Source organism: Sinohyriopsis cumingii, chromosome 16, assembly GCF_028554795.1.
Source record: "Sinohyriopsis cumingii isolate HCF-2022 chromosome 16, ASM2855479v2, whole genome shotgun sequence".
Classification (NCBI taxonomy): domain Eukaryota; kingdom Metazoa; phylum Mollusca; class Bivalvia; order Unionida; family Unionidae; genus Sinohyriopsis; species Sinohyriopsis cumingii.
The window spans coordinates 6,260,538-6,404,716 of NC_142976.1; the positions used below are offsets into that span (position 1 = coordinate 6,260,538).

General features: G+C 34.8%; 3 protein-coding genes across 4 annotated transcripts; 2 read left to right on the forward strand and 1 right to left on the reverse strand.

The window, feature by feature from the left end:
- Positions 1-13,907: 13,907 nt before the first annotated feature.
- Positions 13,908-42,847, forward strand: LOC149779873 (isocitrate dehydrogenase [NAD] subunit beta, mitochondrial-like). Its single transcript, XM_089936556.1, has 10 exons — positions 13,908-14,017; positions 17,490-17,549; positions 18,575-18,723; positions 22,702-22,839; positions 25,027-25,159; positions 28,647-28,780; positions 31,490-31,592; positions 33,901-34,047; positions 35,727-35,882; positions 41,706-42,847. The coding sequence occupies exons 1-10, from the start codon at positions 13,934-13,936 to the stop codon at positions 41,781-41,783; spliced, it is 1,182 nt and encodes a 393-aa protein (XP_089792682.1). The 5' UTR covers positions 13,908-13,933; the 3' UTR covers positions 41,784-42,847.
- A 398-nt stretch (positions 42,848-43,245) lies between these two features.
- Positions 43,246-87,246, reverse strand: LOC149779874 (uncharacterized). Of its 2 annotated transcripts, XM_089936553.1 has the most exons (7): positions 87,123-87,246; positions 77,416-77,913; positions 65,828-66,151; positions 64,484-64,611; positions 59,190-59,424; positions 54,265-54,297; positions 43,246-50,214 (listed from the first exon to the last, which is right to left on the reverse strand). In XM_089936553.1, the coding sequence occupies exons 2-7, from the start codon at positions 77,794-77,796 to the stop codon at positions 48,880-48,882; spliced, it is 2,436 nt and encodes an 811-aa protein (XP_089792679.1). In that variant the 5' UTR covers positions 77,797-77,913; positions 87,123-87,246; the 3' UTR covers positions 43,246-48,879. The 2 variants fall into 2 exon arrangements, with proteins under 2 accessions (XP_089792679.1, XP_089792680.1); XM_089936554.1 differs by lacking the exon at positions 54,265-54,297.
- A 102-nt stretch (positions 87,247-87,348) lies between these two features.
- Positions 87,349-118,418, forward strand: LOC149779875 (N-glycosylase/DNA lyase-like). Its single transcript, XM_089936557.1, has 7 exons — positions 87,349-87,437; positions 100,300-100,445; positions 103,139-103,770; positions 105,570-105,714; positions 110,379-110,428; positions 114,972-115,019; positions 116,736-118,418. The coding sequence occupies exons 1-7, from the start codon at positions 87,355-87,357 to the stop codon at positions 116,820-116,822; spliced, it is 1,191 nt and encodes a 396-aa protein (XP_089792683.1). The 5' UTR covers positions 87,349-87,354; the 3' UTR covers positions 116,823-118,418.
- Positions 118,419-144,179: the final 25,761 nt, after the last annotated feature.

The window sequence follows — 144,179 nt, forward strand, 5'->3', positions numbered from 1 at the left end:
ATAATTTTGATTGGGGCTCCCTTTGATTTATACTTTGATTCGTATAATACTTCACCGGTTATCGTTGTAACGGTTATTGGAAATCTCAGCGACGTTTCTAATTTCGCTATGTCGCTGATGGTTGCTCCTCGCTCACGCACTGTCTCCTCCCATTGGTTTATTTTACTACGTCGTAAATCAGTCAATTTGTTTCCTCGACACGCATTTGTAAAATGCTCTATTACTCGTTCTGCTACACAATTTATCCCCGTTGACTGTTTCATCGGCGCTAGTTTTCCGATATCAGGTTTCTTATTTAACGGGTATATTCCATAGACAACTGCTGTTTCAGGATACGCTCGTTCATAGTATGGTCTGTCAATTCCGGTTAACAGCCCTGGCTTGGAGTCGCGGCTAACAATGACTGATTTCTTGTCGCTGAGAACCGGTTCAAATTTATCACGTATGATCCAATTACCTGATTCCACCCGGACAATGAATTTTACTCTGAAGAAATACTTGCTGGAGCCAAGTTGTGATATTATCGTTGCTGCGCGGTTGTCGTTCATGGTAGCATCAACAACACCATCAATTCGAAATGTTGACCAACTATGAGATGCACCATCGCGCTTGAATTCATTGATACAGTCGCGTATTTTATTCAACAGGGTTCTATCGTTTATTAACGCTTTTGGTGCGTCCTTGAGGACTCTATCGAGATTGAACTTAATATTTTTCCAGGGCTTAATTGCTGCTAATCTCTCAAACTCTTCCATATAATTAAAACAAGTATTTAAATGAAAGAATATAGTATAATGAATCACTGCAAATGGTTGATGATTGGGTCGACAACCCCGTGCAATAAATCATGTAGAGGTGAATTCTGCGGGTATCATTTACAAAGCGTTCGTAATGGTTCTCTTGGCCCCCTCCCGTGCTTGGTTTGCCACGTTGGTGTAAGAGGAAAATCGCATTTGTGTATCAATTGTGGCGGAAAGCGATACAGAGAGTTAAAACGCTATTACGACAAGCGAATTAAAAACGCCGTCATTGACCCCACCGCAGACTTCGTCATCAAAACTCCTCAGGACTACATTGCAAGGTTTATAATTAAACCAAATAATGAATTAGACAAGTAGTATTATTATACAAATGAACCAAGAATTTCAGCCGCATCCTGTGCTCGTTAATTACGAGGCATCTCGCGACGGCGTTGTTAGAAATTGTAGACTGAAGAAGCCGATTGGTACCGTAAATAATCAGGGATACTTGCAATTTACTGCAGGAGGAAAAAGCTATTATGTTCACAGGATTGTATTTGAAGCATTCAACGGATTAATCGAAAATGGGCTTGTGATTGATCATATTAATAATAATAAGACTGATAATTCTCTTATAAACTTGCAAGCTATCTCGCAAAGTCAGAATACCAAAAAAGGCCAAACTGGTAAGTTTTCAAAGAAAGCAAAACCCGTAAAGTCATTTGATACAACAACTCACGAGGAAAAAATATTTCAGTCGATGAATGAGGCAGGAAAATATTTTGACATTTATATCGCCTCAATACGATTTGTTGTAGAAGGAATACAGAATTCAGCGATCTCAAAAAAGACGGGTCACAGAATTCGATTTTCATATATAACAGAAATCAGCGAGTGACAAGGTCACCGTGACGAAGTCACCGGCGCCTATGGCGCTGACGAAGTCGCCATGACAGTGCGAACGCTACAATAAATTGTCTCTTCCGGAAGAAATACCGGAAGAAAACGAATTATCCTACGGTTTCATCGAATGTTAACACACCTCGGGATTGATACGCAGGGTTCATTTTGTAAAATAATTTTTTTTTTATTTAGAAATAAGATGTTTATAAGAATATGAATATCGAAGACATCAATAATATATTAACCGAGATTTTAAAATTAAAAAATCAAGGAATTGAATTATCTGATAAGCTTGATAACCAAAAAATATTGTCCGATTATGAAATTATTAACGAGCAATCAAAGAAAGGTCGATATACCCTGCCACGCGAGTATTCTTTTATAAAGCGATTACAATATACGATCAATGAAAACTTGTATGGCAATGACGTAAATGCATTTATTGGACTATTTACTGCCGTTGAGACAGTACGAAAAAAACTCGGACAGGCTTTTGAACGACGTCGAGAAATCTCTAATAAAATTAAAAACATTAGAAGGATTATAGACGAAAACTCCCTGGAGCCCCTGGGACATATCCCCCCCCCCCGCCACACTCGGCGGGAAATTAGAAATTACGGAGCAATTGCAATAATGGTAGGCGAATCACTTACTACTCGGCTAGCCAGAGAGCGGCTAGTAGCGCTTAAAAAGTTCATACCGTTAGAGACAGGGTCCGAAAACAACTTCAAACGCGGCAACAACTACAAACTGATTTTGCTGTTGGAAGCGAACAGCTCTTTGCTCCGGTAACTAAAGCGACCAAAGATGTTACGGCGGCAACTGTGCCCGTCCTCGGTGCGCTTGAAAAGATAGCGGCTCAGACCGAGCAAACAAAAAAGTCTCTGGAAACACTCCCTGCGAAAATAGCGGTTGCTACAACACGGAGGCCGCCACCACTCGCTATAACGGACCCACAAGAACCATATGTTACAATGGCCGACGAGGAAGAACTAGGCGCCACCGCAAGAGAACCAGAAGAAGAAATACCGGAGGAAATACCGGAAGAAATACGGAAAGAGGGGAATATACCCCGTAATGTTCTTAAAAAGAGCACAATAGATCAAATTAGAAATCTCGGCTACGAAGAATTAGTTAATTTTACTGTTACAAATTTTGATAAGGACACACGAGATGAGCATATCAATAGCGGCTACGAGAAAAATATAAGGTCGTTAAAGGATTGGACAAGAATAGTGTATTTGGCAAATAAACATAAAAATGAATTACCACCGCGTGATAATAATTATATAATATTCCACAATAAAGTAAAAAGTGAAAGACCAAAACACGGAAAAGGATACTCTGTTGGTAAAGACGTTACTTGTCCTGGTAGTGTTCTCAGTGATATATCACGGCTAGAAATACTAATCGGAGGAAAACGAGCCGGAAATAACTCTCCGGAAATAATCAATGAGGCCGCTGATATTTGCAGGCGGTTATTTGCCGGTGGTATCATGGACATTAATGCATATCGAACGCTCATTGACGAGTTAGTGGATGATTAAAAAAATTATAAAATTGTCGTTTTTTGTCGGTTTTTGGTCGTTTTTTGTCAGTTTTTGGTCGTTTTTTGTCAGTTTTTGGTCGTTTTTTGTCAGTTTTTGGTCGTTTTTTTGTCGTTTTTGGTCGGTTTTTACGGGTGAAAACCCCAGGAAATCATTTAGAGAAAATCGATGTTTTTGACAAAATTTATGATTCGGTGGTGGGAAGGGGGGTGATCAATCACTAATTGGAAAACACTGGTGTTTTTTATAATAAAGATGATTATACACTACAACCATGATAAACCAGTCAGCGTCTACGTGGTAAACTCACGATTGCCCGTATACCGCGCGTGGTACGGAGACGGTCTCGGTAGCACCATTGCGGGGTTATTTACAAGAATGGCTCCAAAAGTGGCGCCGTTAGCAAAACAATTAGGAATGAAGGCTATTGATGTTATTCGTGATAAGGGAATCAGCGCTATTGGAGATGTCGCCGGAAGGGCGTTTTCTGCAGCAAAGGACAAACTAATGTCGTTGGTGAGAAGAAAAAAACAGAAACCACCGGTGATGCCATCAACGACAGTGATGCCTGCAAATGTCAGTAAAGTAATAAATAACGCCGTGGAAGAAAAACTAGCGTCGTTGGTAAACAATAATCAAGATGACATCGCAAACATAATAGCGGGAAGTGGTTTAAAACGACGACGATGATTTAGATGCATCAGCGTATTATTAAATAAAATGTTTAAACGAACAGCTGACCCGGCGTTTGATATGGACGCACCAGTGCACAAGGATGATTCTGTCCGTAATTATCAATTTTATTCCTATCATGCAGTACAACCCAACATACGATCGCGAATTGAACTTCAAGTCCATGATACCAGTAAATATTTTTTACCGTGTGAAGCGTTTATTGAAATCGAAGGAGAACTTGTAACAGAGGCCGATACTCCTGCTGTACCAGCACCGTATCCAGATGGTACCAAAGTTGGCTTAGTCAATAACGGCGTAATGGCGCTATTTGAGAGCGCAAAATATCTCATTGACGGGCGAGAAATTGAATCAATAGAACGTGATGTTGATGTTGCTACAACAATAATCGGGCTAGCAAGATATTCCGACGATTATACAAGATCAGCGGGTCCATCTATGATGTTTGCAAAGGATACTAGAAACACTGCTGGAAACTCGCAATTTGTGGTAAGACGACCAAGAAATAATGCTAATAACGCTGATGCTGATGTTGAGAATATGATTATAAACAGCGATCCTAATTTTAACATCGGAGCTGCAACACGCATATCAATGTTAACAGGGCCGCGTAGATCTTTCTCATGCGCGATTCCACTGCATCATATATTTGGATTTTGTAGGAACGTGCGAAAAGTTATCTACGGAGCAAAGCATACCGTGGTGCTTGTGCGAAAAGGTGATGATAGAAATGCAATTTGGAGAATTCCAGCGGATCTTACGAATCCAAATAATGACTCTGGTAAAGTCGTTTTAACTAAAATATTATTGTGGATGCCAGTAATGACTCCATCCATTACCACAGAGGCACGATTGCTATCCTTTATGGAGCAGGGAGGAAAATCATTACTAAGTTGGCTAACAACAACAACAGATACTAAGCAATCAGATATCAATGGTATATTCACATGGAACCTGGCATCACAACAAGGCATTTCGGCTCCGCGTCATATATTTGTTGCGTTGCAGGATATGACGAGAGTTGATAATCAACTATCCAGCCATATGATATTTGATCGATTAGGCGTTACTGACGTCTCGCTGAGAATAAACGGCCAGCGGAACCATCTGAGGATATACAACTTAATTACGGTCAAAACCATATTGCACGCGTGTACCATCGGTTGCTGTCGTATATGAGTCGTGATCAAAACGTCGACACTGGTTTGCAAATATCACAACATGATTTCAAAGAACTATATCCGATCTATTACTTTTCGCTGGAACATCATGATTTAACAAGACAATCCGTCGTTGATATACACTTCCGAGCTAATGTAACTCGCGGCGTTATTGCCGATTATAGAGCGGTTGCTGTCATTCTCAGCGATAAATCAATGCTGTTGGAAGGCGTTGGTGGACGAATGAGAATCGTTGATGCACCAGTGGAAAACATGTAATTGAAAACATAAACGCGTTTACAATAAAAATGTCGTATAATGTTGTCGGCGTAGAGTTGACCGATGGTCAAGTCAAGAAATTACGATCAAAGTCGGCTAAACAATGTGGAACCACAATAACGTTAAAGCCGTCACAGATGGCAGGTGGTAATCATAAGATATCGTTGACGGCGCGTCAAATAAAACATTTCAATGATGCGATGAAGAATAAAAAGGGTGTTCAAATAGATTTTTCGGCCGCAGCGATTAAAAACATGGAAAAGACCGGTGGGATATTTCCGCTGTTAGCTGCGATTCCAGCGTTGATTGCCGCGGAGGCCCCAGCAGTGGCGAAGGCGGCGGCGTTAGGAGCCGTTGCTACCGCGGCGGGAATGGCATTGAAGAAGGCAACCGGGAAAGGCTATAAAAAAAACGACCCGTAGCCGGAAAGGGTCTAAGACTACCGGGAACCCCGTATTCATGGTACTCGGGGAAGGGTCTAAGACTACCGGGAACCGTTTATTAACTCCTATGTCTAATTTTGATTTAATAGATGCCGCAAACGCGTTAGCGATAAAAAACTTCAGAGGTGTTTTTATGAGGGATCAATTACCAACAAAACCAAGGAATATTGAAACCGGTATAATTAACCTCGATAAATCCTCCGGAGCGGGGACTCATTGGGTTGCATACGCGATTGATCCGCGTGCGATCGTCTATTTTGATTCATACGGGTTAGCCCCGCCGAACGAGTTCATGCGGTATATCCGGGCGTGTTCAGCCCCGGTTTTTTATTCCACGCTGCCAACACAACAATTAAGTGACCCACCGATATGCGGCCGTGAGGTATTGAACGTACTCGCGGCGATTTCATCATCGCGGAAACCACCTCATGTGGTTGTAAACGAATACACTAGTGGGGTCGTAGAGGCCCGGCGGGTTAATTAAAAACACTGGTTTTTTTTACAATAATAATGATTGATATCTGGGGACGACCGGTTTCGGCGCTGAAAAAAACCCACGGAAACGCTCGCCACCGATGACATAAAAAAACTAATCGAGGATGAAATCGCTGATACGTTAAATTTAACCAGTGTTGACCCGGGCGAAATAGTTGTATTTCAAGATCGTCAGGGTAAACTGAAATCCAGTAATGTGTCGCTGAATGACGTTTTAATACGACAGCGTGATGCCGCCGAGAACACCATCGCGTTGTATACCGATGACGGACGACTTAAATCAGGTGAATCCATCTTGACGATAAATGGAAAAATAAGTACACTTGGCAACAATTATATATCCGTGTCGGATTCGTTAAAAAATTTGTATGATAAATTTAACGCGCAAGCAAATCAGTTCGAGGGGATACAAAAGTCTGTCACCGATATACAACTCACTACTGCTAGTTTTTTTGGAACCCCGACGGTAACCGAACCGAATCTTGTGGGGATAAAAAATACTATTTCGGAGTTTACAACGCTGTCGGGCCAATTTTACACGTTACGAAAAAATTTTAACAGGGCTGATAACACCATTGATAAATTCTTTGGTAAAAAAAATACCAGACCGGATGAAATTACAATAACTATAAATGATATCACTGTGTATGGACAGGAAATAGGAACAATCAAAACTGATGTTGCAACGAACAAAGCGGGGTTATACGTTCATATACAGGAAATAGGAACAGTCAAAACTAATGTTGCAGCGAACAAAAATAATATAAACGCGCATACACAGGAAATAGAAACAATCAAAACTGATGTTGAAACGATCAAAAAGAGTGTAAACGCGCATGATGTGCTCATAAAAGCATTCAGCGTTAATGTTGCAGCGAACAAAAGGAGTGTAGACGCGCATACACAGGAAATAGAAACAATCAAAACTGATGTTACAGCGATTAAAGACAGACTACCGGAGGTGACAAAAATAAAAATCCCTCATGAAAACACCATCAACACAGTATACACGATTCATCATGGATCATTCGCTTGGACTCCTACACAGAATACAGTAAAAATCACCGCAACTGTTAAGGGTATTTATCGATTGACACTGGTTTCAATGATGCAGTTTAATATATTATCGTCGAGTTCATCCGGGTTTAACAATACAATATCAACAATTATAGACAAGGACGCAGCTGAACTGTTTACAATTTATGCCGTCGATAGACATTTAATCGAGGCAAACATTACATGGTATGCGGAATTTGTAATGGATCTAAGTAATTAAAAACACTAGCTCTTTTAAAATAAAAATGACCACCAAGGTAATTGAATCAGAGGTATCACCGACGTCACATCAATATCGATTCAATACCGTAAAAGAATTCTCCGCGAATTTGAAAACGCTTTCCGAACAATACCGTGTAAAAATAAAAAAATACCGTCGAAAAATAACCACCATCGACGCGGTCGTGTACTCGGTGTCGGGTATAGTAGCCGGTACCGGTGTTATTTTATCCACGGTAACCATGATAGCCCCGATCGCTGTTCCAATCGCTATCTCCGCGGCGACAACAATTGCTGGAGTCGCCAACGCAATCACTAGAAAGATATCATCGTGTTCTCAGAAAAAACTCAACGAGTATACAGTAAAACATCAAATAGTATCCGACGCGTACTCGAAATTATCCGGGTTGATCTCGTTGGCGATAGATAATTCGTTTATATCCGATGCTGAATTCTCCACGATGGTCCAGTTGTATGACTCCGCGATGTCAAAAATCGAGGATTTTCAACTGGAAGCTGGAAACCACGTCGCTGAAACAACTTCAATGGGCTTAAAACATTCTCCTGAAACAACTTCAATGGGCTTAAAACATTCTCCTGAAACAACTTCAATGGACTTAAAACATTCTCCTGAAAACAAGCAGGTTGTTAATATTCGGTGTTGAAATTAAACACTAGAAACAGCGAATAATAATAATGTCGCTGAACCCCGAATGGTTGCAATTATTTCAACGGATCGCGGAGAACACCACTCCGGTACAAACAAATATGATATCGATAACATCAACGAAGCCCGAATTCAGTGTAAACTTCCCTTCTCCGATTCCAGTGAAGGAAATAGCGCTGGCAAAATTGCGAGTATATCACAGTTGGCCTAATATCCGAGCGGAAGCATTTAACGGACAACAACCTAATAACTCGCTGGTTTTTGCATGGACAAATAAACCCGATGGGACCCCAGACTGGAATGAGATTACAATACCAACTGGGTCATACCAAGTAGAACAAATCAATAAAGAATTTCAACGCAGGATAAAATCGATCACAGGAAAAGAATCAAAAATCGATATTACGGTTCATGAACCGACGTTATCGTCGACGATTGAAATAAGCACACCGGGGTATATGGTTGATATTTATAACAGTTCAATAAGAACCATACTAGGTTGGCCCGAGAATCCACCTAATGAAATCCCCGCGTATTTGCACACAAATGTGCAATCGTATCATGAGATTAATCCCAGTTATCAAGATGAATTGTCTATTATAAGAAACACGTTATTACCCAGCGGGTTTATATTTCAAGACAGGAATACCATGCAATGGTATTTTCCGTATAAGCAAACTCCTGAATCGTCCGCCACGGTCACAGTTGGTTTAAATGATATCACTGGTGCGTTTGCCGAGATTAATCGTAATTACCAATTACAACTAGAACAGCTACGGAAAACAAAAGCACGAAAACACGTTGAGGTGTTAAATCAACTTATATCAGACATGGAATATATCAATGAACGAATCGTTAAGACAACATCTGCTAACAACGATGATAATAAACAAAAATTCCTAACCGAGTATAATATCACAGAAGCCGATTTACCCGATTTCAAGTTTCCAGGATACAACGCGCCAGAACTAAGAAAGTCTCTTAATGATTTTCTCGGTCCATCAATTATCCTCAGACACGATAACGGAGATGGTGGTAGGCATATTGCTCCATACAACGTAAATATCGCATCGGTGATAGCAATCAATCTAGTGTGTGATGTTATCGAAGGGAGTTACCAGGTAGATACCAAGCAATCAAATCAAGCTCAACAGGGGTATATCCTTTATTCATTTTCGCCAACAGCCCCGCCAGGATTCTTAATCGTTGAGAGCCCAATTACTCCGGTCTATATGCGATGCCATAATCGGTTTTTAACGAGAATTAATTTTAGACTTACCGATCAGTCAAATAACCTAACTGATCTACAAGAGGAGGAGTTAGTGATCACTCTGTTTGTTAGATCATTGTAAATAACTTCTTAGCAGCAGGGGGGGAAATGACATCGACGCGGTCGTCGCTGTGTTTACTGGACGCTGACGACGCTGGGATCGGCTCGCAGAAAATGTATTAAACCAAATGACGTCACCGTCGTGTAGGATGGACCGTCGTCGTTTTATTTTTACCAGGCGCTGACTACACCGGATCCGCTGAGTGCAGAAAGTAATAATTAAGCAAAATAACGATTGGACAAAATGTCCGATTCGCCCCCCCCTGCTGCTCAACATATTGGTCCATCCAACCGAGTTTGCATCAATATAGTTGAACAAAACAGCGGTCAACGGCAGGTGCTTGCGCCCCTGGTTTAATAACTAATCAACAAGTTCAAGTCCATACAATTGAAAATACTAGATGATTGTGGGTCGCCACGTATGCGACCCAGTGTGTTTTAGGTACAAGTTAATAATGCAGGTTTCCTTGTACATGGAATCATCGTCTAAGAAGCGACACTTCCACGAGAGCTATGGCTCCGAATTAATCCTGTGCAAAGACACAGCGGACAAATTTGATTGACTTTGTCATTGCTAATAAATACAAATTGGTCAATGTACTTGCCAAGGCCAAAACGGAAGATTCTGTAGCCATAAATAATGAAATAAAGATTCTGAACTAATCATATCACTCAGCAACAATAAATCCATCAAAGTTCTTTCGCTTTATCCATCAAGCAGATGCATTTACTTATAATCAATAAAAGCATCAACAGGGATACCTGGGTTAAGTGTTCAGGTTTTTCAGAGCGACCTTAGTAACATCCACAGGAAATTCAGTATCACCAAAATTACGTTCGTCCTGGTGCTGCCGGTATTTTTGCAATACGACAACGATTTTGTTCATCCTCACGATGACGGTTTTCTTCTTTCTCAAACACTAATAATGCAAGCATGTCAGCTTTTCTTGCATCTCTTGGTATTCGTGTATGCTCACGTGCAAATTGTTTCAGTCTTTGTACCATTGATGTTGCATTCGCATCCGGTGGTGAGTTACCTGGAATAACAATTTCATCCGGTGTAATCATGGATCCAATAATTCAAATATGTCCTTAATTCACATAGGATTTATTATTCGTATTCCACGCTGTTGTGCGACCTATTTTAACTGATGGATAGTGTGTATGCTTATATAAACGAAAGGCTTTATTTAATTCAAAAGTTCGTCAATAACTTGCTTTAATTTTTGTACTTTAACAAGACCAGAAACTGCCATCGGTTTAAACCTAGGTATTATTTGATTCTTTTATGTGTATGTTTCGGGTGTTTGTGCACATATATATTTATGTGCAATCACAAGTGTTCGTGTTTGTGCAATCACAGGTGTTCGTATTTATTCAATAGTAGGTTGAGCGTATCTTGGCAGTCGCATGCGATAATATTCACGAACAGATTCCCATGACAGGCATAGTTGATTACGTGATTTGACTCCGATACCACACTTAAAACATGGTCGAGTACTTGCACCAACACGATATGATGTGATTTATAGTATTCATAATGGTATCTTCTGCTGGATAGTTCATATTTTCAAATGCATACACTTGAACAGTTATTGTGTCCCTGTGCAATTGAACTTTATATATGTATAAATTTATCTAATTATGCGCATACACAGTAGATTTCTTTATATCCAATAGCGGTTTAAATAAAAATCAAGAGAGATCAACAGGAGTAATGCAAAAATGTGAACCTGCCATTTTCAAAGAATTAACTGTATCTTATGCAAGCTCCTCATATTAAAATTCCATTGCGGCATTAGATAAAGTTTGTTTCAAGAAGAAGTCGGACCAAATAAGCGCAAATGACACATCACTGAATATTGCACAAACGCGTTTGTGATATCCAGACGCTGTACGCGCGTATCCAATAACGTGAAACATATTGCAAATTTTATCTATACTTTTTGCTTTCTGAAAAGAGCTGTTGCGAATTTATTTAAGTACTCAAGCTGTTCTACTTTGCATCGTCGTATTTCATTTTATCATTTTATACTGCTGGTAAATGAATGTAGATATTATTATTATAGTAGATATTATTATTATATAAATACACCAAAAGATCCATCTAATTCAGGAGTTTTCTGTCCGTCCCTCAGGGAAAATTAAAAGAACACAGAAATCTGGCCCGTGAACAGTAATTATATTAAAGAAATTAGTGTTTGCGGTCCTAGAGGGGTCATTCAAATGCAATCTGGTCCTTGGCCGAAAAAGGCTGTGCACTCCTGATTTAATTGATTTGCTCTTTGAGAACTTCATTACTGTTAGAATATTCGCCCATATCATCAGATAATTCACTCACTTCAGGTGTACGAGGTGATTTAGTCAGTTGCTTCATTTTTCTTATTGCACAATATCTAATAAAATTTTAGTCTTTCTCTGCTTATAATCTTGACCTAGACTGCGTCGTCCCTGTTCTACGATCATTCCTAAATAATTAATTTATCACCATGTTCAGGATATGTGTCCGAAAACGTAATTAACATCCCTTGAGCCTCTTTTAAAAATAGGTATGATGCATTCAAACTAAACAGTGATTTATGCTGTTCTGTCATGTTCTTTTTTATGCCAGACCTCAGTTAGATTAATGCTGTTATTTGAGATCGCTAAAAGTTTTTTTTTAAAACTTTATTATATATATGATTGATATCGACCTTTACATCATCAAATTAACTTTCATTTTCACAAGTTACCAACAGGGACATCGAGATCTCATTTATTAAAGAAACGTTTTCCTCCGTTAGTTTGACTCGAACCGGCAATGTTTGATTTGACCTCGTGACACTGTCACCGATAGAGCTGTTGCCTGTGTGAGGGAAGTAAATAAGAACCTCGTATTTAAAGTGAAGAGACTTAATGAAAGGCCTGCGAGTGCAACGTTCCATTAAAAAGTTATTATAGAAAAAAAAATACGCCTTCTTAAATTACTGTTTTATAATCTCATTAAGCCTATCCACACATAATGCCGTGTAACGCTAAGCATACATAGCAATGAAATTGTAATTTAAGGTATACCTAACATTTTATTGCGTGATCGCCAGCAAAATAATTCAGGTATTTTTAGATATCAGTATAAGCAAAGTCAGTTGATTCCGATACGGATACAAGCTTGTATTAGTTTCCCTTTGAGGTTTCAAGCACGCCGAATATTAAGAACGTGCTTGATTAAATCAAAATAACTTATTTCTCTTTAAGTTTACGTGCGCAGAATAAACTGTACTGATTCACATTATCCGTACAAAAAAATTGGCTAATTTAATCACTGCATGAACACATACCACTAAATATAGATCGGGTGTTGTGTATAATCATATCGTTTCATACCGTATACAAACTCAAAGACGTATCTACATGATGAAAGACGTGTCTAAGGTAGTGTCACAGGCGGTTTTGCCGGTTACTGATCCAGGACACTGCGTTTATTTTGCTAAATGAACGAAAGTCTGGGGCGATAGAGGCTGTGACCTATTCCAGGAACAAAACTACAAAACGCTTATTAATCTACTCCTTTAAGATTTAAAATGAATCTCCAACATAAGCATTTACTAGATAAATCTGAAACGGTAAAATAATTTAATAATTTTCTGGTAGTGCTGTGTGCCAGTCCCGGAGGTATGGATGTATTTATGAGGAAAAAATTGAATAAATATTTCCCGAAATCTTCGTTTAACCTTATAATACATTTTTTTTAGTTTAAACATATGTTATTGTCACAATTTGATACAATGAGATTTGTCAAAAAATTTAATAACTTAAATTACCCATCTCCGTAGAGAATACAAGTATTACAACATATTCAGAATGACAACAATGACCAATAATGAAAAATGATTGGGGAGAGAGAGAGAGAGAGAGGGGGGGGGGGCACAATGACAGTAGATACAATTTGATCAAAACGTCCGTTATCGATTATATCCATGTTTTAGAATTCTATATTTTTCATTTGTATCGCCCTTTCCCCATAACAGTAAATCTAAACTCACAGTTCCATCATAGTTTTTACCCATGCAACATAAAACCTATTATCAGCAGTTTAAATGCGTCACACTCACACACCACAATGATAAGTCGTTATTGATGCTACGTTTGCAATCGATACATTACATCTCTATTTGTTTGTATTCAAAAGTAAATATTATTTTATAAATATTTTACACACTTTTCAGCTGTCATCCATGTAGGTCATATAACAAGGAAGAAAAGCTTAGTCGTCATTTTATTTCTTTATTAATTTACTTTTGTTTGACACTTTTGTCCCCTAAACCTTTCACTGGTTCTTTGTCTTTTATGTTATCCGTTTCTGAGAATTAAATCTTGATACTGAGGGTATAGTTATACTAGCCTTAATTTATTTGTGACGTCATGGCGAACATGGCGACCTCCATGATCACGAAGTGTCTTCGCCCTGGAACGAAATCGTTCCGAGAATTTTGTGCCTTTGTGCAAGTATGGATATTTTCTAATTCCCAATTTTATGACATGCAATAGATCTCTAACAAAGGAAAAACGATCAATTTAATCACAAATCTACAGTCCAGAAGCAGAAGACCACAGTGTCCCCCCCCCCAGGTTCTACATGTAAAACCTTGACGCTGATATTTGTTTTGGGCGTCAGGGTCTTACTGCCTAACTAACATTGTTGTGTAGTGTGTTTTGATGTCGACTAACATCGTAGTGAAAGTCAAATTCTCAGGAATATCTCACACAACTGGCAACTAAAATAACGGCGCTTTTCTGCAAAGTAAGGTCATAATGTTTTTGTCAGACTTTACTTACTATGATGTCTTTTCTCTAATAATTTCAAATTTTCACAAAAGAAATGGACCTGTTTTCAAGTTTAATTGGCCAGCATTTCAGTTGACTGGAAAGCGATGAAAGCTGGGAATGCCGAAATTGGGTTAAGTTGAAATATTATTCTTCAACAAAACGAATAAAAATATATTATGCCAATTGGAACTGTAAAGCAACATTTCATTTCGTTCAAGAAACATATCCATCACATGAACCTACTTAAACATACTTCGGCATTACCTCGACTACCGTCGCATTACACCAAATTCAGATGTATATCAACAAAACGCGAACATGTTCCATTAGCTAGTGTCATATTTTCATTCCATCAGGATAAAGACAACACGGTAAGTATATTAATTACACATAAATTAGTGGAAGAGTGTCAAAGTATGCTGCCAAATGTGTGAGAGAGTCCTGAAACTTTGACATCGGAACACACTATACAAGGCCATTATTTGGATAGTATGTGATGTGATTTGGATTTTTAACTTAGCTTTAACAATTTTTCAGTCTCATCGCTATGATGACTGCAGTGTGGCAGTTTATAGTGATGTCTAGCACTGGGGCATCATGCCGCAGACATGTAGCATGATGTCCCACCCAGTCACATTATCCTGACACCAGGCCGACCAGTCCTAACACTAACCTCTTAATGATGAGCGCCAAGCGAGGAAGCTGTTAGTACCGTTTTTGTAAATCTTTGGTATGACTCGGCCGGATATTAAACTCATGACATTTGGATAGTAAGACAGTACTAAAACAAAACCAACATGTGCTGTGTTTTTACACGACAGTAATACCTCGAACATTCGCGAGGTTAGGTTCCAGAACCAGTCGCGGATCAGGAGGAATCGCGAATGTTTGCTACGAGTCACTAAAAATGCTAATAAATGCTTATTTCTAGGGTTTAAACCCTAAATATGACCCAAATCATACTCCCAAAACACTTTAATTTCATTTAAAAGTTAGCTTAATACATTACCCTTAAAAAGAGAAATAAATGGTTGACGTAAAAATAGAGTACAGTATCGCCTAATGGGTATTTGCCACACTAGCGCATTTACAGTATGGTACATGTATACTAATATTACCCCTATACTAATTCATTGGCTGCTGTTTTCTTTTGCACTCACAGTAAGGTAAAACCAAGTAACAAATGGGACTGTAAACTTAATGACTGACGTTTTCTTTGTCATTGTCAGGAAGGTAAACTAGGTAAACTTCATATGTAACAGAAGTCATATAACGAAGGTATAATTCAATAAAATAAAGAAAACATGTGCGTAGAGGGTACCGATGAAAATTTCGCGAATCCAGAAACACGAATGTATGAGGTATTACTGTATAGGACTACCCCCCACAGTCCTACAATGTAAGACATAGCACATGTTGTTTTCATGTTCTGTTGACGCACATTTGAATTTCTTGCAATGTGATGTTCGTCGAGGTGTGCCGATATACAAGTAGGTTCATGTTGGGGATATATTTCTTGAATGAAACGAACCATTGCTTACAGTTCCAATAGGCATAATATATTTTTTATTCATTTCATTAAAGAATAATATTCCAACTTAACCCGATTTCGGCATTCCCGGCTTTCATCACTTTCCAGCCAAGAAAAATATAGGCCAACAAAACTTGAAAACATTTCCATTTCTTTTGTGAGAATTTGAATTTATTAGAGAAAAGACACCAGAGTAAGTAACGTTTGATTAAAAATTATGACTTTACTTTGTAGAAAAGCACTATTATTTTAGTTGTCAGTTGTCTGAAATATTCATGAAAATTTGACTTTCATTACGATGTTAGTCGACATTAAAACACAATATTGTTGTTACAGGTTTGACCCCCCCCATCCCTTGATTCACTGACGGATACTCCTAATTTTCTTTGTAACAAACCCCTGTGATTAAGGCGTGGAACATGTTCATGTCAACTCGCATACAGTTTGCAGCCAGTATCAAGATAATAGTTTTAAATTTTATGAATAACTTAAAAATGACAACAGAAATAACCTTTGAGAACTATCACCAAAAATTATGATATATCCATGTAACCATTAATGTTTACAAGTGCAACCCTTAAAATAGCATTTACTTTACCATAAAGTTGATGGATTAAACAGTTGCTCATACTCACCAAAATCAAAAGACAGTTGGCTTTCATGGGAGAACTTTGATTAATAGTGTATAGACTGTGAGACATTTCGCAAGTGAGGTGTATCTCTTCTCATATATTACTTTTTCATCAGAGATAGCTTTAATTTGGAATCTTAAAATGACAATTTACAGATTCATCCTATTAATATTGAAAAATAAAGAAAATCAATTTACAGTAATTTTACATAAAATGGAGCATGATACATAAAAAGCTAAAGATTATATAATCTACATGTCATTTTGGCACAAAAGACAATGGTCATTCTGTCTTTTGATCTTTTTCTTCGAGAGCAGTCTTCACCCATGACACTGTATGTGGACTTAGTTGTGTCATGGAAGAAAGCATTGATTCACATGATATGCCTTTATCAAAACAATGCCTTGCCCATCAAAGCAAAGAAGTGTTAAATTTGCGTACCTAGAGCTGCTGATATGCTCCAATGGCCACATAAGGCAGTGTGAAACTCAGTTTCATTAGGAAACACCTGGCCATTGAATGCTAAAGGCAGGTGACTTAAATACAGCTCATTTATATAGGAAATTTGCAGAATGGAAATGAGAATGTCCATTGTGATCAGGTGATCGGTGAAAACAGATAACTGTTAGGAATGGTTTGACTGTATATAGAGGTGTACAGCAAGTGCTTGTTCTCTACTTTAAAAGTTATATATGTTTTTTTGTTTTAGTGAAGTATGGAAGAGGTTCATATCTGTAAAGTAAAAGAAAACAAAAATTAGGCTAGTATTTGGAAATCTAAAAACTGCACAGATTAGTAGCAGTTTGTATTGCCAATGCAGTTTTTCACTACATCAATAGACTTTAATTTTAGAGGCTAGTATTATCTCAATTACAGCCTTATCATCAGAAAACATTTTATAAATTTATAAATTTACTTATGTTACATAAATGTTTTATTGTGAAAATGATGGTTTGTATGCTGAACTTGAATCTTATTTATTTTGCAGGTAAAAAAAAGTCCTGTCAATGGACGACAGTTTCATAATACTGGTGCAGGGCCTGTTAATGTGAGTATTGGCCAGGAATTGGCAGACATTTTGGGATAAGGGGTGAAAATGAATCAAAGAATTTATCTATTTTTTTTTCTAACCTTTTGAATGATACATAACATTGTTCACATAAAAATAAATGAAAATTGAAATATCTCTGTCTTATAGTAAGGAGCATCTTAAAAACTTTACCTAGCACCACATTTTCAGGCTGTAAAAAGACATATTTTAGCATACTGTTATATCAGTAAATTAAAGGAATTGTTTTCAAGATTTTTGCAATGAAGTCACTTCTAAAAATTCTTTGAAGTTATGAAACTGGCCCATGAAAACAGCTGCTATTGACCCCCCACAACATATTTTTTGAACTGGTGTGTTTTTTCTTCATAAATGTCTACACTTGATTTTTATAATATACATACCCATAAAATAATCTCTTAGTTGGAGGAAATAGTAAAACAAATATTTGCAGGGTTGGCTTTATAGTGGTACCAAATTATAAGGTCATTCATTATGTGTCAATAAGTTGTCCTTATAAGAGGAGTGGTCATTCTAGATAGAGATCACATAGATGTAAGTAATAATTGAAGATAAAGCACAGAATTAACTAACTTTTAAATATCTAAAATCTAAAAATCATGTGCATATTTAAGAATCAGTTGAATGAAACATATTACCCAGTAATTTTCTTAAAAATATGAATAAACACCAGTCAATGCAGAACAATTGGAAATCTTTTCAGTAAAATGAAGGTAGAGATATCTGGCTGTAACTCTCAGTTTCCATCCATTCCCTTTTTCACCACTGCAGAATGTGTGACTGACAGTGTTTCTTTGAATCTTTTTTACATTAAATTTCTCAGCAATGAAATCATGCTGTCCCTCTTTTTGTTTAGTCGATTTGTTTCACTTTTCCTTCTAAACCAAGAATATTCTTGATAACATCTTGCACTTTTAGTAACAACTTATTCCATCATTGGTAGTGGTAATTTATAGTAATTTTTTCCCTGTCTCAAATTCTAAAATTAAAACATTCAATTTCAGGCAGTAACAGACCCAGTTGCAAAGCCAGTGGGCAAGCAGGTGGTTACACTCATTCCAGGAGATGGAGTTGGACCAGAACTGATGGCAAGTGTACAGGAGGTGTACAAGGCAGCAATGGTCCCCATAGAATTTGAGGAAATATTTGTCAGGTAAGTGGATAATACAGTATCTTTTTTGTTAAGACTAGGGGTAGAGATCTTAATAAATAGGTGAAAAGTGGGAGGATATGTGGTAAGTTTTTTCTTCGGGTAAATACTGCTTTAGTTTAATTTTGCTAATTGTGTGATGAACTGATAATTGAAAAATGGTTTCTCAAAGGTAGTTGAAAACAGAATTAGATCAGGCCGTAAGTCATAAAAATGTTTAAATGTAAAAAGTGAACTCAAGAATTTACCTGCAAAAATAATTCTTTGTGGCATTTTGACACGGCAGTAATTCATAAAACCTTGATCTAACAGTTACTCAAAACAGTGATAATCTGGCAGTTACTCATGAAAATCATCATCCAGCAGTGATTCATGATAGTGTTTCCCTTTGCGCACATTTGTGCGTCAGGGATGCACGCTGGAGAAAATTGACGCACACATTTTGTTACCATGCATTTTTTTTGACGCAAAGGATTTTCATAATATGATCACGATTTATTTAATACCTAATGCATTGGACGATGGATGTCATTGTATATACTTCGCGTATAGGCATTGACTGGTTCCCCGCTTTGTTTGCTCCCTGCCTTGCGCTTCTCTATTCGTATAGCAAAGTGCAACGCAGGGAACATATAAAAGAATGAACCAGACTAGCATAGGCAATGTTATGACAGAGTAGCTTCCCCATATCTCGCGAGCTTCTCGCGATTTCCATCGAGCTCAGCAAGCTGTTCTAGATATTTAACATCAAGGCTCGTTACACTAGAAAGTGATCTCCAGATTAAAACGTCATGCACTAAAAAGCATTAGCAAAGAAATTGAAAGAAGCAGAACACAAAAGAGTAACTGTGGATCTAACTTTAATGAAAAATGGAGAAAATTATTCCCTTGACTGGAATATTCATTATGATTACCGGTGTGACTTCTGATCGCATGATTGCAAAGACTGCAAAAGTGAAAAATCCTTTCGTGACAGGATTTAAAAATTTTTAGAAATAGGCCCTCGTTCGCCATAAGATATCTGGAGAACACTTTATAACCTATCACATTATTTCACAACAAAGAAATCAGTAAACTTGCAGAGACGAATGTGTTATTTGGATTACAAAGTCAGCAGGTCATTGCAGATTTTGTTGGTTTTTAACTTTTACTGCAATAAAAGAAAGATCTTAAAGTTCAAGTGTAACTTATTAGAAAGAAGATGAATCAGTATCCTCCTTGATATTTGGATAAATGTGTTCTAGGATGAAGTACAATGAAACCTATGATAGTACACATTTGATGAAAGGCAGTAAATTAACTCCCATTTGGTTAAAAAGATTTATTTGGCTTTTTGTATTGGCTTATATGTAATGTGTTGGGCTATAATATTGTTGAGGAGACTGTTAAAAGTACGACTTTAAAAGAAAAATGAACTAATAAAATTATTCTTTGAGTGGACAATGCATTTGTTTGTTAACTGTGCATGTTGGCGTATTTGTATGTTTAGAGAGAGAGAGAGTATGTTGTACAAGTTGCAATATCCTATTTCAGGCTGAAAAAGTACCAGTCGTATGAAAATTAGTCAGTACATTTTTGACCCCCACATTTTTTATTTGACCCCCAGTTTTAACACCTATGTTTTTTTTTTTTTTACTCTCAATTTTACACCCCTGGGGGATACACTGCATGATAGCTGTGATCTAGCAGTTACTCATGACAGCCATGATCTAGCAGTTACTTATGGTAGCCATGATCTTGCAGTTACTTATGGTAACCATGATCTAGCAGTTACTTATTACAAGATAAGATAAGAATTCTTTAGTTCACACTACATAGTCCATACATCCAAATTAAAATATAGATATAAATTAAAAACACTGTAAACATAAAAGAACATATATCTCTTGCGTACAAGTATACAGATACATCTGCACAATTAACTGTGCCCTGCATCGTTAAGAATGAAATTAAATGCCACATTTAAATAGTAATTTATTCCATCTGCTAATAATATGAGATTTTAAATGATTGTCATAGTTCCAAAGAGATTCCAAAATACAGTTCTTACTTCTAGATACTCTTGTCATCAATGAGAATACATTCTTTCTCATAACTTCATCAAAACTGAATACATTATAATTTACAAACATGTTGGAGGCACTGTTCCATCTAGGAAGACCAAATAGAAAATGAAGACTATTATTTTAACCAATAACTAGTTTTCTTTTCATACATTCATTAAATTTTGTCTACAGATTAACACAATACATAGTGCAACAATAAGATCTGAATAATCTAATTTTGATATTCAGTGAACAGTTCTTACATTTACGTAGAAGCATGTTTGTTCGAGTACACAAAAATTGGTAATGTCTCATCATATCTTCATTATCTGACCTTCATTACAGCCAGGATCTAGTAGTTACTCATGATAACTATGAGCTAGCCATGATTCAGCAGTTACTTATTACAGCCATGATCTAGGAGTTACTCATGGTAGCCATGATTCAGCAGTTACTCATGGTAGCCATTATTCAGCAGTTACTCATGATAGCCATGATCTAGCAGTTACTCATGGTAACCATGATCCAGCAGTTACTCATGGTAGCCATGATCTAGCAATTGCTCATGGTTGCCATTATCTAGCAGTTACTCATGATCTAGCAGTTACTCATGGTAGCCATGATTCAGCAGTTACTTATTACATCCAGGATCTAGCAGTTACTCATGGTAGCCATGATCCAGTAGTTACTCATAACAGTGATGATCTGACAGTAATTCATGAAAGCCATCATCCAATCATCCAACAGTTGCTCATGATAGCCATGATCCAGCAGTTACTCATGGTAACCATGATCCAGCAGTTACTCTTGATAGCCATGATCTAGCAGTTACTCATGGTAGCCATGATCTAGCAGATACTCATGGTAGCCATGATTCAGCAGTTACTTATTACATCCAGGATCTAGCAGTTACTCATGGTAACCATGATCCAACATGTTACTCATAACAACCATGATCAAGCAGTTACTCATGGTAGCCATGATTTAGCAGTTACTCTTGATAGCCATGACCTAGCAGTTACTCATGGTAGCCATGATCTAGCAGTTACTCATGGTAGCCATGATTCAGCAGTTACTTATTACATCCAGGATCTAGCAGTTACTCATGGTAACCATGATCCAACATGTTACTCATAACAGCCATGATCCAACAGTTACTCATGGTAGCCATGATTTAGCAGTTACTCTTGATAGCCATGATCTAGCAGTTTCTCATTATAGCCATGATCCAGCAGTTACTCATAACAGTGATGATCTGGCAATAATTCATGAAAGCCGTCATCCAACAGTTGCTCATGATAGCCATGATCCAACAGTTACTCATGGTAGCCATGATTTAGCAGTTACTCTTGATAGCCATGATCTAGCAGTTTCTCATTATAGCCGTGATCCAGCAGTTACTCATAACAGTGATGATCTGGCAATAATTCATGAAAGCCGTCATCCAACAGTTGCTCATTATAGCCATGATCCAGCAGCTACTCATAACAGTGATGATCTGGCAGTAATTCATGAAAGTCATCATCCAGCAGTTGCTCATGATAGCCATGATCTAGCAGTTACTCATGACAGCATCTATTCATAACAGCCAGTGATATTTGGAATTCTAGGTTTACTTGTTGTAAACCTAGTTACATGTTTTCAGAGATTCATATGTAAAGATCAAGACCAGATTGTGTGCATAGACAGTATATAGCAGAACATTATTATTTAATGAGATATTGTTCTAGAAAAATACTAACAGTGTTGCATTTAAAAGTTTCTCATGTGTTGCTGGTGGAAAATTTATTTTTTATTACATCTTTAAATAATTTAATTTTATTTTTCTATTCTTTCCTCTATCCTTTCTTTCATTTATTCATATCTGTATATCTGGTTTTGTCTGTCCATTTGTCATTCCATTCATTTATTCAAGTGATTGATTGTTATTTTATAGTGAGGTTCATTCTGCCCAAAGTGCTAGTCTTCAGACGTTGGTTGAGTCATTCAAGAGGAATGGCGTGGGCATAAAGGGGATCATCAGCACTCCACATCACCTGAAGGGAGAACTGCAGACATATAATATGCAGATGAGGTAGACAAATTAGCCAAGCAGCAGAAGAGAACATTTGCTTAACATGAATTTTCAGACACATCTAATGGAAATAACATAGTCTGTATGAATTAATATTTAGTATTAAATTCATAAACAGGTTAAATAAAGTTGTCCAGTGGTACTGGTTACTTACCACAATAGTGAGGATTTTACAACTTTGATAAATATTAAGTTTAAAGAAACGGAGGTTGACAGTGAGCAACTAGAGGTTCTTACATTAGTGATAATTTCAGAATAAATTTTAGAAAAAATTTAGTTATCTCTTTGAGCTTTAGTGAGCAGAATAATGAAAATTATTCAATGACTTGTTATAAATTTAATTTCAAATGAGCACTCTTACAAAATTCTTTTAATCCCATGACTTTTGGTAGCTCTACAGGTCACAGGCCAGGACTGGCATTGGCTTTGAAAAGTTATTGCCAGAAAAATCCCCAACCTCAGTATTTTGTTGCCAATTTTTTTTAAAATGTTGCCATTTTCATAATACAGTACTTGCCATTTATCTTGACATCCTCAGGACCAATGTAATATTGTTGACACAAGTGGATGTGGAGACAAATGTTTGGGGTGGGGGATGGTGGCAGAACAAAATAAAATTTTTACACACAAGTGAAATTTTTTAAGGGTGACCTGTCATTAGTGTATAGGATTTACACTGGGAGAAAATAAACAGTGGATATTTTGATTAAATGACAGAACTAGTCTGAAATACACTTGTATATTGTCAGCTTACATGCGTGCAGTACAGTCCATAATGCATTAAGTACTGTACATGTAAGTGACAAATCCATGAATTCAAGTACAGATCACATGTAAGGAAATTCATGTAACAGTCACATCCTGTTAGAAAACACAAATAACACATATATATAAAAAATGGTAGCCATCGTTTGATCTATATCCATTGTCAACAGACACATGTCACTAAACAATTCATTACGATATTCATTGTCACCAGTAGCAGTACATAGTTGCTGTTTACATGCTACATGTACTTAAATTGGCCTATATTTTGGTTTTCTTGAGACAACTATCATCTTGCAGAGACCACTAAGAGGATGAGGCTGTTCATAGGGTAATGAAAACATGAACAAATAAAAAAGTTTAACAGACGTCTTTGTGAGATGCCTCATCTTCAGTTAACTTGAAGGTCAGATGTCTATAGTTTTGAAAGATTGGAAATTTAATTTTTGCATTTTACACCAGTTTGTGGCAATCATAATCATAAGGTTTTTTTTGTGCAAAAAGGAAACTTTAATGGCAAAACAAACGTGTTCCAATCTCTTTGGAAAATGCAACAATCAATCAGATTCCATTATCTTTATTTAAATTTGGTGCTGACTTCCTTTGATGTAGGGTGCTTTGATTTTATTGAAGATTGTAGTTGGCTTACTTTGATGAAGGGTGCCTGTGTTTTTGAAGTTGCTGCTAAAGGCTAACTTTGGAGGACCAGACAAATGCCTGTTATTGTGGCATTTAAAAAATTTTTGCTTGTATTAATACAGAATGATAGGTGCTTCAGATGTAATCAGTTTTCTTTCACAAACCCCTATGGAGCCTCTCACTCATGTTGCTTTAAGACTAAGCACCATACTTATATTTCGACTCTCGATACCAAAATGTTCAAGTCATAAATACTCGCCAATCTTTTTATTTTGTTTGTTTTCATATCTTATTAATACCAAAATAAAGCTAGTGTGCATTTGTAAAGTACCATAGATTTTAATGATCACTAATTAGCCAAAGGTTAAACACTTGATTGAGAGATACTAATGTGGCGGTTCGTTTGGAAAATACAATAATGACTCTAAAACATGTATGGCTGCATTTGCTGGTGGATGGGCATGTATCAGATAGAAGTCAAGTACAGTATTGCTTAATATATATATATTATTTAATGGCAGCACATATCATATGAGCTATGTGGCATCATTAGGCATGTGATCTTGTCTTTGGTGATCTTCAGTAACAATATATACCAGTAGTGGACAAAAAACTTAAACTTTTCGTCAACTTTATATGTTAGCCTGCTTGCCCCCCCCCCCCCCCATTCGCCCAGGCTTTTGATTTACCTAAATTATTCGGCTTATACAAAAGTACATACATTATATAGACAGTGCAGATAATTATGAAGAAGAATTTCATTATAATGTTTTCATCTTCCAGGAGAGAATTAGATCTGTTTGCTAATATGGTACACATCAAGAGTTTGCCTGGTTTTAAAACACGCCATGACAACCTTGACTTTGTCATCATACGAGAGCAGATAGAGGGAGAGTACAGTGCACTCGAGCATGAGGTATAGTTGCTTTGTTAATGTTTTGACTCAAATACATGAGCCAGTTTTCAGAGATTCAGAAAGAACGAATCATGTCCGGTGTTGGACATAGGATTCTAAGGGCAGGGCAAACTGTATCACCTACTGTCCATATTTGGTGGGTACACAACATTTTAGGTGGACAAATGAAAATAATAGTACATAATGCACTAGTAGTGTTGTTTAAATAAGATAATCTTAATTACTTTGATAATCTTAATTGCTTTGATAATCTTAACTGCTTTGATGGTTTTGATGTCTTAACTTTGTCATCTGCTCTGTAGTGTCATATTTTCGTTGGACATTGACATTATTGCAATAATATTTTCTGCACATTAGGGTTCAGTTTAACCATAGAAATAGATTACATGAATGGCTGTCAAATATTTTAGAATGGGGCTCAGTCAACTACCACAAAACTTTAAAGTTTTAATTTCCAAATACATTGGTCTAAAATAGATGTTCATGACCATATTGCAGTTTTTATTACATTTCATGACTTTGGCCATTGCTAGAGCCAACAAAGACATGGATGGAGATCCATTAATGAAACGTTTTAGGTGTATTTTCTATTATTTTTCAATGACAAAGCATCCCCAGGTAAAGATTTAGGGACATTGGACAGCAAATTTTGTGAGCCTGTGCCCAATGGGCAACACTGCTGTTAGATGTTTTTAATGTTGCACTAGTTGCAGTGATGAATATACTGATGAAATGGAATAATTTTCATAGGGGCTGCTAATTTAAAATCAGATTAGCAGTGAACCCACTATGCAGGAAAGTAAACACCGAAATTTATTTTTATAAGTTTCACAAAACAACAAAAAAATTGCTATCAATGAATTAAATGAATTTACAGTAAGTTCATGTATTCTGCAGAGGATGGACCCCTCTGTCATAAAACTTTGCTCATAATGTTCCGACCAATCAAAAGACAGTATTTGGACATTTGAAGTAACATTTCTAAATCTGAAATTAAATTTATTACCTATAACTTTATGTTGAAATTTATATATGTTGGAAGTGGCCTGATTAGTTTCCCAAGATAGTATTAACAAAACCCTCTCTTAAATGTGTCTGAATTCAGTTTTGCCACTATTCCTTTGATTAAAATTGTTTAAATGAGAAATATACCTATCATAGGTTTTTATAGACCTTAGATGTCATCCAGACAAAGAAAGGACACAGCTTGAAATGAAGTCGGGTACTAAATTTTGATAGTTCTTTTAGCATACAGTGGTCCCCTTCTTATACGGCCGCCCCTTCTGCACCAAGAAAGTGGCCTTATAAGACAGGTGGCCTTTCCAGATTGGGACTAAATTTTGTGTGAGAAGTATATTAATGTATGTAGTAAAAAAAACTATTTACTTCAAAACACATAATATCTTCATGTAATATCCTCGTTTAAAAGTATCATTAATTATTAAAAGGTTTTTCTTGTTATAATAATAGACTTATTTCAAGTGAATATGCATTAATAGTTTTTATTCTTGACGTAAGCGTGATATGTGAGTGGGTATTGTTGTCATGCACATTGCAAAACCATTCAAAAAAATGTCATTTAAATCTTGGTACATTACATAATTCACTTTCCATTTGTTCCATTTTCCCACTGCTGCTGAATAACCTCTTTATTGGTTACGACATTGTTTAATCGAGTCTTTTCAACATAAAATTGTTTTAATCGAGTCTTTTCTACATAACATTGTGCGGCAAGTCCCCCCTCCCAACCTCACCTGATGTCGAGTAGAATAACTGACTTTCATCTAAAATAGTATGTTTCCGTTTACATGATGACATGTTAATGTTTGGTTATGATTTATTCAGATGTTGCTAACTGTAAGTGATTTAATTATGCCGAGTGGATGAAAAGCCTTCTTCATAAAGGAAGCGAAAAATGTGTTGTCATGTGATTTTTCGGTCTTTGTCTGTAACCCTGTTGTTCAAGGTCACGGTTAATTTCTGTGTGTGTGTGTTAATGCACAAAATCTATTTTTAGCTTTTTAGCTTATGCTGACTCTGTTATAATCTTGACAACTATGTCCAGTTGTAATCATTGAAGAGAAGAACGCGACAAATGTGTGAAGCCCAAACCTCTCATAACATTGTTGAGTCCATTTCCTGTAAATATTGGCTTTTATAGACAATGATACAATATTAATATTACTGTTACATGTACTTTAGTCAACACTTCTTTCAGTTGCGGAAACCTGACATTGGGAGACATGTATTGACGATAGAGATAATCTGATTACTTACCTTATGTCACAATATGAATTAATTATAGGTTCTGGATACATTTTACAAAAGTGGCTGCTGGTGAGGGGAATATTTTACATTTTTGTACTAACATGCTGGCTGCTGGTCAGGTTAGAGGGGTAGCCATTTTTAAAGGGTACTTTTGAATACAAACTCATCATTGCCAAGGGATTCTGGCTTTGAGAAGCAGGTGGCCACTGGTAGTGGGGGGGGGGCATTCAAGAGGGAGGCTACTGTACACTCTTAAAGCCTTCTATATCTGTCTTCCTCTGTGTGTGAGTGTGTGTACTTGTATTTTTCAGTTTTAGACAAATCTTGCTATAATGGTCTGTTTCCCCTAAATTTTACTGAAATTGATTGAACATGCTTTGTACAGTCAGTAGGATTTCTTATGTCTGCAACCCATGCCCAAAATGAAGGAAATGCTAAAGAAAATATTAATTCTTTGCTTGACTTGTCCACAATTATCAGTTAGCAACATTTGAAGGATTTTCAATGGTTTTGTAAAAGAATAACTTGCACAGAGTTTTCGCCATGCTAAATCCTGTGAAAATTTTGTTTATAAATCTTGCATTGATTAGTAAATGGTGGCCTACAGTAAAATGGTGGCCTACATGCTTTGGAAATTGTTCTAAAATGTACTTATTCCTACTTTTGATTTCCTTTAGAAATTAAATAATTTTATTTGCTCATAAACTTTGAATGTTTTTCAGAACATCGTATTTCGGTCTCTTTTTCCTTGTATTTTTTAGATGTTTTTTATTTTCTATAAATTATTGTTAATTCACTATTTTTCATGGCATACCAGTTTTGGTTACTATCAATGTTGCTACAGCGTTTAAAAGAACAATCGTCCACCTGTGCAAATGCTAGGACTTCATCCCTTAATTCTGAGTTAAAGTACCATTTGTTTTGCATATCCATGAAAATTAATACCCACTAAATGAATCTACAGTATAATTTGTTATTAAACTTTGTGCAGTCTTCATAAATGTGGCATATCCATCACATTAAATAGTGATGTCTTGATTCTTTTTGCATTATACTGTTATTAGTGACCAAAATTTGTGCAAAATGGTCTCATTAAATTTGCAAAAGTTTAAGCTTATGAATAAGATTTAAGATATTTGTAATTTCTTATATTTTATAGTGTCCAAGGCGTAATTGCTTACATTTATAGTGTTGAACAAGTAATTGCTTTTATTTATAGAGTGTCAAAGGAGTGATTGAATCTTTGAAAATCATCACCCGAGAGAGGTCAGAGAAGATAGCCAAGTTTGCTTTTGATTATGCGCTGAGAAATAAGAGGAAGAAAGTGACAGCTGTGCATAAAGCAAACATTATGTAAGTCACAATACATTACAAATTAATCCATACTGTATTTAACCCATGATTAGATGAGGAGACATCTTAATTAATTTGGCAAAAAGTAGGTATGATCTTATAACCAGGCAAAGATGTCCACGGTAAATATTTGCCAAAACTTTGTAAAGTAGTGGTGCACTTATCAAGTATGGACTTATCATCAGAAAAATATATTTTGATTTTCATTTTTCATTTGATTTATGTATGTGTGGATCGGTCAAAGATGCTTCCACTGCCTAAAATAACCAATGACTGATGGAACGGACATGTACTTGTGGAGCAACAGAACAAAATTTGAACTAATTGAAGATGGCAAACATTTTTGATAAAGTAAAATTGGTTGTTTTAAATGGATTAGTCATTGAATATAGTAGTCCTTCATAATAAAATCCTTCATTATACTGATGCCATTATTATATAAATATGATCTTGGATTCCATTAAATTGGTCAAAGTTTATATAATTTATAATTAATTGATTTTATTTCTTGACTCATTAGAAACAATTATGATGTGATTTCACAATGTTGAAGTTTTTTGTTTTATTTGACTTCCAAGACATCCTTGTTGTAATACCCTTCATCATGAGGTACTTCACTTATAACATGATTAATTTTTATGGCATTATAAAGAGAGAACACAAAGTTACTTTTTAGTATGAACTCCTCCTCTTTGTTGTTACCTTTGGTCTCATGGCTGAGACTGCAACATTTACAAGGTTTGTAAATGTAAACATGGCACATGCTGTCCATCAAAACGTACCGGGGTCCCAGGGAAGGCACTTTTAAAGTGAAGTACCCACCCATAGATGCAATTTAGAAATTTCTTATCATTTTAATATGAACTCTGTAAAATTAAGGTACCCTGGCATATATTTTGTTAAAAACTGCCTTCCCTGAGTACCTTGTATGCTTAAATATAACAGCCCTAATCAAAACTATGCCATTGAAGCAATAAAGTAAGAAACTCCATCTTTCGTCTGATCTGCAGAGGAGGCTTAAAGTTGATGGTTATTTGTCTATTAACCATTGACAGTGTGCATTCTCAATCTTGCTCAACTTGCAGATGTTTAATGTTTGTCTTTTACATCTTATTGTGACATGATTTGGTTTTTAAGAAATGTCTTTGTTGAATATATCTGACAGTTTAGGTAAAACATTATTAGAATTGACACGAGAATCTTTCATACATCTCCATATCTTTACCTGATTAAATTTTTTTTGTAATGTAACCAGACATGTTGCTCTGGATATAATTATGTGTGTTGTTTTCATTGGATCTAGAAAGACTACAAAAAACTGAAGTACTTTACAAAGTGGAAATTTTGTTGTTTTTTTAAAAATGGCAATCATTGATGTGTTTTTTTAAAAAAGGTAAATAGATTCCAAAATTTTTTATGAACAGGATTGGTAATAAACTTGGTGTGTAATGTTGTATCAGTAAAATTCATTTCTGGTGATACCCAGTTTGACATGAAAATCATTGATACTTTAGGAACAGAAATGGCAGAAAAATCTTGCAATGTCAATATACATCAGTTATTGGAATGGATTAGTTCTTGTGTCACTTACTTTGATGGGCATGTTTGCATACATGCTAACCATTACTTTTTTTGCATAATCATTATGCTTTTTTCACAGAATTATGTTTTTTTCTTGCCTGTGTATGGATTATGCTTTTTTCAGGTAAAAATATTCTAAAACAGAAGACTGCTATGTAAGAATAGAGTAGGAGTTTATTTTTCCATGATAGAGCTACGTGTACATTCCTAATTTTCTATTTATAGCAATTGTATGTGACCTGTTTCCAAGAAAACAGATGGGTTTCATCAGTTGAAACTTTGCCTCGCAGATTTGTTATATTGATAATAAGTTAGTTAGCATACCAGTCTATACTTTTAAAGAAAATGGTGCCAGATATTAAGGGTTTTTATGGGTTGACTTTTGGATAAAAGTTCTTAGAGCAGATGGGTCTTTTTAAAATTCAGAACATGTGTGATAAGGACAAATCAGCTGTGTTTTCCAAATTTGTAAAGAAGAATATGGGAGTGATTCAATACAGCAATTGGATTCAGGGCAGAATCTGTGGATCATTCTGCAAAAGTTAGACATGTATGATATAGACTTGTTAAAGTGACTGTTGAATATAAATAATTTGTTAGTATGTTTTGTGTTCTCATCTTGAATTTGCATGGGAAAGAAAACATTTGTTTTGTTTCTAACCCAAATGCTCATTTTTCCCAGGCATTTTGACGCACAGATCCAGGTCGGTAGAAAATATAAATGTACAATTTTTTCTATAGTGTACTGTAATTATGTTGTGTAATGTCATAGCGTCAGCAAAGCAGGTCTACTAATATTGGTACTAGTATTATATAGATTACTCTTTCTATGCTCAGATTACGCATTTTTTTCGCTTATTTTAGCCAAATTAAACTTGCACATCTTGCGAGGTTGGCTTATATGTGTTTGTTTACATTGTTACCAACTTTGTAAACATTTACAGGCAGTAAACTAAACTAACCCATTACATGTGTACACACTGGAGTGTTGTTCATGACCACTGTGTGTGCGATGCAGCTTAAAGTAATATCCTCACAGCTGTAGGATTAATGAGTTAATAGACACCTTTACAGTTCTTGTTACATACATTATTAGAATTATAATAATAACTTTTTGGTGTATTCTAGGAAGCTTGGAGACGGTTTATTTCTAAAGTGTTGCGAAGAAGTGGCACAGCTGTACCCAAAGATAAAATACGAGACTATGATCATTGACAACTGCTGTATGCAGGTAAATGGTTCAGTGCACAGGACATGGATGCAATACATAAAACATGGATGCAGTACATAATATCAGGATGCAATACATAAAATATGCCTGATAAGAAAGTTGTACACAAAATATGCCTGATGTAATCCATAAATCTACCACAAATAGCATGCAAGAAAGCATTGCTGAAAAATATAATAATAAAAAATTGCTCTGAAGTATGAAAAAAATATAGGGTCAGTGATATCCACTTTGATAATTTTGATGGAATAATTTTTATTTTTAATGTTAAATTATGCCACTATGGTCACTTATATCAAATTCTGATTTTCTGATCAGGTAAAGTTTTATATAGGCAAACTTTATTTAGGTGAATTTAGATCATTGCAACCATTATAGTGTCTGATCAAAGTTATTTCGTTAAAATCTACCTAAGTGCTTGTGTTCCAAAAACAATTGAATCAGAGCAGTACACACATTTTCTGTTGATGATGGTACAATTGAAAAGCAATGGACTATTGTCCAGTCATAAATCGTATCACATGAGAAAGTTGAAGAATGATATAAAAACAAATGACTTATGGGGATTACACCTCTGCAGAAAGTCATGTATTATGAAAATGTGCAAGACATCAGTATTGGATGAATACCATGTCTTTCCGTTTTCCTAGATGGAAGCATATCACATGGCAGGAAAGTTACAGGAAGCATGTTTGAAGCAAAGAGTACTTTAGATCAGTGAGTTTTTGTGCTGAAAATAAATGATTGCATAAAATTTAGAGTATTTCTGTTTTCATTAATATTCTGATTTTATAATGCTGACAATCTTATTTTTCATGGGGATGTATTGGCATCTCTGCTTTGTTGGAATGCATGCTTTAATTAAATGTTAAAAGACTGCAGTATACAAAACTTTGCTGTAATTAAATGATGAAAGACTGCAATACACAAAGCATTGCTGTAAGTAAATGATAAAAGACTAAAGTACACAGGGGCCCTGAGTGGTCTAAAGCGCTTTATGTTACGGATCACTGACATCTCACCTCTGTCTGCGTGGGTTCGAGTCTAGGATTCGGCCAATATGGGTATGTGAGAAAGCTTGTCAGTAGCTTCTCGTGGGTCAGTGGTTCTTTCCTGGATTTTCCCGGGTTCTTCCTCCACCATTAATACTGGCCGCCATGCATAGCCTATTGTGTACTGAAAAATGACATTAAACCCCACAACAACAGCAGCAACAACTAAGGTACACAAAGCATTGCTGTAATAAAATGATGAAAGAATGCAATACACAAAGCATTGCTGTAATTAAATGATGAAAGACTGCAATAAACAAAGCATTGCTAGAATTAGATGATGTAAGACTACAGTATGCAAAGCATGCCATAATGTTGAAAGACTGCAATATGCAAATCATGCTAGAATTAAATGATGACATACTGCAGTACACAAAGCACAGCTGCAAAGGATGTTTGTTATACACAAACATGACTAAAAGCGTGCAAAAACCCCAGAATTAAAGTAAATTTCTAAAGCATTGTGAACAAACAAAAATGTTAACACCACACATTGTACAAAAAATAACTTAAAAGCATCATGACTTGTTTTATGTTGTTACAGTATGTTTATTTGGATGTTGTTTAAATATTTTTGTTTGGATGTTGTTTCAATATGATTGTTTGGATGTTATTTCAGTATGTTTGTTGGATGTTGTTTCAGTATGATTGTTTGGATGTTGTTTCAGTATGTTTAGATGTTTTTAAGAAAAGGCTACCAATGGACAAAAGCAAATTTCTTGATAATCCTAGTTATATACTTAAATTAATTAGTAAATATCAATTTTGTAATTAGGACTGTTCCAGTAAAACATACTTGGGATTCAGGGAAGGCACTTTCATTGTGGAGTGGTCACCAATAGCTACAATTTAATTTTAAGATGAACTCTTTGAGTAATTAAGATACCTGGGCATCTCTTTTTTTATAATAAAAAAATGCCTTCCCTGTGTACTATGTATGTTAAACTGGAACATCCTTTAGTTTTAAAAAAGTGACTGTAAATGGAAACTGCCCACATGCCTTGAAATTGAATTTTGCTATTGCATAGTCATTAATATTGCAAACTGATTCAGAGTAATTGGTGCATAATGGTGAAAACCAATACAGAGTAAATCGTGCATAATGTTGAAAACTGATCCCCCAATGTTGAGAAATGTCTGATACTCTTTGTACGTAGGGAAATATACTGAAAACCTGGCCTTGTGAAGGTTGGCCTGGTTAATGTTCATTTTGTGCTCACAGTAAATGATTCTTTTCAAAATATGTTCCATTTTAGCTGGTATCCAAGCCACATCAGTTTGATGTCATGGTGATGCCAAATCTTTATGGAAACATCGTGGACAACTTGGCAGCAGGATTGGTTGGAGGTGCTGGTGTTGTTCCAGGGGAGAGTTGCAGTCGTGATGTAGCTGTGTTTGAACAGGTATTTAAATACATTAAATAATTTGACTTTTCATTATTTTCTGACCTTTAAAGCATAGAGTAGATATTGGTAACAAATAGCTGATTGTGGTGCTGTTATTGATGCAGTGTTTGAGGGAATCTTCATCAATCGTTTGTAAGCTCACCTTAATTTTAATACAGCAGCTGTGAGTAGAACCAAAACATGTCCCAACTATTAGCTTGACTTCTCAAAAACTACAGAGTAGAATTTGACCAACAACATAACAGTTTAGAATACTAGAACCTTCTGCTTTATCAGCAAAACGTTAATAAATGAATTAGAATTAATGCTGCAGTATTCAGATCAATATTGTATGCATATTTGGTTCATCTTGACCTGTCGATTTGGAAAAGTAAGAAATTGTAACAGGAACAATATTAATTGTAAGATAGATACAAAAGCTAAAAACTATGGGCATATCAATTGCAAAATTGTTGTTTTATATTTTATTTCAATTTTATGTTACTTTTGATTTTTCGTTCATTTCACAGTGTTTTAATTTACTGCTGCTGTCATTAAGTGATTATTTGCTGTGTTTAAATTTATTATAGTTACCATTCTGTGAAATTTTCGGTAATGTTTTATTTGTTTTGGAAAAATGACTTAGAAATATGAAAAAAGAGACATCTTCCTGCATGACAGTATTTGAATTTCCTTCAAAGCTATTGATTCCTATTCCTCAGTTCTCTGCATTTTTGTTGTTGTTCTGTCTACTTAAAAAGAAATTATGTACCTGAAAAAGGCACACAAAAATTCAGAGAGTTTAAATAGGTTAATGAAATTGTAAATTTGAGAATATGATGTCAAAATGAAAGGAGTAATATTCCTATTTTATATTTGAAATTATGCGTCAGTTACCTGTCAAAGCTTTTTTAAAAATGCAAAAATATCAAATTTGTTGAAATTACTGTGTCTCGTTTTAAATGAGTATTCTTGCCCAGTTATCATTGTAAAATGTGCAGTTTACTTTTCATTGCTAAAAAAAAGAAGACCATGAGTTTAAAGAGCAGAATAGTTCCTTAAAGACTATGGTTCACACGGTTTTTGTATAATACAAGTCATACAAGGCGTGTAGGCATTCAGTACCAACCATTTCAGTAATGGGTGTAATTTTTTAGAATTTGATTACTCATACCTTTAAATAGCAATTATTCACTTTATTTGGATCCTCATACATCCCTATTCCTTCGGATGGTTGTTATTTACATGCCTTGTTAAAGTGTGAACATTTGTTGACAAGATCAAACTGAATGTGTGAGCTAGTACACACTGGATAGAAAATGTTAATGTAATGGGGTAATGTATTTGACATAGAAAGGAAATTTTTATAGTTAATTATGTTTCTTAAAAAATACTTACCCAGTCACATTACTATAAATCCCTCCGTCCCTCCCTTGCAATACGAGCATCCAGCCTTAGACAGTGCTTAAGTAGGTAACATTATACATAACTGGATAAGGGGATGTAATCTGTAAGAGTTACTTCCCTTTATATATGCGAAGCATCAATAGAGACACTTTCCAAGTCTATGGGAGAGCTAGATTCTGGAAGTAGCAGAAGTAATTCCTAATATTAATGTGATTGGGTAGATATTTTCAGAGAAACATAATTTCCTATAGAATTTCCTAATTTTGCTTTATACTTGTTTCTATTTTTAGGGAGCCCGTCATGCTTTTGCAGAGGCTGTAGGCAAGAACATTGCCAATCCCACAGGAGTGCTTCTGAGTAGCTGTAACCTACTTAGACACATTCACCTTGACTACCATTGCAAGCTGATAGAGGATGCTTTATTTAAAGTTATAAAGGATGGAAAGGTAAGATGTTTGCATTTAAGCAAGGTGAACGCTTTTGCAGTGTCAGCTTTGGAAAGTTCACATTAATTCAGTAATCAAGCAATAAATGTATTGTTTTTAATCAAAGTTAACATTTGTGTTTTTTAAAATTTTCCATTAGGTTAAGACAGTGGAAAATACTGACTTTACATACAAAAATTCTTTTATAATTATTGAAATGATATAATGCGACTGCGAGCATTGTGTGTTATCACTTGCAATTTTTCATGTGCAGCCATAAGTTAGTCCACTCCTGAATAGAGAATATTCTTTGGTATGACTCTGTTTGTTTTAGTTAACCAGGTAACAAGGCCAAATGCTCTTTTGTCTGACATCTGACTTGTATTGTCCATTGCCACTGATGTTTCATTCGTCAACTTTTAGTTTTAACTTGTCAATCACTGCCCAATGAAATTTCAGGAAAATTTGACAGAATGCAAACTGGCATGAGAGCCCCTTAATTTTTTGTTTTGTTTTGAAATACCAATTTAGACAGAAATGAAGAATAAATACCAACCTATTGATGCATATTTTCTTTCATTGCTACAGTATTTTTGAATTTCCTATATAGTAATTTTTCTGAATTTCATTTATGGTACACACTAGAAATTATTGATAAACACGATGGTGTTGCTATTCAGTTATAGAATTAGACCTCAGATGACTAAGTGATCTAAGCTTCTTGTCTTCACAGTTAACCCATGTCTCACCTTCGTCCGCACGAGTTCCTGTTTTGGCTTGACCAGAATAATAGATAATAAAAACCTTTCAACCTTGGTGCTACTTTTGCCAAGAATGGAAAGTTGTTGTAGGGTTTAATGCTATTTTTCAACACAAGATAGGTTATGCACAGACCTGCCAACTCTTACGATTTTGCCGTAAGCCTTACAAAAATTACCCTTCAAATGATCATTGCCAAAAAATCCAGATAATTGGTTCATCCGTGTTTTATTTGGATCGGGTTTGGTCTTAGAATTAATGAAATTAGTCAGGGAACCAGACTAACTTTACAGCAGCACCATATGTGCTTTAAACTGCACCTATTTGTTCATGTGAAGTGTGTGCATGATCAAACTCATGGTTATATAATTTTTACAAATGGCATCCAGGAAGCAATGCATGTTTAGGACAAAAGGGAAAATAAGCTTCTAGAAAAAGTGTAATAATCAACACAGTGGAATAAAAAGGAGTATTCAGATTCTTATGAATAAACACTGGAAAGGACACAATTATGTTCATTGAACATCATGTGCCAATTTGATTATGTCTCATGGCGGTAGGTATGATTGCCGTTGTCATGTGAAATGGCAAAGAATTTCCAAGAATTACGTCAAGTTGAGAGATAACAACAAACGACTGAGCTGAGTAGGGTTTGGAATTAGAGTTTGTGCAGCTATGCTAGTAGTAAATAAAGTCTACGTGTACTTTGCAAACTTTTTCAGTTGAACATAATGTTTATCATCGATGCATTGACCTTTTCATTATGTTTTACAGCTTTACAATAGCAGTTATTGATATTTTGCAACACCTTAATGAAAACTGGTCAATCTTATGGAAAATAATCAACTGCCTTGCTAAGACCGATTTGTCAGGGTAGGCATGTCTGCTATACATGGTGGCCAGTATAAATGGTGGAGGAAGAACCTGGGAAAATCCCGGAAAGAAAAACCCACCCACGAGAAGCTACTGGCAGGTTTTCTCACATGCCCACATTGGCCAAATCTGAGACTTGAATCCATGCAGAAAGAATGGAAAGAAATTCTGGTTTATTGATTTGATAGCATTACCTCAAAGTAGGATCAGAAAAATTGGAAAAAGTTTAAAGGAGAAATGAGGGAGAAAAGAATTCCCTATACAGTTTTGTTTTAAAAATGAATATTTATTGTTTAAAGATATCCTTAGATGTAGTATTTATGGCAGCTATAAAAAAATATATTGCACAATTTACAACAGATTTCTCTAGCAAGTGTTTATAAATTAAAGTTTACAGTGCTGTAGATTTATTTTATTAGGACTTAAGAGAATGATTGGTCATTTAATAATATCAATTCCTGATAATGGTTTAATACTGAAATAACTAAAGCAATGCCAAATTATATTTTGTGAAGAATTGTTACAAATAAATATTTGTAGAAGATGGATGCCAACAATATATTAAAATTTATTTGTTTGTTTATTTGTTTGCCAGTAAGCTTGTCACTCTGTAATTTTTTATGTGATCAATTCCAGATCCATTTACACTGTTGATTTTAAGCAAGAAGTATAGTTGCTATCTTTGGAATGCCTTTCATTTTACTTTGTAGACATATTTGTACGTCTGCTTTTTCCTGTGGTTATTTTAGTACCTTTTGTTTTGGAATAAAACAATTAAAGTCATTAGTAAGCTAATTGAATTAATTCTCTTCCATCCAGTTGGTTTGCCTCATAAGATAACAGATGCAAAGCATTTGTAAAGCAGTTGATTGCATTTGTCAGCACAGCATCAAATGAGATCAGTTATAGATACTGAAAGAAGGGTTTTTCTGTAACCTTTAGATCTACCATGAATAATTCTCAAGGCCAGGGGTGGACAAAATACAGCCCGTGGGCTGGCTCTGGCTTGTGACTTGGTTTTATCCACTGTTTACACAGTAAAGTGTGGCGTATCATCTCCAAATCAGTGAATGGTGTAGAAATCACTTAGATCATTACCAAATTTACTTCTCAGCCCCAAAAGTTATTACAGTTGATTTTTAGCTGGCTATAGTTTGAACCGTGGATTGATGAATGATGTCTGTTTGCCCATATGGTGACTCAGGTTAGGGTATGCATTTATGTAACTTCCTCAGACATTATTGCTTGTAGAGTCACATAACTTGGTATTTTGATATCTGGAGGGTGGAGTACTTGACCTTTCAGTGAAAATTAGGCCATTGTGACTTGTATTTCACAGTCCATCAAGTTTGGTTAACATTTGCATCACATTCGTTATCTCATGCTCTGTTGTCTGGATTTATATTATTTGGTGTGTAATTGCTTCGTAGTGAGTAATACATCTATATGTGAAAATTTGGTCAGTGTGATATACATTTCACACTCCAATGATTTTGGTTAACCTTTGCCATTAGCTCAGTTTCTCAACCCAAACTTTTCTCAGACACTGTTGCTTGTGAAGTAACAGGTTAAAGTTTATCATGCATCACGTAGATTAAGTATCATACCCTTTATTGCAAATTAGGTTACTGTGACCTATGTTTTATTGTCTAGCCTTTGTGTTTCATTTGTTTGGTCAGGTACTATTGATTAGAGAGTTACATAACTTGTTGTGAAATTATGTCAGGAGTACTATTCATCACTGTAGTTCATCAGTGAAAATTAGGTTGCTGTGAACTACATTTCATGGTCCAATGATTTTAGTCAACGTTTGTGTTTATTTAAGTTTCTCAGGTAGTGTTTCCTACAGCACCAGGTAACTTAGCACGAAATTGCATTGTGTGGTGTACCACAGTCATCATGATTCTGGATAAATCTTTACATTTAGCTCAGTTTCTCTAGGTTAGGGTTTGTGTTAGGTCATGTTTTCAAAGAAATTAAATTGAAAAGTCACATAGGTTGGCATTAATTAGATCTGTTAGTATGGTTCAGAGGAACAAAAGAAAAATAAATCTACAAACTAAAGATAGATACCCCATGAATTAAAAAAAGTGTTCACATTATTCATTGTTTGCAATTTGGCTATATCACTATTGCAGCATCAACAATACAGCTTGAAGAAAGAAGTTTATAGTTGGAATAGTTCAGTCATATTTGTCTGTTTTGTCATTATAATCTATGAAACTGCTTGTATTCTGAATAACAAAATTGGTGTTCTTGCATTCACCACTCCATTGACCTAGTAGTTAGAGCATCTGCCCCTGATGGGGAAGTCACGGGTTTAAACCCCAGCTGAGTCATAGCAGAGACTTATAAAAATGGTTCTAGCAGCTGCCTTGCTAGACACTCAGCATTAAGATGTTAGTGTTAGGACTGGTCTTCCTGGTGTTAGGATAATGTGACTGGGTGGGACATGATGCTCCAGTGCTAGAATTCACCATAAACTGTCACACTGCAGACATTGCAACGACTGAAGAACTGTTAAAGTTGTTGTACAAATCTTAATCACACACATCTTCACCTTCTTGCATTCATTATTTGTTATCATAATTAGAACATAGCAAACTCTCTGGATGACAAGCCCATGCTTTTATTTTTGAAGTTAATAAAAGTTTTGTGAGCTTGTTATGTTCCCACTGCCTGCTGCAGGGTCATCTCAAGTTGATCCTCTTTGTCTGCCTGTATACCCTTTTGTCCATAGCTCATTATCATCATTAACTTACTGCAGTGCCTTCTCAAGTTGTTCCTCTTTGTCTGCCTTTATACCCTTCTGTCCTTAGCTCATTATCATCATTTCCTTACTGCAGGGCCATCTTGAGTTGTTCTTTTTTGTCTGCCTGTATACCCTTTTGTCTTTAGCGCATTATCATCATTTCCTTACTGCAGGGCCATCTCAAGTTGATCCTCTTTGTCTGCCTGTATACCCTTTTGTCCTTAGCTCATTATCATCATTTCCTTACTGCAGGGCCATCTCAAGTTGTTCCTCTTTGTCTGCCTGTATACCCTTTTGTTCATAGCTCATTATCATCATTTCCTTACTGAAGGGCCATCTCGAGTTGTTCCTCTTTGTCTGCTTGTACACCCTTCTGTCCTTAGCTCATTATCATCATTTCCTTACTGCAGTGCCTTCTCAAGTTGTTCCTCTTTGTCTGCCTGTATACCCTTCTGTCCTTAGTTTATTAGCATCATTTGTTTCCAAAATTAATTTTGGCAAGCCTATTTGTCTGTTTATGTAGATGTTCTAATTATCTCTTCCAGCCATTACATGAATTTTTCAATATTTTATATATTTTGAACATTTTTGTATTGATGAAATCTTGTTAGCGTGATCAAACAAAAACCAGTTAAGGCAGATAAATGAAATAGAGTAGGCATGCTTGTTTTTATATGTAAATGACCTTATTTGGATATGTCATGCCACTAGGACAATTTTTCATATTGTTAAAATGTTTTTCGTCTGCATTGGTGACATAAAAAAGGAAAGTTTTGATATGTGCTGATTTACATTTATTTGCATCACGATACAACTCTTTTCCAGTTTTGGTATTCACTGATTTACAGTTAGTTGCATCATGATACAGTTCTTTTCAGGTTTTGGTATGCACTGATTTAAAGTTATTTGCATCACGATACAACTCTTTTCCAGTTTTGATATGCACATATTTACAGTTATTTTCGACATGTTTATTTGTCCAGTTTTGATATTAATGCTCGTTGGGCAAATTTAACAACATATTACATACAGATGGTTAATTAAAAAAATGATGGTTAGAAGGTAAAGATTGAATCAGTCTATGGATCTTAGAAAAACAATCCTGCTAAATCAATTTAAAAGAGAGTAATTGTCAGATAAACAAATTGTTTGTTTAAAACTTGTTTTAGCATATAATATGCCGTTTTTATTTACATCTGTGACACTTATATGGGTAGACATACATTCTTTCATCACATCTTAGTTAGGTTTTGTGTTTATGTCGCTTTTCATGCCTTCTGATTGGATATTAATGTTCATTAACACATTTAAAGTTTTTCACAGAGGTATTGTAAGGTCCATGTATCCTTATTTTCTCATATATCAATTTTTAATAGCATATGCAGTTACTATCCTGATTTTACAGTAAGTGAAGCTAAAATATGAAACCTTAGCTGAAACATTTCCTTTTTGCATTTCAGGTACGAACAAAGGATATGGGAGGCTATGCCACAACTATGGAGTTTACAAGTGCAGTAATTGAGAATCTGAACACATAAATCTTCATGTTCTGTGTTATCACTGATTTTTATTCACAAAAGTTGATACTAAAAAATACTTGTCTTTGCAAATGAAACTGCGACTGTTTTGAGAGATTCTTCTGTATGAGTCTGTTGTTACAACAAATTATGATTGCATCACTAGTTTCTTTGTTGAAAATTTGTCATTTGCACATTGTATCAAAATCTTTAATTTCCTTTTTTGCAGAATAAATATAGATTGCAAACGTTGATGTGTAATTGATAATTTTAAACTTTAAAGCACTTGTAGTTAAAAGTGTTTCTTTTTAAAAGGAATTAATTTTATGTGAAACATTATCATAAATGGAAACTTGAGAACATTGACTCAAAGAAAAATAAGTGTATGCAAGTAATTTATAAGTGTAAAGGTCAGAAAGTTTACATAATTTTATCACTTTTGTGTTCCTTTTGTGTAGCAGCGTAGTATTGTCCAATTCATTTCACCTTATGTCCAACTCACAAACCTTGTATTCAGATTATTTCATCTTTCCCAGCAATGTATCATATTTTGTATTATTTTTACTTGGTCGTGTTACAGTAGATGGAATGTAAATTTAGTGTAAACTTTGCTTTTCCTATTAGCTTTCTAAATCTTTGCTTACTTGGTCAGTAAATTAGGCCAGTGGAAAAATTTAGAAACTAAGCATCTATATTCAGATGCTTTTACTTGTGTTTTTAATGGGACTTTATAAATTGCATAGATTTGTATGAATAGTCATTTTATGGGAAAGTTGTAATTGGGAATATTTCAGATTTTTTATGGTTCAGTTAATGGAATATATTATGTATTTTAATGGATATGAAATAGTGTCTAATGTGTGTTTGAATTTATAATGCTACAGACCTCGAGTCAGGAAGCTTAAAATCCTGTAATCATAACTAGATGCCATATTTTGTGGATTTGTTTTTTACACGTTCTACCAAATATGGTACAATAAAACTGCAGTATTCAATAAAAGATCTGTTTTTGGTTCATACATATTGTTCATTGAAAGACTATTATATAACTGTTATTTATTGAATAAATTTGAAAACCAGAACCTAAGGTATTGTCATTTTGCTTTCTCTACAAAGTATGTCCTTCCTTCAGGTAATTAAGCCCTTCTTTCACAAATAATAATACATGAAAGATTAAATTCTGATTTGGATTTGAAGAAAAAATCATTTCATTATACTATTCCATTGTGAAGCCCATAAATTCAAGCATATCTCATCACGTTATGTTGTATTATCCACATTAAACACACACATATAGGTAGGTAGGTAGATAAACTGACACAAATTATATAGGTAGAAAGAGGATTTTTGCAAAGAATCATTGTGTGCACGTTCACCAATTTTAAGAATTTCCCCTCTATAATCTGATAGTGTATTTGAATTTAGGTGAAGACAGTATGTATGAATGTATGTATATGTCAGAACAGTTGACAAAACACAACATTTTTCAGGTATTTATATTTATTTTGTCTATTACAATTATCACAGTTTGTATAAATAATAATGAATATATACCATATCAATTAACAGTGTTCTACAAAGCCAGCAATTTGTACAGCAATCAATTTTCTTTCTTTTATCCCAAACTTTCCCATCCGATTTCTAATCTTTTCATGCCCCTAAACCAGGAACAGTTATTTTTAATTATTTTTTAAAAATAATTGTGTTGTTTTGTAAAGGATGTTAAACTGTAAAATGTTTTATTTCTTATTTTATACCATGAATTTATGTTTTCCTTGGTATTAATTTTTTTCTTTTGCAATTTGTTTGTACCCAAGTTCACAGATTTAGGAAGGAGTTTTACTGTTTCCACATAAAAAGGGGTCAAGGGAAGAGTTTTATTGTTTTCACAAAAAAGGGTCAAGGGAAGGGATTTTGTTGTTGTTTTGACATAAAAAATGATCATGGGAAGGGGTTTTATTGTTTCCATATAAAAGGATCATGGAGGGGTTTTAATGTTTCCACACAAAGATCATAGGAAGGGGTTTTGATGTTTCCACATAATGATTCTTGTTCACTGGGTCTTTAAATTATGGTATGTTCACCGAAATCTATGAAAATCAATACTGCGTCAATAAAGAGGAAAATCACTGCAATTGGAATAACACGAACTCTAATTATTGTACGAGTACTTTTTATCTACTACCTTGAATTTATTTACTGTGCATGATTATGTTAGTACATATGATATACTGGTAGATCCAAGACAACTAAGTCATGAGATTAACAACATCTTCCAGATTTCCCGTAATTTTATTTTCTTCTTTCTTTTCTCCACTTCACAGTCCAGTCAAATGAAAAACTTTGATATATTTAATTTCAAGGTTTAAATCTTGTAATACAGAGATTCCAGTTTTTAGAGGTGCTTTTCAAGAGAGGTTACCCCATAATTAAAGGCAGCCAAACCTGACAACAAAGTCATGTATTTAGTACCATTTTGTCACCTTCCTGGGAGGTCACCCATTTATGAAGACTACTTTTCATTACAGACAAGTTGGCTTCAAAAGAAGCAGACCATAGTAGTCGTTTCTAAGGCATATGATATTGATTCCAGAGGTCCTATGAAATAATGAAAATCACTGTAACATGTTGGGATATACTGAACATTAAATGTCAACCCCTTAATACTGAAGCATGTGTATCAAACATTTATAATTAATGCTTTAACATGCCTGTATTTATTCCTGTACTAAACATTTATAAAGAATGCTTTTACATGCCTGTATTAATTTATGTACTAAACATTTATAATTAATGCTTTTACATGCCTGTATTTATTCATGTACTAAACATTTATAATGAATGTTTTTACATGGCTGTATTTATTCCTGTACTAAACATTTATAATGAATGTTTTTACATGGCTGTATTTATTCCTGTACTAAACATTTATAATGAATGTTTTTACATGGCTGTATTTATTCCTGTATGTCACACATACAATTAGGAGTAGCATAGATCCAGATTATGTTGCTGCATAATGTATAGTAACAGTTAATTTAGGGGGAGAGGGAATAATTTGCATAATGTAAAGTAATAGTTTCATGGGGGTGGCAGAGATGGAGTAATATGCATAATGTATAGTAACCATTTCATTGGTGGGGAGAGGGAGTAATTTGCATAATGTAAAGTAATAATTTCATTGGTGGGAGAAGAGGAAGTAATTTGCATAATGAATAGTAATAGTTTCTTGAGGGGGGAGGGAGGGAGTAATTTGCCTAATTTAAAGCAACAGTTTTATTTGGTAGAGGTGGGGGAGCAATTTACAGAGCTAGAGATTATTAAATATTTGGTTTATTATGGAATGATACAAAGACAGACAAAACTTACTTGGCAAGGTGCTTGCCATTCCATACCAGGACAATAATGAACCATGCAATGAATTGACCACACTGATCATCTTGGCATTGCTAAGCACATTATTTTGAATTTTTATGTGGAAACAATGCAAAAAAAATGTTAACAATTTCATTACAAAATGATGTCATTTGTGATGTTGTGTCACACAGACCTGGCATTTTTCCAACAGGTCAGGTATGGGCTCCTATTATGCTTTCACATGATTCACTTTCACCTAAAAGAAAATGCAAGAAATCTGTCTGAAGTGGTGGAATAATAGTGTATTTTCACACCTAAAATGCACTTTATTTTAGATTTTTAAGAAATTATTTGGGAATTAGTGGTTTTTCCAAGCTAAGCAATTAAAAAAGTTTACACCATACCAATTCAAGTATACACAAGCTGAAAAAAGTAACTAATATATGACATGTGAAACATTCAAACAGGTTAAAGTTATATTAAGATGACTAATTTAGTCTGGTCATGCAGAAACTACCATCTAGTCATGTGATCAATGTGACAACCAGTTTTTGACCTGCCATCAGTTTATAAAGCACGTCTCTGCATGATTATTCACAAATAATGTGTATAGTGCAGTTAGTGTTATAAACTACATCTCTTGGAAACTAAATTACAAACTACAGTAATCATTATGAGCACATATAAACATCTATATATAATACTAGTCTGATGGAGGCAATATTCTTGGACTCTGATAAGAAATAAAGGGATGATACAGAATGACAGGTGCTCTACAAGACTTGATCTTTTGGAATATAGTGGATCTTACATCTGGGTTCATTTCAAATTAGTGTGAAGTAGTTTATAGCTACTGCAAGCAGAAGGAACCAAAATATTAACAGAATTTTTGGCTTGACTGGAGAGTAAGCTAAAATATGGCATGTCGGATCTAGTGCTGTTCTAATTAACTGATTTGAAATGACCAATAAATACATTACGGTTTCTGTGATGACTGGTCAGACTCTAGTTCTGCACCATTTCCACTGTTTTGGGCCAGATTTTTTCAACAAATACCTGTGTTCCGACAAGATATATCAAAAAATGAATCCTGAATTTATTAACAGAAGGTGATGATTTATAAAGTTTTTATTCCCAACAGTCTCCAGATCCAAGAAAAATGACTTGAAGGCATAGAATTTAAAGGCTGGCATGATATTTGGGATCCATAACCCGTGGGGTTTGATTAAGCAGTGCACCCACTGTATAATGTAAACATCAGACATGGTTAATTCATTCTCCTATTATATAATATATGTATATATAAAACTCTGTAAAATTCTACCAATAATCAAAATAATTTAGCTGCAAACATTTTGCAGTAGGTACTTGACTTCTATGTGAACAAACTGAACACAAAGCTATTATTCATTAAACATACAGCCATTACAAGCACAAACATTTATGCAACAAAAGTATAAAACGTAAAATCAGTGAGCAAAATTTATACAGTAGCCACACCGCGGTATCTGTAATCAATAATGGTTGCCATCCCTAAAAAAAAGAAGAATTTATTAATGTTTTTATAAAAATACTTTTGAAGGTCCAAAATATGAGGTTAATATTCTGTAAAATATGGAAAATTAATGAAATGGACGCTTACCTGCACTTCTTCAGGGGGAAAGACAATTTTTTCAAACTTATTAAGGCAAGTTTCTGTTATAATTACAAAATAAACTAATACTTTAGCAAATTATCACATCTGTGTACAATTTTGATAAATAGGTTAAAATTTGATTCCTATCATAAATAATGTTGCCAGATTGGCACTATTTTTTAAGTTGCTAAGTGAATTATTTTTTATTATTTCCATGTCATGAACAACACCTTATAAAATCAGTACTCTGAAGTGAATATTTCTCAAAGTTTACTTCATTGCATCAGTGTGTTTGAAATCTGTCTGAGACCTTTCCAACAGGTTGGATATGGACAAACTAAACAAGAATACAAAATATAACCATGTGTTAATCCACTAATCTGCAAAGTTGTCTTTACTGATGCATGTACTAAATTCAAAATTTATTCCTTGCTTGAAACATATATATTTCAAGAAAGATTTTCCTTTAATTTCAAATCTTGTCACTTAAACAGAAACAGATGCTGCTGTTGTTGTTCTTGTAGGGTTTAACGCCATTTTTCAGCACACGATAGGCTATACATGGCGGCCAGTATTAATGGTGGAGGAAGAACCCAGGAAATTCCCGGAAAGAACCACCGACCCTCAAGAAGCTACTGGAAGCTTTCTCACATACCCACACTGGCTGAATCCAAGACTCGAACCCACACAGACAGAGGTGAGATGGTAGTGATCCATAATGGAGAGCGCTTTAGACCACTCGGCCACTCAGGGCCCCAGCAACAGATGCAACATATCAGTTGACATAAAAGAATTTTTATAGAAGTTACTTTTCATTTATCTGAAAAATGCAGTGAACTCAATTAGGTGTGATTCTTGTCACATCGGTATTAACTGGGTTCTGACCACACCCTACAAAATTTGCCGAAACCGTTAGATGGCAGTCAATAGATAATGACAGAAACCCAAATGTTTATATCAAAATCAATGCAGCTGACACACATGTACAATGTAAAATTTGATTTAAGTTAGATAGGAAAATTGACATACTACTAAAGAATATTTCATTAACTTTTTGAGAAAATTCAAAATGGCAGTTATAAATTGTACAAGCATTTAAAAAACAAACAAGGTCTAAAATTGTAATTTCATGAGCGGCATTTCTTCAGTCACATTCTGTGACATGGCAGCATGTAAATACCATATAAACCTGTTTATAAGTCGGATCAACTACAAACTGTAAATCCAGATCTGTTATCACAATGTGCAGCCAATTTGGGTCTCTGCAGTTTGTAAGCAGCAATCATTAGAACCAACAGCATAAAGCCCAATCTGCTGGTGCATTATGGGATGCAGTTGAATCCGACTTGTTAACAGGTATATATATTAGTTTTAACAGAGTTTGATGACACAAGTAATCAATTTACTTATATGGATTCAGCATCTCTGTTTTACGAAACTAACTTAAGGAAGGTGATATCAAACTTCAGTTTGTTTTTATTCGATTGTTTTGTCATCTACTTGCATGAAACTTCATAAGAAAACAAAAATTTCAACATGGTGGAATTTCATGAATTTTTAAAATCATTCATGGTGTAATAGACCTATTTTAACTTAATGCTAGGTTGATCTTTAAAATAATTTCTTACCCTCATTCCCACATTTATTTCTGGAATGGCCCTAATGTATGGAGGGAAGTTCTGGGACTCAGGCACTGGTCTTATGATTTCATCATGAGATGATACCCCCACCCCACCCAAAAAACATACCTATTATCTGCAATAAAAAACCCACACAATCTACATTTTCTTATGCCCAAAAATGTAAATCTGAAATTGATATAATACTGGCAACTTACAGTTAAATAAAACATAGCTATGTATTTGCACTCTAAAATATTTTAAAACAATACTGAAGACTTGTTAGTTAATTAAAGCACAAAACTGAAATAAATTTTAATTTTTGTAATAAATAATGTCTTTCAAGGGTCACAAAAAGTAATCTTGTTTATCATAAAAAGTTCTGAGAGATATGTGTTTTTGTATGAAATTCTATTTCACATCATTCAAAAATGACAGCTTTGTATAACATCTTAATATCATGAATGATTAAACATGACTAGGCCAGATTTTGAGTCTTTATAATTTAGGTCACAACTGTCTGGTGTTTTCCAATTCGTCCATGATATGTTAATGCATTGGCCTCCCAGCGTGTTATGCCATGAGCTATGATAGGGGGTGCTGAGCTTCCTAAGGGAACCGGAGTCATCTGTGGAATGGGATAGAAAGCCTGGACAGTTTCTTGTCGTGCTCGTTGCTGTGCTACTCTAGATTTAGCTTCTATGACCCGCTCATTTGCTTCCTGCAGCATGCGTGTATCTAAAGCTGCTCGTGCCATGGCGGATTCTGTTTGTCGCATCAATATTCTGTGTTCCATGTATTTTTTGACAACCTCTTGTTGTTCACCTTCTGTGACTTTCATTGATTTAACTAAATCTGTTTTCAGTTGGACAGTATCATCATATTTTGCTTGACGATCATGTCGCATCAGAGCGTTAGATACAGAAGTGTGCTGGGTACTGAATTCTGTGATGAAAGTAAAGTCTTCTTTATAGGATTTAGTCAAATCATGAGATTTGCTTCTAAATTCTTGTTTACGATCAAAGTAGTTTAATCTCTGCATTTCTCGCTTTTCAAGGGCATCCAGCATATTTGCTCTTGAAATATCTCGTTGTTTCAGAGTGTGGTTGCGCCTTTCTTCATTAAATAACTTAATTCTCTCTTTGGCTCGATCCCTTTCCTCTCGCAAGTTCATGATATATTCCATCTTAGCTGCGGTCCTTTCAGCTTTCTCTCGATCTTTATAGGCTTGGTGCACAGCATACAGACAGGAGAGTCCCATAGTGCCATGCATACGATTAAACATTCTTTGATCAGAAGACATAAATTTTCTTGGTGGAAGTTTTGGGCGTTGAACATCCTGCAAGCGACGATGATGATCATTTTCAGCATCACGGATAAGCCGTCCTGCTTCTTGTTTGGTCAGGATCATTTCAGCCACTGGGTCTATGTAGGAAATAGTGGGTTTGAAGCCCTTCAGTCTGTACTGAGTAATCGGTGCTTCCTCTTCCTCACTCAGTTTTTCATCTGGTTCGGGAGTTGGAGTTGAGTCCACAACGGGACCAAAGAATTGGCTCACGCTCTTGACCTTCCTCACAGGTTTCTCCTTTTTTTTCTTCCTCCTTTTCTTGAGACTGATAGCACTCTCAGTGTTTTCTTTGGACAATGAAGGATAAAATGTTTCTGTGGCTATTTGTTCATGGAGCAGACTGGAAAATGGCCCTGTCTCTAGTTTTGCCAAATTGATCAAAAGGTTTTTCTTCTTTTTTGGGATGCCATCAGCTGTAAGTTCCATTGGAGAAATGGTTTCATGTTCATCAAACAGTCCTTCCAGTGGCGTTGGTAAAGGACCCAAATAAGCCTGCAAGAAAGTAAGCAAATCTGTCATCAATTGTTGAGGATATTGTGAAACTAAATTGTCAGCCAAGGTTTATATATCTTATTCGAACAAAAGGTGTATATATAAAAGATACATACATAATTGACCTCTTTTGAAAAAAAATTAAGAAAGAGATACAAGTGGTCAAAGTACATATGATACTGCTTACCTCAGTTATTGTATGGACACATGACCAGAAGGTTGTAGGTTCAATTCAGATCCTGATGATACATGCTTACATACCTAATCTGATTTTAAAAACTCTGGTAAGAAATAATAGTGTTTAGAAGTTCACCTTATCAGAATAAAATGACCTCTTTAAAATTTATTGATTTCACTCATAATCCAACCAATCAGAAACTTTTATGATAAAAGCTTTCATATTATAGAGTTTACACACTCAGCCAATCAGATACAATACCGCCTCATTACTATGCATAGATATTGTTAAGACTGGAGCTCATCCTAGGTCTTGAAGATATAGCATACATATCAAATCAGATCAAAATCTGATCAGAAATATGTTCTTAAGAGTGTTAGCAAGCTGAGCCAATCAGATGCAAGATATAGCATACATATCAAATCAGATCAAAATCTGATCAGAAATATGTCCTTGAGAGTGTTAGCAAGCTGAGCCAATCAGAGGCAAGAAACAGCATACATATCAAATCGGATCAAAATCTGATCAGAAATATGTCCTTGAGAGTGTTAGCAAGCTGAGCCAATCAGATGCAAGATCATCTTGTTAATATGCATGTATCTCATCAAACTTGTAGAAGATCTTGACAATACAAGTGTATGAGATCTTGACAGCAGAAATATCTATTCCAAATCTGATCAAAACTAGATCACAGCATACAGATTCCAGAGTGTTCACAAGCTCAGTCAATTAAATCCAAGATTACCTCAACTATATGCATGGCTCTTTATCAAACTTGTAAGAGATTTTGATAATATATATTCCACATTGGATAAAGTCACATCAGAAATATGGACTCGAGAGTGTGCACAAGTTCTGTCAATCAGATAATATAACCTCACCAGTGTGAATCACTCATTAGGTGAACTCTTGGTATAAACACCTATTTCAAGTTTATTTATAATCAGGTAAGAAATATGTCCTTCACAATTGATTACAATCTCATCAATATGATGCATGGGATCTTTCTTTTATTTGCATTTTACCTAAATAGTAATGATACAAACCCAAATTCCAGGTTTGATTGAAACTGGATGTAAAGCATAGGTTTCAAAATGATTACAAGAAAATATTGACAAACAGATGGGTGGGCAATGGACAACAGTCATCTAGCCATACCATAAGCTCACTAGGTTGTAAGGCCAGGCAAGCAAAAATGGCCAGGTAAGCAAAAATTGGGTCCAAAAGAGTATTTATTGTATTGGCTTAGATCATGAATTAGGGAAATTAAGAATAGCTTAGCCAAAAGTGTAATAAGTGAAAGTCAAACATTTAATTTCATGTTATAGCAACATATAAAAACTCAGCAATTATAGATATGCACACTCATGAGTCCACTTGCTTCTAATGAAAAAACACACATTTGGTAAGAATCATAGAAGAACTGATGGAAATATTATGGCTATACTACTGTAATATTTTCAGTATTTTTTTCTTTTTATTTAGGTAAATTACTGACAGTAAAACTTCCCTAAATTTGATTCTTTTGTAATTAGGGTGCCTCTGTCGACAGGCCACATTTCAGTCCCAAATGGGCCCCTATGTAACTTGGACTCTTATGCAGACTGGCTATATTTCAGTCTCAAATAGGCCCTTATTTAATCTGGGCATCTCTGTGCACAGGCCACAGTTCAGTCCCAATAAGGTCCCTGTTTAACCTGGGCTTCCTGCAGAAGGGCCAAATTACAGGCCTCCTAAGTCCTTCACTGTAACCGGGGCTGGCTTCATTGTAAGCAGGCAACATTTCAGTTGCCACAGGGCCCTTCTGTAATCTGGGCTTCCATGCAGACAGGCAACATTTCAGTTGTAATAGGGCTCTTCTGTAATCTGGGCTCCCAGAAAGGCAACATTTTAGTCAGAATAGTGTAGGTCAAGCACTAATATAAAGTCTTGAAATATTGGCAGTTTCTATAATTTAGAGAAAATGTGTGGCCCCAAATGTGTCATAACAATGTGGTAAATATCCTCTCTTTTTTTTTTTACAAAGAGGGATCTTTTCTTTTTGGTGTATATATTCCAGAAAATTACTTGTTTTTTTTTTTTTTTTTAAATTGTTCCCGTAATAGGCTGACCATTGGGTCAGGGAACCATCATAGGGTCACCTTACAACTAATAAATCATAGGAACAGTAAATATAGTGTAGGAAAAGAAAAAAAAAGTAAATATACAGTCACACACATGCAAGCTGACATGTACACATTTGTGTATTACACAATATCTTATTTGATAATTATGAATATACAGCATCTAGATGACACTATAACGTGACACTATTAAACACGTATTTTACTTTAACATATCACTGTAGTTACTGTGGAATAATTGTTCCAGATTCCTTGTTATCAATTTACCTATACATTCTCTTTCTCTAAACAGTTTATATACCTGCAAGACAGTCCAAAATGTAAAATGTTCAGTAACATTTTTATAAGGAATTTATCCATTTGTTTAAATACCCACTGGTCCAAATATCTAACAGGTTTTATATAAAACACTAAGTAAAGAAGACTACAGGTTGTACTTAAGTGTACACATTCACTATATTTAAATACTTCTAATATATGAAACAGTAAGTCGATTTGTATTAATCAACTTTGAAATCATGATCATCCTTGTTCTTATTGTTGCTGACATCATCATCATCATCCTAGTTGTTGTTATTATCATCATCATCCTCATCATCATCCAAGTTGCTGACATCTTCATCATCATCACAATGTAAAATTTAACAATATCTTTGCAGGAAAGCTGCATTTTAGGCATTTCTAAAACTTGTTTAATTACACCAACACTAAAAAGTTAATAATCCATCAATATTTTTTTTTTTTAACTACATCATTGTAGCATATTGACATTCTGAGCATTAAGAATTTCTAAAGTTTTGATACAAAATTAAATTAAAAAAACCTCTCAAATATATAAAAAGAAACCATTTTTCTCTCTCTCTCTCTCTCTAGGTCCAAAAATAATACCACCACCAGAACCACCACCTTTCATTAGATTCACACTTGATCTGGATATACTGAACCACCACCTTGTGTTAGATTAACTCTCTGATGAAAATATTTCGATTAAATGAAAAAACAGAATCCATTATGAAGAAAGGCAATTAAAAACTCATGCCATTATAATGACCAGAATTTGAACAAAGCACCTATGGGATCAGTCCATATCTAGTTTGTGACTAAAGACCTAAGTTAATACTCTCATTACAGTTGGAAGTTCTATGATAATAGCAAATGGAAAAGATTAGTAAAGGTTTGTTAATCTTAATCTTTAACTTTAGCAAAAGCATGGATTTAACTGTAATCACCTCACAATATTAAAGAAAAACATCTTATGTAAAAATAAGGATTGACATCGACATACCAAACATTTGAAAGTTTCTTCCTCCACTTTTTGTTCGATTTTGTCGATATATAATTTATTGCTATATAATATTATGTTTTTAAATGGACATAAATATTTTTAACTTTTTCTTCTTCTAATAATCAAGAAATCCTCTCCAAGTTTTACTGATCAAGTCATTTAAGAGATAGGCATATCTGTGACATTGACCTTGGAGGCAATCAATTTAAATTTTCACATAACACAATAATATTTATCATAAATTCTTCCCATTTTATATCTTTATAACAAAACTGATTACAATTACTGACTTAGTGAATCTGCAATTTACAAACTGAAATGAGAAATTTTCATAAAGAATTAAAAAGCTGCCTCCTTGATGCTGATAATAAAACCAATAAAAACAGCCAACAATAAAGCACAATTAAGCTTTGCAAGTAAACTGAAGCAATACACAACTGGTATTTACATGTATTCAAACTCACCTCATCTTGATTTTTTATACTTTCATTAAGTGGCTACAAAATTGCATGAAATTAAAAATTAAATAATAGACCTGAATCTTTGCTTCATACTGAATGAAAAAAGCCCAAAAGAATTTATTTTGAAATTCTGATGAGTCATAATTTTTTAATTAAATCTCTCCTGTTCCCAATAGCCTAAAAAATGTGTAAACATAAAATCTGAACTTATGAACAAATACAAACATTTTATATTTCTGTAACTTTGTTCTCAATCAGATTAGAATCCTAAATGTGTTTTGGCCTTATTCTATTGTGTGTAAGTTTACACATGGAACACATGAAATATGGATGATAAAACTATACACACATGAAATATAAATAGTAACATTTTACACAAATTTATGAATTTTTGTAAATGATAAAATACTCCACACACATTAAATCTGAAAGACATACTTCCATATGCACATGAAGTCTACTCCTAAAAATGCACGCAATTTGAATGATACAATTCTAAACACTTGCATGAAATATATAAATGAGAAAAATCTACCCACACATGAAATGTAAATAATAAAACTCCATATACACATGAAATCTGAATGATAAAAATATAAACACATGAAATCTGAATGATAAAACCCTAAACATACATGAAATGTAACTGATGAAACTCAATACATACATGAAATCTGAATGATAAAAATCTACACACACATGAAATCTGAATGATAAAACTCTACACACATGAAATATGAATGATAAAAATCTACACACACATGAAATCTGAATGATTTAAATCTACACACACATGAAATCTGAATGATAAAACTCTACAAATACATGAAATCTGAATGATAATGCAAATGATGAAACTCAACACATACATGAAATCTGAATGATAAAAATCTACACACATGAAATCTGAATGATAAAACTCTAAACATACATGAAATGTAAATGATGAAACTCAACACATACATGAAATGTAAATGATAAAACTACACATACATGAAATCTGAATGAAATACTTCACACCTACATAAAATGTAATAAAACTCAACACATACATGAAATGTAAATGATAAAACTCTACACATACATGAAATCTGAATGAAAAACTCTATACATACATGAAATGTAAATGATGAAACTCAACACATACATGAAATGTAAATGATAAAACTACATACATGAAATCTGAATGAAATACTTGACATGTATGTAAAGTGTAAATAATAAAACTCGACACATACATGAAATGTAAATGATAAAACTCTACACATACATGAAATCTGAATGAAAAACTCTATACATGCATGAAATCTTAATGATAAAACTCCATACATACATGAAATGTAAATGATGAAACTCAACACATACATGAAATGTAAATGATAAAACTACACATACATGAAATCTGAATGAAATACTCGACACATACATAAAATGTAAATAATAAAACTCAACACATACATGAAATGTAAATGATAAAACTCTACACATACATGAAATCTGAATGAAAAACTCAACACATACATGAAATGTGAATGATAAAACTCAACACATACATGAAATGTAACTGATAAAACTCTACACAAACATGAAATCTGAATGAAAAACTCTATAAATACATGAAATCTGAATGGTAAAACTCTACACATACATGAAATCTGAATAATAAAACTCAACACATACATGAAATGTAACTGATAAAACTCTACACATACATGAAATCTGAATGAAAAGTCGACACATACATGAAATGTAAATGATAAAACTCTACACATACATGAAATCTGAATGAAAAAGTTGACACATACATGAAATGTAAATAATAAAACTCAATACATACATGAAATGTAAATGATAAAACTGTACATGTACATGAAATCTTAATGATAAAACTCAACACATACCTGAAATATAAATGATAAAACTCTACACATACATGATATATAAATAATAAAACTCTACACACACGTGAAATCTGAATTTTATTGGGAGACTCTCAGTATGATTTTTATATTTTGCAGTTTTGAATCCAAGTTCAATTTTCATAACCAGCAAGTTTCATGTCTACAAGGTTCTGACAATGCAGTGATCACACACTACCTTTACATCTTATTGATTCTAGGTCAGAATGCTTTTCATGTACAATTATCATCCAACTAAAAGCAGTATAGACCCAGATCTTCCACACACTGACCTCTGATGGCAGATCATGCAATACGATGTTCATGGCTGAGTGGACATAATACATTGCCCCATCACCATAATGCTGTTGATGGCAGTCAGAAATGTGGACCATCTTACAGGTAATGATAAAACTTTACACCCACATGAAATGTAGATGATAAAACTCTACATGTGCATTAAATCTGAATGATAAAACTCAACACATACATGAAATGTAAAAGATAAAACTCAACACACACATGAAATCTGAATGATAAACTCTACACACACATACACAAAATCTGAATGTTAAAACTCAACACACACAAGAAAATTAATGTAAATGATAAAACTCTACACATACATGAAAACTGAATTATAAAACTCAATACACACATGAAATGTAAATGATAAAATACAACACACACATGAAATGTGACTGATAAAACTCAAGACACATACATGAAATCTGATTGATAAAATACAGACATGAAATGTGAATGATAAAACTCTACACATACATGAAATCCAAATGATAAAACTCAAGACACATGAAATGTAAATGATGAAATACAATACACACATGAAATGTGAGTGATAAAACTCAAGACACATACATGAAATCTGATTGATAAAACTCAACACACATGAAATGTAAATGATAAAATACAATGCACACATGAAATGTCAATGATAAAACTCTACACATACATGAAATCCAAATGATAAAACTCAACACACATGAAATGTAATGATAAAATACAATACACACATGAAATGTAAATGATAAAACTCAAGACACATACATGAAATCAAAATGATAAAACTCAAGACACATACATGAAATCAAAATGATAAAACGCAAGACACATACATGAAATGTGAATGATAAAACTCAAGACACATACATGAAATCTGAATGGCAGATCTTGGACTAGGATCATGGTTGAGTGGGGATAATACAATACTCCATCACTATAATGCTCTTGATGGCATTCATAAATGTGGTACATCTTATGGATAAGGTTGCCCTACACAGAAGTATGTTATTCACTACTATCAAGTAATAAAATGGGATCCTTGACCATACTCACTTTACAAAATGACCACCTTGTACAAGGGAAAACCTTGCAAAAGGGACCACTTTTTACTGAGGTGCTTTACAGCAAGGAAGTACCAAGGTATGCAAAAGACTACTTTTTAGTATATAGTAGTGAAATACCAAGTACCAGTCTGAAATCTATACTTCTGAAAATATGATCAAAAGAAAATAGTGTAAATGTGTGAAAGAACATATACCATGCCTGTAGTCACACAAAAATGTAGAAAGTCTACTAAATAAATCTTACCCCAGATTTCTTGCTATCGATCTAAAAATGTGTATACATTTATTAAACTTAAGTTTATAACATACAATTTAAGTTTTGTTCTTGTACATGTTAACTTTCATTTACATTGAGTACTGGCTGTTTTATATTTATGGGTATATTTGTCCTATTTAAAATGAATATTGGCTGTCTTAAATTATTTGCGTATCTGTCCTATTTCCAATCAATACTGACTGTGACTTATACTATGTGTGTATTTGTCCTATTTACAATAAATATTGGCAGTGCCTTTTGATATGTGAATTTGTTCTATTTACAAACTGCCATTTAGTACTCTCAGACTGCCCTTTAGTACTCTCAAACTGCCTTTTAGTAATCTCAGACTGCCCTTTAGTAATTTCAGACTGCCCTTTAATGCTCTCAGGCTGTCCTTTCGTACTCTCAAACTGCTCTTTAGTACTCTCAGATTGGCCTTTAGTACTCTCAGACTGCCCCTTAATACTCTCAGACTGTTCTTTAGTATTCTAAGACTGTCATTTAGTACTCTCAGACTGTCCTTTATTAACCTCAGACTTCCCTTTAGTACTCTCAGGCTGCCTTTTAGTACTCTCAGATTGCCTTTTAGTACTTTCAGTCTGCCCTTTATGCAGCTCTCCCTCATTTAATGGAGTAGGTGGGGTCCATGACCAAAGACCACATTATGTATGGAACCATGTCAGTGAGAAAGGTGAGAACTACATATGTGCCAAAGCACAGAACAGTGAGAATGGTGAAAAAAGGATATAATACCATGCTGTATTATATTGTCTTTTGACCCATATTTTTATATTTTTGATAAACCAGTTCAAATACATGTACAATGGTTGTATTTTGGTCATGAGATCAATAAGGATAATGCTTTATATTCAGGAATCCTGTTGAAACAAATAATGTTATAATGTGAGAGAGCTGCATTTATATTACAAATATTGTAAAATTTTAAGTTTTCTGTGATTCACTTTTACAGTTGTTATTCTTGCAAATTTCCTCCATATGGTAAATGGCTCACTACTATCCTTGCACCCATAAGAACTGTATGTAATAAACTAGTACTCATCCAAATTAAAAGGTTTTACTATGTAACTAATTTATGATATACATGTCAAGTGAGAGTCTGTTACATAACTGACAGACAAAATTATGGTAGTGTATTGGAAATCAATCTTAAGAAATACAGGTAATGAATTTGTTGACAACATTCAATAATCAATGAACTGGGATATTCAATACATTTATTACAACCAAAGAAACTGTGTATATCTTTGGAATATATATGTATTTAAAAGTGTATTTGAATAAAACCATATTCACATAAATAGAATCAATTTTGACAGAAGAATAATTGTTGTTGCAAGTTTGTGTAATGTCTGACAAAATGTGAATGAAAAAACTTAAACACACCTCTCCTCCAGGGATATGTCTGTTATAAGATGTAGCCTCACTAGGAACTGTAGAATCAGGCCGACGATTCTTCATGTATGTGTCATAATCTACGGTGACACCATCAGTAACACTAATGTCATGTTGGGAAGTGTGGCCAAATGCAGGAGAGGAGCTCGGTGGGGGTGGGACCAAATCTGAAGCTATGACTGGCAACCGAGTTCTTGATCTAGATTTGCCTACGGACTCTTCAAATCTAAAATAAAACAAAAAGATATGTATTAAAATTAAGTTAAAGAAACACAAAATATTGCTACCAAATATGGTGGACTAATGCAACTACAGAATAACCAGATTAATGAAGTTATAGGATTGTGAGATTTGATGTATGAATAAGTAACATGAAGGCCCTGACCTAAAAGATGGTAACCAGTCTAAGCAACATGAAGGCCCTTACCTAAAAAATGGTAACAAGTCTATAAGAAATTGTTGACAATGGTGAGATCACTCTTGCTACTGCAAGTATGCCCTCATCAACAATATAGCACCATGTCTGATATACTACCATCAGCAACATGGCCACCATTTCTCACATGCTACCATCAACAACATGGCCAACATGTATCATATGCTATCATCAGCATCTTGACTGCCATATCTCATATGCTACCATCAGCAACAAACCCACATCTCACATGCTACCATCAACAATGTGGCCACCATGTCTCATGTGCCACCATCAAAATGGCCAATATGTCTCATGCTACCATCAATAACATGGTCACCAGGTCACATACACTATCATCAGGCTCTTGACTGCCATGTCTCACATGCTTCCATCAGCAACACAGCCACATCTCACATGCTACCATCAACAACATGGCCACCATGTTTCATATGCTACCATCAGCAACATGACCACCATATCTCATATGCCACCATCAGCACGGCCACCATGTCTCATATGCTACCATCAAGATGGCCACCATGTCTTATGCTATCATGATCATCTTGACTGCTATGACTCACTTTCCAGTAGTATTTTCTTCAGCTTTACAATAAAAGTGACCCTTAAGCTCCCCTGGGTCAAATTTATGGGAGCCCTGCCAATTATTCCATCATTAACTATAAACTCATTGTATGATTATATCACATTACCTCTTTTATGAATATTTCCTTCAAATTACTGCAATAATTTCATACTAGTATTTCTCTTTGTTATTAAATTATAGTGAAATTATTTTCCCAAGTTCTTACAGGAGTTTCTTCAGATAAAATTGAAATAACTGGGTGCACAACTACATCATGGGGAGCTTTTTCATTTAAATTGCTCTGCAAGTTGAAAGAAATGAGATCTATTTCATTTTGTCATTTTTAAGCTACTCTTTTTATCTGGCATCATAAGAAGTATAGCCATATGGGAATTCTATTTTCTTGTTTTTTTCTTTATGCAATGCTTATGTGTAAACTTTTGTGACACATTGCCACTTTTAATGTGTACACTTTTATTATGTTGATTTGTATAGTTTTATGACACAGCCAATGATTCACAAATCTCTTCCTTTGTTGTATCCTTTCTTAGCTTTGATCCCATACCTTGTCTGGTCATGCATCCCACCTGTTCATTATCACATCAAATTCACAGTGGGTTATTTGTATGATGAAATATGCTTAATTAATTATCACATCAAATCAATAGGACAGCAAAAGATTTGGACCAACAAACAATACAAAAGTGCTAGCTGTCAGTTGGCTCAAATTCTGATTTGTTGGTGTTTCAGTGTGATCATCAGAATTAAATAACTGATTGACAAAAGAAACTTACACAGAATGTAAAATGTGGAATAGAGTTTAACAATGACTAAGGTGGCGCTCACCAGATAATATGTACTTTTGAGAGAGTGACGTATGTAAGGTGAAGTAGTTCGCATTTAAAACATGCACAGTGGAGAGAATGTTTGCATACCTCTATGCTACATTAATGTAATGTGGATGATATTTCTTTTGGATATTGTACTTTTGGAAATTTTACATGATTTAAGCACACTGCTAACTAAAATGACTGCTCCCTTGTGTTAAAAAATCAGTCTGAATTAGTCTAAAGTACACTATACATAGCAGCTATTAAAATAGGGAAAATGAATTTTGCCAGACTAGACAATACCAGCTTCTGAAAGTGCAATGAATGAATTACCAAATATATAAAATGTAAAAAAAGTTATCGGCTCTTTTTTATACAATTGACCTCTGAAGTTCAGGAAGTGAAAATGACCAAGTAGAGCTAGCACTTTTTTGAAAGGTGCACATTTGAAGTAAGGCCAAGCTGTATACTCTATAACCCATAGTACACCCATCAATCATACACCAAAATAAAGGGAATTAAAGGTTCTTTGCATTATACCTAAGATATACAAGGTCTTTTTTAAATAGCCAGTATAACCAGTGAGGAAAGCCGGGGACATTCTTTTTCTTTAAATTCCTAACCCTATGCAAAATGCGAAACTGTATAGCGCCACCTTAAAGAAAATAAAAAAATGTTTGCAATTATTTTTTTTTATTTTCATATAATTATGTATGATGTTCTGAATAAAATGGTACATTCATATTGCATTTAAGCATGAAAATAAGCTAATTATGATCGTTTTTCTCTTGCTTACATAATTTGCCATGAGGTATGTTTGTGTGAGTAGTGACCTTAATTATGGGGAAATTAGAAGACTTAGAATATAGGAACAGAGTCAACTTAAATTTAAAACTGTTGCAATAAGTGACAGAAATATATGGTGAAAATGTTTCTTTTCATTTATTTGCAATGAAATAAAAAATAAATGATGAGAAAGTGAATTCGCTTCTTCCATATTAAACAATAGGCAAATATTTTACACTTTGACCTTTGACCTTTATGAAGCTGATGAGTTACCTCCCTTTTCTAATTGTAAAATTCATTGTTGATATCTCAGAAATAATTCTGGCTAGTTTCATGTTCCTATCATTCAGCATTACATTGGTTGCTATGTTTACAAAATGTAATGTGCATTCTTAAAATAGCTCACTTTTATCATGGGGGGGGGTAGACTGGACTTGTTAGAGACTCTGACACTCATAAATACTGTTCTGTGGGGAAAAAGGCAGGAGAATTATTCATAAGGATTGTTTTGATGCTTGCGACTTAAATGTTTCAGCCATATAAACATAATTAAATCATAAAAAAATAATACCTACATCTTCTTTATGGTGGCGCTCACCAGATAATATGTACTTTTGAGAGAGTGACGTATGTAAGGTGAAGTAGTTCGCATTTAAAACATGCACAGTGGAGAGAATGTTTGCATACCTCTATGCTACATTAATGTAATGTGGATGATATTTCTTTTGGATATTGTACTTTTGGAAATTTTACATGATTTAAGCACACTGCTAACTAAAATGACTGCTCCCTTGTGTTAAAAAATCAGTCTGAATTAGTCTAAAGTACACTATACATAGCAGCTATTAAAATAGGGAAAATGAATTTTGCCAGACTAGACAATACCAGCTTCTGAAAGTGCAATGAATGAATTACCAAATATATAAAATGTAAAAAAAGTTATCGGCTCTTTTTTATACAATTGACCTCTGAAGTTCAGGAAGTGAAAATGACCAAGTAGAGCTAGCACTTTTTTGAAAGGTGCACATTTGAAGTAAGGCCAAGCTGTATACTCTATAACCCATAGTACACCCATCAATCATACACCAAAATAAAGGGAATTAAAGGTTCTTTGCATTATACCTAAGATATACAAGGTCTTTTTTAAATAGCCAGTATAACCAGTGAGGAAAGCCGGGGACATTCTTTTTCTTTAAATTCCTAACCCTATGCAAAATGCGAAACTGTATAGCGCCACCTAAATGCTTAGTTCAGAATAACCAATCATCATAATTGAATCACACTCTTTTTCATGAAACTGATCAACTTAATTGAATCACAGGCTTTTTCATGAAACTGATCAACATAATTGAATCACTGGCTTTTTCATGTAACAAATTTATCACAGGCTTTTTCATGAAACTGATCATCATAATTGAATCACAGGCTTTTCATGAAACTGATCAACATAATTGAATCACAGGCTTTTTCATGAAACTGATCAACATAACTGAGGTGGAGCTCACCAGATAATATGTACTTTTGAGAGAGTGACGTATGTAAGGTGAAGTAGTTCGCATTTAAAACATGCACAGTGGAGAGAATGTTTGCATACCTCTATGCTACATTAATGTAATGTGGATGATATTTCTTTTGGATATTGTACTTTTGGAAATTTTACATGATTTAAGCACACTGCTAACTAAAATGACTGCTCCCTTGTGTTAAAAAATCAGTCTGAATTAATCTAAAGTACACTATACATAGCAGCTATTAAAATAGGGATAATGAATTTTGCCAGACTAGACAATACCAGCTTCTGAAAGTGCAATGAATGAATTACCAAATATATAAAATGTAAAAAAAGTTATTGGCTCTTTTTTATACAATTTACCTCTGAAGTTCAGGAAGTGAAAATGACCAAGTAGAGCTAGCACTTTTTTGAAAGGTGCACATTTGAAGTAAGGCCAAGCTGTACACTCTATAACCCATAGTACACACATCAATCATACACCAAAATAAAGGGAATTAAAGGTTCTTTGCATTATACCTAAGATATACAAGGTCTTTTTTAAATAGCTAGTATAACCAGTGAGGAAAGCTGGGGAAATTCTTTTTCTTTAAAATCCTAACCCTGTGGAAAATACGAAACTGTAGAGTGCCACCTGAATCAAAGGCTTTTTATGTAACAAATTTATCACAGGCTTTTTCATGAAACTGATCAACATAATTGAATCACAGACTTTTTCATGAAACTGATAAACATAATTGAATCACAGACTTTTTTCATGAAACTGATCAACATAATTATATCATAGACTTTTCATGAAACTGATCAACATAATTGTATCACAGGCTTTTTCATGAAACTGATCAACATAACTGAATCACAGGCTTTTTCATGAAAATTTTATCACAGGCTTTTTCATGAAACTGATCAACATAATTGAATCACAGACTTTTTCATGAAACTGGTCATCATAATTGTATCACAGGCTTTTTCATGAAACTCATCATAATTGTACTACAAACTTTTTCATGCAAAGATTTATGAAAATTAAGCTTCTTATGAAATGTAAATAAATTTGGGGCTTGCCAAAATTTTGGGCTTTAGAGTATTCCTAAACAATGCAGAGCAGCTCACTTCTGAGTTATATGAATTAAGACTATTCAGTTGAGGTATTATTACCGTTTCCTGGTGAGGTATCCCCTGGCATATCTCTGTAAAATAAGAACGGGGGAGTAGTGGGCCATGATGTTATTAACACGACTCTCAAAAGCTCTGATGAGTTCCATTTCCTCAGCAAATGTGTAATCCTGAAAAAAAAGTAGACAACCAATCATGAGGATCATGCTAAAATAAATAATGATTTTATTTAGGCCCCTACAGCACATACAATGAAGTTTTAATTACAGCTGCAATTTTAATACAGCCCAACGTTTATTATCATGGGGAAAGTTTTTTTTTACTAATGTGAATCGCGGAAGTGTTCAAGACACCAAGATTGTATTGTGGATCATAATTTATCAAACTAACAGATAATATGCCCTTACTCAACTTTTAATAAAATCTTTATTTAATAATTAGCCAAGTTTGATTTGAATTAAAAGCTAACCCACTTTAATAAAGTAATTATAAGGTTTCCCAACATATCAATACTGTAAGAATCGGTAATTGTTCACATGACAAACTAAATCCAGCTGAAATTCTTTAAATTTTCATGATCCCAACATCCATTTCTTTTCTCACCACAACAAAACTTTAAGGAACTAAAAAATTTCAAACAAATAAAAACCAAATAATATTCAAAAGTAACAAAACTGTCTTTGAGAAAATTCAAAAACTGACATCCATCATAACTCCAAAATTTGTTACTAATTGCAATATCTGATTTGGTCATTAAATTTTTGTAATGCATGTTTGCATAGGTATCATTAGGACCAAGTAGACAACCCAGATAGCTTCAAAAATGTTTTTCCTATCATTAAATAAAGCAATTCAAAATCATAAGTTTGGTGATATGACCTTAAACTCTGACTGGAAGAGAAAAAGCTGTGCAATTTTGATATACCATAAATTACACGCAATGCACTCTTCTGTTTACGGCAATATCAAAATGTTCTGACTCAGAAGAAGTGGGCTCCAATTATTACATCTTCCAATACAGCTTGACTGTAGCTACTGTAGAATCCTCACATCCTGGACCTCAAGTGTCTTGTTCTGGCTCCAATTTCATCAAAATAAACCTTTATGCTAAGTCTAGACTTACAACACTGATTGGTCAAATTTAAGTCTGACTTAAATTTCAGCCAACCAGATTGGTTGATTCTAGACTTGAATTTAAGTCAAAGGTTTTGTTCAGACAAAGACTCTTGATCAGTCTGAAAATGGATTCTACGATTTGCTACATATGGGACTGGTCAATATTTTGATAAACGTGGTCCTGGACTTCAAGTTCCAAAATCCTACAAAGTGCCAGTGTAAAAAAATTTATGCAAAAATTCCACCTAAATTTATCACTTCATCACTTACACTTGGAGTATTGCTGTGGAGCTTAATTCTAAGATTTGGATTTTTTGCCACAAATTTTCCTCCAAATACTGCATCTTCTATGATCTCTTCGTCAGAGATAACATGAAAATCCAGTGCTCTAAGACTCCAAATGCTGTTCACCACATGGTGGCGATAATTCCTCTTCAGGCTCAGAGGTGTATCATACATCGTGAGAATGACAAGGTGGGGGCACATCGACAAGCTCTGTAAATTGTCATATTTTCCTATTGGGTTGTCATGAAGATGCAGAAACCTGAGATGCCTCAGACCTGACCAAAAGGCGATACCAGGAACAGTGGTTATCTAGAGGAAGAAATAAAACTGTCTTTATAAAGCATGTATCCACCATGCTTTAGTTAAATAAAACAAATATGACCCCACCGCATGCTGCAAAATATGTAAGTCCAAAATGCTGAATGAAAATGGTAATTAAATTGCTTTAGTGGCATGATAATGCAATAAAATAATCTAAGTATAAAAAACATATCTACAAAATATCATTTGTCTATACCACACTCTTAGATCCTGATCTGTGTCGCACTGGTGGATCTAGATCTGTGTCACACTGGTGGATCCAGATCTGTGTCACACTGGTGAATCCAGATCTGTGTCGCACTGGTGGATCTAGATCTGTGTTGCACTGGTGGACCCAGATCTGTGTTGCACTGTTGAATCCAGATCTGTGTCACCCTGGTAGATCCAGATCTGAAATCTTGCTTGTGTACCTCTACCTCTATCTGATGTACTTGTACACATATTTATATGATCATATGGTCCAAGATATCATGTCGACACATTGATTTATTTAGGCAAATATAATGCAATGGACTTCCATGGATAAACAGGAGTAGACTGTATGTGAAGATTTTCAGTTGTTAAGAAGTTAAAGCTATTTTCGGTTCTGATCGAATAATGATGGAACAGATTTTAGTTTTAGGAATTCATTCATGCGAGAAAATGACGGAACAGATTTTTGTTTTAGGAATTCAGTCTTGTGAGAAAATGACGGAACAGATTTTGTTTTAGGAATTCAGTCTTGCAAGAAAATGACAGAACAGATTTTAGTTTTAGGAATTCAGTCCTGAGAGAAAATGATGGAATTGATTTTTGTTTTAGGAATTATGTTCTGTGAGCCCTACCCACGATGTATTATCAATATTCTAATTACAGTACAATACCCATTTAGTCTTGCATTAATGATCTGGTTTTGATATAGATGTTCAACTCATATTTCTATATCACATAGCCATACCTGAAGTATTTAACTTTCTTCATTAACACCTGTGTATATATATTCTTTAATGTATTGATTCAAACACAAATCCCTACTCAATCTCAAATTCATTTATACTGCATGACTAAATATTTGGAAAGTGGAAAAGAGAGTTATGTAATAAATACAAAACCACATACGTATTTTGTTCCAAATCAGAGGAAATGACATGGCATCTGAATATGTCAGACATGATGTACTACAATGCTGGATCTTTCTGCCAGCTACAACTATAACACGTTATGCAGTTTTGCATAGCATGTTTTGAAAAAGTGGGGAGTAACAACCATATTTTTGTAAACTTCTGTGGGTCAGGGATAAGCTCTTTTGAGGTCAAAAGGAAACCCAGTGTGATAATTGATAAATTATACAATTTATAAATTATACAAGATGTATGATGAATTCAGTGTGATATAAATTAAAATATGCAATATGCTCACATAGCCTGACTATCTAGCTAGCTACATAGCCACCTTTAACCTACCAGCTAGTCTCTTCAGCCATCAAATTTGATAACTGTCATATAGCTAATCACCTATTTAATACCTATTTATAAACATCCATAACAACTACAAATACAACTGAAATAAAAAAATAAAGATCTGATGTTAAAAGAAAACTTTCCACTACAGAAAGGTCATAATACATTAAAAAGTCAACAACTGTACATATGCAACTCATCGAAAAATTTAATTAGTATATTGTGACAAAGTATTATATAGCAGGTCAATAAACTGAAGTCAAGTGGCAGAGTGCCCAGTGTGTGATAATTGTGTTCAGAGTTCAAGCCCTAGTCTGTATGCAAATTTGCCACTCTGTACTCCAAACCACATGGGATATTATCCAAGACAATAAGGAGAATATATGTAATAAAAGTCCTTTATATGTGCAATTTCAACTGTTCTTTGTAGAAAGGTTTTATTGTCCATTAAATTAAGAGAGGAGAGACCTTTTGGATGAAATATAAAAGTGCCTCTGTCCCCTATTCACAGACTAATTGCTAATTCTGGAGTACCCGTTAAGACATGTACACTGTAACGTGCATGTATATGTAGGTGTTTGCATTTCTTTTTCAACTCCTGTAATTGTACCAAGGTGCCAAGAGGGAAATATGTTAAGGGTAATATGATATTTTACACAGTGTATACCTTTAAGAAGTGACCATCATAGTAAACGTAGATTTAACAATACATGCATTAAATGTATATTAATGTCTCTAACTATGGGATTCTTTGTGTATTGTTATCTGTCCAGGTGTATCAAAGATATAGTAATCTAAGTATAGGCAACTTGATCATGCCCTAATCTGAATAGATCAGGTATTTCTCCACAGATAATTAATATACATTAAATACCAATATTTAGCCTGCTCAGGTAAGTCTGAATATAGATAATATCATGTATGAATACCATATTACAATCAACTCTCATCACAACAACCATTTTGTCATAGTAACAAATACATCATAGGTGTCATTATAAAGCTAAGGGCATTCATTTAGAACTGGGTTATCAAATCTGTGACGTATCATAGTTGAAACAACATACATTAATGAAAAGAAAATTAGCCACAGACATAAATCTCTACTTGATGCAATATATCTTTGAATTATTTTTTTCATACACCACAATCTGACATATTAGCCAAAAAAAGAAATTCCCAAGCAATGATCTTGTCATTGTAAACAACAAAATATAAAGGAAATATTCATTACAGGGAACTTGCTGTTAGAATCAGAAGCCAAGTATTTATACAAATTCCCATAAATTTTCTTTAAGAACCTGAATATTCCTTTGTAATGTACACACTGGTGTAATGAGAGATGACGGTACAACAAATGAGTCAGCATGAATGGTATAACATGATCTGTGATAATTATGCAACGTTTATTGAATTAAAATGTGTTGGTCAAAATCTTATTTTTATAATTGTTTTCCAATTCAGTTTAGTGCATAAAACTCAGTTAAATACAAAATTAAAAACATTACTAGAAAAGCCATTAAGCTGTTTGACCACTTATCTTCAAAGAGGGAGTGGAACATAGTTTTATTTCTTCATACCAGATTATATTGCTTCCAATAAATGAAGAAAAAAAACATTTAAAAAACCCAATAAAATGGGGTAATGGACAAAGAATTATACAAATTTTCTTCTTAGTCTCTTAGTGACTTATTCTAATGCATTTTATTTGTCATATTTTTCATGTTCACAGTTTTTCTAATTTTCCAGTGTTTAATCTGTACAATATTGTCAAAGGATAAGACTTGTAAGTACTCTTTGCAATTAAATACTTGACCATTTACTGATGTGTAATGCTGCAACATTTATTATGTGTAATGTGCTGTCACACACACACACACACACACACACACACACACACACACACACGTTATACAGCCTTTGTTTTTTCATGGTTCATGTTGTAAGGCAGGGCACCATATAACCAGTATTTAGCTGATGTATCATTAAACAACAACACATTTTATACAGCAAGGTACAATTGATGTACCATTAAACAACAACACATGTTATACAGCAAGGTACCATTGATGTATCATTAAACAACAATACATGTTATACAGCAAGGTACCATTGATGTATCATTGAACAACAATACATGTTATACAGCAAGGTACCATTGATGTATCATTAAACAACAACACATTTTATACAGCAAGGTACCATTGATGTATCATTAAACAACAACACATTTTATACAGCAAGGTACCATTGATGTATCATTAAACAACAATACATGTTATACAGCAAGGTACCATTGATGTATCATTAAACAACAATACATGTTATACAGCAAGGTACCATTGATGTATCATTAAACAACAATACATGTTATACAGCAAGGTACCATTGATGTATCATTAAACAACGACACATGTTATACAGAAAGGTACCATTGATGTATCATTAAACAACGACACATGTTATACAGAAAGGTACCATTGATGTATCATTGAACAACAATACATGTTATACAGCAAGGTACCATTGATGTACTATCATTGAACAACAATACATGTTATACAGCAAGGTACAATCGATGTATCATTAAACAACAATACATGTTATACAGTATTGAAAGGTACCATATAATCTAATATTATGTTATGCAGCCAATATAGTCTGAAGGATCCCATTTTAGTTCATTAAGTATTATCAAAATTATTTGTATCATGTACCTCATTATAAGGCAATCTTACAATCAGGTTATATACTCTATGACTCCCATAGAAAACATTATACTGAGGTAGTATTGTATCTCAGACTTCATTGCAGAAAAGTCTCATTATAAGGTGTCATCCTCTATGACTCCAATAGACAGTATTATAATGAGGTATTATTGTATCACAGACTTCATTGCAGGGAAGTTTCATTATAAGGTGCCATCCTCTATGAATCCGAAGTACAGCAGTATTTATCATGTACTTCATTTTTCTGGTGGTCTCATTATAAGGTTGTATGCTCAAAAGCTCCCATGGACAGTGTTAAAATGAGTGAATACTGTGTCATATACTTCATTATAAGTGCCCTCACTGTAAAGCAGCATGATTTATGAGCCCCATGGACAGCATTATAATGAGTGAATACTATGTCATATACTTCATTATAAGTGCTCTCACTATAAAGCAGCATGATCTGTGACAGCATAATAATGAGAGAGTTCTGTATCATGTACTCTATAAAGCCAGTCTCACTATAGGGTGGTATACACTAGGGTTCACATGTTCTTTTTAAAAAATGGAGTCCTGTTCATTTACTGTTTTAGCTGCCAGCCTGTTAGAATAATCACTCAGTTTTGTTCTTCAGTTTATTAAACATAAAACAAAGTTTCATATCACTGGTGCCAGTTCCATTGGAAAATGGCAGAAAACACTGAAAGTTCTAAAGGGATACTTAATAATTTTTGCCTCAATATACACAGAAAATACACTTCCAGCTATACTTAATTATCAGTGTTATTACATATAATCAATCTGAATTTAATTTACTTCTCCAAATATATCTCAATTTATTGTGAAGCATTTTAGCCATAGGCCTCTATTAAAGCCAAAACTTGATGTATTTGTTGTTACGCCTGAATCAACAAATTAAAAACCAAATAAGATCAGACATATTGATGCTCGGGTTGAACAAATTAACTTTTTTAGCAAAGGGGCTACTTAAAAATTGTGTAATGAAAACAATCGCAAGCCCTAAAGGATATGAAATGGTTGACGCTCTAATGCTTTGTGTACTGAGTGAAATATAAATATCTGAGATACATTCATCTTCGTTAGCCAACTTCCGATATGTTAACCCTATCTACACCTCAGCGGATATTTTAGTGCTTTGTCCTAGTGACATCTATTTGATTTCAATAGTTGCCTCTCTAAGCATTTAATGCCAACTAACATGTAAAAGTGGTGCACTGTACATTGGCAGAAAATGGTGGATGCAAATGACTTCAAAAGGATACTTTGTAAGTTTAACATCAAAATTATTACTAAGGTGGCTTGTTGCTGCATCGAATGATACTCACAGACCTGATGCTTGGAAATATCTGCTCGATCCACCAAGGTGTAGATAGGGTTAACATATCATAACCTTGGCAAGTGAAGATTGAGATATATTTAGTTTATCTACACTGTAAATGTACTTAGCACAACCTGATGGATTCTTTCAAGCATAGTATATCTAGATCAAGATAGGATAAGATTTTTTGGGTTTGAAACACAGTAGCATTGATAGCAATCTGATTCCAATGTATACAGATTGTTGATATTGAGAGATAAGATTGATGACTACAGATGTGTGGGGTACATGTGGAATTGCATCGTCACTAGGTCATGCCACTGAGTTATTCACCCCAGTATCTAGCATCTCAAGTGGCCACACTGGATTTGGTTTGAAAACAAACCAGGACAAAGAAAAAAGACAAAAACCCTGGGGTATTTTACTATAGCCTCACACCAGGATTCATATTTGATTACAAAATGGCTCTGTTTCAAATACGAACACATGGCTATTCTGCACAAACCCTTGCAAAAATATGTCTCACTCACTGCTTTCTTTTGGTCTCAATGGTTTGAATAGGGTTGAGTGTTTAGAACAGGGAAGTAAAGAAACAGAAAACAATAAACCTGTGTTTACTCACATAGCAATATTTACCTAACACTAAAATGCAAGCAGTTGGTCATAAAATCGCAATTAGTATAATGCCTACTTTTTAAAAACGTTTTTCAAACTGAACAAGAGGCCCTTAAGTGGGTCTGAGAATGCTCACCTGGCTGACATCTGCCTAACACTAGTCAAAAAAGCAAGAGCAGTTGATTTAGAAAAATCATTTAAATGGATACCTACTATTACAATTCTTCAAATTATGATGATAATGCATTTGTTGAAAGTTTTCTCCATTTTTAAAAAATATATTCATGCATATTTAACAACAGACCAGTATCTATTGCAAAAATTTGGAATGCATTTATGCCAGAATGCATTGTCTGATTTGATTACATTCTGTTGTAAAATTTATTAAAAAATTAATCATTCAAGATTTTTATGGTGGCCATTTTGGATAGCAAATGAGCATCAATGGGGACATTTAGAAGGGCTTTATGTTAGAATGATATCATTCAAATTTGATGGAGTTATTAAGAGTGGCTTTCGAGAAGTAGTTCTTATATTTGGTAACAGTGACCATATTTATTAGACGTGTTTTTTCCCCTGAATTTTATAAAGTTTTTTATAATTTTAGTAATGGCACCAGTCTATCTGATGGTAGACTGGCACAATTTTCACAATTCTTGAAGTCCAGAATTCTGTTGAATGGTTTTTAAGAAGTCTTTTGAAGATTTGTCTATATTTATAAATGACAGCCATAATTTGATGGCAGACAGACATAATTTTCACAAAGCTGAATGACATTCCTATGACAAAGATTTAATTCTGTTAAATTTGGTATAATTCTGCCAAACAATTTTTCTCAAGACACTACTTCAATGTTTTTTTCTATTTTTAGTTATGTAACTAGTTATATTTCATAGCAAACAAGCAGAATTTTCACAAATTTGAAAAATTATTGCACCAGAAACTCTGATATGCATGTCTGTTTAGAAGAAGTTGGTTAGAAGTTTAGGTTTTTATTATTTCTAATAATGGTGGCTATATTTGATCTTTGGATTGATATAATTTTCACAACTTTTGTAGACCTTGGTTGCTCAATGATTACTGAATAAAATTTGGCAGAAGATTCATGATGGATGATGGACAGCGATGAATGATCATACTCTAAGTTCACTTGATCGTAAAGTCAGGTGAGCTCAAGATAAAATTTGCATTCCACTGCTCTCATTTTCTACTTTAAGGCACACATATGAAACCACTTCAATCTGCAATGATATCTGCAATCATGAAAGATGAGTTGATGGTTTATGCATTTTAATCTTCCAGCATACAATTGGGATCAGTTTCCATTCCAGACTTCCAAAATTTGGCAAATGGGATAAATTTTCTTTTTCCAGAGTACCTAATTTTGGCAAATGGGATCAATTTCCTTTCCTGAGTTACTAATTTAGGCAAATGGGATACATTTTCTTTCCTGAGTGCCTAATTTTGGTAGATGGATCAATTTCCTTTCCAGAGTTCCTAATTCAAGACAAATGAGATCAATTTCCTTTCCAGAGTTCCTAATTTTGGCAAATGGGATCAATTTCCTTTCCAGAGTTCCTAATTCAAGGCAAATGGGATCAATTTCCTTTCCAGAGTTCCTAATTTTGGCAAATGGAATCAATTTCCTTTCCAGAGTTCCTAATAGCAAATGGGATCAATTTCCTTTCCAGAGTTCCAAATTCAGGTGGCACTCTAGGGTTAGGATTTTAAAGAAAAAGAATTTCCCCAGCTTTTCTCACTGGTTATACTGGCTATTTAAAAAAGACCTTGTATATCTTGGGTATAATTAAAAGAACCTTTAATTCCCTTTATTTTGGTGTACGATTGATGGGTGTACTATGGGTTATAGAGTATACAGCTTGGCCTTACTTCAAATGTGCACCTTTCAAAACAGTGCTAGCTCTACTTGGTCATTTTCACTTCCTGAACTTAAGAGGTAAATTGTATAAAAAAGGGCCAATAACTTCTTTTACATTTTATATATTTGGTAATTCATTCATTGCACTTTCAGAAGCTGGTATTGTCTAGTCTGGCAAAATTCATTTTCCCTGTTTTAATAGCTGCTATGTATAGTGTACTTCAGACTAATTCAGGCTGATTTTTTAACACAAGGGAGCAGTCATTTTAGTTAGCAGTGTGTTTAAAGCATGTAAAATTTCAAAAAGTACAATATCCAAAGAAATATCATCCACACTACATTAATGTAGCATAGAGGTATGCCAACATTCTCTCCATTGTGCATGTTTTAAATGTGAACTACTTCACCTTACATACGTCACTCTCTCAAAAGTACATATTAACTGGTAAGCCCCCACCTTGATGGCAAATGGGATCAATTTCCTTTCCAGAGTTCCTAATTCAAGGCAAATGAATCAATTTCCTTTTCCAGAGTTCCCAATTTTGGCAAATGGGATCAATTTCCTTTCCAGAGTTCCTAATTCAAGGCAAATGGGATCAATTTCCTTTCCAGAGTTCCTAATTCAAGGCAAATGGGATAAATTTCCTTTCCAGAGTGCTTAATTTAGGCAAATGGGATGGAATCAATTTTCTATCCATAGTTCTAATTTTGACAAATGGGATAAATTTTCTTTCCAAAGTAAGTAATTTTGGAAAATGGGATCAATTTCCTTTCCAGAGTTCCTAATTCAAGACAAATGGGATCAATTTCCTTTCCAGAGTTCCTAATTCAAGACAAATGAGATCAATTTCCTTTCCATTAGAGTTCCTAATTTTGGCAAATGGGATCAATTTCTTTTCCAGAGTTCTAATTTTGGCAAATGGGATAAATTTTCTTTTCCATAGTACGTAATTTTGGCAAATGGGATAACTTTTCTTTCCTGAATTAATAATTCAGAAAGATGCCAAAAATGTGACTAATCAAGTACAAAAAATAGTAACAAATTAAATAGTATCTGACAAGGGTCATCAAACTTTCTTGAGAGTTAAGTTGTTTATTACATATACCAAAAGGACAACATAATTTGTGTGCCTTATGGACATGTGTTCTCCCTTTATTGAGATGCAATATGTAAATCAGGTCTGGAAAATACTTTAAATGCTGGCCTTTAAAAGCAGATGTCCTTTTATATAGGTATACATGTATGTCCTTTTATACAGGTATACTGTTATTCAGATTTCTGTATTGACAAGTGAAGGCTACCAATATACATTCAAAGTGTGAATAACACTGGGATTTAAGGCCAAGTATGGGAACAAAAAGAGGTCTCTCAGGACAGGTGGTCTTTCCATAGATGTCATTTTCAGCATCAAATAGTGCAGACAAATGTTTGAAACTCTGAGGTCTCTTTAAACAGGTACTCTCTTAAAAAAGGCATCCTTCCGGAAATATTTTAAAGTACACGCAGTATAAGATAATATAAGTCAAAATATGCATCAAAGATACTGCTGAAATAAATATTCAAATATTGATTGACTAATGTTGATCACATGACCTATAATGGTTTATTATATCAAATGTAATGATTGTGAGAAGTATTACATTGGGGAAACAGGCAGAGTGTTAGAAATCAGGATTAAGGAACACATCAGTAGGGAGTCATCAGTCATACATGAACATTGTAGCAATATGGGACATTTCATTGTCCCCCAACCAAACCAAGGTATTCACATCAGAAGACAATATATGGAAGTAAAAGGTGAAAGAAGCAATCAAAATACAACAGCAGAGACCAACACTAAACAGAGACAAGGGGCTTGAAAATAATACCACCCATCTACACCAGTCTCCTTAGGTCACATGATCAACATTAGCAGCTGATGAAGGCAGTGTGATATTGTTGAAAATTTTAAACTCTGACGATAGTTATGCTCCAAGCATGGGAAGTAACTAATGATCATAATATTTATCAAGTTTCATGGCAATTCATCAAAAACGGGGATTAACTGAACCAATGGGATTAAGTCATGAGTGCCAAAAATCAGGACAGTCAGACATGAGATTACTCTGTACCCCTGTATAAATGTATGGGTGCTAAAATAGTAACCCAACAGTTTAACCTGGTCCCTTAAAAAAAATTTGTAAAGTACCATTTACCTCCTATTTCTCATCAATCCAAGATTGAACCCTAAAAAGTTTAAAGATACAGAAATAATGTTCATCGAAATTTCTAAAAAAATAACATCCTATCCCAAAATTCAATTATTAAAATTAAAATTACTTGTCCCATGGTCATGTAACTTTTTGAAAGTAATTGACAAACTGTGAACCAAAGTAACTGACATGCTGTGAAGCAAAATAATTGACAAACTGTGAACCAAAATAATAACAAATTGTGAACCAATGTAATTGACAAGCTGTGAACCAAAGTAATTGACAATCTGTGAACCAAAGAAATTGACAATCTGTGAACCAAAGAAATTGAGAAGCTGTGAACCAAGTGTAACTGACATGCTGTGAACCAAGTGTAACATATATGTTTTGATATCCATATGTCCATTAAAAAGAATAATAAACTTAAATATGGTTTGGTTTTTCTTCATCCTGTCATCTTCCTTGTCACAGACCATACATATGGCACATAAGTGTTCAAGTTAATTGGCTGGTATGTCAGTTTTTAAGGACACTTATTCAAGCTAATTAGCTGATATGTCAGTGGATGTTATAAAAGAAACCTGGTGATCCCTGGACCATAATACCAACATTATACAAGGGACCATATGAATCCAAGATAATTATACCTGTGTTATAAAAAGGACCATGTGATTCCAGCACAGCTATGACCATGTTATACTAGTGACCATGATCTTCCTGAACAATTACATCCATTTTATAAAAGAAACCATGATTTCTGAATAATTATATCCATGTTATAGAAGTGGTCATGTTACACAAATGCCGTGGGTACGTGGGAAAGCCTGCCAGTAGCTTCTCGTGGGTCGATGGTTCTTCCCTGGGTTTTCCAGGGTTCTTCCTCCACCAGTTATACTGGCCGCCATGTATAGCCTATCTTGTGCTGAAAAATGGCGTTAAACCCTAGAACAACAACAACAACAACTACACAAATGCCCCCAAAAGCAATCAATGACCCACCTTAGTGATTGTGACAAGTATTTAAGTCAAACATATTTAAAAATTATACAGAAAAGATACAGAGTTTTGATACATACCTGATTTCCATGGAGATCCAGTTTAACTAGTTGTCTACATTCAGCAAGTCCATCAAATTTTGTTATAAAATTGTTACTAAGAATACAAATCTTCAAATTTACACATAAGTTTATGTCTCCTATTTTTCGCAAATGGACTCCACACAACTTCACCATAAGTAATTGGCTAACATCCTGGATTTTTGGGCCATTTATTCCGGCACATGACTGAAGCAGATAGTGCTGGCTTGGTGTTCGAAGCAGGCCATGTGCCTCAGCTTGCTGTATGACTTCATCCTCACGCAGTTTGTGGTATCGCTCAAGGTTGGACAGACTGCTTCCCTCCTTCTGTATCCCATCATTGACACGCTGAAATTTGGACCATTCAGGGAAGCTGACCATGGTGATTGTGTTCCCTTAAAGACTAACCTCAGCTATTTGTCTTTTACAATATATTTAAGAACACAGGTTGTTGAGTTTGTTCCATTCCTTTGAAAACATTATCACATCATGTCAGCACTGGAAAAAAAATGCATCAATAGAAAATGGCTCTGTATTCATTAAGTTAGTAATACTAAATTATTACATTAATCAGTGTGCTTGATTCCTAAATCCTGACTTGATTAATTTTTTCTGAGGTTATTAATTTTTGTTAGTTTTGATGGATATAATACAAGCTCTGGGTATTTTTGTTTATTATAAAAATTAATAGGGTTAGCATCTTGTAATTTAAATTCATTATTCAAAACATATATAAAAGTTCTTTTTTGAATTTTATTTTAATCCCCAAAAAGAAAAAAGTGCTAAGGTCAGCAATGAAAAACAGGGACAGATGGCTGACCTGAAACATATTTTATTAGGGCATACTAGAAATGTTACACTGTTAGTCACAATGTACATGTATGGTGAGGTGCACAGCATTTTGTAATAGAAATCTGACACTGTAAGTCACATTATACATGTATGCTGATTTACATAACATTTTGTAATAGAAATGTTACACTGTTAGTCATACTATACATGTATCCTGAGGTTGTTGTTGTTGTTCTCGGGTTTAACGCCATTTTTCAGCACAAGATAGGCTATACATGGCGGCCAGTATAACTGGTGGAGGAAGAACCCTGGAAAACCCAGGGAAGAACCACTGACCCACGAGAAGCTACTGGCAGGCTTTCCCACGTACCCACGCTAGCCGAGCCTTGGACTCGAACCCACGCAGGCAGAGGTGAGATGGCAGTGATCCGGAATGGTGAGCGCTTTAGACCACTCGGCCACTCGGGGCATATTCTAATAGAAATGTTACACTGTTATATTGTCATTCAGATAAATCCCATACTCTGTACCATTAAATCAGTTATTCAGATAAATCCCATATTCTGTACCATTAAATCAGTTATTCAGATAAATCCCATATTCTGTACCAATAATTTAGTTATTCAGATAAATCCCATAAATTAGTTTTTCAGATAAATCCCATAAATTAGTTATTCGGATAAATCCCATATTCTGTACCATTAAATTAGTTATTCAGATAAATCCCATAAATTAGTTATTCATATAAATTCCATACATTAGTTATTCAGATAAATCCCATATTCTGAACCAATAAATTAGTTATTCAGATAAAACCATAAATGAGTTATTCAGATAAATCTCATATTCTGAACCATTAAATTAGTCATTCAGATAAATCCCATAAATTAGTTATTCAGAAAAATCCTATATTCTGTACCATTAAATCAGTTATTCAGATAAATCCCATATTCTGTAATTAAATTAGTTATTCAGATAAATCCCATATTCTGTATCATTAAATCAGTTATTCAGATAAATCCCATATTCTGTACCATTAAATCAGTTATTCAGATAAATCCCATATTCTGTACCATTAAATCAGTTATTCAGATAAATCCCATATTCTGTACCAATAAATTAGATATTCAGACAAACCCCAATGAATCAAAATATTATAATGTACCAACAAATCAGTTATACAGATAAATCCCAATAGATCTGGTAATATTCTGTACCAATTAGTTATTCTACCCCCCCCAATAAATCAGTTAGTCAAACATATCCCAATGAAAATGGATAATATTCTGTACCAATAAATTAATTATTAAGACAAATCCCATTGAATCTGGATAATGTTTGTTCTACAATTTATTGTTGTTAATTTGGTCTGTATTATCTCCAATAAATAATCCTGACTTGCATGTAAAGTGCAATTATTTCTAATACTGCCCGCCACATTAATCCACAAAACAAAATTTATCTCTCAGCCATTTCAAGTTTCACCATTTGCATAACAGACAAAATAGCATATGTACTTACGCTGGAGCTTCTGATCACTCAAAAGTTTCTGGTCCTCTGTTTATGTATTTGATCAATAAATGCCAGATAGTTAGTCAGTAAACTCTTCCTGATCCTCTGATAGGATCAAGTAGTGTAACACCCAGTTTTAGAAGCAATATTGATCAATCAGTGAACCAGTCAGGTTGTAAATGATATTAAGTCAGGTTACTAGTGTTTCTAACCCAACTCCCAAGCATGGCTATCAAATAATTGCCACTTATAGGCTGGCATCAATTCAACTCAGATTTAACTGTCAAATATTTTCTGCTTTATACCATATATACTTGCTTATAACACAAGCCCAACTGCAAAGGTGCCAGCAGACCGGTGTCTGTGCATTTTGTTAGGAGTAATCAATATAACAAAAAGACACAGACCCTGATTGGCAGGCACATTATGCTATGATGGATAATTATCTTTATTGTCTGCAGTTTGACTGGACTTATAAGCCAGTACATATGGTAATTGTCCCGCTAACAGCCAAACAATGTATGTAGCAACTGCTGTCTGATTTGTCTATGTAACCAAGAATCTGTAAATGCAGTGAAGTGCAAAATAATGCTGAATATTCAGTTCCATCAAGTGTCTCAACAGTCTTACTCTTTTTTAATAACAAAGAAAGGATATTTTTCCCCAATTCGTCATTTTTCAAATTCTCTGGCAAACAAGCACACAATTTTATATTAATGTACTGACGTGCAAATCACTTTCTTTTATTGAGCTTAGTTGTGAAAAGATAGAGTAACACTAATGTTATATCATTTTTATGACAATTCCATAAAATTTTATATTATTTATATAAAAAAATGTATACATATATACTTATTAAAGAGATTTCAAGAGAACAATTAATTATCAAAGACCTATAGCAGATGGTGACATGTAGCATTTTTACATCAGACTGAGAGAAAAAAAAGATTATTTCTTATTATCTGATACAGTACTGGAGGAGTGTGTGTGTGTGTGATTAGGATTTTTAATGTAGCTTTTAAAAAAATTTCAGCCATACTGCTATGATGTCTGCAGTGTGGCAGTTTATAGTGATGCCCAGCATTGGGGCATCATGCCGCAGACACGGAGCATGATGTCCCACCCAGTCACATTATCCTAACACCAGGCCGACCAATCCTAACACACACCTCTTAATGCTAAGTGCCAAGCGAGGCAGCTGTTAGTACCATTTTTTGTCAGTCTTTGGTATGACTCGGCTGGGGTTTGATCCCACGACCTCCCACTTCCGAGGTGGGTGCTCTAACCACTAGGAGGAGAACTGTTAAAAATTATACTTAATTACAAATCATTTATATTGCAGTAAACTTATTGGGGAAGAACTGTAAAATTATTTCTTCTGTGATTTATGTCAGAAATGTTATTTTGGTGGATTAATATACAATGTGCAGTATAGAATACACATCAGGGTATATTTTAATATTACATTTAATATGATGTTTCTTGTGCTAACAACTGTTAGATTGATATTATAGCTCTGTTCTATAAAAAAAGATGAAAATATCTGGAAATCATGCAGAGATATAAATTTACAAATAAAGATTTTTCAGCAAGAACTTTACGCAGTTCTCAATTTTTACATTTTGCAGACCTTTTAATTGGCACCACCCAGCCATTACTGTGCTGATGTGCCATGAACTAATATTGCATAGTATTATTTTTCATTTGTGGGTTTATATTACATGTACATACCTTTCCAAATTACATTTAAATATCTACTATACCTATTATGGCTATACTGTAATGACACGTGTGTACATAGCCCCATATTAAACCTACAAGTTGCATGTCCTTTCAAATCCTTTTTATCAATTTCATAGACAGCAGGTTATTTCTCCTGGCATCATCAAGCAAACTTCATTCCTAAAAGGCTTCACCTATTTTCTTTCCACTTTTATTATGAACTCAACTTATGAATTATTCAACAAACACATTCAATGAAAATTACTGAAAGCCCCAAACATAATGAGAAGTGCCTGCATTATTTTCGCCATTGTGTGTGATCTTCATACTTTTAATGATGCCTCATTACAGGCCAAGGAACTACTCTGCTGTACTGGAGTAAATAGTGAGATCGATATTATAGCTTGGTTCTGTAAAATAAAATCCTCAACTATTTTTAAAAAATTGAAGCTATTAAAATTGTGTGATTTTTCATAAGAGATTGATAAATTATCTGGAGTATACATAGCCAAGTCTTTATAAAAAAAGAAAAACTAATAATGCCCTGTTCTTTGATTTTACTCAAACCCCGAGAAGAGACTATATACAATACATCTGTCTCATGCAAAAGTGAATTTAAGTGATATTGCAATACAGAAATGACTTTATATGTAACAATATCTACCATATGTACTTGCTTATAAGTTGAGTCAAACTGCAAACAACAAAGATGCTGATCTGCTCTGGAATAATGTGCCTGCAGGTCAGGGTCTGTATTATTTGTTTTGCTGATTACTCATAACAAACTGCACAGACCCTGATCTGTCGGTACATTATGCAATGGCAAATCTGGGTCTGTACATTTTGCAGTTGGACTCAACTTGTGAGTATATTTGGTAATAGTGATTCAAAATAATGTGAATCAATCAAAACAGTATAAGTGTGTCTTGATTAAAATGGCTTGATAATTTTTATCCAAAGACAGTAAAGCTTAACTTGACAATATCTTTCTATAACTTTCAAAATGACTGGTAATCAACAAGTACCACCATGTCAATTTTTCTTTTGATATAACAAGCAAGAATGGAATAGAATTGAATTGAAAAATACCAAAAATTAATTCTACAGCAAAACAATGACTATCCAGACATTATGAGAAACACAGATTTCTGCCTTAATAAACGGCTCTGGATAAGTGGCAATTTCATACAGAATAAGCAACTGTTTGCATGTAATGATGGGTTGATATGCAGGTCCATTAAAGATTTTTAAAAATTGGATATTATGTGATCACATGACTCTAGATGATCCACTGTACATGCACTATCTAACAAAACATGCCATTTAGTCAGTCAGTTTTGCCCGTCACCCCTGCCGGAGTCTAGGCCACCCACAAAAGATTGCTAGAAGCTTCTGTCCTGTGCCATTCCCTTCAGCTGACTCCAGGTGTTACCCATCTTGGTGATATCCACCTCAAGGTCGCATTGCCAGGTTTTTCTTGGTCGTCCCCTTCTTCGCTTGCCTTGAGGGTTCCACCTCAATGTCAGTCTGGTAATGTTGGTTGGCAGCTTACATAGGGTGTGTCCTGTCCAACCCCACTTTCTCTTCTTGATCTCATCCTCTACCTGAAGCTGGGAGGTTCTCTGCCACAGGATGGCGTTGCTGATGGTGTCTGGACAGCGGATATAGAGTTCTTCTTAGGCAGCTGTTGATGATGGTTTGAACTCTCTTTATGGTCGACTTGGTGGTTCTCCAGGTCTCTGTTCCATACAGTAGGGCTGACTTCACGTTGGAGTTGAATGGACTGATCTTGGTAGTGAAGGAAATTTCTTTGGAAATCCAGATGTTCTTGAGCTGTATGAAAGCTGCTATCGCCTTTCCGATCCTTGCCTTGACATGTGTGTCTGTGCCAACCTGCTGGTTGATAATGCTGCCCAGGTATGTGAAAGACTTCACCTCTTCCAGGGGACTTCCCTGCAGTGTGACTGGGCTGTAACTGACATAACTGATCTTCAGAGGATCTTGGTCTTGTCTTTGTGGATGTTGAGGCCAACCTGTGCTGATGTGGCTGTAAGTATGTCGGTCTTGTCCTGCATTTGCTGCTGACTGTGGGACAAGAGCACTAGGTCATCATCAAAGTCCAGGTCCTCAAGTTGACTCCACATGGTCCACTGGATCCCATTTCTCCGCCCATTGGTGGACGTCTTCATAATCCAGTTGAAGGTGAGAAGGAAGAGAAATGGCAACAGCAAGCAGCCTTGCCTCATGCCAGTCTGTACTAGGTAGCTGTCTGTGTGCTGTCCTGCATGAATGACTCTGCAGGACATTCCATTGTAAGTGTTCTTGATCATGTTCACCAGCTTGGTTGGAATGCCGTAGTGGCGAAGAAGTTTCCAGAGTGTCTCTCAGTCCACGCCGTCGAATGCCTTCTCATAATTGACAAAGTTGATGTAGAGTGAAAAGTTCCACTCCATCGACTGCTTGACTATGATGCGAAGAGTATGCCGTTCAGTACTTGAAAATAAAATTCCAGTATTGAAGTAAAGCTGGTTGTGGCTACCAGTACTTTTCAAAATATCACTCTGTGATTGAATATTTTTTAAGGCAATCAGTGTTTTCTCCATAAGGTGATGGCACAAATCCACACTAAATTTAATGATACTCCCTTCTTACAAATAAAAAAAACCATGCAACAGTCTTGTATATATGATTTGCTATCTTTATAATGAAACCCATATCATACGTTAGTGTTAACCCATATCATCCATTAGTGTTAACAAAGGTCAGTCTGATATTTTATGACCATGCAAGTCCTTAACTGACTTCTGGATTAACTACCATAACCAAGTGCCTGTGCAGTGACTTATTTGTAAATGAGCAATGACATGCTTTCATGGATTATCTAGTTAGTAAAAAGAGTTATACAAACTGCACTTGCACAGGCTGTATAATTGTGGACATGTAGTTTTGGTATTTAATGGTGATGTCTCTGCTGTTTTATGTGGTTCACACAATGTCAATGGCATAACATGTGATCTCATGAAGCTTTTGTGCAAAAAATGAAGATCAAATCTAAGTTTGACAAGGGGTCTATTCATGACCCCTTTTAAACATTAAAATCCCTAATATGAAATGCCAGGGGGAATATTCTTTGAAATTCCTAGAGAAATCATGTAGAAATGCATAGAAGGGAAATACTGATATGGTGGGCTGCTGCAATGATAAGAGCAACATCACCAGTGTTTTCCCCAAACTAGTCAGGTGCGGGTGCAACTTGCCTTTATGTTGGCAACCTCTTTACAAGCAAAGACATCTTTATGCAACTCCACTAGTGTATTTAAGGAAAATATTTGCATCTCAAGTGAAAAAAGTGTTAAAAGATGCCAAGGTAATGCAAAACTGCATATATAGAATGCCAAAGTAGGGCAAGGTGCAGCACCCTCTTAAAACAGATTAGCAACAACACTGATCATGTCCACAACTGCCAAAGATACAAACATATTTCCAATAAAAACATGATGCACATGTTTTTTAACTCAATAATTAGCAGACTTTAATTACAATTGACTAAGACTGTCTAATTACAATGTATTTAATAACTAAGTATCTTCCTTCTTAGGCTTCAAATAAAAGACTGTCAGTTAGACAAAACTGTGGAAAAATTGACAGCTCACAAAGCCAGGTATCATATGGAGGTGGGCAAACCTTATTTGTCTTTTATTGGTGATTAATTTTGATTTAATCAACAAAATGTTTAAAAAGTCTGGGTATTTTAATTCCATCATTCATTAGAATTTATTGGACATAAATAACAGTGTTTTACTTCATGATTTAGGATTACACAAGATTGAATAATGAGATGGAATGATTTTGGTCTATTAGATGTCTTTGTCAACTGTTGAAACACAAGATCCATCAATTGGAAACTTTAATTGCTTAGAAAGTTAGTAAAGAGTTAAAACAGGAGGAAAAGGTTAACTGACGTTCTGTTGACGGATGACTGCAGAGTATTCAAATATTTCATCCTTAATAAAACTGGATATGCCTTGTTCATGATGTCTGATGCATTAGTTTGATACATGTACATGATAGTCAGATTGAATTGGTTATGATATAAAAATTATTTCTGTGATGATTTCTTTGATTGCCCAAACAGATATTTGACAAAAAGTTAATACAATCAAGTCATAATTATTTTTCCCTATCAAAAATGTCAAAAATAATCTCAAAACAATCTAATCTTGATTCAATTATGCAGAAATAAGAATGACAGCAGTCACCTGTTAACTCTGCCCAGTTCATACTGATTTTATATAGGTGTAATATTTGGCCTAATAAGGTGTAAACAGTAGCCTAGCAAATGTTGATCACTGGTGTATTTGTAAATTTTGTTGTAGACAGCATTCTCAGGAGTAAATTAGCAGTCCATAAGTCTTACCTTGATCATATTTTTGATTGCAAATGCTAGAAGAATCAAACAAAGACTTAAAGTTATAGGAAAAGGTTTCTATTTTAAATTTATTGTCATTTTAACTATTATCTATAAATTATTGAATAGGTCAAAATAAGTTAAATATCAAGATTCTTTTAAAGGATGGATCAGAATTTAAAAACTAAAATTTGTTATCATATAGAAAATCTTAATGCTTTGATAAAAACAAGAAGAAATATAGAGAATTCTGATTTCATTATGAAATATGTCATAAAAGTATGTGTTTCCTGTAAATATTCTGAAGTTATGAAAATAAAGAAAAACCTCTGAACATTTGTAAGGTCAGCTCTACATGAAACATTATAATGCCATATACTATTCTAAAATATACACTAAATTTTGAGGGTGAGTTTCCAAAGTTACAACAGTGGGTTTGGGGACCTCCCTTAATGGGGAACTGGTTGTTTTTTTTTTTAAAGTAGTTGGGTACAAGGCAAAAGTAGCCAGGTATATCACCTGGCTTCCATCTCATAAGGAAAGCCCTGATTATATTAAATTCTATACATAAACATCATTATTAAGATTAGCATCACACACTCAGAAGCTGTCTGGCTGTCATTCAGCAGAAAGTTGATTTGCACCATCAGAACAGATAGTAAGGACATTCAATAGAACATATTGATTTAAAAAAAAGAGAATTAGTGGAAATGAGCTTCTTTCACGGTATGTAACTTTTGTATCTTTCTTTAAATTCACAATTGATAAAGATTTGTTTGCTGAATTGGTGTTGATCACAACACATGTTATGGTCATGACATCATTAAGAGATGCATTCTCTCCAGAACAGGGAGTTTATGACTCAGTGTCAAAACCAGGTAGCATCAAAATTGGGGGGGGGGGAGAGGCATAATACCATAATATATATATATATATATATATATATATATATATATATATATATATATACATACGTTTTTTATTCAACTGAATATCTTTCTACTTGTTCTCTCCTTTATTCTTTTTCTGCAGGAGTTCTACCTACCCTCACTAGTGTAATTGTCAACATTGACAGCAGTTATGCACTCAACTGAAAAAGGATGAGGGGCCAAATATAATTTATAAACATAAAGTTTCAACTGGTTCATTGATCAAGATTATTCCGACCTTGGATTTAAAAGAGCTTTTTTCAAAGAGCAGTGAAGAACTATGTAACATTATGCCATGTTTTGACACACGCTACGGGAATTACTGCAGCTTTTATCAAACTTACCTTCTCAAAAAGCAAAATCGTTCTCAGAATGTCAACATCAAACAAGGTGTTAACCGCCATTTATACACGTTGCCACAAACAACATTGAAGTTTTACTGCTTGTCCAATAGTAATATTAATTTTTTAACCCTTTTTAGGTGCAAAGATATGTGGAGCAGTCTAAATCTATATTATTTAGAAGCTTATATTATATAAATATATTTCCAATGCTTTTTCGTCACCCAGTGAAAACATGGCAGCTTACTGGCGCTCGATGCCTTTAAAAAATTCGGAATTACGGTTGGATAGGACACTTGCGTGTGGTCAGTCATTTAGGTAATGTCATGCATGTATATCTTTAAGCTTTGGTGATCTAGGAAGATATATTGAAAAAAAAGAATGTTATACTAAAAGTCATTAGAGTACAGCACAGGTACTTGACACGAGCTTGATGTTGAAAAAAAACCCACAAAAAAACAATAATCTGAAGGAAAAAGATCACACTGACAAAAATAACTCAATAACACATGACACATTCAGACATAAGAAGAGGTCTATCATACTATAAAAGAGACAGTCCTATGTCAGAACGGGACATGGGGTAATCTGAGGTAATTTTGTCACTCCGTATGATCTTTTTTCCATCAGATTATTCCCCACCCCCCCACAGCATCATGCAAGCGTCGAGCACCTGTGGACTACAATACTGCATTCCTGTGCAGCTTTGCGAGTGATATCCGCGTCTGTTTCTCGTTACATTTTCGCATCAGCGTCACGAAATGTAGCAATAGGACTCACGATACTAATTCAGTTTCCATAGTAAACCTATGCAAACACCATATTAAAAATTCAAAATAACATAAAATTTCTGAGTGCTCATAATCAAACCTATATTTGTCAGTATAGATGAAACCTGGATGTCGGCTTCTGTGTAGAGAAAAGGATTTTAGCCATTGAATTTTCAAGACCTGCATGTGTTTGAAACATGTGCTTTCAATTCTGCACCAAAGAGTCAGTTGCTAAGTTTGGTAATGAGTGTTCCAAACTCAAGACTGTTAAAGGACTGAAATTCCATCAATAAAACAATGTCTCTATTTTTTTCACTTCCAACTAGGATAAGCTCTCAAGAGATTATTTTTCCTAAAATGTAATTTAACCAATCCTGGCCATCCAAACACATATATATTCTATTTTATGTTCACCCATTTCTCCATATAATTAGTACCGTGTGTCCTATAATTACCAAATTTGTTTTGTATAAGAATGATTAAACCATAATGCATATTGACATTTCACACAACACCATTCATTTGTTACATACTTTGTACAATATATAGCCTAATATGAAAATTAATTACTCCTTAATAAATGAATTGACTCTTCCACATGTCATATTGGCATAAACATTTTTTAACGTACACAGATCACCCTGATGTAGCATGTATTTATTTAATGAGATGTGTTATGAATGGTATTGAAATACTCCGTGAGCTAAAACTTTTAGCTGCATAGGCTGATGAAAATTCACTGAGCTGCAGATGCAGCTATCATTCATGATGCTTTGCAGAACTAAATATAACCAGGTCTCTGCTCTTTAATTTTTATTTTTCAGACATAACTGGTGGTGAATTCTCTTTTGTTCCAGATCAAGATTATGTCATAGTGCATGTGCTGTAACTTGAATCATGGATACAATGTGTCATTATTTTTCTCGTAGCAGTTGAAATATGGTGTTGTCCAAACATAATCTGCTGTAGCTTTTCAAAGTTATTCTTTGCAAATAAATTGTATAGCTGAATTTTATTGAGGTTTGTTACTAAAAAAGTATATTATAAACATAACTGTAATGAAAAATGCTGGTGTTGTATTATTTACCATTAGCATAATGAATCTCGATTTCTAAAATATCAAATAACAGGCTGGAAGGATTTTATTCCTTATTAATGACTAACATCGAAAAAAGAATCAGTCACTCATATGAGACAATTTTTGTTATTTATTGAGTGCAAAGATATATTCAATGAATAACTTCATTATGACAGTATCTTTTGCACTTGAACAATAACAAAAAATATGTCTCATCAGAGTAATTGACTCATTAGTGGTTTGATTGGGTTTTATGGGTTTAACATTTTACAGCACATGATTGGCCAGTATATTTGGTGGAAGAAGAGTTCCAAAAGACCGAGGGAAGAAACACTGACCCACAGAAAGCTGCTGGCAAGCTTTCTCCCATGACCACATTGTCTGATCCAAGACCCAAAGCCATGCAGTCAAAATGCTGCTAGTACTGAAAAAAGTTAGATTAATTCCTTGATATATGTACATGTATGTTTTATATACTATGGTATCAACTTGTACAGAGAAAGTTGTATATTTTCAGATGAACTTTTGAGGAGGTGATTAATATTTACATTGTGTGAACATTTATATCCTCTAGATGTATGATACCTAAATGTAAACAGAAGCGAAGAAAGAAACGTTGTTTTAAAGCTGGCCGGTGTAGAACAGGAAGAATTTCAGTTATCTCCCTTATGTCCTTTCTGGCTCGACAATTTAAAAATTTGACTGTTAATTTAGATAACCTAATTCAAATCCCTATTAATTCATCAACCTTCGTGTAAACTGTCCAAGAGATACCTCTGCGTATTGCATTATTCAATGCCCAGTCAGTAGGATCACCGGAAAAGCACACAGAAATAGTTAATTTATCAACGACCAGAATATTGACGTCTTTTTTCCTGACAGAAACATGGCTAAAAGCATCAGGCAATGAGACCAAGTGTGCGGATCTAACACCCACTGGTTACTCCATCAAGTCGTTCCCCTGTAACTCTCGCAGAGGTGGAATTGCTGTCATCACAAAGAACTCCATGATCAAACATCTTAACCACACCACAACATTTAGTTTCAACCACACATCATTTTAACTTGTCCAAACCACAGTCACGCTGGAGCAAAGGTCAGTCCATTTTTTCTGCCTATACTGCCCTTCTCCTAGTAGAAAAAACAAGCTGGCTGAATCTCTCTTTTTGGAGCAGTTTCCGAATCTCCTGGACTATGGAAATTCGATAGGTGGCAACCTGATTATTCTTGGAGATTGCAACTTTCACTTTGACTGTCCTGGAAACCCAAATACATCAAAACTCATAGATTCCATTAATGTTTTCAGCTTCAAACAGTCAGTTAACCAACCCACCCATAAACATGGTCACATTTTAGACTTGATTCTTCATAGACCTGATGATAACATTCTATGGTCCTCCTTGGTATCCCATGAACTTGCATCAGATCACCTCTGCATTATATGCCATCTTGACGTATCAGTCCCTAACCCTCCACCTTTATCTGCTACTAAGAGAAACCTCTGTATGATAAATAGAACCAAACTAATGCATGACATCCAAGCAAACCTAACAACTTGCTTACCTCCTACAGCAGAACAACTTGATAACTACCTGTATTCATTGCTCGACAAACATGCCCCAGCTACCAAGTGCAGAGTATCAATTCAAAAGTGTTCTCCATGGTATAGCAGTGTTAGGGACCAGCTTCGCACCGCTAAAAGAGACCGCTGTAAAGCTGAAAGGCTTTGGCTTTCCACCAGACTCATTATTCATAAGCAAATCTATGAAGCCGCTAAAAAGAATGTCACAAATATAGTCCATGCAGCGAAATCAGCCCACTACACTACTAAGATCATGGAAAGTTCCAGCTGAAAAGAGTTCTTCGAGATTTCTAACAAGCTAATGTCAAGGAACAAATCAACACCACTTCCAGCTACCTTCTCTCCAGTCGACCTTCCGTGACAAAGTACAAACCATTAGAGATAAGCTTGATGCCACAATTTCAAATGACTTGTCACCACACAGTCGGGATACAGAATTTGAGCGGCAACCATTAGCAGCATTTGAACCCATCTCTATGGAGTTTGTACATACAATCCTGAAGAAGAGTGCACCAAAGTCATGTGAACTTGATCCAATTCCAACATCACTGCTGCTTGAGTGCTTAGATCCAGTATTGCCTTCACTAACTGATGTTATTGATACCTCTCTCTATCAGGGGAATTCCCATCATTTTTCAAATCTGCCATTGTAAAGCCTCTGCTGAAGAAACCAACACTAGACCATAACAATTTAAAGAACTACTGCCCAGTTTCTAATCTCCTATTCACATAAAAAATCTTAGAAAAGGTTGTTCGTTCCCATCTTGTATCTCATCTGAATTTAAACAGTCTTTTTAGCAATGTACAATCTGCATATCGCCCTTGCCACAGTACTGAAACTACACTTCTGAAAGTAGTTAATGACATTCTCTCTGCTTTGGATAGCGGAAAGATTACAGTCCTCACCCTCCTTGATTTGTCTGCAGCATTTGACACAATAGACCATGATATATTACTTCACTGTCTCCAGCATGTATTTGGCATTCATGATACAGCCTTACTGTGGTTCAAGTCCTACTTGGTCAACAGGACACAAATTGTGTCTGCAAATGGATTACACTCCAGCCCATTTGATCTGTGTTGTAGTGTTCCACATGGGTGTGTTCTTGGACCTGTTCTCTTCATTCTGTACACTCATTTGCTTTCAAGTGTCATAGATCATCATCCAGTGTCTCACCAATTGTACGCTGATGACACCCAAATATACAAATCTATCCACCCAACTGAAGCTGATGCTTCCATCCAAGGTGTAGAGAGGTGCATTTCTGATGTGAAATCATGGATGACATGTAACAAGCTGCAGATGAATGATGATAAAACTGAGGCCATTCTGATCACAACACAAAGACTTTCTCATTCACATCCTTTACCTCAAACAATAAATATCAGCAACAATTAATCAATCAATCAATCCTCTCTGCGCCGTCTGGTGCTTGAGGCGACAGCAAGGGAGCACCATTTTGGTCTGTCGCCTGCTGCTATGGGGCGGTCTGCAGGGTGAGGCCTCTGGTCTTGAGTTCTCGCTCCACGGTTCGGCGCCAGGTCTCTGGGGGTCTGCCACGGTTCCTTTTCCCCTGTGGAGTCCATCTCAGTGCCACCCTTGGTAGTGAGTCAGGGTGCATTCTGCAGACATGGCCGAGCCATCTCCATCGACGAGTTGCAATGGTCTCAGCGATGGTGCTTGCGCCTGCTCTGTGCCTGAGTTCCTCGTTCAAGATCATGTTTGGCCAGAAGATCCTCATCCGTTGCAGGCACTTGGTCTGGAAGACTTCGAACTTGCGTTCTATGTTAGCAGTGGTCTTCCAACACTCTGACCCGTACAAAAGGACGCTCAGCACGTTGCTTTTGAAGATATGGATCTTCATATGGGCACTGAGGTTTGTTGTCCTCCAGATGGGCTTCAGCATTGCAAAGGCCTGGTTGGCCTTGTTGATTCCTGTGGTGACTTCTTTATGCAATCTCCATCCGGGGCGACCTTGCTGCCCAGGTACGTGAATTCGTCTACTTCTTGCAGAGGCTGGTCGTTGATGGTGATTGGGTCGCCCACTCTAGTGTTCTTCCTCAAGACTTTTGTCTTCCCTATGTTGACTCAAAGACCTATGGTGCTTGCTGTCTGTACCAACTGTTGTGTCTTCTGTTGGATATCCTGGTGTCTGCTTGCCAGCAACCTGATGTCGGCATAGTCCAGGTCATCCAGCATTGAGGTCAGCGTCGACTGTATTCCTTGCCTCCTGCCCTGTGTGGTGCGGCGCATGATCCAGTCAATGGCCAGTGAGACGAGGATCGGCGAGAGAATGCATCCTTGTTTCACTCCTGTTTCCACCTTGAATGGTTCAGTGAGTAGGTTGTTGTGGATGACTGTGCACTCAAAGTTCTCGTACAGGGGCCTGATGACATTGACAAGTTTCTGGGGGATGCCATAGTGTCATAGGATCTTCCACAGAGAGGCTCGGTGCAGGCTGTTGAAGGCCTTCTCAAAGTCCACAAAGACCACATAAAGGGATCCATTCCACTCATGGGACTGCTCAAGGATCTGTTTTAGAGCGAAGATGTAATCGATGCAGGATTTGCCCTTCCTAAAGCCTGCCTGTTCGTGGCATAGGATGCCGTCCACAGCAGTTGTGATGCGTTAGAGAATAATGCGACTGAAAATCTTACTGGAGATGGATAGTAAGGTGATTCCTCGCCAGTTGTTACAGTTCCCCAGATCTCCTTTCTTGGGAAGTTTGACGATGATTCCTGTTTTCCAGTCATTTGGTGCTTCTTCGCTATCCCAGATCTTTTGGAGACACTGGCAAAGAAGCTGCAGTGTCTTTGTGTCTTCTGCCTTCAGCATTTCGGGACATACTCCATCATCGCCAGGTGCCTTCCCATTCTTCAGCTTGTGGATGGCCTGCTTGACCTCCTCAACAGTGATGTCAAGGTCCTCCTCTGCTTCAGGAATGTCAGCAAGTACTGGTGTGTCTGGGCAATTCAGTATGGACTCAAAGTGTTGCTTCCATCTCTTTAGCTTCTCCTCCTCCACTGTGACATGAGTTCCATCTTCATCTCTCACTGGAAGGTCGTGGTGCTGGCCGTAGTCACCCTTCAGCTTCTTGGTGTTCTGGTACACCATCTTCATGTCTTTCTGCTCTGCTGCTTCCTCTGCCTCCTTTGTCAGTCTCTCTGTGTATTCTCTCCTGTCTCTCCTTGCTGATTTCTTCACCTCCTTGTCTTTTCCTCTATACTTCTTCGAAATTCTCTCTTTCAATCTTGGTGACTTGGAGTCCAAAAGTCTCTTCTTAATCTGTCTTCTCTCGTCTATGCAAGTCCGCGTCTCTCCTGATATCCACTCTGTCTTCTTACTATTCCTATAACCTAAAACTACTTCTCCTGCTTCCTTCATTGCTCTGTTGAAATTGTCGATGGTCAGCACTGTCTCATCTTCTAGAACACTAAACCTATTCCTTAGGGCCAGCCTAAACTCTTCCTTCACTTTTTGGATCTTTCAGCTTGGCCACATCGAAGCACTGATTCCTGGAGACCTCTGTCCTAACTTTCCTAAGCTTCACAGTCACCTTGGCCACCAGAAGACTATGGTCGCTGCCGATGTCAGCGTGCCACATCACTCGCATGTCCTGTAGGGAGTGTTTCCATCGGCCATTGATGATGATGTGGTCGATCTGGTTCTGAGTTCTGCCATCTGGTGACGTCCATGTGAGCTTGTGGATGTCCTTGTGCTCGAACAGGGTCCCTTCTATGACCAAGTCATTCTCTTCACAAAAGTTGACCAGTCTTTCCCCGTTGTCGGTCATCACACCTACTCCATGGTGCCCCATGGTCCTCTCTGTGTCTTTATTGTCGCAGCCGACCCTAGCGTTGAAGTCGCCAAGTAGCAACAGCACGTCATGTTGAGGGACGTCCTCTAAAACGGCTTGAAGAGCATAAGGTGTCTTTGCTGTCTTCTTCCGCGCCGTCTATTGGTGCATAGGCCAAATATCAGCAACACCAACATTAAATTCACACAATCAGTACGAAATCTAGGTGTTACTATGGACAGTACTCTCACATTGCACCAACATGTCATGAACATATGCAAGGCTGCATATCTTGAGCTGAGATGCATCAGCTCCATTCACAAATATCTTTCAGTTGATGCCACTAAAACACATGTGTGTTCATTAGTACTTTCGAGACTGGACTGTTTGAACTCAGTTCTGTCTGGTTTATATCAATATCTACCCCAAAAACTTCAAAAAGTTCAAAACACAGCTGCTCGGATCATACTTAGAGTACCACGATCAGAGCACACCTCCCCGCTGCTCTGTACCCTACACTGACTATCCATTCGGTCCAGAATCAAACACAAAATTTGTTCTCTGTGCTACGTTTCACTGACAGACTCTAGTCCAACATAACTATCCGACTCACCAATGTGTACACACCAGCAAGATACTTACGCTCCTCTTCTGACAATCGTATACTCGTTATTTCCACTATGAAAACAAAGTCATATGGACAGCGTTCTTTTGCATACCAGGGCCCAGCAAAGTGGAATGAATTGCCCACTGAACTTAGACTCAAAGACACAGTGATCACATTCAAGAGGGCTCTCAAAACTCACTTATTTCGACTGCAAGAACAAACTTAAAGACCTAATAATGTTTCCTATCTTAAATATTCTCAGCATGTTTTTTTATGTTTTGTAATTTCATGGTGTTTGTGTTTGTAGTCATATCATTATGATTTTTATCTTATAGGTGTTGTGTAATGTTGTAAAGCGCTTAGAGCTTCTAAAGATTAGGTGCTATACAAAGTATTTATTATTATTATTTTGATTAAGAAATACTGTAATATTGAAATACAAATGACAAGGGCATTAAATGATCTTCCAAGTGGGAGAGTGGCTGGCCTTTACTGATCACTATTATCTCCCCTCTGTCCACATGGGTTTGAATCCTGACCTCGGACATATGGATATGTGAGAAAGTGGGCTAGTAGCTTCCTTTGGATCAGCAGTTCTTAGTGAGGTTTTTCTGAGGTCTTCCTCCACCAGTTCTACTGGTGACCATGTATAACATATCCTTCATTGATAAATGGCATTAAACCCAGAACAACATAAACTTCTACGATTTCGCAGCATTCTCATTTTCTTGAAGTAATGATAAATCAGTATAAAAGATACCATTTCAGATCTTGTTATTGTTTCCTTATTGTATGTATAAAGCATAATTTATTAGAAAATTGGGTGCAAAACTATTTCATTTGGACCTTTACTTTCTTGCAGCCTTCTCTTTATCATCCAGCCAGTTAAACTACTGACTACTTTTCCAACTGGGCTGGCTACTTTTACAAATCCTTAAAATATTTTGTTACATTGTCACATTGCCTTAACCTTTTACATATACTTGTAGTTATGAGATGTCTGCATCAGGATATATTGATGGGGCTGTGTTTGTATAGTACAGTCATGATTACACTCTTGATCTAATGTTGTTTGTACAGTCTACTCTTTATCACATGGTCTATATATATATATATATATATATATATATATATATATATATATATATATAAGTTGGATCCATTATCCCTATAAATGACCGTTTTGCGAGGACAGAGACAGACACTAGTGTTCTTTATGTAATCATTTGTAACAATGACTGCTTGAATAGTAAAGATTGTTCTGATTAAATGAAACATTTTTTTATTTTTTAAAAACCAAGTCTGGCTACTGGTTTGTATATAGTGCGAGATGGTTCAGTCCGTAAACCAGGCTAATGTACGTGTCACAAATTGGCCATTGTAGTGCCAAAATTAAGGTAGTGGCCATGTATATTGTTTTGTCTTTAGATTTAATCCATATTGCTTGGGGGTGAATAAGGTCTTTGTCTGTGAAACCAGCAAATGAGAATCGTTTGCAAGATTCGAGTAATAGTGTTAAAGGCTTGAGATGTTTTTTTGGTTTTTTTTACCCCAGTGTTAGAGTGATTACATCCAAACTGCCAGGCTGTAGTCTATTGAAGTTGGTGCGACTGGGTTACACACTTTGTTTATAGAGTTAATCCCTGTATATTTTCTTTGAATTGAGCCATTAACTTTTGTCTCTCCGTAAATGATTCTGTTTCTGGATGAGATAACTTTTATTTCATTAATTGTTAGATATGTAATGTACATGTATAGATTTTTCATATTTCCTCAAATCTTAGTCAAAACCATCTTTACAGTCATTATTACAACTGAGTACTAATAATGTTAACACCTAGTACCTTAATAACAATGGAAGTACCGCCAACCAATAAAAGACAAATTCTAATGATGGAGAAAATAATTATTGCAACGGAAAGAAGTGAAAAAGAGCAGACCGCTTGCAAATTAGCAGTTTAAACATTGGTAAAACAAATTTAGGGTGTTATAATGGAAAAGGAGTAAATCAGAAATGATTTCATATGCTAATACATATACATGTAAGCTTCAAATGAAGTATATCTTTGTTTCTAAAACTTTTTTTTTCAGATGAATGCATACAGTATTTTAGCAAGAACTATTAATAAAGAATAGAATATATGTGAAGTGTTTGTGGTTATTTTCCTTTATATTGTTCTGAAACTGGACCTTGGAAACTGGTCTTTTTGTACAAACCTCATATGAGAGAACGTCTGTCTTGAGAGACCGTTTTTTTGTTGGCAGAAGGGGTGGTCTCTCATTACAGGTTTTACTGTATAAACAATAAATATGACTGACATTTTGTAGCGTTTTTTTGAGATGTTAGCGACTATCTTACTGTCCATCATTTTTTATATATTAAAGTCTATTGAAAAAATTTGAAATAATTTTTCCTATGGCTCGGTATGATAACAGTGTGCATGAAATGATTGTTCTTTATAAGGATTTAATTGTGTCTGATGTATGCACAAAAGGACAAAAAGTATTTTATATAAATGGTATTCAGTACAGTGATATGTTGGAATACTGCAATATCTGGAGTGTTTAAAACAGGAAGCTAGATAGATATTGGCAGATGTAGTCTTAGTGATGAAATAGTAAACCAGATTATCAATCTCTTTAAGGATAGTTAAAATAGATTTAGAAAGCAGAGGTCTTGCCAACAAGTCTTCTATTATTTCTTGATAACATAACTTTTGTATGGATGAAGACATACTCTAATATGACAGTGATGAGGATGTAACTGTAGTGTGAATTAAGACATACTCCAGTATGACAGTTATATGGATGTAAGTGAAGTGTGAATTAAGACATACTCCAGTATGACAGTGATAAGGATGTAAGTGAAGTTTGACTTGAGACATACCCCATTATGACAGTGATAAGGATGTAACTGTAGTGTGAATTAAGACATACTCCAGTATGACAGTTATATGGATGTAAGTGAAGTGTGAATTAGGACATACCCCATTATGACAGTGATAAGGATGTAACTGCAGTGTGAATTAAGACATACTCCAATATGACAGTGATGAGAATGTAAGTGTAGTATGAATTAAGACACACCCCATTATGACAGTGATGGGGATGTAACTGTAGTGTGAATTAAGACACACCCCATTATGACAATGATGAGGATGTAACTGTAGTGTGAATGAAGACATACCCCATTATGACAATGATGAGGATGTAACTGTAGTGTGAATTAAGACACACCCCATTATAACAATGATGAGGATGTAACTGTTGTGTGAATGAAGACATACCCCATTATGACATTGATGAGGATGTAACTGTTGTGTGAATGAAGACATACCCCATTATGACAGTGATGGGGATGTAACTGTAGTGTGAATGAAGACATACCCCATTATGACAGTTATATGGATGTAAGTGAAGTGTGAATTAAGACATACTCCAGTATGACAGTGATAAGGATGTAAGTGTAGTATGAATTAAGACACACCCCATTATGACAGTGATGGGGATGTAACTGTAGTGTGAATTAAGACACACCCCATTATGACAATGATGAGGATGTAACTGTAGTGTGAATGAAGACATACCCCATTATGACATTGATGAGGATGTAACTGTTGTGTGAATGAAGACATACCCCATTATGACAGTGATGAGGATGTAACTGTAGTGTGAATTAAGGCATACTCCAGTATGACAGTTATATGGATGTAAGTGAAGTGTGAATTAAGACATACTCCAGTATGACAGTGATAAGGATGTAAGTGTAGTATGAATTAAGACACACCCCATTATGACAGTGATGGGGATGTAACTGTAGTGTGAATTAAGACACACCCCATTATGACAATGATGAGGATGTAACTGTAGTGTGAATGAAGACATACCCCATTATGACAATGATGAGGATGTAACTGTAGTGTGAATTAAGACACACCCCATTATAACAATGATGAGGATGTAACTGTTGTGTGAATGAAGACATACCCCATTATGACATTGATGAGGATGTAACTGTTGTGTGAATGAAGACATACCCCATTATGACAGTGATGGGGATGTAACTGTAGTGTGAATGAAGACATACCCCATTATGACAATGATGAGGATGTAACTGTTGTGTGAATGAAGATATACCCCAGTATGACAGTGATAAGGATGTAAGTGTGGTATGAATGAAGACATACCCCATTACAACAATGATGTAGATATAACTGTAGTGTGAATAAAATCATACCCTGGTATGACCATGATGAAGATGTTATTGTAGTATGAATGAAGGCATATCCCAGTATGACCATGATGAGGAAGTAACTTTAATGTGAATGAAGACATATCCCAATATGACCATGATGAAGATGTTACTGTAGTATGAATGAAGGCATATCCCAATATGACCATGATGATGTTACTGTAGTATGAATGAAGGCATATCCCAGTAAGACCATCATGAGGAAGTAACTTTAATGTGAATGAAGACATATCCCAATATGACCATGATGGAGATGTTACTGTAGTATGAATGAAGGCATATCCCAATATGACCATGATGAAGATGTTACTGTAGTATGAATGAAGGCATATCCCAATATGACCATGATGAAGATGTTACTGTAGTATGAATGAAGGCATATCCCAGTAAGACCATCATGAGGAAGTAACTTTAATGTGAATGAAGGCATATCCCAATATGACCATGATGAAGATGTTACTGTAGTATGCATAAATGAAGGCATATCCCAATGTGACCCTGATGATGTTACTATAGTATGAATGAAGGCATATCCCAGTAAGACCATGATGAGGAAGTAACTTTAATGTAAATGAAGACATATCCCAATATGACCATGATGAAGATGTTACTGTAGTATGAATGAAGGCATATCCCAATATGACCATGATGATGTTACTGTAGTATGCATAAATGAAGGCATATCCCAATGTGACCCTGATGATGTTACTATAGTATGAATGAAGGCATATCCCAATATGACCATGATGAGGAATTAACTTTAATGTGAATGAAGACATACTCCATATGACCATGATGAGGATGTAAGTGTAATGTGTAATGTAAATGAAGACATACCACAATATGACCATGATGAGAAAACAACTGTAATGTGAATGAAGACATACCACAATATGACCATGATGAGGAAATAACTATAATGTGAATGAAGACATGCCCTGATATGAGATTGATATCTAATAGAAAAAAACATTTGTAATTAAAGATTTACATTTATAATTATTTTGATTAAAGTTACTGTGGGGAATTCTGTCCAGTGTAGATGCTGTGTGTTTACTTGAAGGAACTGAATGTACAGAATTTGCTTTTTTCAGATGGAAGGAAACTCAGACAGGGGAATGGACAGGTGTACTTGGAGGGTTAGTCTGGACATTAAAGCAAACAGCTACTGAGCTTTTTTTCAGAACTCATCCTTCCTCCAGTGTACCTTGTGTCAAGCAAGAACAGACAGTAACTCCAGGTTCTAACTATAGGGAATAATATCTTTGTGAAAATGTACATTAATGAAAAATAAGAAACAGATAACTCTTTTCAGATGTGAACTTTTAATTCATACACCATACTTTTAAAAAAGTGAATAGCTTAAGAATTTTATTTTGTCATCAGTGAGTATTTCTGAATGATCTGTTGATTTTAACTCTTGGAGGCAAATGCCTTATGAATTGACTACAAGAAATTAATGTATCTGTTGATTTTAACTCTTGGAGGCAAATGCCTTGTGAATTGTCTACAAGAAATTAATGTATCTGTTGATTTTAACTCTTGGAGGCAAATGCCTTATGAATTGTCTACAAGAAATTAATGTATCTGTTGATTTTAACTCTTGAGGTAAATGCCTTATGAATTGTTTACAAGAAATTAATGTATCTGTTGATTTTATCTCTTGAAGGCAAATGCCTTATGAATTGTTTACAAGAAATTAATTTTATCTGGAGAAATACATTCTTGAAAACTATGCATTTCTTATTTTTGATCAGTATACTTTTTCATCATGACGTGTCTTCTTTTTTTTTTTTTTTAAACTGGGAATAATAGACTCAGTGTTTGGATGGATACTAAGATGTGGAAATCTCAGCCATTGGATAATATTATTTGTCGGTTGTGATGTGCACATACATTATAACCTCATGTTTCGTTATGAGCCTTTAGATCACTGATTTACAGCACCCATTTCTTCTTCAAAGAGATAATACAAACCCATTATTCTATCCATATTCCATGATACCACTGACTTGCAGCAATTGTAAACATAAAAGTTAGTGTTGAAATTTATAGTGACATCATCGAAATGGGTCACACCATATTATGACATCATCACACTGTCAAACTGATGCAAATTGCTGGTTGACATTTGGACAAAGGTATATTTTTATACTGTTTCAAAATTGGACATGCACACAACAAATGGGATATTTGATAAATTATCGCATGTGAGCCATTTCACAAGGTCTGTGGTGAAGGGATTGTGGATTGCTATCCGTGAAAAAAGATAAACAGTTGACAGTATGCAAACCCCCTCACCTCACCACTGTTTAAATCATTTTAGATTATGTTTGTGCAGTGCAAGGTTATTTGCAAATGTTCTCAATCAGAGATTTCCCAGTAATTAATTGTGTGACTTCTGGTCTCCCATAGTGATTGATCGTGAAAATGGCAGTGGTGGATTTATATGTTTCTCAGTCAATCTTCATTTACTAGTTAAAATGGTACACTTTTCAATAAAAAGACAGTGCATGCTCAGCAAATCTGAAATATCCTAGATAAAATTCCAGCATGAATACATCTTTAATATTTAACATTTACTAAGCAATTTTGTTGAGCATTGTGTGTAAATTATAAATTCACTACTGAGGTGGAGACCGCTCCAGTGGCCTAGTGGTTATAGCGTATGCCCCAGAAGCGGGAGGTCATGGGTTTGAACCCAGGCCGAGTCATACCAAAGACTTACAAAAATAGTGCTAACAGCTGCCTCACTTGGTGCTCAGCATTGAGAGGTTAGTGTTAGGACTGGTCGGCCTGGTATCAGGATAATGTTTCTGGGTGGGACATCATACTAAATGTCTGTGACATGATGCCCCAGTGCTAGATATCACTATAAACTATAAACTGCCACATTACAGACATCGTAGCAATATGACTGAAAAATTGTTAAAAGCTACATTAAAAATCCTAATCACACACACACACACACACACACACACAATGAAGTGGAATTTACTTCCAGTTTATTACAGAAATTAAGTGAAGAAGCTAATGAATAATTTGATTTTCCAAAACTATAGCTTGCATTACCACCCTTGACTTGGACTTGATTTGGTGTTATGTGTCATTCTAGAATGGAGTAAGCAGCTGTTATGGTAGAAGTTTGTTGATTGAACAGTCATTTCAAGTGAAAATAATGGTTTTTGTGTTACATCTTGTGATAAAACAATAGTTTTAATTTTCTTTGGGCAATTTTATGAGGAAGAAAGGTCCAAAAAATATTATGTGATTTAAAAATTGAGTTCAACTGGGAATTATCATTGCAAGTTTATTTATATGTATATTTAAAGTGATCAAATCATTCCAAACTGTTGAAATAGGATTGAAACATTGGCTACAACTTTTTATCAATTTGAGATGATATCCAGGAAAATGGTGAGCGAAGAAAGATAGCGCTAAAGGAACATTGAAATAGATACAGGAATTAAAATAAAGCATTTTTAAATCTTTTCCTAAAATTTACTTGACCTTTTTGGATGAAATAAATGGATCAAATATCAAATAAAATGCAGTGAAACATCATGGTGTGAGATACGATGTAACATTTAAAGGAGAGTTGCTGTTATTATAACTGGCAATACACAACTGGGTATCATGAGTCACTTAATCTATTATTTCCACTTGAACTAGTTTATGTTGCTCTGATATGTCATATTCACAAACATGTCAGTGGGAGATAATGCTTGAGCCACCTTTGGTGAGGGAAACAAAACGATACAATAAAAGTTTATATGAACAAGAAATTTGGGATTTTCAGTGTACAGGATTCAAAGCTATGGTAAGTAGAAACATAAATCTCCATATTTTGAACCATTGAAGAAAAATTACATTTATTTTGTCTACCAATTTTTTTCTTTAAGTTTTTGCATCCTATCCGTTTTTGCTTTGCAGAAGCTTCGATCCATAAAGGTACTCCAGGAAAGAACATTACAAAAAAAGAAGCTCATTCATCCATTGGATGTGGAGCAGAGGGCTTCAAAAAGTGTAACCCTGTGACAATTAAATCAGAAATTGCTGACTTGGCAGTTAATTCATCACACCATGATGATTATGAGCGTTCTCTACTGGAAGACTATTTTCAATTGCATGTAGACCTGGGTCAGCTGTATCAGACCTGGGCACAAGCAGATTCAAACTTTGAGCAAACATCACAGAAATTTTCAGGTATTCGGATCCTGAGACAGGACCCTGTAGAATGTGTATTTTCCTTTATCTGCTCTTCAAACAACAACATCAGTCGTATAACTGCCATGGTCAACAAACTTTGCTCGTATTATGGGAAAAAGATTGTTGAGGTTGAGGGCATGCCTTATTTTTCCTTTCCTTCTGTGTCAGCACTGGCAGATGACTCTGTGGAGAGGACTTTACGCGAGTTGGGTTTTGGTTACCGTGCCAAATTCATCAGTCAGACAGCCCAGTATATTATGACCAATCACAGTGAAAGCTGGCTGTTATCACTCAGGGACATGGACTACAGTGAAGCCAAAGACCTTTTAATGAAGCTTCCAGGAGTGGGAGGAAAGGTAAAGATACATTTTGGGATTCTTGATAATTGACCTGTATTTTGCAAAGTGCAAAGAATTATATGTAAATGATCACTTAGATTACCAATTTCTTTTTGCTTTCGTGGGAAAGCCTGACCACAAATTTAAGTTCATGACAATTTTGAACCTGGATGATATTCAAAGGTGCATGTGCAGCTGCCACTGGCATACACTGCGCTGCGCCATATAGTATCCAGGTGTTAAGGTGTAGCCAGACTCGTGCTAAACTACTGTGGAGCATTAGACTTGATTGATTTACAACTCATTGGATTACAACTGTGAGTTACTTATAAAATAATTAACAAATTGACCAATTAGTGTATGTGATGCAAAGGGTAGTTAACACCAGGTGAGTGTACTACTATGTTACAGAATTATAGGTTACTGCATTTGTATGGTAAAAAATGAACGAGTTTATCAGATGGAATACTGCACAACCTTGGGAGTGCAGTATAACCATCTGACAAAACTAGTTCATATTTTCCCATACAAATGCAGTAACCTTTTTATTATATGCTCATTTTCTTATCCTACCTAATGCTTAAGTATATTAACAAAATACACTACAAGAAACAAAGTAACTGAATGTGTGCCGTATTCCAAACTAAATACACAAGTGCAGAGTCATCATTACACAACATTATTACTACACATGTAACTCCGCCCAGATAAATTTGAGCTTAGTGGCGCACTCTACATAACTTTCGAAAGAAAATGACGTGTCTAGTTAAAACTGAAATTTGGAGCCATATTGTGAATGAATGCTCAATGCAACAACTTTTCCATTTGATCTGGAATGAATGGATTTTGGTATTTTTGTCGATTCTACAAAATTTCGTGATTATGGACTGGATTTATATGTCAATTCGACATGAAATACATCAGACTGAAGAAGCAAGAGAGAAGCGTGTTGACATTCGCAGATGTGTTTCTGTTTCTGTCATTGAATGTTTGAAATCATAATGTGGGGAAAAATATCTTTCAATTGCAATTATCAAAAAGACGCTATTTCATTTTGAGTGCAGTAAGGAGGATGTAATTGCACTTATATTCGAAATTACAGTACAATTTCGAAATGTGTAATCAAGATTGAGAACCTTTGACATGGCTCATGTAATTTGGATTTGCAGAACTAAGAAAGTACATTTTAAGGAAATTCAGGATGTAAAACTGTAAGTATATTTTTTTGCCATTCTTATTACCAGCTAAAGAAGACAGTTTATGCCTTGTCACTTGCATTTTATTTATAAGGACTCTTTCTGGTGTCTACTGTATAGCTAGCCTAAATCCGAAACATTGTATCAAAAAAGTTAATTTGGAATGTGCCAAAGCAGCTGGTATGTGCCAGTCCACGAAACATCTGCTTTACTTCATTCAGAAACAAATTTAATCAATCTAAATGTAAAGTGCCTACTATACGAATGTACATGATTTGTTTACAAATAAAATGTCCTAGTGTCTGCATCCATTGTTTGCTTACATTAAAAAGTAGTTCCTTTATGACTGCAATATGAATTTGCACATGAGTTCAGTATCGTAAAATATTGAGTGATTCTGACAATGCAAAGTTAACAGAGAAAAAAATGAGCAGATAATAATTCCACTTATGTGTCGCTGAAACAATCTACACTAGCACATGTCCATTTTGTTTTTGCTGTATCAGAATGTCTATACATGTACAAGTGATTAGTATTAAGGAACCAGGTGCCTGTACTTATTTTCACATAAAGTATATACTGCATACTGATTTATGTTTTAATAATCCTGGTCTGTTACAGGTTGCTGACTGTGTGTGTCTCTTCTCACTGGACAAAACTGGTGCCATCCCCATAGACACACATGTATGGAAGATTGCAGCCAGGGACTATATGCCAAAGCTTAAACAAGCCAAGTCACTGACAGACAGGTTATACCAGGAAATAGGTAAACATACTTGTAGAGAATGTAGATAGCTACTTTTATCATGATCAAAGTCCTTAAGGTAGAAGTATACTCATAAATAAGTGACTGGTTCTGTGTTAAAGACCTTAAGGTAGAAGTATACTCATAAATAAGTGACTGGTTCTGTGTTAAAGACCTTAACACATTAACCCCTAGCGACGACTTAACGGGGCAGGAGGTAGTACCCTACTGCCGAGCTCTGTAGCATCATGGTCATGCATGATACACTAAAGTGGGTGGTATTATAGAAAGGCAGACAGATGTAGCTCTACAATGATAACAAATAATCTGGAATATCTAGTTGCAGTACAAAATACAGATAAAAAAAACCTCATTTTTTGGACCCAACTTTTTCTACCCAAAATTCGCCCATAGTCGGAATCCGATTTTGTGTCCAGATTTTAGACTTTTTGGTCTCAGATCTAAGGCATACCAGTATGAACTGCAAACAGACAGATGAGCCTTTGCAAAAAGTAGGATAAGATGGGCATTTGGAATAAAGAGTGGTCTCAATACAAAAATAATGGCTCCGTTTAGCAAAAAAAAAAAGAAGTCCAACTTTTACCCTTCTGCTCATGCGTGAGACAAATAGCCAATGAAAAATGATGTTTCTAACACAACTAGGAAGTATGTTATTGAAAGATCACTGGGGATTTGGTGTTTTCAGATCTATTCAGAAATAGCTTTCAAACGGTGTTTTCTACTCGATTTTCAGGCGAAAATAACAAAACCCTTCAGGGGTTAATGTGTTACGGTAGAAGTATACTCATAAATAAGTGACTGGTTCTGTGTTAAAGACCGTAAGGTAGAAGTATACTCATAAATAATTTACTGGTTCTGTGTTGAAGTCCTTAAGGTGGAAGTAAACTCATAAATAAGTGACTGGTTCTGTGTTAAAGACTTAAGGTAGAAGCATACTCATAAATAAGTGACTGGTTCTGTGTTAAGTACTTAAGGTAGAATTATACTCATAAATAAGTGACTGGTTCTGTGTTAAAGTCCTTAAGGTAGATGTTTACTCATAAATTAGTGACTGGTTCTGTGAAGTAAACTCATAAATAAGTGACTGGTTCTGTGTTAAAGACCTTAAGGTAAAAGCTTACTCATAAACTGGTGATTGGTTCTGTGAAGTAGACTCATAAATAAATGACTGGTTCTGTGGCAGGTTCGATGACATTGATTCAAAGGGAAGAATTTATATTTTACTTTAAAATAGTGTACAGATTACCTACAGAACCAAGTACCAGTATGAAATTCAGTTGTCTTACTGTTACAAAGTCACATCGCCAGCTAAAAAAAAAATATTTGAATCATTTTGTCCCCATTATGAGATGTCACTACTTTGATAAGGCCACTTTTTTGTTGTAGAAATGGTTACCTTGGTAGAGGGGGACTACTGTATTTACCTTTCTTTGCTGTAAAGTTGTAAAGTGGTTGCCTTATAAGATTTGTGCCACTGTATGTGCCCTTGTTTTGCTGTAGAAAGTGTTGCCATATAAGAGCGATGTCACAGTATTTACCTTTTTTGCTGTAGAAATTGTTGCCTAATAAGAGGGGTACCACTGTATGTACCCTCTTTTGCTGTAGAAATTGTTGCATTATAAAAGTGATGTCACAGTATTTACTTTTTAGCTGTAGAAATGATTGCATTATAAGAGGGGTACCAGTGTATTTACCTTTTTCTTGTAGAAATGGTTGCCTTGTAAAAGTACCTCTGTATTTACCTTTCTGCTGTAGAAATTGTTGCCTTTAAGAGGGGGACCAATGTATTTACCACAATTATAAATAGTCTTTAAGTTAAACAGTAATTTTTTGACATAACTTACAATATTACAAAAGAGCTTTCTAACTAAAATGCCTTTTTTGAAACAAAACTATGATAATGAGCGATTAGATTGAAGTAGTTTGTAGATTTGGTTACATCCATGATTCATTTGATTCCCGATGAAATTGTGAAAATGTTCTGATCTGTCATGGTAGCTGTATTATGTTATCATTCACAGTTTTGAATAAAATAGTTGTTGTAGGTATATTTCAAGTCCAGTGACATTTGAAGTTTATTTCATTTTTCCAAGCGATGTCTTTCAAAATGCATCTGTAAAAAATTGTAAACTCGGGATTTGAGAAATCGATAAAATGCTGATAATATATTTTATGTAGGTCAAATTCCCATTGAAATTATCTCATCCAGGTCAAATTCCCATTTAAATAATTTCATCCAGGTCAACATTCCATTGAAATCATTTGATCCAGGTCAAAATCCCATTGAAACCATCTCATCCAGGTCAAAATCCCATTGATATCATATCAATCAGGGGAAAATCCCATTGAAATCATCGCGATGAACATCCCTTGAAAATCATCTAATCCAGGCCAAAATCCTGTTGAAAATCTTCTCTTACTGGTTAAGATTCATTGAAATCCTCTCATCATCCAGGTCAAAAGCCCATTTTGTCTAGGAACTAGATCCAGTGCATGGTTAATTGACTTGTACAATGACAGTTTAATTCAGTATAGTTAGTTGGCAATTATGATGACGTTTCAAATCAAAGTTGCTAGTTGGCATGTATGATGACATTTCAATTCAAAGTGGTGACATATATAATATTTTTATTCAAAGAAAAACCCTGTTTGCCCTTCAGTTAGTTTCTCCTTCGAATATGTTCCCCAATCACATTACATTAGGAATATTAGCCTGCTACTTCATCTTATTGCCTGACCGCTCCAGTGGCTTAGTGGTTATAGCGTCCGCCTCGGATGCGGGAGGTCATGGGTTAAATCCCCGGCCGAGTCATATCGAAGACTTACAAAAATGGTACTAACAGCTGCCTCGCTTGGCGTTCAGCGTTAAGAGGTTAGTGTTAGGACTGGTCGGCCTGGTGTCAGGATAATGTGACTGGGTGGGACATCATGCTACATGTCTGCGGCATGATGCCTCAGTGCTAGACGTCACTATAAACTGCCACATTGCAGACATCATAGCGATATGACTGAAAAATTGTTAAAGCTGCCTTAAAAATCAAAATCACATCACACACCACATCGTCTTATTGTCTACTTTTAGATAGACTAAGGGCTGTAACTCTTGCCCATTACCTCCCCTTGATACCACTGGGTGTTGCCAGAATTTAGCTTCGCTGTGTTCTGAGAAACATATGGGACCATTAGTTGATTTTGTTCCATAAGATTGACCAGTTTTCAGTAAGGTGTAACAAAATATCAGTAACTGCTATTTTAAAGCTGGAAAATGTAATTAAAAGTTTGGCGCATCGATGATAAACATTATGTTCAACTGAAAAGTTTGTAAAGTGCGCTTAGACTTTTTTTACCACTAGTATAGTTGCACAAACTCTAGTTCCAAACCCTATGCAGCTCAATGGCTTGTTGCCATCTCTTAACTTGACATAATTCTTGTTAATTCTTTCCATTTCACATGATAACGACAATCATGTCTACCGCCATGAGACATACTCAAATTGGCATGTGATGTTCAATAAAAATAATTGTGCCCTTTCCATCTTTTATTCACAAGAATCTGAATACTCCTTTTTATTCTTCTGTGTTGATTATTAACACTTTTCTAGAAGCTTATTTTCCCTTTTGTCTTAAACATGCATCGCATAAACAAATAAGTGCGGTTTAAAAGCATCTGGGGTGCTGCTGTAAAGTTAGTCTGGTTCCCTGACTAATTTCGCTAATTCTAAGATGAAACCCAGATCCAAATAAAACACGGATGAACCAATTATCTGGATTTTTTGGCCATGATCATTTTCTCATAGTTTTTGCAAGTATGCCATAAGTCCGTATTTTAAGGCTAATTTTCGTAAGACTTACGGCAAAATCGTAAGAGTTTTCAGGTCTGGTTTTCACCTCAGAGATTTAGTGTTGCAGAGACAAACATTGGATCTGGTAGGGCCGGAGGCAGCAGCACAGATGGTTGCCAGAACCATCTAGACCAATCAACACAGCCCATAAGCTTCGCTTGATTCACCAGTGAAAATTTTTGGAAGGTGAGAAGATCTTAACTTCATCTTCTCAGTCAGGTGTGTGTGTGTATATATATATATATATATATATATATATATATATATATATATATATATATATATATATATATATATATATATATGAGTCCGAGATCAATGGATCTCGAGCTTAGAAGAAAAGGGAATCCAACCTCATCTCCAGAAGAATGCCAGAGGTAGAGGCTGGATGCTCCTATTACCTATTCTCCTAATGTAATATGATCAGGGAATGTATTTGAAGGAGAAAGCAAATTTTTTAAAGTAAATTATGTTTCTCCTAGAATACTTAGCTAATCACATTACTTAAAAACCTTTCCAACCACCCTGCCATGTGAGCATCCACATTAATGTCTTGCTCAGCTAAAACTGGTGACACCTGGTGGTATCAGGGGAGGTAATGGGCAAAAGTTGCTGCCCTTAGTCTATCTAAAAATAGACAATAAGAAAATTTTCGTTTCTTAGGGCTGGATTTGCGAGGTAGGAGGCTAATATTCCTACCATAATGTGATTGGTAAGTATTCTTGGAGAAACAGAATTTACTTTAAAATTTACTTTCATTATGAAAGAATATGTATCGTTTCATCTTTTCCAGCTTATACATAACATGAATTTCTATTCCAGGAGACCATTTCCGCTCTTTATGGGGAGAGTATGCTGGCTGGACACATTCGGTAAGTAATGATGGAAGACACTAAAATTAAAATTATACAGTTATTGAGTAAAGAAATGGAAAGAATTGAAAATATTTTCAAATTAAAATGGTTTCTCCTGATTTAAAATTGCTGTAGTTTGTGGTATGAAATTTAGGGAAGAGTGCAATGCTATCATGTTTTCTCTTGCAAATTTTTAAAAACATTTTCATTAATGGACAAAAAAAGCAGATTTACACAAACTGACATTCATCTCCTGTGTAAAATTGGGGTGGGGTGGGATGAGATTTTAGTCTTTTCTATTGAAAATGTTGCAGATTGTTGTATTTGTTTGCAAACAGTTTTTTCTGAGTGTGGGGGAAATTTTGCTTTGCTATTTTTTTTCTGATTGTCTTTCTTTCCAAATTATAACCCCATAGTATGCCAAAATGCCAGAACTTTGAGTGTCTTTAATTTTGATTGGATCTGAGCTAGACCCATAAAACCGTCTTTTTTTTGTTGCTTGACTGTACTTCCACAGGGTTCATATGGTCTTTGAAGGTCTTTGAGAGTTTGGGAAAAATGAGGTAGCATTTTCAAGGCCTTGAAAGTTTGGGAAAATCGAGCATATTACCCTGAGGTCTTTAAAAGTCTTTGAAAATTGAAATAAACCCAAAAATTTGTAATTTCTTTCCAGAATCACAAATAAAATTATCCGAGGTTGTTAGATTCGGATGTAATCTAGTTATCCTGGTTTCATTCTTTTGATGACCCGTTCAGTTTCATTGCCGCCGCAATAACAAAAGAGGCTTTGTTTGGCCATCCAAAGTTGGCCTCGGCGGCAACTTCAATAACACATGCACTCTTCATCAAAGCAAGACGGCTACACACTTCATCAAAGGAAGTCACAAATAAAATTGCTAAGGTCGTTAGCTTCGGATGTAGCTGGTTTTCCTGGCTTCTTTCTTTTGACGAATCGTTCAATTTGATTGGACGAGTCCATCAGCTTTGGCCAATCAAAATGTTCATTACATTAATTCACTCTATGTAGAAAGTGGGCGAAAGTATTACGCTTGAGGATTCAAAATTTGTTCAGTCAATTTACATCTTCAGTGTTTAAAAATGCCAGGTCTTTGCTTTTTCAATGATATCTGACTTGAACAAGAGAAATACAAGGAATGGCTGCAAAAGGATAAATTATGTAAACGAAAGGCGTTTTGTACATTGTGTAAAAGACGATCAACTTGGCTTCAGTGGGAGAAGGAGTCCTACAGGTCATGCCAAAGGTAAGTTGCAAATTAGTAACTACATACTGTTCATTTAGTGGAATAAAGATGCAGAAGTATAAGCTATTGGTAGTTTTGGGCAGAATAATGGTAACTCATTACTTTTCGGGTATAATCAGTAAACAATATTGTAGTATTTGACATTCATTGTTTTCTCATATAACCTATATACACAATGTTAGCAAAAATAGGTCTTGGAAATCTCTGTTTGTGGTCTTTGAAAGTTTGGGAAAAGTCTTTGAATTTATCATTCATAGTTCAGTATGAACCCTGTTCCACTCCTTGACTTCCAAATTTCATTGAGAGAGCTAGATCTTTTCTTGGATCATGTTAGGTTTTGAGCTTGAGACTGAACTATGTGCTTAAAAGAAATTAGGACTATAGGGCCATGACTTTAGGAATTTGATTTGTTTGAAATTTAAGTCTGTCTTGAAATTGATCAATCAAATGTTTTAAATCTAGACTTAAAGGTTCTGTTAATGAAATTGGGCCATTATTGATTGAAAGTTGAGTTAGAACTGAATTCCTATCTTGAATGAATTTATTGTCTTCATATCAGCTTATGGCAATTTATGATGACATGATCTCAGCATTTTCCCCACTTATCCCCTCTCCCTCACATCCCACTGTTCCCACCCATCTAAACACCTCTCAAGGGTGTGGACAAAAACACCAAGATTAGTATTAACATCTATTGACCATGTACATATGATATGAAAGTTTGAAATCTTGCAGGTAATAAACAGTGTAGGAAAGATAACACATGCATGCATGCAGTGACATGGTTTGCAGGGATTGATTGAATCTGAAGAAATATTTGATGTTTGCAATTTAATAACAAAATATGATAATTATTACAAAGAAAATTTAAATAAGGTACAAACAGATTGTTACCATTCATAAAATAACTGCTGCAGTTTGTGTTACGTCTTACATTGTTCATGTGCAATATATACATTTTTCAACACCAGCAAAAATGGCCAAGAATCCGAATTCTTAAGACACAATTTACCCACTTTTCAAATTTAAGTCTTGATTTCCCCCTCTTTTCAAAACAAGTGTTCAGGGTATTTTGATACTTGCGGTTTGTCCATAAATCTTTCTGTCAGTTCATTACTGCATCTTCTAAATTGCTGGCTTCAATTATATTGAACTACAGTAGTCCCCCTCTTATAAGGCCACCCCTAATGCATCAGAGAAGTGGCCTTATAATGAGGGTGGCCTTTCTAGAGGGGGATGACAAATGCGAATAGTAAATACATATGAAGAAAGTCACAAGTACATTTAATTCTAAAACATTTAATATTTTCATTAAAAAATCACATGCATGTTGTGAAATAAATGTAAAACAAATTGTGTCATCATTTTCAAAAGAATGCTATGAATAACCATTGATATAGTTTTAAAACTGTCTTTATAATTATGTTACAGATCACATCATCTGTCACTTTGTTGGTAACAGTCTAAACAACAAACCAGTCTCGTCACAATTAAAAATATCCTCGCTGCCATATCCCCTGCATATATCATTTAGTCTTTTGTTCCAATCTTCGACAACTTCATTACTAACATCAGCTGATTCTTCACTAAGGACGGAACACTTAGTATTGTGTTGCACTTGAAATCTGTGCAACCATCTGTTACTTGCGGTAAAGTCGTCATATCCCAATTCAACTGACAAAATGTTTGCTTTTTCTTGTTATTCAAATCAGGATACGAACGTCTCCTGGCTCAAACAATCTTCGTTTCTCCATCCATTTCACCTTCCCACTTCTGCAGAATTGTTTCATTATCTTTCACGATATTGTTTATCTGAGTCTTCCTTACATTAGTTTTCTGCAAGGATCCTCGACACCCACCCACCCACCCACCTCGTCAGTTGAATTATTTTCACTTTCTCTTCTAAATTGAGAATTTTTCTTTTCCTCGATGACATGTTGATCTTTTTGCAGTAAGTTATTCATGCTGCCAACTACAATACTGATAAAACAATTTTGTATGGATCTAAACAAATTGCCGTGTGTTTTTAAAGGAAGTGATCTTGTCATGTGATTCGTTAGTCGCAGTCTGGTACCCTATTGTTTTTATACATTTCTTTACGCTAAGTGAGAGAAGCCAAAACGACTTCGATATGTACCATTAACATCACGCAGATTTGACCTACAGCCGTTAGGATTCGTAATTTTGACAATTATTGTCAGTAGTAATAGCCACTAATTATCAAAGTGAACAAGCTCAACATCTTATTAAAGGAAGCCATAAAGGTTATCAAACCATTTTCCTGCTGACTTGGGTATTGTACATCGATACTGCCACTTCTCAGTTGTTACTACTGTTCAATAATTGTAATCTTAACAATAATCAGAGTGACTAAACCAGACATTTTATGATAACACGGCAGTAAGGCTAATTGTATTACATGTACTTACCCTTTTGTATGGATTAAAATTTGAGTCTTTCTTGGTTTTTATGGAATAAATTTGGCTTCTTGTGAGGCGTAAATGATATAATATTAACCTCAGTGGTACATGTACTTTACTCAACACTTCTTTCAGTTACGAAAACCTGACATCGGGAAACAGAAATCGGATTACTTAAAACACGTTATGAATAAAATACTGGTTCTGGATACATATTCAGATAAAATGCAGCCGCTTGTGAGGGGTAAATTTTATATTATTGCACTAATATGCTGGTCGCATTAGCCAAGTGGCTTTAAGCAAGGGGTACTTTTGAACACAAACTTGTCGGTGCCAACAGATTCTGGCCGTAAGGAGCGGGTGGCTGCTGGTCAGGGGGCCATTCAAGAGGGGGACTACTGTATTTAGTTACGTTATCTTATGGTGACCCTCAGCAAGAGGACATTCATTATTTGCTGTAATCACAGAGGCCCCTTGGAGAGATTAAATTTCTGATGTACACAATATTTATATTACAATGGCATTTTGAAATATTTTGTGACCATTAATATAGCAATAGCATGAAGGGGAATAATGTAGATTTGGAATATGTAGTGAAAAGTGTGTGGATTTAGAAAAACAAGCATCTGCATTTGTTCAGGTTTAACATCCTATTGATGCATTATTTTTAAAGAACTTCAAAACTTTGATCATTTTGGATCAAAAGAAGATTGTAGAAATGGCCTCAAGTGTGAATAGTTTCATACGAATTGAGTTGGATTTTATAAGGAAAGCATTATTGTTATTATTAATATTATTATTATTATTATTATTATTATTCAATTATAAATATTCTTGATAATTTTGATTTTTATATTTTGTACATCCTTTCTCTTCCAGGTTCTTTTTACAGCAGATCTGCGACAGTTTCAGGAAATAAATGACAAGGTGAGTACAGCAAATAAGATAAATGAAATGGATTTCTTTGTTACAGGCAGTGTCATGAAAATTAATTGTTAACTCCTTTTAGATTATTTGGTGATTATTTATGCATGTTAAGTCATACTTCATGTAAATACATCAAGAGCTTCTTCCATGGCAAATCTGTATTGATAATTGCCAATTACTCTTCCTGATATCTAGGTCAGGTAAGGTCATTTCTGTTGTTTGTGGTAAATTCATGTTGATAATTATCAATTACTCTCCCTGATATCTTAGGCAAGGTCATTTTTGGGGGGGCTCAGCATGGCAAATCCATGTTGATAATTACCAATTACTTTCACTGATATCTAGGTCAGGCAAAGTCATTTTAGGCTCAACATGGCAAATTGGTGTTGATAAGTACAAATTACTGTTCCTGATATCTAGGTCAAGCAAAGTCCAAATTGATCCAATCAGATTCAGTTCTTCACAATGAGTACAAGTGGGTGATACCTGATCCAAAATGGAATAAAGAAATTTTTAATTACCTATATGCAACATTTTTAAACATTTGCAAAAAGCATGAATGCCAAGAAAAGTACAGACAGTTATTGTCATCTAAATCGTCATCAACTACCTCAAGTTCAAGGTCAGACATCTTAGATTTTTGTACCACATTAAGTTCTAACTTAAAAAATATATAAAGTATTATGACAAAACATTTCCTATGACTAAGGGAGTGTAATAAAGTGATCTTAATATTAAACAAAATATGATCGGTCCAGAAATGAATTTGAAAAACAAACCTTGTCTTTACAATATTGTTTACAATTTACACTCCTCTGCCCTTATTATTGGAATAAATATCCATTATGATACCAAAGGTTTTTAAATGATAATGCTTATGAGTACACACAAACAAGAAGTAAAAATAGATTGTATCTAACAGTCTGACAGTCTGATGAATTGGGGTAAAACATATCTTAGTTTCTGATCCAGCTAGAATGAATTTATATTTTGTCTGCTTTAAAAAATGTCTTTGGTGTCCAAAGTTTATGTACTGTTGAAAATTGTAACAAAAATTTAAAATGTGTTCAAAAATTTAATGGCTCAGTTGTACACATTTAAATCAGTAGAATGAGATCTGCTTTATTTGTTCAAAATTAATTGTACATGTTCTAGCAATTTATATCAGGTACTTTCTATAACTGTCTTTAGAAATTTCTTGATGTTAACTATTAAATGACACTATTCAACTTGAAGGAAACTATCTATTATGAAAGGATGTCTACTGAATCATGGATGTACTGATTTCCATGACCAAACTACTGTAAGACAAGTGGAACTGATGTGACTTCCATGACCAAAATATTGTAAGACAAGTGGAACTGTGGTGAATCAGTGGTTAGTATACCAGACTTGCAACTTCAGTTGCTTTGTCAGTATAACCTCTCATGTGCAGGTGTGCTTTTAAACACCGGAGAAACAAAACAAAAAAAGAGGTGTTACCACTGTGCTATCATCTCTTCCCAATTTAATCAGCTTCAAAATGTGTATATCAAACTGATTATTTTTTCTGCATAGGAAGAGCACCTTTGCATAGCAGCCTCTTGTAACTGGTTCCCTGATTAACTGCAAGTACCCGGTATGATGTTACTGTACCTTGGAAAATTCTAGTATCAAAGCAATTGAGTTTCCTTCTTCTGAAAACGATAACTGTTTTGTTTTGCGTTTTTTACCCAGGTTTTGCCAATAAAGAAGGAGGGACAAAAGAGAGGTAATAAATCTGCAGCTGAAAAGGACTCTAAGTGTTCTAAGAAAAAGAGGTAGCCATATAGATAGACACTGGAGATGAGTGTGTTTCAGATTTGACAGCACTGAGGATAACCTTAGGAAGAGATGGTTGATGGCTTGCCAGCTCGACCCAAATGTCAATCATAGACATACTGCAAAATTTCAAAGGCATCTGACCAATACTATCACTAGACTGAATTGATGCGTAATCACAGTATGCTTCAAGTTTATCGGAGTTTCAAGCTTTACCATCTAACAGCAGTGTAATTTTTGCTTTTAATAATCAGCATGATTGACAAATAAACAAACTAAAATAATCATAACTTCACTAGTTCTTATCCAGATTTATTAAATTTTCTGAATATACTTATAATTTATATTACCTAATGTTCATTGAGAGTTATACAAAATCATAATATGCCAATAAGTAGGTGGAACCATTTCTGCTCTTGCAATCAGTTTAGTAGCAGAGATAGTCAGCTTTCTCTTTTGGCTTTGTGAAAGATATTGGTCAGCTTCTGATTGATTAATATGCATCGTGATTCAGATATATTTGGTTTAAAGTAAGAGAGGCGGTTGTCAGGGAGATTTTTTTCTCTAGAATAATATTCATTTATCATATTGAACACATTATTTTGATAAGAATTGTAAACTGTAAAAAGAAAATATTTCACTATTAAATTATTATAATATAGTCTATCCTAGAGAATAGTTAAGATAGAGGGGCATAGGATTATTAGACATGTCCATGTCTTGTTCTTGTATCAAGTGCCAAATGGAACAAAACTGGCTCGAGCTCATGTATTTGGACGACACACGCTTAAACTAGCCAACATCTGGGATATGGGTGACCATTTTAGCAGGAACAAGAGAATTGATAAGTTATTTCCCTTGATCTACATGCTGGGTAGAAAAGTTTAGGGATTTGGTTGTTTTTGTTTTTACGTCTGTCAGCAAGGGCTGGATTCAAAAGTAGCATAGAGTATTATCTTAATGTGATTTGATGTTATATTTGATGGAAAAATGTTGATATACTACTATATATACAAATTTCTATGTAGAAAAAACGAATTAGTTTTGAGATCATTTTCCTGATTTTGTGGGTTTTTTGCTGGACAAGCAGGCCAAAACTGGACTGTTGCAACTGATTTTCAAGCAGTTTTGGAAAACTCTTTCTGCATTGAAGGGAACAAAATCTTTTTGAAGGCAGTTCAAGAAGTATACATTGTAGACAGATGTTTTTGTGTAATATACTTTAAAGATGTACATTTATGAATGAATTGAATACTGTCATATGCCATGAACTAATTCCAACAAGACGATTAGTGCCTGAATATTATTTAACAGAGTCAAGAAATTTATGTATGATTAACACGATTCATATTGACTGCTGTTTAAAATTTTTGTTTATCCTTCAGTCAGTATGGGTGTGGTTGGGTGTAATCACGGTGTGTGATATGAGTGTGATTGGGTGTACTCACACGTTGTGTTACACAATATGTAGAATATTAATTTTAGGACTTTAATTACTGTGAATTGTATTTGATACAATCTACACTTGTTAATTGATAAATGTGAATGTTTTCTGATATAGTTTGTTAAAACTAATAAATCAAAATGTTACTAATATAATTTCTGTTTTGTAGTAATTACTAGTGTATTATATCTTATACGAAGTAGGTGTATTCCTCATGCTCTGGAAAGTAATTTATTGAGGAGTAACCCTTTGTACACCAAACATATTCATGGCAATAAAGGTTTAAACATTCCAATGACAAATCAAATGACACATGATGTTGCATCATACATTTCCCATCACTACTCATGATTCAAATTGGATTACCTTGCCAACGAACCTTGCTGATTGGCTGTCAATACATATTGCAGATTGCAGGGTTCCCACGGTACCAGGAAATTGGGAAAAAGTCGAGAGCAATGATCATTTTTTTCCCAACCATGAAAAGTCCTTGAATTTTGTAAATATTGATGAAAGTCAGGAAAAACCCAGGAATTTTCCGCCACCACTTGACGCCCGAAACAATCACGTAATTGAGTCATAACTAAGCTGATCATGAGTTAAATTTATCAAGTTCTAACCAGAACATTTGGAGGGTGCAGTATGGATCATTTGGTTGTTAGCAATAAACATATATGCTGAGTCAATCCAAACACCCAGTGGATTAGATTCATTTAGTAAACTTTTATTTTCAAAGTCAACTCAATATCTGTATCTTTCTTTACATGTAAGGTATGAAAACCAGTCTAGCATCACAAGAGGCCAACATGGTGGTGGCAAAGTGTAGCTGCTTGCCAGATAGCCTAGCAAACTTTAAACATTGTTAAATCAAGTGATGCTTGCATGAAATCGATATGAAAATTACTTATTTTCTCCGAAATTTTGAGTATTGAAATCGTTATGTCTTTAATCTGCTGAAAGACAAGAAAAGACAACATCGTTGATGAAATGTGACCTGGTACTCGCGATTTGCATTGCTAGTCACATGAGTATACAAATCTAACAACCCACATTTTCAAATGTTGTAGAGAAAAAAATAAATGTTAAATGAAAGTCGTATACTGGTTGTAATAAAAATACAAAAATGAAAGAACACAAAATTCTCCATATTTATATATTCCAAGAACAACTTCTGGAGTTTTGTTGTATCACGTGACTACCATGTTGACATGTGCTCTCTGCTTGATAAATCAGACAGGCCAGATTGCTGATTTTAGAAAAAGTATCTGACTTTCATTTAATATAATTGAATTTCTGTACAACATTAATATTAAAAAGGAGTTTGTTGTTGATATCACATGACTATTGGACTTCCGATGTTGTCATTTGAGATTTGTGAAGTCATGTGACTAGTAATGCAAATGGCGAGTACTGGGTCAGGTTTCATCTATGCCGTAGTTTCGTCTTGTCTGTCAGCAGATTAACAACATAATGATTATAATACTTACATTTTCCTATCGATTTCATGCAGGTATGAGTTGATATAACATAAGTTTACATTTTCTAGGCCTGCTGGTAAGCAACTACCATATGTCACTACTGCATGGTGGCAGCAAATTCCAAATTTATGATATGCAGTTGCAATGACCCCACACCCCAACCTAAATGTCCAAATATGAAAAATGGGGTGGGAATATTTGGAGGAAAATCAGATTAGAAAACGGAATGCTATTCGTTTTAAGCCAAATTTGTAGTCCAAATTGTTGGATCTCAGAGCAGAAATGAGAAATTGTTGTCCCTTGTATTATATATTAAAAAATTATACGAGCCTCTGTATCAATACAGGTTTGCAGACTGGTTTAACAAATTACAAGAAGACAAAATGATTTTACAGAAAATTCAGTCCTTGCTTATACAATAGTATATAATTTTGAAGGTCTTTTGTCAAAATTTAAATCAACCCTTTTGAAAATGTTTTTTAAATGGTGGATTTTTAACCAGATCGTCTTAAGTAGATTGAAAATCTCGTTTGGGATTTTATTAGCACAGATAAATTAAGGGTTAAACTCTTTTTGTTACAAGACAAGATTCTAGTTATTTGCGTTATTGTTTGTTTTATGCTGTAATAGGAAATGTTACTTTGTATGAGATACATATATATATCAAGGTTTGAAAGGAAACAAAACATAATTTGTGTTCATTATGTTGTTCCCACTTAGCACCATAATGCAGCAAAATAAAGTTAGAATTTTTATTCTGTACATTGAAATGACTTTACAATGCCAATTTATAGGAATATAATTAAACTTATTTTGTGTGATACATTTTGTGGTTTTGTACATGATCATCTTTTCTGACTTAGATATTTTTGGAGAGTCTTGAAAGAGAAACATATTTAGATTTAGAAAATGCTTGTTTTGTAATCTAAAATGTTCTTTAATTCCATTTAGTAATGGTCATATGAGAACCTTGAAAAAAGTAATTTCAAACTGGAAAAACCCTGGAAATTTATCTTTAGAAAAGCGTGGGAACCATGAGATTGGCTATGAATAACCCATACTGATTGGCTGTTAATAAACCTTGCTGACTGACTGATGCAACATTGTTCAGTCTACTTCAAATTTCAAAACTGGTGAAAATAACTAACCTTGTCTAGCCACACATTCCCAGTAGTCTTGTCTTGAGCTGTATATGGTGCAGATGAACCCACTTGAGAGAGATGAGACAAGATGAATTATCTGTTTTGTGACTGTTTCTTTTTCTCGGACACGACCTGAATGGAAATGTATGTGAGATTTTGGTGGGAAAATCTCATGCCCATTGAACACCATTATTTATTGGACACCATGTAATCTAATTGTCTCTGATCCCAGTTGCAATATGTTTGATAATATGTAGGCTAATCTATGTAAGTTGCCAACTTTTGCCTCTCATCCCTAGACTCCAGCACCCTGCATGGACCTATTCTGTTGGATCACCCTAGCTAACTGCATGACAAATCGTTAATGACTCCAAGGCTCTGATCATTGACCAGACCTTCTCAAAGAATCGCTATATGTACCTAACACTTTTGCCCTAGACCCTTTTCGTTCTAACTCCTTGCTGGACCTGCTCGTTGGATCAAACTATCTAACCTCCTGACAATTGCCCGTGATCTCAAATAGGCCCTGGAATTATAACCAGACCTACTCATGAGATCACTTCTTCTCAGCTCGTACCAATTGTCCTTGATCCTACAGGCTCTTGACTCCTTGCTAAAACTGTAGTCTGTGGATCACCTCTCTGACCTCAGTAATACCTTCTGTCAAGCCCATGCAAATAACATACTGTCATTTCAGTCATCACCTTGATGCAGCCCACCAAACAGATTTCAGAATGCGAGTGGTTATTATTCATTCAGTATATGTTGTGTCACTGATAACTCCATTTCCTTTATAAAGAGTTGATTGCAAATATTCAGGCTTTTGGTGCAGAGGAAACTCTTGCTGACAACAGATCAGAAGCACCTCTCCGGTGGCCTAGTGGTTAGAGCATCAGCCTAGGATGCTGGAGGTCATAGGTTCAATCTCCGGCTGGATCATACCAAAGACTTACAAAAATGGTACTAACAGCTGCCTCGCTTGGTGCTCAGCATGAAGAGGTTAGTGTCAGGACTGGTCGGCCTGGTGTCAGGATAATGTGACTGGGTGGAACATCATGTTACATGTCTGCGGCATGATGCCCCAGTGCTAGACATCACTATAAACTGTCACACTGCAGACATCATAGTGATATGACTGAAAAATTCTTAAAACTACGTTAAAAATCCAGATCACACACACACACATGGACCAGAATTGTGAAATACTTTGAAACCCCAAGTTAAAGAATTCTCACAAAATTGATAAACTGACCAAAGTACACAAGGTCCCACATTACCTTCACTACATATTACAGGTGAAACGATTCATTGATATATCAATGCATCAATACTTTTGCTGTAGCGATACACATATTGATACACAAGATGAAGAATCAATACAGAATGATACTGTAGTCAGCAGCTTTCATAAATAACTATTATTAGTTTGACTTGTTATTCTTTAAATATAGAATTCTTCTGAAATGGCATTTGCAGTCCTAGGCACTCATTTTTATTAGTAAAAACAAAAATTTCTGTTGAGAATACTCACTCGCTGTCTTAAAATTAAAACAAAGTGGCATGGTTCATAATTTGCTCACCCCCATCCCATGCTAATTATCTTAACATGTATGATACTTTCCACATGTGTAATGAAGTTCTTTACTCATTATTTAATAACCACTTTTATGTGAAGTTTCTACATTGAATTTTATCTTGCCTACTTTGGTCAATTTGAAAGCTACACTATTGGTGTGTCACACGGTGAAATATATATTACATTGAAATCTCATTGATGGTTAAGTCATTGATATGTAAAGTTCTTAAAAATAGAGATGCTGTTAGGGTTTGCAGTAGAGTGAAGCATGCAAAATTTGTATGAATTTGCACACTTTGAGAACAGTGATGTGCAAGAACTCCCACAAATTAGTTGAAAGTCCTGCATATGAAAATGTGCTCGGTGAAGTATACAATTTGTATTTAGCCATCCTTGTTGCAGCATGTTTTTCAGGCAGGCAACTGTTTACACATCTGGGTTCTTCAAGCATGACATGAATGGCTCCCTAGAAAACCCAAAATGTCTGATTCCTGGTGTTGTTCATTACATTTTAGTTTGGCAAATACTGGCTGGTGATAGTGATGGTGACAATAATTTTTAAAGTTATGAAGTATATTGGGTAATTTGAGCAGATTTCCAAAATAAATAATAATGTCTCATTCAACACTAGTTTGATTTAATATGTGTATGATTTATAATTAAGATAAATCCAGGGATGATACTGGCATTAATAAAGTTATCTCCCAAAAAATCACCAACCTCAATATGTTGTCACAAAACTTTCAAAAACTGTTGCCATTTCCCTAATACAATACTAGCCATTTATTTTGATCTCTCTGACCAAGGCAATATTGTGGATGTTGAGATAAGTGGGGGGTGGGTTTAAAAAGTGAAATTTGTAAGAAGTGACCTGTTGTCAGTGAGTAATATTTACACATTGTGTGTATTGACAACTTACAGTTGTGTAGAAGAATCCATAATGTGTAAAGTACAGTATGTTTGTATGAAAAATCCATGAATTTGAGTATGGATAACCTGTTCTAAAATTATTTATCATTCCCATCCTGTTAGACAAAAATAAAATAACTTGTATGTAAAAAATGCTATCCTCATTTCATCTATATCCCATTGTCAACAAGCACGTGTCACTAAATACTTCACAGAGATATAGTCATTTTTGTTGCCAGTAGCGCATGGCTTTATAGTTGTTTACATGCTACATGCACATAGCATAGATTTTACACAGCTGGAGACAGCTATCAAGGTGCCAAGGGTACGAAGGGGATGAGGCTGTTAATATGGAAATGAAAACATGAACAAATGAAGAAGTTCAACAAACCTCTTTGTGACCAAATATATGTGGTTTCAAAAGATTTGAAATTTAATTTGCTTTTTATGCTGCCTTAAGTAGCGATCGTAAGCTTGAACATTTTTTTCTGCAAAGCAGAAACTTTCACAGCACAATAAAAGTGTTCCATTCACTTTGGGAAATGCTACAATCGATCAGATTCTGTTGCTTTTATTTACGTTTGGTGCTGACTTCCTTTGATGAAAAGTGTGTTGTTTTTATTGAAGATTGTAGTCAGATTGATTTGATGAAGGGTGCATGTGTTATTGAAGTCACCGCTAATTGAGACTTTTGAAGACTAAACAAATGCCAGATTGTTATTGTGGTGGCAGTATGAAATAATTGTAGTACTTTGATCGAGACCAATTTTTTTGTGTGCTTTGTTTGCTTCGTATTTATACAGAACAATCAGTGCTTCAACGGTGATCAGTTTTCTTTCAGTAGAACTACATACATGTGTGTATGTATCTATATATATATATATATATATATATATATATATATATATATATATATATATATATATATATATATATATATATATATTGTAACATGCTCAACCCCGGTTTAATTTCCCAGCACAAGCTCCCTTATATTTAGAGAATTTCTTCCTGTTTCGATGGTTCGGCAATCCTCAAACTGAGACTTTGAATTGGTTGCAATAGTATAATGTACTGGTAGTACATAGTACGTCGTCTGATAACAGACGAAATCTCTGTAGAAATAATGGCTTCTTATACTAGCTACTTATCCGTGAGGAGATTATTTATCTAAGCATATAAACAACATAAAATCTGAATGAGAAAAATAGAGAATTTATTTTGGTCTTAACATGTCAATAAACAAATCAATATAATAGAATTCACATATTCTCTTCCTAGTCAATAAATAAATTAGTATAACAGAATGTACATATACTTATAACCAGCAGTCTCAACAATTAGTATTAAATAATAATATTGATCAAATATAATCTACTATAATAATTTTATAATATTCATAGGGGTAACAGTAAAATCCCAATACAAACGGATTCAAATAAATAGAATTAACAGGTGAAACAGGTGACCATTTCTTTTACGATAAAAATATAAAGTCATACAAATGTACTGAAATAATATGTTATGGAGGCCCTATATCCCTACGTAAGAGTACTCAACACTTTATCTTTGGCTTTGATTTTCCTTAGTACATAAATTTACTATTAATTTTTATATCGCAGAAATGAATGTATATTTTCTAATATGATTATTTCTACTTAATTTCTACTTAGAGAATGATAACATTCCCTATCACTTTTGGAAGGCGATTATATATTGCATTTGCATATGAACCTGATGCCAGTTGAAAGGAAACTGACTGGTTTGCGCATCACCCGTACACAGTGTAACACTCCGCCAAAATAGTACATATTGTTAACAAGTATTTAAAACTCAATAAATATTAAATATTGTTAAATTTTTGAGATACAAAACAAACATTAAATGCTAATTATATTATTACAATTTTAATTGCAAACATTTGATCAAACACTAAAATCCTTGTGTCACACATATAAACAGTAAACATTGGCCTCCAAACAAGTTGGTTTAGCGGGAAAATTAGAACATGCCCCATCCTAATGTGTTATCCTTGCAGGAGAAGGTAAGTGCATTATTTTCTTGTTGAGCATAACTTATTCTACGTAAAAACTAGTTATATCAACCGTTTATGGTGTTCAATAATGATTGCATACACCGCATAGTGGAAATCTGAGGTGCCTCCAATATGTAAATTGTCTCCAAAACAAAGATGGCGGACATCGTGAAATACTGTGAACGCTGTACATAATATCAATCATACAGAACATTTGTTTTGTGATACATCGAACTTAACATAGTCTCAGGATATCCATCTGTACATGAAACTACTATATGTGTGATTTACAGTATTGAAACAATGTAAATCAATGATATGACACACTGGAGGTGCCTCCAGTACATAGATTACCTCCAAAACAAAGATGGCGGACATCGTAAAATACATTTAAAGTTGTACATAATATGAATGATACAGAACATTCTTTGGCAAAAAATCTTACTTAACATAGTCTTAAACTACCCATCTGGACATGAAACTAGTATATCTGTAGTCATGTAAAATTCATAACACTATATATAAACAAAGTCATTTGGTTGATTGTAGTTCATTCCTGTTCCTGCCTTATGGAGGTTGATTGATTGTGGCTAATCCAGTAGCATGACTATCTAAGTGTATCACAGCATACATTACCCAGGCCAGGTGTCAGCATAAGCAGATTATGATGTAAAAATGCAGTGTTAAGATGTGTTTGTCAGTATGAACAAAGGATTTGTGTATTTAACAAAAGACATATTTCAGCCATATTAAATCCAAGTTTATGGCTGACTTTTTTCATGGTGCCTTTGAATATACTAAATCTACTTCATAACTTCAAGCTACATGTAAACTATGCATTTATTTGTGGCAGAGATTAATCTACAAAAAGACTGCTATGCAGCATTGTGTTGCAACCCAATAAAATATTTAATGTAACACTTTGTAGTGTATCAGTATATAAATTTAAAATCAAATTGAAAAATAAGGTGTTTGACTAAATCCATTACAAATTTTGATTTTCTGTAGTTCAAGTAAAAATTTTGTACAAATAGGAAAAATGTGTTTCCAACTTCTAACTACAAAAATAGTACAACCCATTTCATCATTACACTGCACCAAATGGTGAGAAAAATATTTACACAATTGTACAGTCATAGGTCACAAAACCTGGACATTCTTGCAGCTCTTGCTCACTGTGGAATGTTCACATACAGGGAACCTACAAATTCAACAGATAACAGGCCTAAAACATTCCCCATAATATAAAAAGGAACTCATATGACAGTGATTTTTTGTTATAAATCATGTAAGATCACTGTTGTGAAATCTGTACCAAAAATTTACATTATGGGCAATTCAAAAACTTCACTATGCAGTGACTTGGCCTAAATTTATAAGATAGATATTCTGTCCAGATTTTGCCTATCATATTCTATTCAGCATTTTCTCTATCACACCGTTATCAAAGAACCATGCGTTCACTATACATTTAATCTCAGAAATGTGAAATATTTGCAATGCATGCTGGATGGTATTAGAAATTATGTATTTGAAAAAATAAATTTCTGCATGAAAATCCAAGTATGACTCTTAAAAACTAGAGTATAAAAGTTCCCCAAATAGACATTCAAATGTTCCAATCTAAAATTTAAAATTTCTCTCTGAAAAATTCCTACATCAATTTACAAAATAATTTCCATCTAACAATAAGAAAAAAATTTGGTTCTCAACTATGTATATATGATTATAGACAGCCATTTTCAAAAACCAAAACGGGAAATCTCAATTTGAGATCCCAATTGTCATTGTACTGTTATGGAGCTAAGACTACTACATGGTGACATTCAGCACCTTTTATAGTAGTGTTTGTGAACAAAATAGCAGCTGCCTCCATACTCAGAAGTCTGATAAAAACTAAGTTTTTCAATGCATGGGAAAAACATGTCATATTCACAAAAAAAGACACTTTTTGTTGCATACATTAAGACCTGTAGTGAAAACAGAAATTGGGTGTTCATTCAGGATTTAATTTTTTTTTTAACATTCAGAAAGAGGAAGAGGTATTAGTAAATGCAAGTACAGAGAGAGAGAGAGAGAGAGAGAGAGAGAGAGAGAGACAAATGCAGAAAGAAGAAAAGGAGATACAGATGCAGAAAGAAAGGAAAATGCAATACATGTTAAAAAATTCGATCTGGCAGGGAGAGCATGATCTCACCACTTTACAAACAAGTTTGGGTTTTTATATTACCAGAAATATTAGGTTATTATCCCCTTTTCAAGAAAAAAAAGTTGATAAATATTCTCTTCACTATGAGAAAATTGCTGAAAACTTGAAATGGCTAAGAGAGAACTGGACTTTGTTATTACAAAGTGCATGTATTGGCAGAGAATGTGATATCAACATTTTGCTGCCAGTACAGTATTTTATCTGGTTCTGATATTCATAGGTTACTGCATTTGTATGGGAAAATATGAGAAACAATGTAACTGAATGTTTGCCATATTTCAAACTAAATAGACAACATAGATACAACATTATTAATGCGCATATAACTCTGCCCAGAAAAATTTGAACTTAGTCATGCACTAGACATAACTTTCAAAAGAAATTGGTATGTCTAGTTAAACTTTAAATTTGGAGTCATATTTTGAATGAATGTTCATAGCAACAACTTTTCCATTTGATCTGGAATGAATGGATTTTGGTATTTTTGTCGATTTTACGAAATTTTCTGATTATGGACTGGATTTGTATGTGACAATTCAACATGAAATACATCAGATTGGAGAAGTGTGTTGACATCTGCAAATGTGTTTCTTTTTTTGTCACAAAATGTTTGAAATCATAATGTGTGAAAAATATGAAGTCTTTCCATTGCAATTATCAAAAAGACGCTATGGAATTTAATGATTATTTCTTTGTGAGTGCAATATGAAGGTGTGCAATATCGTAAAATACTGAAGGATTCTAACAATGTAAAGTTAATGGAGAAAAAAAATGAACATATGGAATGTATGCTATATTCTAAACTAAATACACAAGCAGAGATTCATCATTACACAACAACATTATTAATGCGCACATAACTCTGCCCAGATAAATTTGAACAAAGTCACATGCTAGACATAACTTTTGAATGAAAATGGTGCTTTTGTCCACTTAAAATTGAAATTTGGCATCATATTGTGAATGGATGTGCATTACAACTTTTCCATTTGATCTGGAATGAATAGATTTTGGTATTTTTTCGATCTATGAAATTTCGTTCTTATGGACCAGATTCATCTGTGCAAATTGTACGTGAAATACAACAGACTGAAGCAGCGAAGGAGAAGCCTGTTGACACAAGCAAGTGTTTTCTGTTCTGTCATACTTAGAGTACCACGATCAGAGCACACCTCCCCACTGCTCTGTTCCATACACTGGCTATCCATTCAATCCAGAATCAAACACAAAATTTGTTCTCTGTGCTACATTTCACTGTCAGACTCTAGTCCAACATACCTATCCGATCTCACGCAAGTATGAAAACAAAGTCATATGGACAGCCTTCATTTGCATACCAGGGCCCAGCAATGTGGAATGAATTGCCCACTGAACTTAGACACAAAGACACAGTGATCACATTCAAGAGGGCTCTCAAAACTCACTTATTTCGACAGCAAGAACAAACTTAAAGACCTAACAATGTTTCCTACCTGAAATATTCTCAGCATGTTTTTTATTTTTTTAATGTTTTTCTAATTTCATGTTGTTTGCTTCTGTAATAATATCATTATGTTTCTTATCTTATAGGTGTTGTCTAAAGTTGTAAAGCACTTAGAGCTTCTAAAGATTAGGCACTATACAAAGTCCTCATTATTATTATTATTATTATTATTGACTATTTGAAATCATAATGTGGGGAAAATATAAAGTCTTTCAATTGAAATTATCAAAAAGATGCTATGGAATTTGATGTTTATTTCATTTTAAGTGCAGTAAGGAGGATGTAATTGCACTTGGAATATAGTCGAAATTACAGTACAATTTCGAAATGTGTAATCAGGCTTGAGAACTCATGACATGGTTCATATTTCGGATTTGCAGAACGAAGAAAGTACATTTTGAGGAAATTTAGGATGTAAAACTAAGTATATTTGTTGCCATTCTTATTACCAGCTAAAGGAGATAGTTTATGCCTTGTAACTTGCATGTTATTTGTAGGTACCCAGCAATTTTATGAAATCTGGCATCTATCGCCAAAATGTAAAACACTATCAAAAAAGTTAATGCGGAATGCAGCAAAGCAGCTGGTATATGTCAGTATACAAAATATCTGCTTTAGCTAATTTAGAAACAACTTTAATCAACCAAAACACAATGTGTCTGTTACACAAGTGTAAATGATTTGTTTACAAAGAAGTTCCTAATACACTATAGGAGACATGTGTCATGCACGTGAGTGCAATATGAAGGTGTGCAATATCGTAAAATACTGAATGATTCTGACAATGTAAAGTTAACGGAGAAAAAAAATGAGCATATAATAAAATATATTACATATAAAATTAACATTCATATAACAGCCACCACTATAATAAAGTCAGTCCCAAAGGTATTATCCTTTGCATAGGTTTTGCTATACTGCAAAATGCTCTGTCTGCAGTCACATCAATATGGATATAAGACATTCTGTTCTTTCCAGCAGTGATAGCTTACAGGTTTATTCTGGACAATGACTTATTTATTTGTTACAATGTTTGTACTGTTATCAAACTGAAATAAAACATTGTTGTACAACAAAAAGAAAGTATCAGAAAGTATTTTTGTTCAGTTTCACAATTCATTAAAAATCGGCATAAATTCAAATTCCATCAAAGTCTGCAAAAGTAACTTCAGTTCTAGAACTTGCACAAAAATCTACAAGTTTGGTCACTGATGGGAAATTAATCTGTTTATACAAAAACATATACCAATTTGTAGACAGATATAATTTTTAAAAAAATAATTTCATGGATAAAAGACACAAGCTTGATGAGCAAGGATTTAACAGTTCCACCATGTCAATCAAACTTACCACCATTTTATCTCATTACAAATGACCAATACAAAGGCTGTTACTTGGTGTGACTGCTGAGTCTTGCAAAAAAGAGGTAAATGTGGATGTAGAAACTGGCATTAGGTCCCCCAAAGTAGAGAATACATAGTAATTACAAGCATTGTCAAGTAAATTCCATTAATTGGACTTGGGTCAAATTTAAGTTTATTTTTATTGACAGTACTACTTCACTAAATCTTTATAGCTTTTGTAAAATTAGCTAAGATTTTTGTATGCAAACGATAATGGACAGAGAAAATAGTGGAACTATTAATAACAATGACTGATATATTGTTAAAAGTTAAAACAATAATGGTGACAAGAATATTTATGCTACTAAATTACTATCTAATAGGAATACATAGGTACAAGAGAACTGCAACACCAACTATTATTCTTCAAGAATAATACAGATCTTCTTTCATGATTAATCATACCATTAAAAAGAATGCTGTCAAATTTGCTCTACCAGCCACCTTTAGAATATGGCTTTATTTGCTTTCTACAATACAATTTACATAAAATTAACCTCTATGTAACAGCCACCTCTATATTCCAGCTAGTTTTTGCCAGTCTCATAGATGATACAGTTGTCAATTTGTCACAAATATTTCATAAATTGCTTGCTGTCAATCTTGTATGTCATAAAGACCTTGACAATGACCTTTTAATTCCTAAATTGTGAGATTTCTTTGCTTGGTGAAGGTTACTAAACAAAAGAAAATCTGAGGTTATTAACAGCATTCATTCCTGTTGGGTCCTTTTACGGGGTACACAAGTTACAAACAATAACATCCAACACAAAGTATATTCCCAGCCAATGTTTAATGTTCACCCAAGCTAGGGTGCAAGACGACTGCTCTTTACAGAGAACAAATTGGTAGTTTTACACCAGGGCAATAGTTTATCAAAACAACAGTGATGACTAAATACAGACTCCAACTAATATGGGTCAGAATCTTTATCAGTATCAGATGTGAACTAGGTAAAATTTGTTTCTAACATTACCATATCTGACTGCTTAAAATTCTTTAAACTAAAACTACCATAGACACCAATGTCTCTTGTCTTAATGATAATCAATATTTATACAATAAATTCGAAGGAAATGTTAAGCATTAATATGACGGCAATAGGCCCAAGATGTCTCACCTGGCTTAGACAGTTCCAAACAGTATCTTTGTCTAACAGTAAAATGCAACTGGTCAAGAGATTTTGGTTATTAGGATGCCTAAATTTTCTAAAGTTCTGCTGATCAATTATGAAAACAATTATTTGAAGGTTTCTCCATTTTGCATACTTACATCCATATTTGACGACTGATCAACACAGTCATATTTCCCAATGAATATGTTACACAAACATTTACTCTACTGACTGTTTTTCATCAAAGATGCGCTTGTCTATGTAAATGTTCACAGGCAATGACATGAAGAATCCTTTCAGACATTATTCAGTGGTGTAATCAGTTTGGTTTTATATGAATGTGGTGCTATGCCCCCATAAAACAGTCAACAGAAATTTAAATATTCCCCAAGTATTTTCTATGATTGTATGACAGTTGTCCCAGTAAAATAGGGTAATTGGTAATAAGCATGTGTTGCACCTGATCAAGGTCGGCCTGTTGAGCCATTGTACAATGCAATTATATTTTTAATACAAGAACTATAATAGACCCTCGATGTTATCAACATGACAAATTAATTGAAGTGGAACAATAACTGCAAAATGAAATGAACAGGAGAACCACACTGCAAATGGCACAATGTACAAATACCCCATATTTAATAGTGCTTCTATGGTACTAGCTGGGCAATGTTGACTCTGGAGATTATTGACCAGTAAGTCTAACTTTGGTCAAGGTACCTATGTAGAACTAAAGCTAAAATTATGCACAAAAACATATTTCTTCTCTCCTTAAGTGACCCCAACCTTGTGACCCCAAAACTATAATGCTTCTTTCTTAACCAACATGCAAGACATCTACAAACTTTGGTGAAGATACATATTTGAGAGCTGAAATTTTTTGTGCATATTTCTTTTTTCAGTCACTGTAACTTTGACTTAGACTCCAAAACTTAAAGACTTCCTCCTTACTCCAAGTGCAAGCCATCCACTAAATCTGGTCTTGTTATTTGATGTAGAACTGTCTTTGTGTGGACACCCATTTTCCTTCTTAAAATGTGACAATGACCTTTGACCATTTGATGCAAAATCAGTTGACATTTTCCTAGTTCCAATTGTATGCCATCAATAAGTGTGGTCCAAGTATGTGATGTAGAACTAATGCTATTCTGCAGAAAAAAAATTCTTCTTTGAATCACAATTACCATTAAATTTGTCCTTTTGACCCCAAAAGTAAAGTTTCTTTATGCCAGTTGCAAGCAACCCACAAAATTCAGTCAAGGTAAGTTATACAGAACTTCTGTTATTAAGCAGAAACCATTTTCTCCTTGTAGTCAGTAATCCTGATGTTTAAACATTTGAACAAAATTAACAGACTTTTTCCTTACCCAAAGTGCAATGTATATGATGCAGAATTAATGTCGTTTTGCAGAAATAATTCTTTCTTTAATCATAGTGACTTTGACCCCAAACAAAACGACTGCTTCCTTATCAACACAGATATGATAGATGATGGAGAACTCGTGTTATTGAGTGGAAATAATTTTTCTTTTGCCAATCACAATGACCTTGACTCCAAATCAACAGTGTTCTTTCTTACCCTAAGCACAAGCCATCTATAATGTTTTTGCAACTGTGTATTTTGGAGAACTTTAGTTATCATTCAGAAACAAAGTAGGTAACAGACAGACCAATGGACAGCATCATAACAATATACTCCACATTATGGTGGTGGCATGTGCTGAAGAATGAAATAAGTGTGTTGCAAGTTAAAATCTCAAAACAGTCCATATGCAGCATCATTAACATAGTATCATTTCAACACATTTACAACATTAAATCACCTAAATTCCATACAATTTAACAGTATCACCCACATTTAACATTTCATCAATTTATAGTATCAATTACGTTATACTGTGGTAAATGCTATGGTTCTGAAAGTTAGTATTTTCAATTTTGGTAACTACAATTCCCTTATCAGAAAAATATGTTGTTTTATATTTAACCTTATGCATATTCTGTTTAATTCCTTGCCATATTGTTCACGTACAGGCACAATTTTCAAGATGGTGCAAAAGAACAACTTAATGGCCATGTGAGTGCAACTGTATTTGCAATTCATAAGGAATAGTATCATCATGGCAATAATGTAACTTATGAAGAATATACAGCAGTGTTAATAGACTGGTACATTATACATTTCATCAATATTGTGTTATGCTGTACATTTCACCACTTTCACAGCATTACTCACACTGTTGTTTCAATTAACAGTACTAATAACAATGTACATGTTATTAATTTACTGGATCACTTATCATCGTGCATGCTACTTATTTATAATATCACTTATTCATTCACGGCAATAAATAGCTTCTCTTATGAAAAATATAGTGTTACTAGACTGGTACAGTGTACATTTCATCAACATGGTGTTACACTGTACATGTCATCACTTTTTTACATTACTCATACTGTGTTTAATATAAGAACAGTATCAATAACATTGTATATGTTATCCATTTACAGGGCTACTTATCACACATGTCCATGTCCATTTACAGTGTCACTTTCACTAATTGTACATGTTATACATTTACAGTATCACATACCACTCACACTGTACATTTTCAGTAGCATTCACCATGTATACATATAGTGAACAACTTGAATGTACAGCATTATTCACTGTGCATTTCATAATTTTACATCACTAACTGTATAGTGGATTAATTTGCAGTATGACTTTCACTTTACATTTTGTTAGTTTACAGCAATATCATTCACAATTTGCATTCAATTAATTTACAATAACACATACCATATAAATTCTAATGAGTTCATGGTGTCACTCAGAAAATACATATTATTAATATCACTTTATAGATTCATTTCTTTAAAGCATTACTTATTATGTACATTCACACTGATTGCTTTACAGTTTTTGCCTTAAGCAACTGAATAACAGAGTGTTCACATATTCACCCCCAAATGAAATAACAACCTAGTCTATCCAAACTTCTATATACAAAATCAATTAATCAAATAGGTAACAGTAGTAAAATTCCTAGGAATGTTCTTTGACAACCACCTCACATGGAAACAGCACAATGAACAACTCACCCAGAATAATTGTAACAAAGATCTCAATTTACTCAGGAACATTACAGGGACTGACTGGGGATCCAACCAGGAAACCCTCCTCACGATATATAAAAGCCTAATTAGATCAAAACTGGATTACGTTTGCCAAGCATATAACTTGGATAAGCAGATTGTACTACAAAAACTTGACACTATCCAGAGAAAAGCCTTGCTATTATGCACAGGAACACTCCCCTCAACATCATCTGAAGAACTACAAACACTAACAGGAGAACTACCCTTAAAATTACGTAGGCAAGAACTGCTCCTCTGATACTCCATTCGATTAGATACCCACCCAGACAACCATCCCACCAAAATAGCTATGAATAAGTGTAAAGTTGTCTTCAAACCCAAAATCATACCTATCACACCAAGTGGCAAAGTAATCCTTCAGCTAAGAGAAAAGATACCTCTACTGAAAAAACAGGTAACAAACAATACAGACCAGAACAAATCACCATGGTTACAAAAACCACCAAGGATTAACACTGAAGCTACCAAATTAGGCAATAAAGAAGGACAAGAAAACTTACTAAAACCTGTACTGGTAAACGAAATCAACCAAAAATACCCGGACTATGTTAAAATATATACCGATGGATCAAAAATAAACAATCCACCAAGAACAGCAGCAGCAATAGTCATCCCTGAATTCAATATACAAATGGGATCCAGATTACTTGACTATTGCTCCATTTACACCACTGAATTCTGGGCTATACTTGAATTGCTACAATGGATCAAAGACAACCAAATACCTAAAGCAGTCATTATAAGCGATTCCCTAAGCGTTATCAAATTGATCCAAAATCGCAATACACACTCTAGGGAACAATTCCTCGACAGAGCATGCCAATTAATCGACGATATCACCACAGCACATCAATTAGTCGAGCTCATGTGGATACCGTCGCACACTGGAATCTCTGGCAACGAAACAGCAGACAAAGTTGCAAAAACCAAACTAGGAGATCAAAACTCTATCAAGCTTAACTATAGCTCTACAGAACCAATAAGCTTCGCACAAACATATATAGACCAAAAATGGCAAGATTTTTGGAACTCCTCCACAAAAGGTAAAAAGCACCATGAAACTGAAAAAAACGTAGATAGGAACATACAGCTACCTAAGGGTACCTATTTAGAACAGAAAACCATAAACAGGATAATAACTGGAAAAACTAAACTAGCAAGCAGTTTTGGAAGGTTTATAGGACCCAAACCAGCAACCATTAACTGCTTTAACTGCCACACCACCAAAGATCTACACCACATATTCAATATATGCGCAAAATATCAACCCGCTCGGAAAATATTAATCAAAAACCAAAAAGAGACTGGATCACCACACACATACCCAGAGTTACTTATGGACTCAAATAAAAATAAACAATCAGCATATAAAAATATAAATCAATTCATAGACTCAGCAGGACTTAGGAACAAAATATAATTACTATTCCCACAAAACCAAAAGACCCAGTAACTAGCTAAATAAATTTAGAAGCCACCACATAAAAAACCATAATATATCATTCAATTTTATAAAAGTATTAATAAATAATTCACTTACGAAGCACCTATAAAAAAACTAAGAAAACCACAAAATCGGATGTCCTAGATGTCCTTAACAAACCGTGTAATCGGCTAGGACTCCGGTCTCTTGCTAAGTAAAGTATAAATAACATTCAATCTCTAAAAACATCAATTAATAAATAACTTAAAGAGGTAATATCTAAAAACTTATAAATAACATAACGTAGGAAACACACCCTAAACACCTCAACTAGTAATACCATAATAACCTTGAAAATCTCTCTTCATACATGATATCTACTAAGAACCTCTATAAACAGCATAGAACATCCCCCCTCCATTTAGAACATTTTGAAGAAGAAAAAAAAAAATCTCTAAAAAAACAAAAAAACAACAGGCAAATGCAACAAGAAACCAGCGATGTAAAGCAAGCAGGACCATTCCCGAGCTCTTCTTCCCACTAATGACAGCCCACCATTCAACTGTAGGGACTTTTATGGACCCACAGATTGAGGCCAAACTATCAGGGTTCCTTGAATCCATAAAAGCCTGGGGGAGGTGGCACCATTCCCTTCCCCAGGAACAACTAGCAGGCTGCGGTGCAGTCAGAAAAAAGTGGCACATGCACAATTGTGCGAACGCTACTATAATTAAACTCAACAACAACAACAGTGTTCTTGAATAAAGGAATTCAGTTAAAGCATGGAACAAAATATATCTGTTGCCAACATCTGAACCTAAATGTTTTTATGAGGTCTTCCATTTTTGAGTACTTCTGCAATCAACTGTTTTGAAAATGTAAGTAACTCTTAATGAATGTACATACAACATTACCTGGACACTGTATACATAGATTTCTGTAGCACCTGGATCAAACAAATGTTACTTTGCTATTGAGGGACATGTGTCAATTGCTAAAACTGAAAAATCATCATATAAATTGAATTTCAGCACTTCTTTCTGTTTCTTCTCCAGAATTTGAGTTGGAATGTGTTGTATTATATTCAAGATTTCTCCAAGGAATTTCCTGAACTCTCTGAGCTGTGTAGATGACGATTTCTTTATAATTTCTTTTATCTGGCTCTCTGCCTTGCTTTTGTGTTCAATGGATATCTCTACATCATTCTAAAAATGAAAACAAGAATGGTGTTTGCAAAATCAGGATATGCTCATGTGACAAACCCTTCCATAGCTATCAAAAGCATCATTCATCTGCAGTAAGGAAATTAAGCAAATATTTTAAGTACTGCTGAAGATCTGGATTATATATATATAATATAATATATATATAAAAAGTTCAAAACACAGCTGCTCGGATCATACTTAGAGTACCATGATCAGAGCACACCTCCCCACTGCTCTGTACCCTACACTGGCCATCCATTTGATCCATAATCAAACAAAAATTGTTCTCTGTGCTACATTTCACTGTCGGACTCTAGTCCAACATACCTATCCGACCTCACCCATGTGTACACACCAGCAAGATACTTACACTCCTCTTCTGACAATCGTATACTCATTATTCCCACTATGAAAACAAAGTCATATGGACAGCGTTCTTTTGCATACCAGAGCCTAGCAGCATGGAATGAATTGGCCACTGAACTTAGACACAAAGACACAGTGATCTCATTCAAGTGTGCTCTCAAAATGCACTTATTTATACTGCAAGAACAAACTTAAAGACCTAATAATGTTTCCTACCTTAAATATTCTCAGTACATGTATTTTATTTTTTTAAATTTTTTTTATGTTTTCCAATTTCATGGTGTTTGTTTGTGTAATCATATCATTATATATGTTTTTATCTTATAGGTGTTGTCTAATGTTGTAAAGCGCTTAGAGCTTCTAAAGATTAGGCGCTATAAAAAGTCCTCATTATTATTATTGTATATATATATATATATATATATATATATATATATATATATATATATATATATATATATATATATATATATATATATATAATTAAGTATTCTCATGAAGCAGCAGGGACGTCACCTCACTTGTTCATGTTCAGAGGATGGAACATGAGACTTTTTCACCCTTTCTGCAAGGATGAAAGAGGTCTTGAAATAAATCCAGACATAAAAAAGTGGTTCATGTCTGCCTCTTTTCTAACCAGAGTACTGTGAGTGGTATATTATATGTCTAACCAGAGAACTGTGAGTGGTATATTATGTTCTTGCTGCATTTAATATTCTTCTATGCTGGATCTAAAAGAACTGAAGTTTCTGTGCAGAAACCATTTATTTTTCATTAGGTTTGTCATGATCATGACCTCTAGACCCAGAAAATACAGATTTCTTTATTACCCTGAGTGCAACCCATCCACAAAGTTTGTTCAAGGAACTTAATATAGAATAAAAGTTATTATGAAAAACTTACATTTCTTTAAGTGACAATGATCTGTGATTTTTTACTTTTTATTACCTGAAAATTAAGAGAACTTTTCAATATTTTAAGTGCAATGAAATTGTGGTCTTTGGTAATTTGTCTTGAATAAATGACAAAAAAACATCTTTCTTCCTTCAGTTACATTAACCTTGACCTTAGACCTTTTGAGCCCCAAATCATGACCTTAGACTATGTCTGAATCAAAGTTTGTCTCCTAAACAATTTTTAGAACAACAATGCCACTTCACCACTATATGGCAAAGTAAAACTCATAAAGAGAAAGAAGCCACAATTCATGGTTCTCAGTGAGAACTAGCCCATTTGTTACTGTCATTTCCCATAAGTTTCGGTGAGCTCATTGCAGACATAGTGTTAAGTGCATCTCATCAGCATATTATGAAGGAATAATAATAATAATAATAATAATAATAATGATAATAATAATAATGTGGACTTATCTGTAACCTATTTCAGTGTTTAATAAACCATTTAGTAGAATAATGGTAGATTGTGTCAGCCCTTTACCCAAGACCAAGTTAGGCAACGAATACTTGTTGACAATTATGTGTGTGTCCATAAGTTTTCTAAAAGCTATTCCTTTGGAATATTAAAAGTACAACCTTAGTAGAAGTTTACGTGTAATTTTTTTAAACACATTTTAGCCTTTAGAGAAATACAGGAAAAGAAAGACAAAGCTTTATGTTTCATTTGTTGTTGCTTCCTGCAGTTTTGGAATCGGAGATTATTTTCAGAACAGGTATTTTGGTTCTTATATAAGTGACTTAAAATTAAAGATGCCAATGGGTATCTGGTTACTTGGGTACCCGCCCATTGATAATAACCCAGGCAATAAAATGAGCCATAGGGTACCTGTTTACCATATACAAGTTTTCTGCCAGTGCTTGTAAAGGCAGTACTGACTTTGTATTCAAGTTGGACTGAGCTGCGAATACATGTACTTTTACAGTGCCAAGCAGAGGTCTGTCTGTTCCAGTAAAATAAATGACCTGAATCCTTTGTTTTCCTATGTGACAACTCTTTGATTGAGCTGCCAGTATGGTAGAGTGGCAAGTAACAGGCTGGTTATTTGATCTTGCCTCACAACTGATATGTTCAGTTGCAACCTTGAACAGATTTCACAAATTTTATGATTCAAGTGTTTAACTTTTAAAACTCAAGCTCAGTCTCTAAATAAGCATCCACATATGACAGTGAGGCCAAGGAAAGGGAGTCAGATGATATTTATGATAATTAGACTACAACGATTACTAGACAACTGAGGAGGATTTCAGAACTTTATCAGATAATGAGGATGACTTCTTTGACTTTGTACCAGATGACATTAGGTAGTGATATTTATAGGATACTGTGAATTTTTAAAAAAATGTTGATTTAACGTCAGGTTTGTACACATTTAATTTTCCTTTGATTGGGTACCCGGGTAACTGATTGTTAGGATCAACAAGTACCCGGTAGAAGTTTTCTAGAATTTTAACATCTTTATTTAAGATACATTCATACTCCTGGGTGGCAAGAAAGGAATAATTTTGTTATAGTAATATTTTACGAGAATGCAGAGATAGCCATGTAAATGATTAAATTAATTCAGTGGTACCTGTCCCCCACACACTGAGGATTTATATTAAAATTAGATAGTGATGGTTTTAAAGTGACCAATCGTTGCAATTCTGAAATTTCTGGGGCCAATCTGGATCAAAAGCTTTCACATCTGCTGCCATAAGTGATGAACGAAACTGAAACAGCTACTAAAAGAATATGAACACTTATTTCAAGATATTCCAACATGAACAAAAAAGATCTTCCACTACATTGAAATTGTAAATTCTACACCTGTAAAACAACATCCTTATGGGATGAATCCTATCAAACAAGACTATTTGAAGAAAAAAGTCCAGTTTTTGCTGGAGAATGACTTATTGAACCAAGTATAATTGACTGGAGTTCTCCTTGTATTTGAGTGCTGAAACCAGATAAGACTTTCTGTATGTGTATTGATTACAAAAATGTAAACGGTGTCACTAAGACAGATTCATTTTCAATCCCCAGAATCAATGACTGTATTGACAGGCAGGCCTGGCCCTAGGCCAAGGTGAATGAGACAACTGCCTTGGGGGCCCTGCGCTTCTTCCCAATGCAATTTTTTGGCTTGGGGCCCCACGCTCATTGCTTCCTACCTTGGGCCCCCACATGCTGCCTTGGGCTCAGCATATCCTAGGACCGGGCCTGTTGATAGGATTGGAAATATCAAACATATTACCAAGTCTGACCTTTTGAAGGGATTCTGGCAAATTCCACTTACGAAGAGAACAAAGAAAATTTCAGCATTTGTGACTCCAGACAAACTTTATCAATACAGTCATTCCATTTGGGATGAAGGTTCTTACCAAGGTACTTTGCTGAATACGATAACATATGGTATATTTTTGTACACATGACATTTGATCCACTCCCAGGTACTCCAGGCATAGGACCCAATAATGACACTCCTCTTGCAAAGCATTACCATAAGGGAAACAGAACTACAAAGTTTGGATGATTTCATCCATGGGATTAAAAGGTGATGTGGTAATGGCCTGATGGGCTGACTGAGGGTATCTTAATATACCCAACACTTCTTTTAAAACAGCATGGGGATAAAATGATTCAAATAATGAATATAAAACCAACCTCTTATTTAAAAAAAACATGACGCTCCATTTTAACAGTGATTCTCCAAAGTTGGAGAAATAACGTTCCTAATCAGATGCCCAGCTCTTGTTCTCACAGTAAGCCAGCAGGCAGTAAGAGAACAAAATTAAAGAATAAAAAGTAGACATTATAGCAAATCCATACTAACAAACTATTAAACTGTTTGCAAACAAAATTAAAAATACAACTCCATTAGTGGATGCCTTCATGTGGATTATTAATATGCTAAAGGGGCTGAACAGATCATGCCCAAAAGTGATCTGCTGTCCAAGTGTAAGATTGTTTACAGATATCTATTTAATCTTGAGAAATCAGAATGAAAGTGGATTTGAGACAGAAAAACATCCTGTCAACAGTTTTACTGATGTGTCCATAAGCACATTAAAGAGAAAATAAGATACGATCTGGACAACCTTAATAGGGAAAACATGGGTATGCAACCATTATAAGTAATGCAGGGATGTGGATAAATTACAAGTCAGTCTACAATGTGCACAATGCACCCCACCCACAAAGATATGGATAACTTGTTCAGCACCTTGGTAGAGATGGGTTAAAATCCTATGCACTACTTATCTTTAATGGTAGACATCTGAAAAATCTGTCATATCTAAATGCAGGGAGAGGGACATACTTCTGGTAGATGAGATAACATTGACTAGAGTGATCTAACTTGGTGGATTAAGTACTAATTTTAGTAATGAGTTTTCTAAGGTTAAATCTGTAAAAGGACTGAAATTTTACTAACAAAACACTGTCTATATTTTTTCTCAATTACAAATAAGATAAGTTCTCAAAAAATTATTTCAACTAAATTGGATTTTTTATTATAAGCCAATAGCCCCCCTCTCCAACTCATATACACTCTTATCTTCCTTTGGGAGATGGAACAGCCTAATATAAATCATAAAGTGTATGGTTCTGATGCTGATACTGGTGCAGGTAAAAATAAAAGTTAGTACATGTATATTGTATATAACGTGCAATATACTTGTTACAATGTGTATATTAATTTTAAGAGAAATGAAACTACAGTGACAAAAAAATTTCTGAACCACACAAATGTCATGTAATTAGAATACTGACTTTTTATTTTTTTAATTATATGCCAAAGAGACCTAAATCATGAAAAAGTCTAATTAAAAGTGGTTTTTTATGAGTTTAAAAAAAGTAATTAAATAGCATTTTAAGATACCAGCAGTGCTTTGACTACATTTAAAAGAGCAATTTGTACATTGTTATTATTAATATTATTATAGAAGAGAGAAAGAATTATATACATATGCATGCAGAATCTAAGCAATATTGAAAATATTCAGGTGAAAATAAAAAAATTTTACCAGATCAATGACCTTCTTCCTATTCACAAATATAAATCAATGATAAATACATAAAAAATATAAATAATATTATATAATAATGGCTGATGTTGCTTATCTTAATTTTGAAATTAAGATTTTTAATCAAGAAATTATTTTAATAATAATAATTTATATAGTCATCAGATTTTAAAATTCCTGTCATGCTAAATGCCATCCAAATACAATTTAAACATATTTCATAAAGACTCTTCTGTTCGTATTGCACTATTATGGAACATTTGACATAAATGGATAAAACTCTATAATCTATTTATATGACATATTTCTCATTTAGAGTTTTGTCACTTTTGTATCCCTTAATATCAGCTGAAACTGAAAGTGGTATCCATCTTGCATTGTAATTATTGTATAAATGCACAGACTATCTCTTAAGCTGCAGCCTCCTCATCAAAACCTTGAACCTGATCATGTACATTAGGATTCTCCATTATGTAAAACAGCACGACTTCAACATTGCACTCACCCTTGATGACTTTATTTTTACAAATTACAGACGTTTGCATTTACAGATAATAGAATATTTTGAAATTGTGAAGCTTGAAGGGATTAAATATATCTCAGTGAGACTGTAATAACATTATGTAAATATGTTTGGAGTTAGTAGACTGGGTATGATTCATAATAAATAGAAAACTGATAAAAGTTGTAATATATTCTGCTAGTCCAGTATTTTGACTTAGCTAAACAGAAAGGACAAAAACTCCTCTGCATCTACCAGCAAATACACCTGACAAGTGTGTTTTCTTTACACACAACCTGAAAATATCATTGCTGGTGAACAAAAGTAACGTCAACTATTGAAATAGTAACCTATTCTATCTTTCGTCAAAGTTGCTTCAGAAGAGGTTCCTACTGTTGCAATGTACATATCAATGAATATATTCTACATACCAAATATCCAACATAAATATGATTCATGAGTATGAAAAAGTCAAATTTTAAGTATAATCTATCAATTTTAAAGCAATTTTGAAGCTTTTGTACAAGTCAATAAGGTAAGGTATGGTGTTCACCTGTATCCTCATTATAAAACTCAGTTTAGAAAACAGTTTCTTACCTGAGTGATTTTTAAATAATCTGGACAAAAAAATTCTCCATGCTCTGAAATCATGCTTTTATTAATTGTGTTCAGCTTAACAGGCCCATTACAAAGTCCATTCACATGTTCCCGTACTCGTGCCTCAAGTTCAAAATTACTGTGCCAGGCTTCATAGAGGTGGACTATGTCTTCCAGTTCATTATCCTTCTCCCTGCCATATTTTGGGTAAATAGCTATCAGACAGCTGAATGTCTGGATGCAGCTTGTATCAGAAAACAGAATATCAACTGAAGCTATCCTGACGTAGCTTTGATAAAACAGCAGTATATCACAGTCCACTTTTTCATCAACTGAAACAAAATGGTTTGA

Excerpts from the sequence above, each read along its gene's own strand:
- LOC149779873 (XM_089936556.1), top strand. The coding sequence starts at position 13,934 with ATGGCGAACATGGCGACCTCCATGATCACGAAGTGTCTTCGCCCTGGA. Across the intron at positions 22,840-25,026 it reads ACATATAATATGCAGATGAG|GAGAGAATTAGATCTGTTTG; the intron begins GTAGACAAATTA and ends TTCATCTTCCAG. Across the intron at positions 31,593-33,900 it reads TTGACAACTGCTGTATGCAG|CTGGTATCCAAGCCACATCA; the intron begins GTAAATGGTTCA and ends GTTCCATTTTAG.
- LOC149779874 (XM_089936553.1), bottom strand. The coding sequence starts at position 77,796 with ATGGTCAGCTTCCCTGAATGGTCCAAATTTCAGCGTGTCAATGATGGG. Across the intron at positions 66,152-77,415 it reads TGGATCTCCATGGAAATCAG|ATAACCACTGTTCCTGGTAT; the intron begins GTATGTATCAAA and ends TTCTTCCTCTAG. Across the intron at positions 50,215-54,264 it reads GTATAAAAAATCAAGATGAG|GCTTATTTGGGTCCTTTACC; the intron begins GTGAGTTTGAAT and ends ACTTTCTTGCAG.
- LOC149779875 (XM_089936557.1), top strand. The coding sequence starts at position 87,355 with ATGGCAGCTTACTGGCGCTCGATGCCTTTAAAAAATTCGGAATTACGG. Across the intron at positions 103,771-105,569 it reads TTCCAGGAGTGGGAGGAAAG|GTTGCTGACTGTGTGTGTCT; the intron begins GTAAAGATACAT and ends GGTCTGTTACAG. Across the intron at positions 110,429-114,971 it reads ATGCTGGCTGGACACATTCG|GTTCTTTTTACAGCAGATCT; the intron begins GTAAGTAATGAT and ends TTTCTCTTCCAG.